Source organism: Lissotriton vulgaris, chromosome 3_1, assembly GCF_964263255.1.
Source record: "Lissotriton vulgaris chromosome 3_1, aLisVul1.2, whole genome shotgun sequence".
Classification (NCBI taxonomy): Eukaryota; Metazoa; Chordata; class Amphibia; order Caudata; family Salamandridae; genus Lissotriton; species Lissotriton vulgaris.
In genome coordinates, this window is record NC_141689.1 from 1,033,733,843 (window position 1) to 1,033,855,738 (window position 121,896).

Here is a 121,896-nt window from a genome sequence, read left to right on the forward strand (position 1 = left end):
ACGGTGGATCTTGCCCATAAAAACATATTTTTGAATGACGCTAAGTGTTGTTCAAAGGTGCAAAAGACCTGCAAATGTACAAGTGTTCTACAACGAAATCATTTTTAGGTCGAGCCTAAGGCATTGCTTTAGCAATGCTTGTTGGCGAGATTATAGTAAGGCTTTCAAAAGTGCGCCCAAAGTGCGGATTAGGTACAGTGCATGTGAGCACAACCATACGCATTGTGCACAGCTGCCATTTGCCACTAGACACTTTGTGCGCGAGCACAGCACTCCGCCTCTGCTGCCACTTCAGCTCACCAGGCTGCACACCCCCTCACCCCTCACTCGCCAATATCCCTCCCACCCTTCCTTTGATCTCCGCCGCGAGTTCTCACAGGTTAATGGCTCTCCCCCAGCACAGAGTGCGCATCGCTTTTCCTTTTATCACAGAGGGCTACGATCTCCTTTTTAAAGATAATGTTCTAAGCGAAGAGACTGTTTTTTTGTGCTTTAATTGTCTAGAGTTCGAACATATACTTCGGAATTTCTCCAAACCGGTGCGTGATTTTTAAACGGAAGTAGTCAGAAACAGTGGACCGAGATTGCCACTTTCAGTTTCTCACTTGTTGTGGTCGATGTTCATGCATTTGCTTGTAGAGGTTCTGAATTATATGCTTGAAGTGTGGACGCCTCAGGCGCACAAAGAGGGGTGCTTGGGTCTGCGCGAAGCCATCATGGAAAGGGTCTAGGTGTCATTGTTTCGCCATGTGCACGTCACCCATTATATGCGTGTCTCCTTCTCTTTTCTTTTGTACCGCAAAGTTAATGCTTTGTCTTTCATTCTTGGAGCTTGAGATTAAATCGTTTTTGGCAGGCAGAAGCCACTTGAAAGCTAAGCTCGTTTTGGGCTCCAGGGTTCAAGAGGACAACTAGCTGAGCCAGAGCCAGGCATCTCGCCCACCTCTATGCGGCCCTGAACTTGTCATGACAAACCGCACTGCAGCATTGCATTTTGTATTTACAACAACCCCACAGTGCCATGACGAATAGCCTGGCCTCGCTGTGCTTTGTCCATGACAAGCAACCCGTGGCTTTGTTTCCTCGTGATACACACATTTGAAGTGCCCCTCTTTTCTCGTTAAAAGCAACCCTGAGTGTCGTCCTTGTGACCCTTTGAAGCATCACCTCTGAATTGTATTATTTCATGACAAACACTTAACAGTACATAGAAAGGACTAAAGGACTGCTGCATAAAGACAAGCTGTTAGTATGACTAACAGCTGCACAGAGTAACGCTGGATGGTAACAAGCAGTCCAGCAACAAGAAATGTCCAGAATCCTCTCATTATGTTGGGCTTTCACTCAACAAACGGTGTCCTGTGTTTTTTCTCTGATCACAAACATCCATGCAGGGCTGATATTTCGCGTGACACGCATACCGCACTCCTGAATCATAGCTGCCAAGTTGTTCGGGTCCATGCATGATGTTGCTCCTGTCCACGTTTTTTTCGTAGAATTCTGGGACTTGTAGTCCTTTTTTAATGGCTTACACTAGGCTACAAGTCCCAGAGGTCAGGGGAAGGACGTGGACTGGAGCGGCATATCACCTGGAAAACTTGGCAGGGTTGCTGAACTAAGAGCTCCCGAGTTCCCACTTTGTACTTCGCTTTCTGGGTTTATCCCATTGTAAAATCAGGGCTACAGGTCCCGCAATAAACAACAAAGGTGTGCACTTGATGAGCTGTTCATGCAGGGGCCTGGGAAACGTTAGAGCTGTGCAAATTGTCTTATGACTACTTTAACTACACGGAAATGTTCTTCCTTTGGAAATTCCAGAGCTCGCACGTTTCGAAAGTACATTTGTGGATAGCTCGTCCAGGCCACGTTTTAACTTTACGTTCTGGGACTTGTGGTCCTAGTTATCCAATTATAAAAGCGGGACTGCAAGTCACAGAAAGCAAGGCGGGGTCCTGGATTGGATGAGGTACTCGTACATGTGCTTGGGAGTCTCAGGAGCTTTGGAAATGCAGCCTTTAAACATTGCATCACCCCTATGCATTAGAAACGTCATAAATATATAGAACCCAGATCATATTGTGTAATTCTACCAAGAGGCGCCTTAACCCTATACAAAATACCACATTACGGAGCATCTAACTATCTGTCTATCGCCCTCACTCACTCTATCTGTCTGTCTGTCTATCTATCTAGCTATCTATCTATCTATCTCCTTCACTCTATCTAACACCCTTACTCTATCTATCTATCTAGCTATTGCCCTCACTCTATCTATCTATATATCTATCTATCGCCCTCACTCTATCTATCTATCGCCCTCACTCTATCTATCTATCGCCCTCACTCTATCTATCTATTGCCCTCACTCTATCGCCCTCACTCTATCTATATATCTATCTATCTCCCTCACTCTATCACCCTCACTCTATCTGTCTTTCGCCCTCACTCTATCTGTCTATCGCCCTCACTCTATCTATCTATCGCCCTCACTCTATCAATTGCCTTCACCCTATCTATCTATCGCCCTCACTCCATCTATCTATTGCCCTCACTCTATCTATCGCACCCTATCTATCGCCATCACTCTATCTATTTATCGATCGCCCTCACTCTATCTGTCTATCTATCTATCGCCCTCACTTTATCTATCTATCTATCTATCTATCTATCGCCCTCACTCTATCTATCTATCTATCTATCTATCGCCCTCACTCTATCTATCTATCGCCCTCACTCTATCTATCTATTGCCCTCACTCTATCTATCGCACCCTATCTATCGCCATCACTCTATCTATTTATCGATCGCCCTCACTCTATCTGTCTATCTATCTATCGCCCTCACTTTATCTATCTATCTATCTATCAACCTCACACTATCTATCTATCTATCTATTGCCCTCACTCTATCTATCTATCTATTGCCCTCACTCTATCGATCGCCCTCACTCTATCTATCTATCGCCCTCACTCTGTCTATCTATCGCCCTCACTCTATCTATAGATCTATCTATCTATCGCCCTCACTCTATCTATCTCTCTATCGCCCTCACTCTATCTATCTGTCTATCGCCCTCTATCTATCTATCGCCCTCACTCTATCTATGCATTTTTAATACAACAACGATTCCGATTTTGAGAGGAGTAAACATCTTAATGCCAATTAGATTCCACATGTTAGACTAATCTTCTGATTTGTTACCTTTGCCTCAAATTGTAAAGCGTTCTGATATACTTCGGGATCAAGTTCGCACTATATAAAACTTTATAAATAAAAATCAAATAAATAATTCCGCCTGAGAGCTCCCATGACTGTTGCATGACAAGCCTCCTTCAGGTGCAATAGAAAAAGGCGTCCTCCTCCAATCTAGACCTGGTGCATTTTCCACCTTATTGGCAAAGGCCACAGCAATCATATGTTTACAGCTTGCTTTCAGGGATGTGGCTCCATTCCTTGAGCTCCGTCTTCTCACTTTGACAGTACATGTTCTGTTGAAAATCTCCGATACAGATCTGGTCAGATCAGATGCCTAAATGCTACAGAGCGGTGCTCTGCCCCCTCCCCGCCTCTGTGTTCTTGCTTTTTCTTTTCTCGCTCCCATCGAGCTTGCTCTCGCTCCCTCTTCTTTTTTCCTCTCTATATTGTTCTCTCAATCTATTATTTCTTTTCACCTCTCTATTCTATCTTTCGTCTCTTTTCTCTCATCTCTGCCTCCCTTCTCTGTACTTTTCTCTGTTCTCTCTTTTTCTCCCACTCCACATTTCCTTGCTTCATTTCTCTGTCTGTTTCCTCTCCTACTCTGCACTCTCACCTTCCCTATCATTAACACATAGTCAGTCCTCCCATCTCTTCAAATCCACACACTCATTAGTATATGCTGTCATCTTCTCTCCTCCAAGCCCCCCACCCCATCGCATTTCTCTGGGCTGTTCATACATCCTGAAAACTTGTTTCAATTACGTCCATCCATGACATTAACCTATTTACATACCACTCTATACAGTCGTAGGACTTATTTTTCCATACTATGTTACTAGCTACCAATGGGTAGACCAACCTTTCATCCTTCCAATGCTGGTAAAAGGAGTCCTAAGTCTTATAGGCAAAGGTACGCTAAGTGTTTATGGTACAGTGCTAGTTATCGGCACGTTTCAGAAATACCACGTCCACCACCACAACGTCCACCACCACCGCATCACCACCATGTCCACCACCAACTCCACCACCACCACACCCACTTCCACCACCACCGCCACGTCCACTGCCACGTCCACCACCACCACGACCACAATCACCACCTCCACCACCACCTCCACCACCACATCCGCCACCACTACATCCACCACCAATACGTCCACCACCAATACGTCCACCACCACCATGTCCACCACCACCACGTCCACCACCCACCACCACCACCACCATCACCATGTCAACCACCACTACCGCCACTACCACCACATCCGACACCACATCCACCACCACCACGTCCACGACCACCACCATCACGTCCACCACCACCACAACATCCACCACCACTACGTCCACCACCACCATGTCCACCACCATGTCCACCACCACCATGTCCACCACCACTACGTCCACCACCACCTTGTCCACCACCACTACGTCCACCACACCCACCACCACGACCTCTCTCACCTTCCCTATCATTAACACATAGTCAGTCCTCGGGATCTTCCAGTCTCTTCAAGTCCACACCCTCGTTTCATATGCTGTCATCTTCTCTCATCCAAGCCCCCCGACCCCCATCGCATTTCTCTGGGCTGTTCATACTTCCTGAAAACTTGTTTCAATTTCGTCCATCCATGACATGAACCTATTTACATACCACTCTATACAGTAGTAGGATTTATTTTTCCATACTATGTTATTAGCTACCAATGGGTAGACCAACCTTTCATCCTTCCAACAGCACTACTAGCACCACCACATCCACCACCACCACCACATCCACCACCACCATGTCCACCATGTCCATCACCATGTCCACCACATCCACCCCCACCACCACATTCATCACCACCACATCCATCACCACCATGTCCACAACCACCACGTCCACCACCACATCCACATCCACCACCACCACACCTACCACCACCACGTCCACCACCACATCCACCACCACCATGTCCACCACCACGTCCACCACGAAGCCCCCTCACTCTATCTATCTATCGCCCTCGCTCTATCTATCTATCGCCCTCACTCTATCTATCACCCTCACTCTATCTATCTATCACCCTCACTCTATCTATCTATCACCCTCACTCTATCTATCTGTCGTCCTCACTCTACATAGCCCTCACTCTATCTATCTATCCATCTATCGCCCTCAATCTATCTATCAATCGCCCTCACTCTATCTATCTATCACCCTCTAACTATCTAATACCCTATCTATCACCCTCAGTCTATCTATCGCCCTCACTCTATCTATCTATCCATCTATCGCCCTCAATCTATCTATCGCCCTCACTCTATCTATCTATCTATCTATCACCCTCTATCACCCTATCTATCACCCTCACTCTATCTATCGCCCTCACTCAATCTATCTATCACCCTCAATCTATCTATCTATCTATCTTCCTCACTCTATCTATCGCCCTCACTCTATCTATCTATCGCCCTCGCTCTATCTATCAATCGCCCTCACTCTATCTATCAATCGCCCTCACTCTATCTATCAAGCGCCCTCACTCTAGCTATCTATCCCCCTCACTCTAGCTATCTATCCCCCTCACTCTATCTATCGCCCTTCACTCTATCTATCTATCTATCTATCTATCGCCCTTTCTCTATCTATCTATTCCCCTCACTCTATCTATCGCACCCTATCTATCGGCATCACTTATTTATCGATCGCCCTCACTCTGTCTATCTATATATCGCCCTCACTCGATCTATCTATAGGCCTCACTCTATCTATCTATCTATCTATCGCCCTCCCTACATCTATCTATCTATCGCCCTCCCTCTATCTATCGCCCTCACTCTCTCTATCTATCACACTCACCCTATCGCATCACCACAGCATCACTCAGCACCACAACAGCATCACTCAGCACCACCACAGCATCACTCAGGAGCACCACAACATCATTATGCACTACCACAGAATCACTGAACGCCACAGCATCACTCATCGCCACCACAACATCACTCAGTGCCACCACAGCATCAATCTGTGCAACCATTCAACAACTGGTTCAAATATGTTCTCTCAATGTTTCAAGCTTTATTACATATGTCACAAAAAGATGTTAATATTCCACTTCTGTTCTTGGATTTTCGTCACCATAAAATACACTGAACATAATCTTCACAAAAGTTATTTACAAAAGTTTAAGCTATTGCCATTATAAATTACAATAGCTTTTATTTAAGTATTATTTTTTTTTTAATTAAGCCATTGTTATTTGCAATATCAATACATCTAAGTCACATAAATACAACACATATTGCATTACAAATGCTATAGGTGTCACATTTGCGAAAGTTAAAACTATTGGCATTGTAAATGACAAAGCTATTAATTTCGCTATTTTCAAAACCAACACATAAATACAAGATTTGTCATTTACAATACCAATAGCTCAAACTTTCCTAATGCGAGACGTATTGCATTGCAAATGCTTGTCTGTAAAAGGTTTTGACAAAGAAAAGTTAAGTCATGGGTATTGGAAGATAGGAAAGAATACATCAAACTCTTTTCACACAGAAAAAAGAAACATGTACAACCATAGATGCCGATGTTTCAGTTTCGTAATTGGAAGTGTTCATTTCAAGAGACTGGTCATCAAGCTGTATCCAAACTATAGGTGCTCCAAGGGAGAGCACTGTGAGAAGTGAAAATTAGTCAGCCTTCAAAAATATTAGAAAATGGTGCATAGGTGGATACATATTTACAATACATACAAAGGGCCACTACCCAGGGAGTTTAAGATTGAAACAATTACAAACACAATGAGCATTTGAGTTTGAATATCCAACAATCAATGATATGGGTATGTCCATGCGATGTCGATGTTTTGACCCCTAATTAGAAAAATCATCCGGGTATTCATCAGGACAGACATTTGGTAGACACCTAGCCCGATCAATTAGGGGCAAGTTCAAATAAAAGAGGCTACTAAAAGTTTCTTTCAATTATGAACTGTTGGAACAATTGGCTTACTGGTCACAGCGTGCTTCATGCTTATTGCTGTATCTGCGACCATACGTGTCATGTCCACATATGAAATTAAATTAGTTTTAATTTCATAATTGGTGTGTGTGGTTGTAGATGCAGCAAGAAGCATGCAGTGACTGGTCAGCCAATTGTTCCAACAGGTCATAATTGAAAGAAACTTGGAGCTATGTAAATTGAACTGCTGTATATTGGGGTGAGTGGGGTAGACTGGATTGAGGTAGATTAGAGTGGGGTAGATTGGAGTGGGGTAGATAGGGGTAGGGTAGATTGGGGTATAGAGGAGTGGGATATATTGAGGTAGAGTGGAGTGGGATATATTGGGGTAAATTGCAGTGGAGTGGGGTGGATTGGAGTGGGGTGGATTGGGGAAGATTTGAGTGAGGTTGATTGGAGTGGGGTGGAGTGGGGCAGATTAGAGTGAGGAAGCCTTCGTGGATTATAGTAGGGTTGAATGGAATGAAGTGGGGGTAGATTAGGGTAGCTTGGGGTGGAGTAGGGTAGTTTGAGGTGGAGGTTGTTTGGGTAGATTGGATTAGGGTTGATTGGTGTGGGGTGGGTTAAATTGGACTGGAGTGGGGTCATTTGAGTGGTAATTTTGAGTGAAGTGGAGTGAGGTAGATTGGATGGAGTGGAATGGAGTGTGATGGATTGGGGTAGAGTGCAGTGGGATAGAGTGGAGCAGATTGAGGTAGATTGTAGCGGAGAGGAGTGGGGTAGATTGGGGTACATTGGAGTGGAGTGGAATGGGTTAGATTGGTGTGGGGTAGAGTGGAGTGGGGTAAGTGGTGTGGAGGGGCATAGAGTGGAGTGGTGTGTTGTTTCGTGGAGTGAGTGGCATGGAGTCAAGCAGCATTGCGTGTTGTAGATTGTCAGAGTGGAGGAGCGTAGAGTGGAGTAGCATATCATAGAGTGGAGTGATGTAGAATGGAGTTTCATGGCATAGAGCGAATTACATTTGCACGGAAATACGGTTTTACTGCACCCACACAATAATATGTGCAAATGTCATCACCTAGTGTATTGATGTGTTTTTATAGTACTCAGATATTTGTTTCCACCACACTTCAGAATAAAATTTAAAAAATGTGCTTCATTTGAACTAATTCTGATATATTCTGAAATATCAGCACAGTCAGGGCCGGCTCTAGTGAGGTGCGATCAGTGCAACCGCATAGGGCGTTGACTTGGGGTGGGGGCGTCATTTTTTTAAATGTGTATCATCATTTTAAAAGCACCTGCTGCCTCGTTCCCAGCCTCCAGCAACTTTCAGACATCAATTAAAATGTCAAGAGAAATCCTGTGATTAATCGTCTTCCTAGAAAGAGACCAGAGGTTTGTCTAGTGGAAATTTTTATTCATCCTAGAGGATTAAACTGCCTGCTGCTAAGAAAGTGTACCATGCAGATAATTAAGTGTATATAATATAAATAGGTCCGTGGGTTACGGCTTCTGTAGAGAGCTCCTTTTGTTACTTGTTTTTTAAGTCAAAATCCTAATATAGCACCTTTAGCTATTAACTGTCACCCTAGAGCTGCTGCAAACTGCAAGATATATATTACAGCTATATGTTTTTTTGCCCAATCTTTCTTTATCCTAATCTTGTGAAAAGGGTATATTTGGATAGAAAACAATTCCTATTATGAAGGAGAACCCTTAACAATAAATTCAGAATTTGTGCCTTTCCTGAATAAGAACTTTAACTATATAGCCTACCAGTATCAATTAAATTCCACTCCTACACTACACCTTGTAGTACTGTCTATTGCAACATTTCCTATACACTGATTTACACACATAGGATTGTCTCCGCGCAATGTGTGTTTGGTATAAAGTGCTCTGACACCTTACACTGGTATGAGTGGTGCTATAAAACTAAATGAATCTGGGAGACAGTGGTTATGGAGACTTGCGAGGCACTGTTATAGGGTGCTAGTGAGGGAATACATGGCAGAGGTGGTCATTGGGGGGCGCCAACAAACATTGTCTTACAGGGTGCACCAGCGCTAAAGCCAGCCCTGAGCACAGTTCTTTTTTGTTGTTGTGTGCTAGAAAAAACATTTTACACCCTCTATTCTTACAAAAGTACTCAGCAGGATTGTCACAACATTTCTCTCACTTTGAAATCAGAGAAGAAAAAGTAAACATCAAACTCCCTTTGAAGGGAGAGCTTGACATTTGACCTCTGTCTTTGAATGCACAGCAAATGTAACAAGATAAGAAAAAGTTTTAGAGGCCTGTTTACAGAAAGTGAGTTTGAGGAAGAATACAGCAAACAAGGTTTGGTCAAAGGGAGGGATGAACTCAAGCTGGACAACCTAAAACAAATAAAGCCAGCAAATAGAAAGCCAGGAATTGTCAGTTACAAATCAGACAGCCAATAGTCAAAAATGAAATGCACTCCTAGTTCAACTTTCTGCATGTCCCCAAAATGTCTTTAGCAAAACAGCTGTCTGAAAGTCTTCGACCTAAAAAGGGGTTTGCAGCAAAAAGTTGGCCGAAATTGTCATCTGTTGTGCTTTCTCATGAACACTGCTATGAAAGAATAAAGATTTAGCGTAAGTTTGGAAATTTGTATTATAGAGGAGTTCTTGCTACAGTTTTCTTTCATCATCTATGACAGTCTTTCGAGACTCCAGAAGGTATTTTGTGTACAGCACGAAGGAGGCGCTTTTCAGTCCTGTCTTCACTCCAAATGCTCGTAGCATGCTCACCTGGGATCGACTGTGTTGTCTGCCCTCTATCATTATTTTTTGTAGAGTTTTGTATAGCGCAAACTAGACCCGCGAAATTGGGTATAGGGAGCTTTAACATGAGCACCAGTTGCGTTACAGGTGGACATATTTATTTTTGTTAGGCACGGGGAGAATAAGTGATTTGCCCAGAATCACAGGATGTTGAGCATTGTGGCTCAGTCTCGAACGGGGTTCCCCAGCTTCGGGGTCGACCGCTCTATTCATAACTTTGTTTACAGTGTCTATTAGGCAGGTTTTGATGCTATACAAAGCACGGGGTAATATGGGTGGTAGCCAGCGTCGTCTTGGCAGGGCAGGCAATTGGGCATTGCTTGATGGGCCGAAGGCCAAGGCCAGCTGGTGGGCTGGTTTTTCACATGGAGATAATATCACATTTGCCTGCCCATGGGCTGCTGCAGCCTTAGAGGGAAGATTGGAGCCCATTTCAACTAAGTGCAGACTCTGTCTGGCTCGTTGTCTTGTGCAGTAGGACAATGAGCCAAACTGAGCAGGCACTGCATGTGATGGGTTCCTCCTGTCCCAAGTTTCTCAGCATGACAGTGAGGCCATTCGGAGTGGATGTGCTCAGACACAAAGGATGCACATGGTACTCTGACTCATGGCCTGATATAATACAGGATATTCAGGGATCTTTCGGGGTGGGGGGAGCACTGACTAAGGGACCAATAGGTGACTAACACATTAAGGTACCCAAAGTAGAGAAATGTATAGGCCTGAAGATCAGGTGAGACCTGTGGGTGAGTTGCAGTGGAATAATGGTGAGTCTAGTGGTTTGTCTAGCCTTGGCCAATGCTACTGACCCCACAAGTTTAGAACGCTTAATTTATCACTGATTACTCCTGATACTAAACAACTGTTCATGAAACATCATTATCAACAAATGTGGGTCACTTTTCCCTTTGGTGCCTGGGCCTAATTCTGTTCCCAATCTGTCCCTAGTGGTAGAAGGACGGGATACAGAGTGGTCTGCGGCTCTGAGAGGCCGGACGGTGGACCTAGCGCACCTGGGGCATCAAGGGATCGAGAAAACTAAGGCCTGCCTGCGAGCTAAAGTATGGTTTCCCGGCGTAGATCGATTGGTAGAGGAGAAAGTATGGAGCTGTCACGCATGTCTGGTGATAGGGGCCGATCCGCCTGGAGTGCCAGTCATTATGGAAAGGCTGAGCATGCTGCCCTGGGCGCAAGTTAGTCTGGATTTTGGTAGCTTCCCAGATGGGAGGCAGATGGTGGTGTTCGTGGATAGCCACTCCAAGTTTCCTGTGGTAGAGATGGTCCCATCTACGGCATTTGAATGCATTCAGCCAGTATTGGAGAAGACTTTTGCGCTTTCGGGAATGCCGGAGGAGATCAGAACGGACAATGGACCGCCATCCCAGGGACAAGAGTTCCATGACTATCTTGATCAGCACAGAATACGCAACGCAGACTGTGAGACGGAATATACATGTGGGGTTCTGCCACTTAAGCTGCCGTTTGGAAATTACTTTGATTAACTCAAGTCGGCCCTTTCCTCACATCGTGATGCATTCACCATGAGTGCCCTAGTGCACTCACCGGCTGGGATTGCTCCACATTTACTGATCATTTAGGCCTCCCCATCACGCCAACGCAGAGGGTGATTCTGCCTCCTTACATAAGGTTGCCCCTCCCCACACTTTCTCTGTCCTGATGAAGACCCGCACGGCCGAGGCCTATACCTACCCATGAGCTCTAAGTCGGGTCGAAACGTCGACGCCCCAACCAAGGTCTAGACCTACACTACATGATTTTCATTGTGCAAAAACGGAATTGAATTCTATAACTATATGAACTATTCCCAAAATGGCCTTATGAAATATTAATGTGGCTAGGCCAACTAGGAAGGTGATTCACAACCAGTCCTCTTGTGTAAATAGTGTATTCATTATTGTTTTTCCTTCTATGATACCCACTAATTCTCCTTTTCACTGATCTACACTGAGCACTTCTCGTACGCACGTTTCCCCTTGGAGAAACCTCTTTCCTCCTTTTTTGATTCATTACATTGTTTAAATTATATTGTTCGCTCACCATCTAAACTAAACATAATTAAAGCTGTCTGGTGAATGAGATGTTTTGGTTTATTGCATTTTTGTTCTTTTAATGTATAAATATTGGACTGAGACCAGTGAGCTCCTTAAATAATTTTTCTCCACACAGCTCAGGTATTTATCAATGAATTATACCCAACAGGTCAATTGATTTATATCTCTGGGACCATTGTCTTTTGAGCCAAAGCAACAATACAGAGCCAGCAAGAGAAGAGGAGCTCGACCAGCAGTTATTCAACTGGGGGACTATGTAGTGTCAAAAGATCGGCACCCAGGGTCAAAATTTCGGACACCTTTTGAGTACGACCTATGGAAGGTGGTACAATTAAAAGGAACTCTTATTATGGCCGAGAAAGGAGGTCAACGCATTGCCCGCAATGTATCATGGTTCAAGAAGGCCCCCACTCATGGCATGGTGGTATCAGAGCCCGAAATGGAAGAAGGAGGAGAGGAGGCCGAAGCTTCAATTGAAGGGAGCCTGATGGGGAGGGCACCCCCGAGAGTCAGTGTGAAAGCGCCAAACAAAGTAACACCAGCAACAGCCTAGACAGCAACTCCAGGGGTGAGGAGATCCTCAACGGCAGGCACAGCCATCACTATGGATTGCGCAGTAAACCTGAGCCGAGTTCAAGGTTGAGAGACTTTTTGTGCTAAGGAGTTCAGTATCAATAACTGCCGGGTGTTTATCTGGAACTACTGAAGGAAGTAGTCTGTTACTGTTACAACATTGATTTTTGATTATGCTGTTTGATCAAGTTTCATTGGTTACATGGGATGTAGTGAGCCACCCGGCCGCTGCAATACTTTGTATCACAGTCAACTCCCTGGGCCGGGCTCTGACTGGAGAGTATATAATAATGGGTGACGTCAGCGCACATGGCTGATGGTACGAACGGAGCACTGGAGTAGGAGCACTTTATTATCGCTCCTATGTTAGCAGTTAGGCCCTCCCAGCACCACCGCCACTAGAAGGCGGTTGAAACCCCGACCGCACTCCCGGGGCCATCCCAGTGTTAATCCCCCTAGACTGCGTGCGTCTAGCACGAGTTCTACAGATGTGACGTCTGTACCCGAGGCGCGATGGTCAATTGTATTTAAACAATGTGTCTGGGCCCTGCCCTGAAGTCGGGTTGTCTGACTGAGAGCCGTGCCGCGCCAGGGAATCACCACATTAAGATAGATTGTGGCAATTGAGCCTGCCAGCAGTGCCTTAGCTCAGCTAGGAGCGCGCACACGTTGCAGCCACGGGCCGCGCTCTGCCACACACTTATATCTTCAGCCTTCACAGTGACAGTTCACAGACATATAGAAAATATGCGTGACAGTGCATTTCAGTGCAGTGATGCGGAGCACCGCACTGAAATGCGTTAGTCTAACACGTGATGCGTGGTACTTGGCAGGACTGCGGCTGAGCATCCTGTGATTCTGGGCAAATCACTTAATGCCTATCAAGAAATGAATGTATCCTTGTGTAACGTAACTGGTGCACATGTGAAGCTCTCCAACACCTTCGGGTCGAGATCGCGCTATATAAATTTGCACACAAAAAAAACAGTAGGCAGCTAGGAAAAATTGTATGTCAAGAGAGAGGGTGTAAATATTAAACGCACTTTAGCAATTTCTAAACCGAGGCTGATTTGGCGCCGTTATTACTTCCCTTACTCGAACCCTAAAACCAGATGTCCAAAGAGTATATAGTGTGCTAATATATGCACATCCTTCTGACGACCTCGTCTGTCACTTGTCTTCTCAGAATCCTCACTGCCTACAGCAGGCGCGCAACACCCATTGGGCTCACGGAGCTTCAGTCCGAATCCCCCCGCCCCCGCCCCCCTGTCGTGTGTGTCAGCCCGGGCTGACACAGCTTTACGGGCTGCCGACTATCTAATTGCAGCCGCACCCAAAGTATTTAACTGGTCTTTATAGGGCCATTTACTTGTAAATTAGGCTTTTGCTTTGTCCCCCCCCCCCTTGTTTCAGTCACCCTGTCTATGGTTGGAAGAATTAGCGCAACCCCCCCCCCCGAAATTTGGCTCTAGTTGCCCGCCTGGCCTATAGGTAGGTAGTACAGCAATCACTTTTACATTTCTTTTGCAGTCTCACTGAATCTAACGCTACAGTTTTCTTTCTATGCACAGGATGCCACTAAATTGCTAGAAGGCTGGGTTATTCCCGAGGCTCCCTACCGGTCAGTCCGCAGCTCGCGTGCAGGTTCTTCAGGTTCTCCGCACGCGATGCTTTCCACCTGTATTTTACACGCAATGGGCGGGGCCAGTGTGCGGACTTGTGTTAGAGTGAATGAAGGCAGGGAGGGGCCGCAGGACGAAGGGATCAGTTTCTCATACTACTGCCAATTTAGTTTTCTCACTGGGAGAGAGTAGCCAGCCTTTCCTGCCCTTCCCGACAGAAGTAACGCGGCTTTCTCGAAGCAGAACTGATCAAAATCCTAGACGGTTCAGGATGGCGGACTCAGTCCACGGGAAGGCCTCCCCCGAGGAGTTGCTCTTCACATACAAGGGAATTTCGTACCCAAAAATGAGATGCAGCTCGGACACCTTCCAAGCCCTGCAAGACTTTGTTTCCAGGAGGGATGACCTGATGCTGGTTTCCTACCCGAAATGCGGTAAGTGAATAAAAGTAGGTGTGCTACATTGCTGTCAAAGGACCCCTGGCCTGAGCCATGGGCGACTCTTAGAAAGACATGCGTTTCAACCTAAAAGCATTTCCCAGATTGCAAAGCGCTAATGGATGACAGAGAGGGCTGGGAGAAGGCGTCACGCGTAGCTGGGAACCACGTGGCAGCCATGCTGGTGGTATGAATGCAGAACTGCTGAATTTTAAAGTAGAATACATTTGTAGTTATATGAGAACCACGTGGCAGCCATGCTGGTGGTGTGAGCGCAGAACTGCGGAATTTAAAAGTAGAATAAATTTGTAGTTATATGAGAACCACGTGGCAGCCATGCTGGTGGTATGAGCGCAGAACTGCTGAATTTAAAAGTAGAATACATTTGTAGTTACATGAGAACCACGTGGCAGCCATGCTGGTGGTATGAGCGCAGAACTGCTGAATTTAAAAGTAGAATACATTTGTAGTTATATGAGAACCACGTGGCAGCCATGCTGGTGGTGTGAGCGCAGAACTGCTGAATTTAAAAGTAGAATACATTTGTAGTTATATGAGAACCACGTGGCAGCCATGCTGGTGGTATGAGCGCAGAACAGCTGGATTTAAAAGTAGAATGCATTTGCAGTTATATGAGAACCACGTGGCAGCCATGCTGGATTTAAAAGTAGAATACATTTGTAGTTATATGAGCATAAATGGCATCTATACAGGGCATGAGAGGCAACACTTCATATCATGCCGTGTATAGAGGGGGACAACAACATTCCCACAGAGCACAGAAGGATTGATTGTGCAGAGGGCACCTGCTGATAGAAGGGGGTTGGAATTTTAGACAGCTTGCCTGATGCTTCTTTTGCTGCCTAATTGGTGTAATTTTGTTGCCATATACGAGGCAGTGACCCTCATACACTTTTATTTCAAGGATGGCACTGTAGACACAGCAAAGGGACAACGGTATGAGTGACAAAATAGCTGCTTCCTTTCTACGGCACGCAGCCAGTCATGGGGAGCCACTGGTTTCCCGCTCATTGCAATACTTCCGCCAGGGTGGGCCAAGCTTTCGCTGTACCGTCCTGCATGCTCCATGTTGCAGAATTGAGCTATTTGTGGAACTGCCCCATAATCCACTATTAGCCTGGCCTGGGCACTGTTGGAATTAGATCTATACAACATATATGCCTTCAAACTGACCCATCTGCAAGTAACCTACTGAGTAACACGTTCTTTATTGAACTTTAAAGCATGCATACTACCTGTAGTCGAGGTTTCTAATAAAGTTTGTTTTCTATTATAATTCCTGAGCAACAAAATGCAGAATTCCAATTGAAACCAGCGATGGACAAGCTACTCACACTACAAACTACTCACTCTATAAACAGATTGGTAAATGCAGTATCTTTCCTGGCATTTTGTAAACTCTGTGCAAATCAAGTAGGCCTCAATGCAGTGCAGTATGTAAGTCGTAGAAAGGTGCACAATAGGTAGTTTCAGGGGGTGACACTGTCAATGGGAAAGGCCTCATAAGGAAATCTTTGGGCACTGGCAGTTTTTTGTGTTTTTATTAAGCACTGTCTGAAATATGCCTAGAGTGTTGTCTTAAGTATCGGCTATTGCTTTCAGGAACCAACTGGTGCCTACAGATATTAAATGATTTGGCAGCTACAGTTTCAGGCAGTAAAGAAATTAAACCAAACTTTGACATTCTCGAATTTGGAGCTGCAGACAAATATAAGGTAGGAATGTTACATGCTTTTATCATTACAAGCAGAATCGATTTTGTTGATTTTTTTATTATGAAAACGATACATTAATGGGGTGTAAAATGCAATACAATGATAGCAAACTTGCTTCAGAACATTTTCCCTAGGTATTAACCAGTGTCACTAGAAGTATGCTGCAATAAACAATTCAGTTGTATATTAGTGTCAGCCAAATTATATAACAAGGGAAAGCTGTATTATGTGGCACTGAATTCACATGTGGTTTTTGAGAGGTTAAAGGCAAATTATATGGAACATTCTGTGCAACTGACATTTTGAAACACTTTTATACAAACGGGATCCCACTAGTAAAGCACATACATATATTTCTTTAGAAACATATATATGTATTTTTTTTTTTTTAGAGTTTTTTTTATAGCGCAAACGAGACCCAAGATATCAGGTATCAGAGCGCTTTACATGATCATCAGTTTCGTTACCGAAGGACACATTCCTTTTTGGTAGGTACAGGAAGAATAAGTGATTTGCCCAGAATCACAGGATGAGGAGCGTCGTTGCAGAGACTCGAACCCGGTCCCCCAGCTTCGAGCTCGACCGCTCTAGCTTAAGGATACATCCTCTCCCCATTAAATGTTAAAACATATCCTCTGCAAAAAGTTTTTCTTTTGTTTTGCATGAAAGCACTGTTTGTTCTACTTTCCAGAGTAAAATCATTTATGTTAAATATATACCTAGTTGCACTCGGTTGAAATTAATTAAGCATACATCCGTACACTACTTATAATAAAAGGTGTCCATTTTTTATTCAGTGCATCCCAGGTATGTTTAAAACTTGCCTTCATTGTCAGTTTTGATCCATGTTCCCATCTAGAAGGTAAACATTGGTGCAGACTTCAATTGAGGGCACCCAGTTGAACCCGGCATTCTTGCATTGCTTTTGAGATGCCCCCCCTGCAGAAGTGAGCGGGTCTGAGCACTGGTCCATGTAGGGCATGCCACAAGCTTGTAACACTGCCCAGATAACAGCTTGGGTCCCTCCTGTGGGTGCTGCCTAGCTGTAACCGGTGGGGATCCTGTGCATCGCTTGGACAGAGCGGTCTAGAATAAGGCACATGTGTGTAAGATGGAGTGAAAAAAGTAGCAGTGGAACAGGCCAACACAAACTGGGAAGACCTGTCCTCGTTGGCAAAAGACCCTGGAGAAACTCCTTGTTGACCACGCTCCCACTTGGGTGTCAATCTGGCTAGTGTATACATTTACACCCTTATATATTATCTCTTCTAATTTTGCAAGGCCAGTCTGACATCTGTAAAATCCCTAATGAGCATGACGTGAATCAGATGGAGGATGAGTTTTCTGACATCTCTAGCTTCACAGGGAATGACTATCCATTGGTAATGCTACATTCCAGCACCAAGTCACGTATAGGGACCCTCTGGAAACTCAGATGGAAGGGTAATACCATTAAAATTGCCAGTGTCTGCCATTTTCAAACTGGGAAACCTGAGGGCCTAAGTAAATCATATCTCGCTTACATTTAATGAGTCCTAGTGGAGATACAGGCAAACATCTTCTTCCTCATCTAAGGCCCATACTGATAGATTTGGGACCTTTACTCCACATGTGACCTACAGAATGGTCCAGTGGGTCATGGTGCAACAGAACGGGAATGGGATCTCCTCGATTCATACACCAATCTTGGTTTATCACACACACACACTTCTAAACCACTTATTTTAAAGGTCATGTCTTTCAATATGAGTCACAGGGAGCACCCAGTTAAAGACATGCTAATGGCGAAGGTAGCCAGAGATAACAATGGGAAAAACACTTCGTCTTAGAAGTCGCCCCAGAGCAACAGCCCAAGGCATCAACCATGCTTTCAACTCAGTAATGCCTTTCTGGCTGAAGTATACTTGGAAGTCACCACCTTTAGGCAAGACTTAAAGTTTTGCCTATAAGAACTCAACATGGATATCTAAGTTCTAGAGAATAGGGTGAGCACATTTCTGAAGAAGGTGGACGATGGAGCAGAAGAACAGCACTATTTGGGTACCCAAATAGTCTTACTAGAAGAAAAGCTGGAAGATCTAATACTGAAACTCAAAGATATAGAAAATATATTAGGACACAATAACATTCAGATTAAAGGCCTCCCATGAGGTACCAAGGAGCAACACATGCAAGCCTACATTAGAAAGCTTCTCTTCTTTAGAAAGAGACATGGAGATCCCCCACTATACCTGCATTGCACACATAGAACCTCTGGAGTGGGCTCCCTAAGAGACAAACCCTCAGACATTTTGACCCAGATACTTTTATGAGGACAAGGAGGAAATAATATTGTGATGCTTGACTCCGGGTCCATCAGGATCACAAGCTTCTGCAGCCAGAGTTGGCTTTCTTCATGTTCAAGAGGAGAAGGGACTTTTTACTGTTGACTAACATCTTCTGCAAACTTGAGACATACTGCCTTTTGGGGTCACCACTTTTTGCTCCTCTTACCTGGGGCATGAAGGAGGTGAATTATCCGTTCTGTGACCAAGGCTTGCGCAATCATGCTCCCTGGTGTACAGGAGGGAGATCAGACTGATGTAGCAGATGAAAAGTGAACGAGAGGAAAGAAGGGTAGAGACTTATATGGCTAAGAAGTGTCTGCAAATGTAACAGCCATCCTTTGAGGATGAAATTGAATGAGAGTTGAGGCACTGTCAGAAGTGAAAAAGATCCATGGCCGCGTGGTGAACACAGCCCACGAGGAGCTAATGAACTCTGACAACACAGAGGCTTGGCCAACATAATTTCTTGGGAACATACTTTAGAACTTAGCTCAGCATTCCAGTCACGTAGAGGAAAGAGCCATCGGTGAGAGTCAGGGATAGTAATGATGAGTTACATACGGGTCTTTTTTGTGAAGTTTCCGTAATTTGCAATAAACGATATCAGGGATATTTTACACTGATTGCCGTAATAAGGGCTTGTTTGTGAATTGAATACTTGGAGAACACACCTTCCATTTTAATTAGAGTAAAAAATGAATGGAGATGGGGTACAGGCAATATGTACCGAAGAAGGCCACACTGTGATTGCTTATGGTAATTTAGGGGAAGCCTTCCTTAGTTTCTATCATAAACTCTTCTATGTGATCTGGTAGATACTGGATTGCTAAGACATATTTAGACACTCAAATTGGTCCAAAAAGTCTGCACTTCAAGCAGAGTATCTGGAGAGTCCATTTACTGAGGTTTTGAGGGGAATCCACGTCTGGAATTGGGAAAGTCTCCGCTTCTTTACAGCCTTCTATAAAAACGTTTGCGAGGCCCGGACTCCCCTTTTGTTCCAACTTTTTATCTCTTTTGGAAATTCAGAGTTAGTAACAGACTTGTTCCTGGATCTAGCAGTTGCAGTGTTTCCCAAACTGGGCAACAACACCTCCTTCTGTGGTTCATATATGCACATCTTGCGTTTCAATGTAGATGAAAAGCTTTTTACAGGGATTCTGGCTGTCTTCCTGAGACTTTTTATGCCTGAAAATCATAGTTCCAGATATGGTGGCCATCTGTACAGTCACAATACTAAGAAAATATTGCATATCATATCGTAAAAATGTACTGTTCATCGCAGTAGACGCCAAAAAGGTGTTCAACAGAGTAGGTTATCTTTACATAGCCCACTTAAAATAACCATGGGTTTGGTCCATGCTTCATTAAATGGCAGTTGGCCAGTTATCAATCTGCCAGCTCACATTAGGGTTAGTCGCACAGTGTTTCCTAACACGAACATTAAACAAGGCACTTAGTGGGGAGGTCCTCACTCACCTCACCTGTTCAACCTCACTCTTAAACCCTTTGATAAATGCATTAGGCAAAATTATCCCACTCATGGGGTACAGATATGGAGGAACACCTTCCAATTGTTCATGTTTTCTGATGGCGTTAATGTTACTATCTCAAATTCACTTTCCTCTTAGCATGGCAGAAATCCAAAGGTAGAAAGCAGTTTTGGTCCTTAAAATCACTGTCACCAAACCTGAAGCCCTTCTGCACAATCTAACCCACCACCCCACAGACCAGAGGTGTCACTCCAAGCACTTTTCCTATTTTCTGACACCTTTCTCTGTGTCTGATTTGGGCATACAGCTCTGACTATCACCAGTGCAGGCTGTAACTAGATGTGGAACAGGTCATTTCTCGTTTCTGGGCAGAGTCGAGGTGGTGACAATGGTGATTTTGTTCTGAGATCTTGTACTTTCCCAAGCGATTTCACTACCAAGCCCTTCAACTCTTATCCTATCAGTTTCCAATGGATATCAGCAGTTTTATTTGGCAAGGGAAAACAAGACAGTTGAAGCAAAATACCTGTATTTACCCATAGTCCAGGGAGGCCTACTATTACCAGACCTTGTACATTATTTCCAGTAGGCCCAGGTATGATATTTGGTGGTATGGTGGAAAAATGAAACCACAAAACAATGATGATTCATAGACCGCCGAATGCTGGCTCACCACTGTGGGCTATAAATATATAGTATAAGCTCTTTGACAGTGACAGAGCAGAGTGAAGTCTGGGCCCAGCAATAATGGGAAAGGGAGCTATACCAAGGTATCTCAGAGAAGAATTACTAAGGGGGTCATGGTAGGCGCTGAACATCATTACACCATGCAGTGGGTCTCAAGACACTTTAAAAAGTGGACCTGTATTCTTTCTAGGGAGTTTGCTGACCAGTACAATCCACGTTTGAGTGATTTTCCACTCCACCTACTGGTTGTATATAAATATATAGAAGTTTCCACTAAATCAAGGCAGTAAAAGTGGATATTGCATGTCACTTTTTTTCATACACTTTGGTCCTGATGACAGCCGCTACATCCCTATGGGGAGTGTTAGGCTGAAACATGTCGACCTTTTCAATCCTTTGACAAATTGAATCATCCTCTGTCGAAGCTTTACTTTCTCAATCTTGACCTATGAATACCATATTAAAGTTGTTTAGCACATCATAGAGTTAGTTTTAGCCACTCATACTTCTGTTTCACTAACCTCTCACCACACCCTGGTCATCAAGAGGTTTAATATACCTCATCATCTCTATTAAAACAACCCTGAGCTCCTCCCTCTCAGTGAGGGGGTTGTAGCCCGCACTACGACTAGGTTCATAGTGCAAGGAGATCCCCAATGATGAAGCATGCCACCCACAGGTGGGTGAGGGGAATCATCCTAAGAAAGGGATACTCCAGCACGCCAACATTCTTCTAGACCCAGAGGCCTACCATTGCATTTTGTAGTTGTACGAGTGGGGAATTGACCTCTGCTGATATCTACATTTCCCCTAGTCCTCTTTTGTGTGTACTACTACTGGACAAGTACTTTTAACATACCCCCAAAAAGTTACGCACATGGAATGACTCAAGACCAAACTCATGTTGGAACTCATGGAGGAAGATGGGCGATCTCACTCACCTTCAATGGGATTGTCCAAAATTGCACACGTTTTGGAATGGTGTCTTCTGGCCATTATCAACATGTTTAAAATCCATATGCCATGCAAACTGGCAGTAATACTTCTGAGTCTCCCACTTCCATCCATTTTTTACCTCAGCCGTGGTAGCAGCAGTGACACACTAGTGATGGCGAAAATAACGTACACCTTCAAAATAGAGTGTCCTTCAAAATAGAATGGCCCCCTTTCTTGCTATTTCTTGAAGGGGAATTTTTGATAACTTACCTGCCCCAGTACCTTAAATACGTTTTGTGTTCTGCCATCTGAAAACCAAGCAGGGATCTTGGTGGAAGGGGCTATTTATGGCATGAGTTAACAAAAGGTCTGCAGGCACATGGTTTTATATATTCAGCTGTTCACAAAGTTTCTATGATCTATGTATTATGGGTCCTGAGGTGTTTAAAGAGAGGATGGACTAGGGGGTAGGATGTTCTAAAATGGGAGACGTTATTTGATGTCACATTGGTACTTACATAGCACTACCAGGTTAGGTATTTATTTTCCTAACTGCCTAAACAACTTTGCAAATCCCAGTTTAAGAAGAGATGACCCAGGGATGGGAATAAGATAATTGATACCATGTCATGTCTGTCTTTTAAATATTTTCTGCTTTATTTGTGAAGTGTGCTATACTGAAAATCCACTTTCAAGGATATTCTGTTGTTGCAAATTGATGAAGGTCATTGTAATTTTCCCATATTTCCATTCAAGGCCTTTCTCCGTGATGTCCATGCAACAAAAAACATGATGTATTAGAACTGATTGTCATGCTTGCCAATGCTTGTTGTTGAGAGACTTCCATGGTTTCTGACTTCATTTCATAGTAGGAACTCAATGTGACTTTTTATCCCTGTTATACACTATATATATATATATATATATATATATATATATATATATATATATATATATATATATATATATATATATATAGTTTTGGAGAACAGAACTTTAGTAATAATAGCAATACAATACCAATATTAAATAACAACCAGTAAAAAAACAAAATAGTGAAATAATTTAGAGAATTAAAACAAGCAATATCAGTCATTAAATATATACTTATTATGTTTTATGACTATAAAACGTGAAAGGGAGGAAAGAAGAAGAGGAGAAAGACAGAAATGAGAAAAAAGAAGAGAGAAAGAAAAAAGATAGACACAGTAAATCAGATTTAATTTTCTGAGACAATGAGAATGAAGAAAAAGTAGCAATTCTATGTTCATCACAAATAAAATTCCACCATGTTGATATAGATAATCTAGAGGCATATTTCCAACAAGCGAGAATCACTTTGAAAGTAAGAGCAATAAAAAGATCAAATAACATAGGTTTAGGAGAAATAATGTCAAAGTCTGGTGAAGCAGTTCTGAGGAAAACATTTTGCGTTGATAATGGAATATTACATTGATATATTTATAAACATTTTGCCCAAATAGATTCCCAGAATTTCAACACATTAGAACAATAATATAATAAGTGGATTAAAGTCCCTGTGAAAGAAGAACAAGACCAGCATAAAGGAGAGGAGGTGGGAGAGAACGTGGATATACATTTAGGAGTAATGAGAGCTCTGTTATAAATAAAAAATAAAGATTGTGTAATGCGAGCTGCTTTGGATGTTTTAAATAATTTAAGCCAAAATTTATCCCAAGCAAGGGAAGGAAGTGAAATGGATACATCAACTTCCCACATTAGCTCAATAGGTGTTTTGGATCTTTTAGGGATGGATGATAATAACATCTTATAGAGAAATGCAGCCTTGGGTATAGAATCTTGGGAGACGTTTTGTAATGGTGTAAGGGGAGTGAGTGGTAGAATAGCTGAGGGAAAGTTATTAGTTATTAAAGACAATATTAAAAGATATTCATGAAAAAACGAGCGTGGTAAATTATAATCTTATTGCAATTTGGGAAAAGGGATTAACAGAGTTATAATGTACAAGCTGATAAATAAACCTAATAGCCATCTCCTTCCAGTGTTTATAATATAATGATTTACACCGAAATTTGATAAATGTTTTATACCAAATAGCGGAGGCTAAGAAACATTGATGTGAGTTGAAACCTGCAGAAAATACAGTGTGTAATAATTGTTGGAAGTATTTCAGTATAGGATTATTTGATATAATGGTGCAGTTAGACATATACATTATATTTTCAAATGAGAATTCCTTTAAATTCATTGTGGCATGGAAGTATCACCAAATTCATGGTTTAGAGCAAAAAATTGTCTCATAAAAAATGCAGAGGGATATAATTTAAAAACAGAAAAACGAACACCACCCTCATTCTTGTGACGTTTGAGTTTAGTCAAAGCAATCCGAGAGTGTTTATTATTCCATAGAAATGTAGTGCAATTAATTTGAGAGAAATAAGAAATGGGAATCTTAAAAGGTAACATACAAAATGTATAAAGGACATGTGGAACAATCATCATCTTAATAGTATCCAACCTTCCCCACCATGATAAGTGGAGAGGCGACCATGAGGAAAGTTATTTTTAAGTGTGATTGTTAAGTCATTAAATGTACAACTAATTGTGTTGGAAATAGAGGAGGAAAACCAAATTCCAAGATATTTTATTTTGGTAAGACACCAAGTAAAATTAGTATTAGTAAACATATATTGGTAACCTAAAGAATTTAAGGGTAATATTTCAAGTTTTGGAGAAGTTCAGTTTATAACCAGAAATGGTATAGTATAAATGAATTTCGCATATAGAAGGAGAAAAAGAGGAGAGGGGATTGGGCATATAAATCAAAATATCTTCAGCATAAGCCAACAGTTTAGTTTTATTGGAGTTATTTACAAAACCTGGGATGAGTGGGTTAACTCAGATGCGTTCGAGGAAAGGTTCTGAACATAAAACAAATAGCAGAAGGGACAGAGGACAACCCTGCCGAGTACCTATATGTAACTGAGAATATTGGGGAAAATTATTATTAACAAAAATACTAGCACAGGGAGCAGAGTATAATAGTTTTACAAATTAAATGAAATTAGTGCCAAAACCATACCTTCCAAGAGTAGTAAATATAATTTTGCCAGTTAATACGATCAAAGGCCTTTTCGGTATCAAGACACAATGCAGCTAGAGGAGATTGATGTTTTTTTTACCAAAAACAATACCATTAGAACGCATTCTAGCATTATCAGTAGCCAGTCTGCCCTTAACAAAACCAGATTGATCGGCGGTGACCAATAACGAAACAATAGTCTCATGACTAGATGCAAGGATTCTGGCAAATATTTTGCAATCATAATTAATTATTGAAATAGGACGATCATTTTTACAAAGGGAATGATCTTTATCTGGTTTGGGAATTAGAACAATCAGGGCTTTTAGAAAGGAACCAGTGGCCTTAGATTTTGCAAGAAAAGAGTTGAAAAGCTCAGGTAGTTTAGGACCAAAAATGGAGAAGGCAAAAAAAATTCAACAGAAAAGGCATCAGGACCAGGAGCCTTCGTTTTTTTTAAGGAACTAATGGCATTCATTATTTCCTGGCGTGTTATCTCAAGTTCTAATGATTCAAATTTATAAGGTAATGATGGGGGATTAGGTAGGCAACTAAAAAGGTGTACATATTTTGTTCTGAGGAGTTAGTGTTATCAGAGTACAATAACTGGTAATATTCTTGAAAAGTGTTAGAAATATCTACATCAGAAGATACTATTTTGTTGGTACGTTCATTTAGAATGGAACCAATATTTTGATGTTCAGATTTGATTTGTACAAAATTGGCCAACATCTTGCCCGCCTTGTTTTGACAGCCGTGAAATTTAGATTTAACTTTAAGGAGAATATTATTGGCATCAACGGTGGAAAGTTTATTAAGAGCAGGCCTGACTTTGATTAATTCATGCAGTACAGAAGAGGATTTAGAGGAAAAGTAAGTATGGCCTAATGTTTTGAGTTGTTGTAATAAAGTAGTATATGTGGTATGGCTGTTTTTTCCCCTCCTTGCTGCGTATGCTATAGTGAAGGCATGAAAAGAGGCCTTGAAGGCATCCCAAGTGTTAGGAACAGTTGTAACCGAAGGTTGATTGATTTAAAAAAAATAGTTAATAAAGCTAGTAGCTTCAGATAAAAAATTATTGTTGGAAAGGAGAGAGTTATTAAATTTCCATCGACCAGTTTTAGAATTGTTCAGAGGTAAGTCAAATGAAGACAAAACAGGAGCATGATCAGAAATAAAAATAGAGCCAATCTCTGAGGATTGGATGGAGGGAAGTAGAGGTGTACTAACCAAAATGTAATCAATTCTGGAACGAATATGGTGAACGTTGGAGAAAAAAGGGAATTCAAAAGAATCAGGATTACAAGTTTTCCAAACATCAAATAATGGATGAGTGGTAATGGCAGATTGGCATGCTTTGTGAGATTTGTTAGGATTAAGTTTACATATAGACTCTCTGTCTGTAAATGGATCTAACCACTGATTAAAATCTCCTACAACAATATTGTTAGGGTTTCAAGAGAGATTAAAAAAATCTGGTTTATTGGGACCATAATTAACTAAAAAGATTTCCCTATTATGAATGATAACCTTAGCTATTACCTATCGTCCATCACTATCACATTGAGTTGATAACATTTTTACATGCAACGGAATGGCAACAACACCTTTACAATTAATCGCAGGAGAATATATTACTTGTCCTACCCATTGTCATTTCAATTTCAGAGATTCTACTTCATTACAATGAGTTTCCTGCAAAAAAGAAACATGTGAGTTCAATCTGGACAAGTGAAAGAGTACCTTTTGTGTTTTGACAGGATGTCCCAGACCACGAACATTCCATGAGACAATGTTACACATATTTAGGGAGTGGAATGAGAGATACAGGAATACAGGTAATACATTGCATGGACACTGCTGAAAACAGAAAGACACCATGTATTCAATAAATATGGAACATATACTAAATGTAAACAAAAAAAAGAACATTCATGATACAGTACAAAAAAAGAGAGTAAAAGACAACTAGTAGGAGATGGAGAAAGAGTGATAGTAGGATAAAGACATAGATCAAGGAAAGAAATCCAGATCTAAGGTGAAGAGTAAAAAAGAAATGCATGGGACACAACAGCACCAAGAGCAAGAGGAACGGCAGAGGGAGAGCAACTAAGATATAATGGAGGAAACAGCCATATAGAAATGTCATAGACAATAGAGAGAGGTAGAAAGAATTATTAGAAGAATGTAAGAATAACAAGAATTAGTTAGAATAAGTTAGAAGCGCTTGGAAGGAGTATCCACAGAGTGTTGTGAGATACTTTGGAGAAAAGGTTTTAATTTGACAGGATCGTCAAATAAGCGTGTAACGCTTTCATGAGCAATTTTATATAAACAAGGATGCAAAATGCCATAACGGATTTATAATTTTCTCATTAGGGGACGAAGAGCAAGAAATTCTTTCCTTCTGGCATTGGTAGTATTGGAGAGATCTTGAGAGATATAAATGGCATGACCAGACCATATAAGATGACGTTTCACTTTTGCTGCCTTCAGCATACTAATGAGATCTGTAAATTCCAAAAATAACATTATAATTCCTCTGGGTCTGGTAGATTGAGGTTGGAAATGACCAAGAGTAAGTGCACATTGATTGTTCAATGGAGGATCATGTTGATGGTCCAAAAGCTCTGGCAGGAACTTCTTCAAGAAGATATGAAGGTCCTGAACTTCCATATTTTCTGGTAGACCATATTATCCGCAGGTTATTAATCTATTTTGAGTTTCAAGATCCTCAGTATGCTATTTGAGTCGTTGGATCTCTTGCTCTAAGATAAGAATCTTGGTAGTGGCATCATGTAAATCACAAATAGGGTGCTCCATGTCAAACAATTTTGCTTCCATAGTGATCAATCTATTCTCAATTTTTTGAACCTATTCATTAGTACCAGACAAGAAGGGTTTTAATCGCCTCAACTCATCAAGAATAGTATCAAGAACAGGGTTATGGGATGACAGAAAAGGAGAGCAGGGTCATTTATCACCCGCTTAGGTCTTGTACCAGAAAAGGACGGCTTAGTAGAAGCTAAATGATCACTGGCCATTGTTGCATGACGAAGAGGACGATGAATCCTCTTTGGTGACGGTCTGAGCCTTCCCATATACTGTGTGAACACCACTTAAAAGCATGCAGATGTGAAGAAAAAATATGCATAAGCTTTGAGACAGACCAACATCCAGAGCATAGAAAGCATTCACAAATACTTAAAAAGTCAGCAAGAGAAAAAGGTAGCAATGTTTATATATATAAAATGGCATTTATAAGGGAAAAGAGCCATTTAAATAATGAAAATGCCATTATAAGCTAAAATAGTGCTGTGAAAAGGACGAGGAGGAAAAAAAACAATATAATACATTGCCAGGCATTTAATTGTTGCAACACCAGTTCTCCTCAGTAGGGGCCCATTAAGACAAGAGCGGCAGGATTATTTAATGGCGGCCGCTTGCGTCTGAGGAGGCAAACTCCACGCTGCAGCTCCGGGCCAGGAGAACCTGCAGAAATGGTCACAGTAGCTCAAAATGCAGCTTTAACTGTAGAGGACATCCTGGGGATGAGCAGAGCACCAAAGCAGAACAGAAAGGCTGCTAACAAAGGAAAGAGCACCACATTAGAGCGGAGCTCAGCCGAACACCGCCATCTTCTCCGGCATGCAGACCACGGCCTACCCTTTAAATATTATGTACAGATGGTCTTAACAATCATTGTCGGAATGGCAACGTGATACAATTATCGGTGACGTGATTTAGGGCAAGGCTAATTGGAGATTTTGTCCTCTGGTACAAACAGAGCTCTGAACAAAGTGGCTGCCTTTATCCTCTCAGATTTGGTAGTCATATTTTTGTATATTTCTTCATGGAAGATGGGCCCCGCAAAGGGCGTTTATTGCCATCCACGTCCTGCATGTGTATGAGATATGAATCACCCGTGTGAGCATGGTATTTATTTGAGATCTGTATACCAGCTGTTACAGCCTGCTTAGAGGAAGCTCAAAGCAACCAAGAAAGAACCTGTTCGCATTTCTGTAGGACATGTACCCAAGGAGAATGTCCAACTCTTTAAAAACACCTACGGCTAGCAAAGCAGTCACTGTTATACCATATTAAGTGGTTGGACACTACACTGCCCGAGTTTCCTTCATCATGGTGTTAAAATAGAAGGCCCGGAAATTGTCTCGAAATGTAGAGCAATACACGAGCTGCAGACATGATACACAATTTCTTTCAGAAAAGACAGCCCTTTATAGTCTGAAGTTGTTCTTATCAGAATGGAGAATTTCCAGGCAGTCTGCAAAACAAACTCATTCTGTATCCTGTGCAGACATAGGCCTTCAGTGCAAGTGGACACACTAACTCAGAGCAGCTGGTCTTTCACCAAGGGATGTCCCCCGTTTAAAGCAGAGGGAATCTACAGGTTAAATATTGAGCACAAAAATACGAAATAACCATGGGTATTTAATCCCCAACTATCAGTCCCCTTGCTAATTTCTCACTTCCGAGGGGACCCTCAGGGTGCCCCACATGTCTGTCTGCTCCTACAGTTGCTGATGTCTCAGCTATTTTAATTCTGATAAGGGAGGAGGCAAAGTTATTAGGCTAAGCTTTGGGGTACTTGGAATCACCCCCCCCCCTCCCCTGAGCAGCATAAGCTACTTAATGTATACTTAGGTTGCTATAAGCATTGTTTTTCTCATGGCTTGGAATATATCATAATTCCAACTGCAAGATTCCTATTTAAATTCAAGCACAATGCATTGTATTGCATGACCCAGTGATACTTATATGGCAGACTTCCCGGAGCCCCCTCATCAGCCCCAGCTTGAGTCACTGCACTTCTACAGCTAATTCTAGTCATTTCCCGTTAGCGACCTCTGCCTGTCAAAGGCTGATGCTGTCTCATCTCCTTTGGCGACTCCTGACTAAGAGGCTGGTCAGCTGCCTTGCCGGGTGGCCTCAGGTCCTCACCCGTAAATGCTGGGCAAGCTCCCTATGTACACATATGGACACCAGGGCTTTAATATGGGAGGGGCAAAAAATAAAAAAGAACAAGAAGAACCCCTGGCTATGTTTGTTCCTGCGACAGGGGTGCATTGCCTTTATGGGTGGTAGAGGGAGTCGGCTAGAGACCATAGCAATGACTGTCACTTACTCAATCTGCAAGAGTATCCAGGAGTCCTCCAGACCTTTTTTTTTCCTGAGTGGAAAGAATAGGATTTGAAGCTGGCTATTATGCTCGCCCTCTTTCCAAGCTCACCAAGCCTTAAGAAACATACACAAAAGATCTGTAGTCTGCATTGACAGCCTCTATAGATTTACCAACCTGGCAGAGACAACTAAAGAAACTGGAATGCGTCATTACAGATAGTGTAAGTCGGGGGCGTGGTTTGGATGCAGATGCAGGCGGTGGTGTGAGCTCCACTCGAGAACACCACATTTATCCTGAAGGACTGATCCCTTGACCCCCCCAAGGCAGCAACTGGGGACGAGAAAGCGGAGGGGAGCTGGCCCGAGTGTTTCCGACTTCCAGAATGGAGAAACCTGGGATTGCGGAGGGGTTTCCTGGGCTGCACTGATTGTCGTCAGAGACCACAAAATGGTGGCCCTACTCTGACGGGAGGCTCCGAGGCTTCACTTCGGGAGCTGTGGATGGCTGTCTTGGGTTGTCCTGCGGGGCGCATCGTCACGGCAAGCGGAACGGTGCGGACGACAAAGAGAGGAGATCAACCCTGGCACATGGGACGATCCGCAACAGCTGAAGCCCCCGAGGCTGAACTAGAGGAGGATCGCTGGGCTGCACGACTGATACGGTGTCCGGCTACCGCAACCTGAGCTGAGGAGCGGATCGGCCATGGACTGGGGGCGATATTGGTGGTGACGCATGCTCAGCGGCACTAGTGCAGAGAACGGCCCGCGCCAGCAGGCGCTTCGGAGCTGGCGGTAACTGCGCCCACACCGCGGAGGACAGGAGGGCTCGGGCTGCGGATGAGTAGACCCTAGCCCCTCCTTGCGAACACACCAGCGCGTTGGTGACCATCGAGGCGGAGATTGCAGCCTGAGAGCATAACTGAGGGACGCATGTTGGTCGAACCTGTGCTGGTGAGTGAGGGGCAGCAGCAACTAGGATGGCGGAGGCGGCCGGATGGCCCTGGGGCGTCGCTAGCCGCGAACTGGAACGGGGACAGAGACTGGTAGCCTGGGCCTCTTGCCGACCGCCACAGGGAGGAGAAAGCGGATTGACCCCGAGCCATTAGGGGCGCGACCTAAAGAGGTGTGGGCGCACTGGGTGATCTGCAAATATAGATAGAGGGGAGGCCCATTCCCAGGTGGTTCTGAACGCATACCCATTGTGTGGACTTACGCTTGGAGTGTGCCTGAGGAATGGAAATCATCACTGAGGGCTGTGACAGAACTGCGGCGCACTGGCCTTGGACCACCGCGATACTTGGGAACTGATGTAGGCCCAAGTGTCGCCGCACTTTTGAGTTGCTGAGAGAGGTGCGGTCCTCCTGCTTAGGAGAACATTGGAGTAACCATTCCTGCTGCTTTTGACCTGCCGGGGCCTACGCAGATGGCGCAGTGAACTGGAGGTGCTGGCTGGTGCCTTTGATAGGGGCGGTACCAACGGGAGTCTTCTTGCCTGGGAACTGGGCCTCGTAACCACCTGATACATATCGTGTGATCCTGCGCTGTGGGCCCATTGTGCGAGCTCTGATGACAGACACCATGGGTAAGGCCCGAGGGAGGAAAGAAGAGGAGCACCAGCCCTCTGACACCGAGTCCCCACCCCAGGCTAAACAGGACACGCAAGAATTGACACAAGACCCTGGACTGCAGCAACAACTGGCTAAGATCCTGTCTGCCATCTGGACTCTCTTACTGCCCTGCAGCAGGTCATTGCACAGGTGGCGACGGGGCTTGGCCTTCTGCGGGCGGATCACTCTAAGCTATCGGACCGGGTGAAGTACGTAGAGGAAATAGTCCAAGAGGTTGCGCCTGCGCAGACTGCACTGGCTGCAACGATGGCAAGTGCTTTGGACCGGATCGCTGTGCTGGAGAAGCGCTCAGAGGATGCAGAAGGGAGAAACAGGCGGAACAACATTTGAGTGGTGGGTTTGCCCGAAAAAACTAAGGGATCAGACATGGTGCGATACCTGGGAGGACTGGCTGAAAACGGAGGTGGCCCTTGAGGGCTTATCTACCTTCTACACTCTTGAATGTACGCACCGTGTCCCTCCAAGACCTCCACAACAGGGACGTCCTCCCCGGCCGGTGGTGGCGCGACTGCTGCATTTTAGGGATAGGGACTTGTTTCTACAGAAGGCTTGTACAGATGGCCCCTTCCAGGTCGGCAATAGTAGGGTCACTCTGTTCTCGGATTATTCTTCCGAAACTCCGTGGCGCCGTGCCTCCTTCCAAGCAGTCAAGAAGGAACTGCGAGCGGAGGGGATCCAGTACTCCCTATTATTCCCGGCCAAACTGCGCATAATACTGGATGGGAAAACCTGCTTCCAAGACACGCCGGAGGATGCATGGATGAGGCTGGAATCCTATAGAGCTGGCAGGGACGGACCAGAGCGGGAAGCACGGGCGCTTGCTGAAGACTCGCAGCCCCGTAGATCACAGCGTAAAAGGTGCCTGCGGCGGGGATTGCGCAAACTATCAACCTTGGAAAAAGAATCGGAGCGCAGGGGAGCATTAGCAGCAGTATAGGCGATATCTGGAGACTTGCTGATAACTTCGCCGAGAGGCTCGGACCTGGAGAATGACAAGGACAACTCGGAGGCGGACTCTTCAGCATCGGATAGTGTGCATCTGCCGCTGGTCACACCGGGAAAGGCGGACGGACTACTGGATGAGTAGACTCTGTATTTTATGAGGAAGTGGGGTGTCTGCTCTGCTTAGATGTGGAAAAGTGAATGTTGTGGGCTCCCTATGATGCTCTCTGACAATGCAGTACAGCGGGACCCCGAGCTGGACTCGTTCCTGATGTAACAGTCTACCACTTAGGCAATTGATGAATGTGGAATTATGCTTGGGGGTGCTGGGTGGGTGTGTTTCTGGGGGGTTCCTGGGGCGGCAACTGGATGCTGCATTGAATAACTACAGGTTACTTGCTAGGCTCTATCCAGCCCCCACCGGATGGTCCCCAGTTAGTCAGCCTTAGCATAGATTGTGGCAATTGTTGGGCTGGTTTGGATGGGATTCACTATGTTAGTGCCTGTTCTTGGGGGGAGGACAATGTTGAGGGCGGGATGGGATTGGTGGGGGAAGGGTATGGTTTGAATGGGAGATGGTACCCGCCGGCGCGCCTAGGGGGGAATGGAAAGTTCCTGTGTTTTTTGCATCAATACTACGGGTCCATTATCTAATGTGAAATGTGTGACTTGGAATGTGCGGAGATTGCACTCCATGCAGCGTCGATATAAAGTCCACTCTTATTTAGTGCGCATGGGTGAGCAGATAGCTTTCCTACAAGAGACACACTTGACTAGAGCAGAGGGGTTGGCGCTGCAGCGCAGATGGCGGGGACAGCTTTATTATTACATCACTTATTCAGCCATCGCGCGAAGGTGTTGGTTTGAATTAGGGCCAGGGTCCCCTTTCAGGTGACTGATCATCTGGTGGATTCTGAGGGTCGCTATGTTGTTGTTAGAGGACGTCTTCATGGGCTGGGGGCGCATTTATCGCTGGCGACTAAGGAGAAGATTTGGAAAGGGGAATATGTGGAGATCCTGAAGCTCCTTCACAGGGAGCTAACGGCGAGGAAGGGTCAAAGGAGGAGGAACAGGAGTTGGCTCGGCGTCCCAAGGTGCCGTGACCATTGATAACTGGTCAGCAGCTTTTCTGATCTTCTCCAGCGTGTACTGCGAAAAGTACCCGGAGCCGGCGGTGGGGCTTTTGAAATATATGGATGTGGTCCGGCGGGCGCAGACAACGTATGGGGGTACGCATGGTCGCACTACGACGAGGAGTTTCACGTGCGTTTGGCGTCGGATCCAGAGGCGAACTGGGACGAGATTGCTTCGGATCTGTATCACCAAACTACGGGGGGGGCGAAGTTCCACAGGACGATATATACGGCCAGCGGCCTCCCGCTGACAACATCCCCCTTTTTGGCGCGCCCCACCCACGGGGGGGGGTGGGGCATGGAGATGGTACCACAAATATCACCTTGTTGGGACTTCAACAAAGACTTGTGTGGCAGGCAATATTGCCGTTTCCGGCATGAGTGCCTCAAATGCGCGAAGAGACATCCGGTGGTGCGCTGCTGGGGAGTCGGGGGTAGTACGCAGGGACAACTGCCCGCGGTGGCTGGAACACAGCCAGGGGGGAGGGGAGGCGGAAGGGGGGGTCAGGGGCTTTGGGAAAAGGCTTGTACGCCGGTTAAGTTGGAGCGGCTGGAGCCCTTCCTGGCGCCTTACCCGTGGGTAGGCGATGCGGACACGTTGCGGCTGGGTTTTCGGGAAGGATTCCGGCTGGGGTACGAGGGCCCGCGGATCGCCAGGTGGGCGGAGAATCTCAAGTCGGTGAATGCACACAAACCGGTGATACAGGAGAAATTGTTTAAGGAGGTACGAGAAGGGCGGATGGCAGGCCCCTTTGGAGAGGCACCAATTCGGGACTTGATCATATCACCTATCGGCATGGTGCCTAAGAAAGAGCCAGGTCAGTTTTGTTTGATACAGCACCTGTCGTGGCCGGAAGGGTCGTCAGTGAATGACCACATCTCGGCGTAACTGACGTCGGTGTCTTACTCATCAGTGGATGTGTCGCGGAGGTTGGTGGCGGCGGTGGGGGCGGCTGCCATCATGGCAAAATGCGATATCAAGTCGGCGTTCAGGCTGCTGCCAGTACACCAGGGGGATCACCAGTTGTTGATGGTGCCCCCGGAGGACTGGGAATGGGACGCCACCATGTCATTGGATGCGGCGGGGGTGGGCACTTCGGGCTGTACTGGGGGGGTAGGTCGTGTGTAGAGCAATGGCCACAGCATTGTCAAGGTGGGGGCGGAGTATTGCCTTTTTGGAGCTTTTTCCACTGGTGGTGGCGGTTTCCGTCTGGGCGCAGGAGTTGGCGCACAAGCGGGTACTGTTCAAGGTGGACAATATGTCAGTGGTGAATAGGCAGTTGGCCAGGGACCCACAGGTGTAGAAATTGATGAGAGTTTTTGTGATGCGCTGTTTGGAGCATGACATTTTGTTTCAAGCTCGGCATGTACCAGGGGTGGACAATGACATTGTGGATGCTTTGTCTCGTTCACAGTGGCAGAGGTTCCATGGGCTAGCCACTGAGGCGGACGACTGCAAGATGCCGGTGCCAGTGAAATTGTGGGCGGTAGGAGAAACCGGGTCATACAGCTGGTAAGAGCGTCAGTGGCCGCATCTCCATGGACGGCATATGAGCAGGCCTGGGGTGAGTTTTTGCAGGGAGGAGCCATGCGACAGAGGGATTGATTGCGACGGGAGGAGCAAGTGGTACAATTTATGCTGGGCATGATGGATAAAGGTTTGCCGACGGTGACAATCATCAGGAAATTGTCGGCGGTGGCTTTCATGGGGAAGTTGTGGTGGGGATATGCACCGTCCGCGGGTGGACTGGGGACGTTTCTTTTTGAGGGATGGGCAAGGGAGAAAGGGGCCAAGGTCAGTCAGCGCCGACCCATTACCGAGGGCATGCTTGCGGGAATGTTACAGACATTGCTGGTGGTTTGTCGTGACCGGGGTGAGACCGTATTGTTTTCCACGCTCATGTCGTGGATGTATTTTGGAGCTTTCAGAGTTTCGGAGCTGGTGGGGCTTAAGGGTAGGCCTGGGATTCTCTGGGGGGAGGTGGACCTGAGGGCGAGGGAGGTGGTGGCGTGTCTGAGGCGTTCGAAAACAGACCAGCGGGGTGTTGGAACATGGGCAGTGATGGGGCCGGTGGAGGCACAGGCGGTTTGCCCGGCTGCGTGGGGACGGCGGTTGGTGTCTGAACCGCGGGTTCGTTCGGGGGAAGTATTTGGCCGGATGGACATGGGAACGGTGACGGCGGCTCAGTTGTTGTGGGTCAGGGGCACGCCCTAAGAGTCATGGGTGAGGACCCGGCGGCTTTTGGGACACATTCGTTCCGGATCGGAGCGGTGACGGAGGTGGCGAGGCACGGTTGGGGGAGGGAGGCCCTCATGCGTTTAGGGTGTTGGCGGTCGGATTGCTACAAGAAGTATGTCAGGCTGAGTGGGGTTGGGGAAGAAAAATAACCGGCATGTTTTTCCGCTCTCTTACATATGTGTCTTTGCAGGTGCCGTGGCGGGCCGTCTGCGGCAGTCATGGAGATTTTCATAATAGGACATTCTTTTGTGAAGCGTGCGGAGAGGGCTGAGTGGGAGAAGCAATGGAATTAGAACTTGGAGTTGGACCCGAGGTTGTTTCACTGCCAATGGCAAGGAAAAGGGGGCACGAGGTGGCATGAACTGTTGCCGGCATAGGACAAGGTTGTGAAAGGGGGGGTATGCCCAGATGGGGTCGTTATCCATTTGGGGGAAAATGACTTGGTTCAGTGCAAAAGGATTGCCCTAGTGAAACAGATGAAGAGGGATTTATTGGAGCTACGGCACAAGTGGTCAGGTTGAGTGTCCTCCTGTGGCATTTGGTATCGTTACTGCTCTGCTGTTGCTAGTCTGCCTAATTATTGCTGCCGCTGTGTGCCTGGCTACCGCTCTGACAAGTCTGCATTTCTGTTTAAAAATCGCCGCTTTTCTGTATTTAGCGCGTTTCCGCTGTGCTTGGTATCGTCACTGCTCTGCTGTTGCTAGTCTGCCTAATTATTGCTGCCGCTGTGTGCCTGATTGCCGCTCTGACAAGTCTGCATTTTTGTTTTTAAAATCGCCGCTTTTCTGTATTCAGCGCGTTTCCGCTGTGCTCCCCCCTCCGCCTCCATTTTGTGTATGTTGTTGTTGTGGTCATCTATAGCCCGCCCCGCCTCCCAGCTGAGACGCCCTCCCACTGACCAGAACAGCGCTCCACCACCGGAAAGCGCCGTGACTCGCTCCTCTCCCTTGGGCTGAGTGGTCGCTCCCCAGTGTCCTCCTGTGGCATTTGGTATCGTTACTGCTCTGCTGTTGCTAGTCTGCCTAATTATTCCTGCCGCTGTGTGCCTGGCTACCGCTCTGACAAGTCTGCATTTCTGTTTAAAAATCGCCGCTTTTCTATATTTAGCGCGTTTCCGCTGTGCTTGGTATCGTCACTGCTCTGCTGTTGCTAGTCTGCCTAATTATTGCTGCCGCTGTGTGCCTGATTGCCGCTCTGACAAGTCTGCATTTTTGTTTTTAAAATCGCCGCTTTTCTGTATTCAGCGCGTTTCCGCTGTGCTCCCCCCTCCGCCTCTATTTTGTGTATGTTGTTGTTGTGGTCATCTATAGCCCGCCCCGCCTCCCAGCTGAGACGCCCTCGCCCCTCCCCCTCCACTATCCATTTATGACAGTTGTTCCCGCGTGCAGCGTTCACGCGCAGCGACCGCGCCCAAACCGCGCCGAAGGTGCGCCAAAGGTAAGCCCGTCTACGCCCGTCCGCGCCTGGACCGCGCCCAACGCCAGTCCCCCTGCCCCTCGCGCTGCCCAGCCCTCCCGCATTACCTACGATGCCGTCACCCTCCTAGCCCTTAACCCCGGTCGCGCCCCCAACTGCGTCCAAGCCGCTCCTGGACACACCCATGGACCTTTCTCTTGCTACTCCTGCAAATACATCGGCACCGACAACATCTCCGCTACGACCACACCACAGATTCCCGACCCCAACCACCTACAATGCATCCTTCTCAACACCCGATCGGTCCACAGGCACGCCATTGACCTATGGAATCTACTAGACACCATCTCTCCAGACTTCGCCTTCCTAACAGAAACATGGATGAACGCTTCCTCCGCCCCAGACATCACCATTGCCATCCCAGAAGACTATAAGATCACACGCAAGGACCGTACCGGCCACACAGGAGGAGGAATCGCTATCGCCCATAAAAAATCTATCCGCATCTCAACCAGCTCCGACGCCAACCTCGCCAACTCCGAACACCTTCACTTCCAGATTCACATCGACCCCAAGACCACACTCAGAGGCACCCTCCTCTACAGACCACCAGGACCCCGCGCATAATACAGTGAAGACATCACGGACTTCATCACTCCACACGCGCTCCCCTCCAAAGAGTACATCCTTCTGGGAGACCTCAACTTTCATCTTGAAAAGAACAACGACCGCAACACCACCACCCTCTTGGACAACCTCGCCAACCTCGGACTTAAACAACTGGTCACTTCCCCCACCCACATCGCAGGCCACACACTCGACCCCATCTTCTCCTCCAGCAAACATGTCTCCTTCAGCCATACTACGGATCTCCTCTGGACTGACCACAGCTGCATTCACTTCACCTACAACAAGCCGAAACCCATCAACCACCTCCAACCAACTCTGCAAAGAAACTGGAACAAAATCACCATCGACCAGATCTCCTCATCGCTCCTTCTAAACACCCCTGCCCACTCTTCTAACCCAGACCAAGCCGCCGCCAACTTCACCCTATGGCTATCCAACACCGCCGACACCTTAGCACCACTAAAAAAACGTCAAAGCAAACCTGGCAGCAAGAAGGCCTCATGGTTCAACGATGATCTTAAGAAGTCCAAGAAACTCTGCCGCTCCCTTGAAAAGGCCTGGAAAAAAGACCCAACCACCAGCACCAAGGACGCCTTCAAAAACGCCACCCGCATACACCACCAACTAATCCGAAAGGCCAAGAAAACAGCATTCAAGGATCGACTAGACAACAACACCCACAACAGCAAGGAACTTTTCAACATCGTCAAGGAATTTACCAATCCCTCAGCCAACTCCAACGACATCACCCCCTCTCAAGCCCTCTGCGACTCCCTAGCCTCATTCTTCCACAACAAAATTGCAGACATCCACAACAGCTTCGACAACCAACCCGGAGACCAACCCACCCAACCATATGATGAACATTCTCCCCCCCTGAACACCCTTAACGACTGGAACCCAATCTCCACTGAGGACACCATCCGCCTGATGAACTCCATCCACTCAGGATCCCCCACAGACCCATGTCCTCACCACATCTTCAACAAAGCAGACTCCATCATAGCACCACACCTCCGAGACGTCATCAACTGCTCCTTCAACTCCTCCACCTTCCCGGAAAGCTGGAAACACGCCGAACTCACCGCCCTTCTGAAAAAACCCACAGCGGACCCCACCGAACTAAAAAATTACCGCCCCATATCACTCCTCCCTTTCCCGGCCAAAGTCATCGAGAAAGCCGTCAACAACCAGCTCGCCGCTTTCCTCGAAGCCAACAAATCCCTCGACTCCTCACAATCTGGCTTCCGAGCAAAACACAGCACTGAGACCGCCCTCATCGCAGCAACAGACGACATTCGAACTCTACTGGACAATGGAGACACAGTCGCCCTCATCCTCCTCGACCTCTCCGCAGCCTTTGACACAGTCTGCCATAGCACCCTTCTACAACGCCTCAGAAACATCGGAATACAAGGAAAAGCACTTGAATGGATCACCTCGTTCCTCACCGGAAGAACCCAGAAAGTCCGCCTTCCACCATTCAAGTCCGAGGCCTCTGAAGTCATCTGTGGAGTACCACAAGGATCCTCACTCAGTCCCACCCTCTTCAACGTATACATGAGCCCCCTCGCGGCCATCGCACGCCAACACAACCTCAACATCATCTCTTACGCGGATGACACTCAACTGATCCTTTCTCTCACCAATGACCCCAACACCGCCAAAACTAACCTACACGAAGGAATGAAAGAAGTTGCCGAATGGATGAAACACAGCCGTCTGAAACTGAATTCAGATAAAACTGAAGTCCTCATCTTAGGTACATCCCCCTCTGCATGGGACGACTCTTGGTGGCCGGAAGCCCTTGGAAAAGCACCCATCCCGACAGACCACGCACGGAACCTAGGCGTTATCCTGGATTCTTCACTTTCAATGAACAGACAAGTCAGCGCCGTATCCTCATCCTGCTTCAACATTCTTCGCATGCTCAAAAAAACATTTCGTTGGATCCCCACCGAGACCAGAAAAACAGTCACCCATGCTCTGGTCACGAGCCGACTGGACTACGGAAACACCCTCTACGCAGGAACTACCGCTAAACTCCAGAAGAAACTCCAACGAATCCAAAACGCCTCAGCCAGGATCATATTAGACATCCCGCGTAACGAACACATCTCTGGTCACCTGAGAGACCTCCACTGGCTACCCGTCAATAAGAGGATCACTTTCCGACTGCTAACCCACGCACACAAATCACTCTACAACATCGGACCAGAATGCCTCAACTCACGACTGTCCTTCTACACCCCCTCCCGCCAACTGCGTTCTTCCAACCAAGCCCTCGCCACTGTACCTCGCATCAACAAGACAACCATGGGAGGCAGATCCTTCTCATACCTGGCTGCTAAAACATGGAACTCACTCCCCACTTACCTTCGCCTTACCCAGAACCACCTAGCATTCAGAAAGCAACTTAAAACGTGGATATTTGACAAATAATCCTCTTCCCCTCCCTAAGCGCCTTGAGACCCTCTGGGTATGTAGTGCGCTATATAAATTCTCTGACTTGACTTGACTTGACTTGACTTGACTTGACTTTGGTTCGAGTTGGTTCCACTGAGGTTTGGGGAGGGGCGGAGAGGCCGGGAGCCATAGATAAGACACATAGGAAAATCAATAGGGAAATGAAGAGGTTTTGTGAAAAGGAGAGGATGAGTACGATGGAACATCCGGAGTTGAGGTACGGGGCAGTGTAATTCTTTAGGGAGGACGGGGTTCACCTTTCCATGTATGGGGTGGAACTTTACATTGTGCAGTTGAAAGAGGCACTTGATAGAGCACTCGGGTGCGCAGGTATCCAAGAGTTCAGGCGTCCTATGGGGAGGGTCGAAAGCCGGCAGCTGACTTTCGAGTGGCAGTTTTTCCTAAGGACTGGGAGAAGTTAGGAGGTCTGCTTTTGCTGGGAGGGGGGATAAGTGCAGCAGGTTATTTAGTTAGGTAGAGAGGCAAGTTGAATTTGGCTAATTGGTCATGTTTTGTTGTTTGGGGGAACATGTTTAGGGGAGGGGGTGGGAGGTTCTGTTAGAAACATGTTATTTAGCGTGGCGTAGTTTTGTACGGCACAGGACAAGGGATATTTTGTGAGCTGCACCTGCTTCCAATAAAGCGGCCTTTGTCACACCTTCGATTGAGTCCTTGTCTGTGTTGTCTCCCCCCCTCCCTGGTGGGACCCAAGAGGGCATTGGGAGGGGCGGCCGACTGGAGGGAGGCCTGTTCCTCCCGGAGGTTTTAGGGGCCCAGAGGGGGGAGTAGCCAGCGCCGTAAGTGGGCTGGTTTTGGGCTGTCTTACTTTCCTTGGGCTGTTTGGGCTTGGAATTGGGCTATGTTTGGGCTGCTGGGGATAAAACCGGCCATCTTAGGTCACTGACCTAATGGGGTGCTCCACGTCGTATAATTTGTTCGAGCGTTTCAGTTCCTTTCTGCAGTGGGCTTTTTCCTGGCACACAGGCTCACGCACGGTGACGCACTATCTGGATGACTTCTTCTTGGTGGAAAGGCCCGGTTTGACAGACTGCCAGCAGCAGCTGGACGTTTTTTCCGAATTCATGGGCTACCTGGGTTTGCCCTTGGCGCCAGAGAAGACGCACGGTCCCAGTACAGTGCTGTCATTCTTGGGGATTGAGCTCGACTTGGTTGCCATGGAAGCACGCCTGCCGGAGGAGAAGGGGGTGAAGATGTTGGCCTTGGTGGATAGCATGTTGGTCAAGCGGAAAGTTACGGTGCGTGGAGTCGAGGTGCCACTGAGACATTTGAACTTCGCATGGCGCATTGTGCGGATGGGGCATACCTTTAGCAGATGGCTGGGGCTTGCGCTGAGCGGTTTGACCCTGCCCCATCACCACGTGCGCTTGTCGGCGGGGACGAAGGAGGACCTGCGTATGTGGCAGGCTTTCTTGCAGAGTTTCAATGGCGTGCCCATGGCGCCCTGGAGGACTGGGAATGGGACGTCACCATGTCATCGGATGCGGCGGGGGTGGGCACTTCGGGCTGTACTGGGGGGGTAGGTGGTGTGCAGAGCAATGGCCACAGCGTTGTCAAGGCGGGGGCGGAGTATTGCCTTTTTGGAGCTTTTCCCGCTGGTGGTGGCGGTTTCCGTCTGGGCGCAGGAGTTGGAGCACAAGCGGGTGCTGTTCAAGGTGGACAATATGTCAGTGGTGCAGGTGGTGAATAGGCAGTTGGCCAGGGACCCACAGGTGTTGAAATTGATGAGAGATTTTGAGATGCGCTGTTTGGACCATGACATTTTGTTTCAAGCTCGGCATGTACCAGGGGTGGACAATGACATTGCGGATGCTTTGTCTCGTTCACAGTGGCAGAGGTTCCATGGGCTAGCCACTGAGGCGGACGACTGCAAGACGCCGCTGCCAGTGGAATTGTGGGCGGAAGGAGAAACCGGGTCGTACAGCTGGTAAGAGCATCAGTGGCCGCATCTCCATGGACGGCATATGAGCAGGCCTGGGGTGAGTTTTTGCAGGGAGGAGCCATGCGACAGAGGGATTGATTGCGACGGGAGGAGCAAGTGGTACGATTTATGCTGGGCATGATGGTTAAAGGTTTGTCGAAGGTGACAATCATGGGGAAATTGTCGGCGGTGGCTTTCATGGAGAAGTTGTGGTGGGGATACGCACCATCCGCGGGGGAACTGGGGACGTGTCTTTTGGAGGGATGGGCAAGGGAGAAAGGGACCAAGGTCAGTGAGCGCCGGCCCATTACAGAGGGCAGGCTTGCGGGAATGTTACAGACGTTGCTGGTGGTTTGTCGTGACCGGGGTGAGACCGTATTGTTTTCCACGCTCATGTCGTGGATGTATTTTGGAGCTTTCAGAGTTTCGGAGCTGGTGGGGCTTAAGGGTAGGCCTGGGATTCTTCGGGGGGAGGTGGACCTGAGGGCGAGGGAGGTGGTGGCGTGTCTGAGGCGTTCGAAAATAGACCAGCGGGGTGTTGGAACATGGGCAGTGATGGGGCCGGTGGAGGCACAGGCGGTTTGCCCGGCTGCGTGGGGACGGCGGTTGGTGTCTGAACGGCGGGTTCGTTCGGGGGAAGTATTTGGCCGGATGGTCAAGGGAAAGGTGACGGCGGCTCAGTTGTTGTGGGTCCTGCGGCACGCCCTACGAGTCATGGGTGAGGACCCGGCGGCTTTTGGGACACACTCGTTCTGGATCGGAGCGGTGACGGAGGCGGCGAGGCACGGTTGGGGGAGGGAGGCCCTCATGCGTTTAGGGTGTTGGCGGTCGGATTGCTTCAAGAAGTATGTCTGGCTGAGTGGGGTTGGGGAGGATCAATAACCGGCATGTTTTTCCGCTCTCTTACATATGTGTCTTTGCAGGTGCCGTGGCGGGGCCGTCTGCGGCAGTCATGGAGATTTTCATAATAGGACATTCTTTTGTGAAGCTTGCGGAGAGGGCTGAGTGGGAGAAGCAACGGAATTAGAACTTGGAGTTGGCCCCGAGGTTGTTTCACTGCCAATGGCAAGGAAAAGGGGGCATGAGGTGGCATGAACTGTTGCCGGCATAGGACAAGGTTGTGAAAAGGGGGGTATGCCCATATGGGGTCGTTATCCATTTGGGGGAAAATGGCTTGGTTCAGTGCAAGGGGATTGCCCTAGTGAAACAGATGAAGAGGGATTTATTGGAGATACGGCACAAGTGGTCAGGTTGCCATGTGATTTGGTTTGAGTTGGTTCCACTGAGGTTTTGGGGAGGGGCGGAGAGGCCGGGAGCCATAGATAAGACACATAGGAAAATCAATAGGGAAATGAAGGCATTTTCTGAAAAGGAGAGGATGAGTACGGTGGAACATCTGGAGTTGAGGTACGGGGCAGTGTATTTCTTTAGGGAGGACGGGGTTCACCTTTCCAGGTATGGGATGGAACTTTACATTGTGCAGTTGAAAGAGGCACTTGATATAGCATTCGGGGTGCGCAGGTATCCAAGAGTTCAGGCGTCCTATGGGGAGGGACGAAAGCCGGCAGCCGACTTTCGAGTGGCAGTTTTTCCTAAGGACTGGGAGAAGTTAGGAGGTCTGCTTTTGCTGGGAGGGGGGATAAGTGCAGCAGGTTATTTAGTTAGGTAGAGAGGCAAGTTGAATTTGGCTAATTGGTCATGTTTTGTTGTTTGGGGGAACATGTTTAGGGGAGGTTCTGTTAGAAACATGTTATTTAGCGTGTCGTAGTTTTGTACGGCACAGGCCAAGGGATATTTTGTGAAGTGCACCTGCTTCCAATAAAGCGGCCTTTGTCACACCTTAAATTGAGTCTGTGTCTGTGTTATCTCCCCCCCTCCCTGGTGGGACCCAAGAGGGCTTTGGGAGGGGCGGCCGACTGGAGGGAGGCCTGTTCCTCCCGGAGGTTTTAGGGGCCCAGGGGGGGAGGGAGTAGCCAGCGCCGTAAGTGGGCTGGTTTTGGGCTGTCTTACTTTCCCTTGGGCTGTTTGGGCTTGGAATTGGGCTATGTTTGGGCTGCTGGGGATAAAACCGGCCATCTTAGGTCACTGACCACCATTTCGGTGGCAGTGACACAGCAGCCAGCGAGGGGACTGTGGGGGCTTTGCATTATTTTTCCAACCGGTCACCCTTTGTTTGTGTCAGGTAGGGGGTTTTATGGTAAGGTTGAAGTGGAAGGGTGGGGCTTGTGTGTGTGTGCAGGCGGACTTTTTTTTGGGAGCTGGTGCATCGCAGGGTTTGGCTGTATGGGGTCTTGTCGCTGGAGCAGGTGCTGGTGTGTTATTCGATCGTCAGGGGGCATTTTTTCCTAAGGACTGCGAGAAGTTAGGAGGACTGCTTTTGCCGGGTGGGGGGATAAGTGCAACAGGTTATTTATTTAGGTAGAGAGGCAAGTTGACTTTGGCTAATTGGTCATGTTTTGTTGTTTGGGGTGAACATGTTTAGGGGAGGGGGTGTGGGGTTCTGTTAGAAACATGTTATTTAGCGAGGCGTAGTTTTGTACGGCACAGGCCAAGGGATATTTTGTGAGGTGCACCTGCTTCCAATAAAGAGGCCTTTTGTCACACCTTAAATTGAGTCCGTGTCGGTGTTGTCTCCCCCCTCCCTGGTGGGCCCCAAGCTCCATACTGCCCTCATTCTGTTTAGTTGTAACTTTAAAGCCCTTGCTCGGTGTATGCTAAGAGTTTGTTTTGTCAGACTGTTCAACTGCATGCAATGTAGCAACATCGTGTGCTTTCTTCCTTTCACCACTAGATGTCCCTGTGGGGTAACATTTTGCAGACTGTGACCACAGGCTACAAAGTACCATAATTAAGTGCCTGAAAACCAGTGTTGAATATGAACGTATGTAATGTAACTAGAGCTCATGTTAGGTGCTCACCTACAAGCAGATCACCTTCGTCGCACCAGCTCCGATCGGAGCACAATAGCTCATCTTTTCTGGCTACGGGCAACTAGGAAATGAAAAGGGGCAGAGTTAAAGGCGCAGCGGAACATGAAGATTGTTAAAGGGGCAGGCACCAGCGATTCGGAGGAGTCGGACAAGCACTAGCAGGAAACAAAGGCAAGAAAAGTGGGAGGGGCTTGGGGGACGGGGAAATACTCTCACTTTAAATTCAGAGAAAGAAAATGACTTTGTGTATGGCATTTGATCTCCATCTTTGAATGCACAGCACATATAAGGAGATAACAAGATTACAGCCCTGTTTACTTAAACAAAAGTCGGAGCACAAGGCAAACAGTAACACGAGCAGGGAAACATCGATATGGTCAAATATTCTTAGAAAAAGGGAAAAGTAGTCCCTAAACAGATGTTACAATGAGGCAAGTGGAAGGGTGCAAGTGGAAGGGTACAAGTACTGGGGTACGGCTAAGTGGATTGAAAAGGAGGGACAAATAGGAAAGATTGACCACTAGCAAGCAAGGATTTTTAAAGGACACTGACCAATGGAAAGCAGTAAGCTCACAGAGAAATATACACTACTGTATATGAAGTATATGCTAAAGTAAATACAAGAGGTCTTGAAAGCTCGACCCTAAAATGGGGAGAGGCGAGAGTTTAGTGTTAGTCTCTGTGTCTCTAATAAAATCTTGTCTCTCCTCTCATAATATTCAGAGAATCGCCATTTCATTACAAGACTTGAGGCTACCGTTATGCACGTTGAAAGCCCTTCAACACCACACTTGCTATATGCTCGATTTGCCTAAAGAAGTGTTTCAAAAATGTACTTGAATTAGTCCAATCAGCTGCTTTCAGGATCTCTTCCAATCTCTCACCAGACCAATAAGCATCACTAGCGCTAGCACCTCTTATTCAATGTGCTTTAAATCTGTCCGCCCTTATGCCTGCTTGTTCCATTACAGATTTAACCCATCTAGAAATGTTAGCAGTACTCACTGCGCCATAAGGCTTAACACACGATAACAGCAAATGATTTTCACCATCTTTCCTTAACTCCAGAACCCTGCTCTCATACGCCATCAAACATTCATTTACACATAATTACCCCCAGGTCCCTCCGTCCTCGACACCTTCATAATAAACAAGTGGAGATGTCCATCTCCCGACAGTCAAAAACAACAAGAGGCATGCTGGGACACTAATACTGCCCCTCCCCCCGGGAGTACATAAGCAGTACTAACCCAGCAGACCTCCTGTTCTTTTTTTCTGTCTGTCGACAGAATGGATGGTGTGCTGGTGCTGCTCCTGCTGGGCTTGAGTGGCTTCTATTCTTCCCCCCCCCCGCCCTGCTGCCTGGCTGTTTGGGCGCGGGGTTCCCTGGACTGCCTCCTGGCCTGCCGGGCTTGCTGGGAGTCAGTCTGTCTTGGAGCCGGTGTTTCTGCTGTGCACTTCGTGCACCTACCAGTCCTTTGCGGCTGGGGCTGGAGTTCCCGGGAAGTTGCTTCCGGGTCGAGGGCTCAGCTCCCCGAGCCTGGCCGGGGAGGCGTGCCTCGCTGGATGTGCTCCTGCCGGTTTCCTGGTTTCCTGGCTGTTGGAGTGGGGGCCTTGTTCCTGGGGTTGGCCCCCACTCTGGGTGAGTCCCGCTTGCGGAGTTTTTTGTTACTCTTGCTGCTTCTTGGCGCCCTGTTACAAAATGCTGGTGCTGCCCGGTCCCGGGGACGGCGGCTCCGGCCGCTTTTGCACTCCGTGCTCGTTGAGGGGCAGGGTCTGGCCGCCGATTACTTTACTGGTTCCCCACTGACTGTTGGGGTTTGGGACTTGCACAGGACACGAGCGCCGCCCGGGTCCGGGCGTCTGCCGCGCTCCTGGTTCTGTTTGCCTTGCCGGTGTGGTGTGTGCATTGTTTGGCATGCTTATGCCTGCTGTGTCCGTGTTTTCTCTCCCTTTGCAGGTTCCTTGCTCCCCTGGCTGCGGAGCAGCGGCGCCACGGATCTTCCCGGCGGTTCGAGGGGCTGCTGCAGGACAGAGTTCGGTGGTTGGTGTAACTCTGTCGTCTTGTTGCCGTTTGCTGGTCATTCACGGTGACGCGCCATGATTGTGGGGAGGGGTGAGCCAGATATTCTTTGGGTTTATGTCATGGGGCCACATGGGATGCTTTCTGTGTACCTTTGTGTTGGGTATCCATATGCATCTGTTATTTCTACGCCCTGTTGCCCCGCTGCTGGTGTGGCCATACGGTGGCTGCTTGCTAGTGTTTTTTGCCCTTGCACTGCTGTGGTCTCGTGCACTGGGGTTCCGTTTTTCTTCCCTGCTTTGTCACGGGAGGACGGTGGTGTTTGTGCAGTTTTTTCCACAGGGTTGCGGTGGGGGCCTTGTTGGGCTGAATGGCCCCCGCTCTGGCTGTTTTCTTCCCCTTTTTTTTCTGCTAGGGGATCCTGCTGCCCTGCTGGTGTCTGGCCTGCTGTAGTGGCGGGCGGCCCTTCTTCCCTTCTTCCTTTGGGGTGTCTGCTGCTGCCTTTGGGTGCCCCGCGCTGCTTCCTTCCTGTGGGGGCTTGATGGGGGGTGCGTTTGTGTGCCTTTGGTCGCTCTGCTGTCCTAGTGTTCGGCCTGCCCTTGCTGCTGTGTCTTTGCTTCGTTCTGTTTTTGGCCTGGGTTGCTCTGTCTGTTGAGCGTCTGCCTTTTGATCTGAGGGTCCTGGTTCTGGTCCCTGTTCTGGCACCGCGTGTCCGACCCTCCATGTGCCTTTTTGGTGCTCGCTTCGGCAGCACGTATACTTACATTGGAACGATACAGAGGTGGTTAGCATGACCCCTGCGCAGGGATGACACGCACATTTGTGTTGCGTTCCATGGAGTTTCTTATGCTCTTGTTGTGCCGTCTTGTCCGGACGGGCTCCCTGCTCCTTCCTGTGACATGCATGGTTGTGCTGTTGGTGGGTGCTACTGGGTTGGTTCTGCTGGTCGCAATCCCTGTCGCACGTGTCTGGTGCCCTCTCTGTCCCTTTTTGGCCCTGGCCTTTCCACGCTCGGCCTGTTGGGTTTCGGGGGTTGGCGTCCCTGGGATGCCGTTCTTTTTTGACGGGCTACGGGTGGGTTTTGTGGCTGTTGGTCTCGGGCACTGGGGTGCCGTGTTCCTTTCCCTGTCCCTCACCTGTCTGTAGGTGTTATGGGTTGGCTTTGGCTGCTCGTGCTCCTGCGCCCTTCCCTGATCGGTGATGCTTTTTCCATGTGCCGGTGCGGGCCTTGTTTTGCTGTTGGTCCCCGCTCTGGCTGTTTCACCCCATTTCTCTTCATGGGCTGGTCCTGGTTGTGGGAGCTGGCTGCCCTGGCTTTGCCGTGTTCAGGCCTCTTGTTCGCCTGGGGGTGCCGTGGTTTGTGCGGGGACCTCCTCCTTGGGGTGCGTGCGTTCGGCGCTATGCTTCGTCCCCTCTTCTTTTTTGGCTGGTCTTCCTGCTGCTTCCAATGCCCACGCTGCTTGCTTCCTGTGGGTGCTCGGTGGGAGTTGTTCTGTGTACTTTGTTGCCCCCCGCGCGGTGGTCTGGTGGGTGCTGGTTGGCCTTGCCCTCTGCTGATCGTCTGTTTGGGGGTGGCTTCTTCGGCGTCCTTCTCTGTGGGTGGCCTTCTCTCCTCGGAGGGCGGGCTGTGGTGGCCTTGCTCCGGTGGCGTGCCCTGGCTCTTCACCTCCGCTTCCTGGCTTCTTTCAGCTTGGTCGGCTGCGCCTGGTTCCTGTCCTTGGTTGCTTGCCGGTGTCGTGCCACGGGGGTCTCTCGGGTGCTTTGTCGCCTCTGTCTGCGCTTGGGTGGCTTGTGCTGCCTTGGGTGCGACTGTTCTGTTTCAGCCCTGCCTGCTCCTGTACGCGTCTGTTCCCTGCTTGGTGCCTGTTTGTGGCGGCTGCCTGGGGCTTCCTGTTGGTGTGGGCTTCCCTTGCTCCAGCTTGGGGCTTCTGGTGTTGTCCGGGGGCTTTTCTATGTGCCTGGCTTGGCTGCTTCGGCGTTGGCTAACCCGGGGCTGGCCTTTGGCTGTCTGCCCATCCGTTTTCTGTCGGGGTGCCTGCCTGGTTTGTTCCCGGCTGGGGCCTCCGGGGCTGCTGCGGGTTCCTGTCTTGCCTCCTGTTCACCGGGTTGGTGTGCTGTCCTCGTGCTCCGCTGTCTGCTCTGTGTTGGGCTTGGTCGGGCCGGGTTGGTCCCTGCCTGGCCTTCTGGGGCTGCTGGGGGCTGTTGTCTTCCGGGTCCGTCTCCTGTTTGGGGGTGTTTGCTCCCTGGGTTGTTCAGGTCTCGTCTGGTTCCCTTGGTGGGTGCCTGGCTGTGGTTTCTGCTGCTGCTACCCGCTCCTGCTTGTGGTGCTCCTTTTTGGGCTCTGCTTCCCTGCTGGTGCCCCTTTGGGCCCTGGCGGGGTGTTCTGCGTTGGGGCCGCTTCCTGGTGGTTCCGTCTGGGCCTTCTCCTGCTGTTGGTTCTCTTCCTGGGCTTGTTTACCAGTGTTGTGGGACTGTTCTGTGGCTTCGGTTCTGCCGGCTTCTTGCTGGCTGGGGGTTGTTGCCGGCCTTTTCCGGGTTCTTCCTGGTTCTGTGGTCCTGGCTCGCTCCTTCCTCCCTTGCTTTACCGGGCTTTGTTCCCTGTGTGGGTCTGTTTGGCTGCCCCTCCCTCTCTGGTTGGGGTGCTCGTGCCTCTGCGGGTTCCTCCCTCCGGGCTGCGGGTTGTCTGTGGTTTCCTGCTGCCTGGTCCTCTGCTCTCCTTCGGGGTTTGCTTGGCCTGCTGTTTCTCCTGCGTGGTCGGGTTGCTTGGCTCTGGTCCTGGCTTCCCGGTTCTGTTTGGGTTTGTTGGCCTCTTTTTTTGCGGTTTGCTTGGCTCCTCTCTGGCTTTGCTGGGTTGGAGCCTTGTGGTTGTGGTCTGGGTGCTGTGCTCCCGGGGCTTTCTTTTTCCCGCTGCTCCTGTCCTTGCTGCTTGCCTGGCCTGGGTGGGGTTCCTGTGTCTTTTGGGCGCCTTCTTTGTGCTGCCCTCTGTGCCTCATTGGCCGGCTGCTGGGGTTTCCCGGTTGCTCTGTGCTCCCCTCCTGCCTTGTGTTCCATCCCTTTGGGGTTGGGGTTTTCTGGGCTTGAGGTCGGTTTCTCTGTTCCCGACCTGGTGGTGTTTTCTTTGTTGCTGGTTTCCGGTCTTGTTGGCCTCTCCTTGTTTGGTGGGCTTTCAGCTGGGTTCTGGGGTTCCGTCCTGTCCCTGTCTTTGGGTCAGGTTATCGGTCCTGTTCGGCTCCTGGGTGCTTGTTGCCTCCTGGGCCTCCTCGGGGGGGTTTCCTCCTCGGTTCTCTTGGGCTCGAGTCCTTTCTTTTCCGAGTTTGGCCGTGTTTCTGGCCTGTGATTCTCCTTCCTTTTTGGGCTGGGTGCTTGTGCCTGCGCTCTGTTGGCCGTTCCTTCTTTGGCTTCTTCCGGGTTGTCTCGTCTTCCTGGTGGGTCTGCCTGGCCCTGTGTGTCCTTCCTGCTGGTTCTGCCCCGGGCGGTCTTCTCCGGTGGGTTGTTTTGGCTGGTCTTGGTGTCCTGGTCCTGGTCCTGGTCCCGGTACCGGTTGCCTGTTTCTCGGGTTGGCGGCCTCCTTTCTTTGGAGCCCTGGCCTTGTTTCTTTCTCCCCGGTCCTTGTTCCTGCTGTCTTGTTCGGGGTTGCGGGCCGGATGTTGCCTGCGGTCTTCCTTTCCTCCTTCTCGGTGCTCCCTTGGGTGGCTGCTTTGTTGTGGTTTCCTGGGTGTGCTTTTGCGTGCGGAAGGCCGGGTTTCTGCTTTGGTATTCTCCACTTGTTTATTATGAAGGTGTCGAGGGCGGAGGGACCTGGGGGTAATGTCCTATTACATGTGGTAATCTTCATTACTCCGGGTCCCGTAGTCCTCGACACCTTCATACGCCCCTCCCTCCCTCCCGGGCGGCCGGCCTTCCTGTCTGGGCTTGTTAGTACAGGAGGTCTGCTGGGTTAGTACTGCTTATGTACTCCCGGGGGGAGGGGCAGTATTAGTGTCCCAGCATGCCTCTTGTTGTTTTTTTCTGTCGGGAGATGGACATCTCCACTTGTTTATTATGAAGGTGTCGAGGACTGCGGGACCCGGAGTAATGAAGATTACCACATGTAATAGGACATTTCTGACACTCATCAAACCTAGAGTAAACTACTGAATAAGAGATCGTTTTGGTTATTTTCAAAATCTCAAACAATACAACATCTGCCCGATAGATCCTATTACTTACCTCCAAAGCCTATACATCCCAAGCTCTTTGACAAGAAATAAAACATAGTAATGCAGCTAATCTGAGTGAAAGCATTTTAAAATCCAAACACTTGTTAACCGGCCAAAACTGAAACAAACTCAACACCAGAATCATATCCCACAAAACATCACATTGCACTTTAGGTGGCCTCCTTAACTTCATACTCTTCATAACCCATTCACACCATAGCATGTCATCCTACTGACTTCCCACAAACTTGAACCCCTGCAGAGACTATCATGTCTTTTTGTATGTGGAGTTCTCTGCAGTCGAAAAGATACTACATGTAAAACTACACTCATAGTTTGTGAATAGCAAAAAAATTGTAAACTTATATCAAAAGTGTAAGCTTCTCTTTGTGAATAAGGCCTGTAGAGTCCTCCGCAGGAGGCTGTAATGCTGTATTAAGACATTCTTTTATAACAACATGCCATGAGCCTTCAGTACCTGTGCAGATCTGACATCTGCTCGGCAGCCATTCTCTCGATCTTCAAAGAGTATGTCTAGCTCTCTCAAAATCTAGACAGCCAGTCAGTTGACCTAATCGAGAAGTACAGGCATCCAAAAACTGGGACTAATCAAGAACACTACATCGTCAAAGGTTTTTAATTTCTCCAACCATTCTTCCCTGAGTCCATGCTTGGTTCATTGTTGAGATGGGCCACCTTTGCCTTGGAGGAGGATTAAAGCCCCCTGACCTCATGGTCTTTATGACACTGGATGTGTTTTATTGTGTTCATAAGCAATGCCCAAGTGCTTGATTGTTGTGTGCATCTCCATCTCTTCTTGCAAATATGAGTATGCTTCCCTTCGACTATAAATTGACTCATTTACTTTTCTGTATAGGGTTACGCTCTTGTAAGGCTGTGCTGGCTATTCTTTCTGTAATGGGTAGAGTACCTGACACTACACAATCCCATTATAAATGAGTATTGTAGGGCCCAACAGAAGGCCTTTGGGTGTATTGAAGCCATGCACCGTTCACCAAAGTAACAAAATGGGAATTATTGTAGTGCACTGATGTACTTTTCCCTTAAAGCATGCTTGCTTTGAAAGTTGACAATGACGTTAAACGTGTCTATAAAGTGTTAAAATGTGGACTGTTTCTTTCCTTTTTAGAAAATGGAAACACTTCCTTCTCCAAGAGTTTATGCAACGCATTTTCATCACGAGAATTTGCCTAAGGATGTCATCCAGAATGGAACAAAGGTATACAGTGGGCTTACTTCATATTGTTTTCCATGCACTGAGAGGATGGGGTGGTTCATCAGTATAGTGGTGGTTAGTGTGTTTGATCAGCAAGGGTGCCAGTTCCAAAATGGTGTTCCCCTCTCTCAGCAGCGACTTTTGTGAAACTTGTTCCTGCGCTTGTAGAGTGAGTGACATGGTCATTGTAATGAAGATTAAAAGTACATTTCTAGACCATTAGCATTTCGTCCCTCTTTCTTGTCTAAGGCATCATAGGATAAACCAAGCAGTGTTACCTCTTTGACTGGTATCTCCTGCTGACACTCAAAAGTCATGTGTCATCCATGACCCACTATGGAAGACCGGTACCATAGGAGGCACAGGAAAGCAAGTGACTGCAACAGTGTGAGAACTAAAAACACACGAAAGACAATATAAGCAAATTTAGGAGTGAACGTTGTGGAGGTTTGGTTAAGGTGATATCTAAACATGAACTAGGTATGTGGCACTCTGGCTGGGGTTAGTTCCATCCAGGAATCTCAAGAGAGTTATAAATCACACTTTCATCCTGAGGCAGCACAGTGTCTGTGGAGCTGTAGAGGAGTAGAGCACTCACCTTGCGGGAGGGGCACAAATTCATGGACTGTTGAGGTGTACGAAGAAGTCCAGAGTTGAGTGATGAGGAGGGACCTAGGACCTCGGAACGGATGGAGGCGTAAGCTGGACTTTATGGTCCACTCATTGCCCACAGCAATCCGGGTGCGCCAATGAGACAACACGACACAAATATCACAAACCAGCTGGATAACAATATATAGTGAAAAGGACTAACAATAGTGAAGGAAGTGGCCATCTCAAAAGGGAAATCAGCAGGAATTCAGGCTTTGCTCACCAGAAAACCGCATTATTGCCACACGAAAAATATCCATCCCCAATACATCTCTCTAGAATAAGAAGGAAGAAACTTATTTTGTTGCTGCCCAAGGCTCAAAGGCAGATGTGAGGAGAGTTACTTTAGGGAACTTTTGCTCAACTTACTCTCACTGAACTATTCACCCAGTAGGTTAGGGCAATGGAAATTCTGCAGCGAATTGACAAAAATATCTAAGTGCTAAACACTAAGGGACCTATTCACAAATTGCTCTTTGTAGTACATTTATTAGTACTACAGTAGTACAACTTGAAGCGCCCTCCCCAGCCCGGTAGCATGCACATGACTACGCCACAGACTGAGCTCAGTAGAGCACATCTTTATTCTTCAGAGTGCAACTGTGAACTGTACCCACTGTGTCACGAACTTTATTGACCACACACAGACACACCCAAATGATTATGTAATTTTCCTACTGAGTCCATCAGGGACCAGAAAGGTCCTGATATTCATATTTACAAGACACTACAGCTCCCCCTTTGTTAAATAAAAAGTACAAATATTAGATATAAACATCACAGTTTCTCAAGGAGTCATCACTGTACTTGAACTAGACTTCCAGACCTAGTCATGTGAGGTTGATGAGGTGGTGGAGCATGGTTTACCTTGGGTACTGGGGATGTGGAGGTAAGGGTAGGAGTTGGGTTGTCTAGACTCTCAGGTGGGTAGGTCACACTTCGGACATCTGTAGCCGAGTTCTCTTGTGATGGACTTTCTTGGACGTTGAGCGGTCAACATTTGTTCTTTGCTCGTCACTACCGTCAGGGGTTCAGGATCAAATGGAGCATCAGACATGCGCTTCTGTTTTTCTTGACCTGGGCCCAGTCTCTTTCCTTGAAAATTGTGTCCCTAATACATCAGAGTTTATCAGCATAGGTCTTCACTCTGGAGTTGTGCAGGGAATTCGTTGTACGTATCTTGTTCACATCTGTCAACCTAAGAGTGGTCCATTGCAACAGTTTGGTTCCCATGGCTCGCCCAAACATCAAGGTGGCAGGGCTTTTACCTGTAGTAAAATGGGGAGTTGATCTGCAAGCATGATGATTGAGCTGATTTTAGATCACTTCCTTCTAGCACAGCACACTAAACTACTCCCTTTAGGGTGCCCGTGAAGCATTTGACAACACCATTGGCCTGTGGCCAGAGAGGGGTACATTTCTGAAGTTTAACAAACATGTTAGTGAGGATATCTTTAAGCTCTTGGCGATTGAATGTTGGGCCATTGTGGGACTTGAGAATGGAGGTGACACCCCATGTTGCAAAATGTAATTCAATGTCCCAATAACTCATGTCATGTGTGGTTGACGACAGGTCTTTCACAAGGGGAAATTGTGAGTACTCATCAAGAACTACCATGAGATGATGTCTATTGTTAAGGGGTCCAAATAAATCAAGTGTAATCTCTCTCTCACCTGCTTCAGTAGGTCAGACATAACTAATGGGTGCTGCGTTGTTTTGGGAGATAAGCAGTTGCACAAATCTTAGGCCTTTAATTCTCTTTCAACTCTTTCATCAAGGCGAGGAAAACCACATTCGGTCTCGAAGAGCTCTCTTGGTGACAACAATACCACAATCACTCTCATGGGCTAGTTCAATGACTTGTTGCAGACTCTCTGCAATGACAATTCTAGAACCTCTTAATATAATGCCTTCTTGAGTTCCCCCACCACATTTTAGAATTTATGGTATTCACAGTCATCCGTAAGAGATCGAGTGTGTTTCTTCCAGGATGTCTGGGCAATAATGTCTTTGAGAACAAGCAGATCTTGATCTGTATTTGTAGCAGCAAGAATTTGTTTCACCAAAAGAGCTGCAGGTATGCTTGACTTGACTATGAAGTTAGCATAGGCCTCAGCCAATTTAGACGTACTGTGAAACTGCCCTGGCACTCATGGAAAGTAGTCAGCAGGATTTTTATCTTTCCCTGGCCTATGCTAAATAGTGTAATCATACACTTGAAACTGCAAGTGCAACCTCTCCATACGAGGGGGCATCTTAGCTTTTGGAATCCTAGAAATGATGAGCAACGTCAAGTGCTTGCCAAACAGAAACACATGGAAGTGTTCACAAGCTCACACTACAGCAAGACTTTCTTTCTCAGGTTGGAAATAAGCACGATCGGTCTGCAACAGACTCCTGCTCGCATAAGCCACAATGTGCGTTTGCGCGTTGGTGTTTCCACTGGCCTGGGCAAGGATCACACCCAACCCCACTGGGCTGGCTTCTACTACAATCTCAGTATGAAGTTTTGGATCAATTCATACCGTTTTCAGTGACATTTCCAATTCCATGTTTGCCCGGGACCAGGGTTCGATTCCCGGCGCGGCAGGTTTCTGGACCAGGGTCAGCGGACTCGATAATTCTCTCGCCTCGGTGCCCACTCTGATCAGCAATCACACTCGGCAACTCTGGGCATTAGCTTGTCTCATCTTCACTAACGGCCCCACCAGACCGCCGGGGATGCCTGGTCTCACCCTGGAGATACCCATTGAGGGACCATCTCTCAGGGAAGCCAGGAAGGGTTTCGCAGCGGTCGAAGCGCCTTGGGACCCTCCGGGTAAGTAGTGCGCTATATAAATGCCTATACATTTACATTCACATTTTCTTAAAGCTTCAATTGCATTCTGGTGACCACTGGAACACGGTATTCTTTTTGTCAAGTCAGTCAAAGGGGCACAGATCCTGGCAAAATCACAAATGTACCTGTAGCAGTAACTGGCCATGATAAGGAATGATCCTTGGTTATTGATGTATTTATCATCCAGTATTTTTAGTCATATCACTTTGAACAGTTAAATCATTCAGAATTGTCCAAGTTTGACACATTGCTATACATTTGTGATTCAAAAACCATTATACAAGACTACTACAAACAAAAAAATATATCTATACAAGACAAATTAGTTATGCATAATTAAAAGCATTTAAAAAACACACATTACAATAGTACCCTAGTACTTTTTTCTTAACAGCCCTGAGTCCTTTATTCACTATAATGTAGGACTGATCTCACAAGGGATAGTTTTTTTTAAATATAACTTTATTAAATGTGTACACCACTCAAATGTACACACATAAACTTGTGGCCCTTTGTGGATAATATATTAATTATGAAACAGCCGACGCGTTTCCAAACCCGCTATCAATTTCCCGGGTTTTTCATCAGGGCTTGACTGGGTACCTGTTAAGGGATAAGGGGGGGAACAGTTGAATATTTTGGCCTTCACCTATATACAAATGAGCTATGTCTGTAAGGTGCATATGGTTACTTCTGTCTTGCTCAATCGCTTACTTCTTTTTTCTCTTTCAATACTCTTAGCGTTTTTGTTAAACACCTTTTTGCTTCTGGAATGAAAGATACAACTGATTGTCTCAAGTTGCATGGGGCAACTATGTTTGATTTTAATTTGATTTGAAAAAATACGGCCCAAGGACTTACTTGTGGGAGTCTTCGGGGACATTTAGCTGGTCCCGTATAAGAATCCCGGGTGTCTTTACCATAGTTTAGAGGGCAGTGGCGTGGTCTATCAGGGGATAGAGATAAGCATTTTAGCCAAGTGTATTTGCGCATATATTGTTTTACATAGGCGTTCTAAAAACCAAAAACTTACTTTGTTCATGATTTCTTAATCAGTCGTTTACGTGCTTGCAGCGTTTCTCGCACTTCCCTGTTAGATTTCTGACACCGTCACCGCGTATTCCATTCAGCAGCGTGCGGCGTCTGGCAAAAATTAATAATTACCGTGAGTGAAAGTCAGTCTTCTTTGCAACAAACTGACTGTGGCTGCGGTGATTATATCCCCCATACTCGTCTGCCTCACCTTATTTATCAATTATGCCGGAGTTGATCCTTCGCTCTGGTAGACTTGCGCGCTGCCGAGTTCTGTTACCGAGTGAGTGCCGGGCGCATGACTCGTGATAAATCAGTCATTTCACGTGTTTTGGATCTGCTGGATTGTGGGAGCTGTAGTCTATGGTGCTGTGTTGTTGTTGATTTCTCTATTCAAAAGGGGTTTTATTGCGGAAAAAGACTTCAGGTGGGCAGAAGCGTACTTGATATGTGACTGATGGGCTGAACGAAATGTCTGAGCTTTGAAATCTAACTGCTCCAGTCCCCTGTATTGACAGCTGATTTTGCAATAAAACCCCTTTTGAATAGAGAAATCAACAACAACACAGCACCATAGACTACAGCTCCCACAATCCTGCAGACCAAAAACACGCGAGATGACTGATTTATCACGTAATATCTTGTGGTGGAGTAGTGGACAACAAGGCTTGCACTTTGGCCGGATCTGTTGCCATCCCCTTTTCAGAGAAAATATAGCCAAATAATTTGAGTCTTGTCTTGTGAAAAGTCACACTTTTGCGAATCTGCCCATTTGCGATTGGTATTTTCGTTGATATATGTGGCCCTAAGTCCTTTTATGGTGTTCTCTGTGTGCATTCCCCTTTACCCCGAGGGGGTCCTCTTGCCCCCGTGTTGGATCTTTTTGCGCCCTTAGGAGGTAGAAGCGATATGGCGGCATGATGAATCTCTGCCTAGAGTGGCCGTTCATGTGTCACTCCCGTGTGCCACAGCGGACTTTACAGCAACTGATGCCTGCAGTTCTTGATCTGGGGTGATATTGTATTCCTGCTGTGCTGGTGCTCAGCTCCATGCATTTCTGTTTTCGGGGCTCGTGGGGCTTCTGGCAGTGGTTTCCAGGACACTTCAGAGTGGTTGAATTTGTGTGGGGAGGGTCACTCCCACGGGCTGGGGTATTTCTTCACTGGGTCCCGCAGCAGTTCAGGTTAGCCTATGACCTCCTTTCGTCTTAACCTCCAGGCCTGGTTAAGCCCCGGCCCGCTTACAGCCCCGCAGTTCAGGTCACTAACTGAGTCCAGGGCGCCGCTGGATGTTTGTCTTCCACACAAGGGAGGAGTGTCAAGAGTCGCCCCCTTGGCCTCCGACACTTTTTCGTCTGGGCTCGTTGTTTCCTTGTTAGGCTGTGGGCCTCTGCTCGTTCCCTCTGCCGAGCTCCAGGCGGGTCCCTCAGCCGTTCTCAGCCCAGCTTCTTGGTGGCGTTGAGGCCACAGTATTTCCCTGCTAGGGCCCGCTCTGGTTTTTCATGGCAAGGGCCCGCTGCGGCCTGATCAGATTTCCGTCCTCCTCTCAACCTCGCCTCTAGGCCCGGGCGACCCTCGCCCCGATCACGGCCCACCTGCAAACCGGTCCACTGGCAAAAATCAGGGCACCGCTGGGTGTTTGTCGTCCACGAGGGAAGTGTCAAGAGTTTTCCCCTTGTCCACAGGCTCTTCTTCACCAGAGCTCATTGTATCCCGGTCGGGTCGTCCGCCTCTGCTCATTCAAACTTCGGGCGGGTGTTCCGTCCGATCGGAGCCTCCGACCTCACGACTCTCCGCTGACGTTCCAGGCACCATAGTGTGCTAATCTTCAGCGAGGGGGGGGATCGAGAGTCTCTCTCTCGATCTCTGTTATTTCTTTGGGCTTTCTAGCCTGTCCGCGGCCCCACAGGTCTTTATTACTCAGTGCGACTGCTTGAGTTTACGATATGCCACCATGTAGTCTCGGGTAGTATCTCTACCTCTTCCCTCCACATTCTTGTAAGATGCCGGCTGTTTCAGATTTATAAACAGGGATTACTGCTCCGCGTTGGTAGCCCGGTCATGGGCGTAGGCCTCTGGAGACAGGATTGCTCCTGGAGCAAAGGATTTCGACAGGATTATTGGTGGGCCATCGGTCATGGAAGACAGTCACCCACGCACTCATCACCAGCAGACTGGACTATGGAAACACACTCTAGGCCGGCATCAACAAGTCCCTACTCTGCAAACTTCAGACAATACAGAACACCGCTGCCAGACTCATCCTCTGCATCCCTCGGCACAAGCACATCAGCCAACACCTATGAAAGCGCCACTGGCTCCACGTGGAGAAAAGAGGCACTTTCAAAATCCTCACCACGCCTACAAATGCATACACAACACCGGACCCAAATACCCCAATGACAGAGTCACATTTCACGTACCCAAAAGACACCTCAGATCAGCCAACCTTGCACTGGCCGAAACCTTGTGCATCCACAAAGCCAGAGCAGGCGGAAGATCCTACTCCTACATCGCTGCCAAAACCTGGAACGAGCCACCGGAAGATATCAGACGCGCCCCCTCCCTGAATACCTTCAGGAAGACCTTCAAGACCTGGCTCTTCAGCTAAGCAGATCTGCGGACCCCTCCACCCCATAGCGCCTTGAGACCCTTATGGGTGAGTAGCGCACTTACAATTACCTGATTGATTGATTGATCGGTGCGCCGGTAGAACACTTATATGTCAACCATGCTGCCGGCCACGCCCCCTCTGAGGTTTTTCATCTTTGAAAACCTACCGTTTATATGGGGGAAGCTACTTTCAGTGTAATACACGCAACATACAATGAGTAGGACAACACTAAAGGTATTGATGACTACCAAAGTGTGAAGAACAGGAGGGTTAATGGAGTATTATGCACAATAATTCTGAGGTTCAGTCCCATTGTGTATGTGAGAAGGATGTTATTCATTGGGATCTTCTCCCTTTCTTCTTGTAATACTATTATAAGAAATGTTAATAAAATGTACATTCAAAAAGGAATGCAAAGTGTAAAAATTCTGACGAACTGCTAAATCTAGAAATTAACATAATAAACATGCCGAAAAATACCATATTATCAGTGCAAACGCAGCATTTGTCAGTATACCAGTACAAGACCCACAAAATGAAATGAAATGACATCTGCTAGCAATACAGCAACCTGGGGGAGAACAGACAGAGAACACAGCCTCTCACACCTTACATCCATAAAGCAAGATAGCTGACTCTATGTCATACTATAGGCTTCTACAGACTCACTCATGACTACAGAAATTCTAGAGTTGTCACTTGGCTTACAGAGAAACATTATTAAGTAAACTGCAAAGAATGCTTACTGCATACCGTGACCAAGCAAATAATGATCTGATAGTGGTTCATCAAAAATAAACTGATGAGACAAGGAACTGATGCTTATCATACAGGCCAAACCTGGACTCATTAGAATGGCACAATCCCTGGTAGCTTATAGCAGAGCATGTGAGACACAAATTGCCAGGAAAAAGAAACACCAAAGCATGCTGCCTTCAAACACTATTGGAAACAGCCATATTTGCAGAACATATGGAAACGGAGAATTCATAATACCTGTGCACAATTTTTCTCATGCTTAAAAGGCCAAAAGAGGATGGAGAGAAGCATACAAAGAAGAAGGTTATGCATATGCACATCGTCTATACAGATAAAACACTGAGCCCCTGGAGTGGACGAAGCATATCCACCAGCTGAATGCAGGAGCAATTCCTACCATAGTCCTGACATGTCTCGGTATGCCAGGCATGGAGCTTGTGTTTACTTCGCCACTGAAACCAAGCTGCACACGACTGAAGAGCCCCAACTATGGCAAAACCGGGCTTCGGTTGCTTGTGCTGCAGTTGACAGAGGGGATCTGGTTTTGCAGTTCAGGCTGGACTGCTCCTACTGGAGACTCATTTGGATATGGCTGTGTTTAATCTGAGGGGGCAAAAAACACACTGGACTGGGATGCAGCCCGAGTAATGTTTTGTTTACTTCAGTGTGACACCCTATTTGGGAAGGGTATGCCCAGATGTGGGTCTGGTGCTCACTTCGCCACTGAAACAAAGCTGTACCCGATTGAGGAGACCCAACTAGGGCAAAACCAGTTTTTGGTTCCTTGCATTCCAGTTCAGAGAACCTGGGTTGGCAGTTCAGGCTGATCTGGACTGTAGAAGGATCAAAGCTGATTTTCGCATGGCTGGGTCTAATTTGAAGTGACATTGAGGGCAAAACAATTGATGGGCTAAAATGCGGCCCGAGTATTTACCAGTGGCTGAGATTAATTCAAGCTACCCACCCATCACATTTTGATTTACTTGAATTCCTGAAAAGCAACCACACTCAGAACACCGGAGATGATGATTAACCTATGTTCCAGAGGAGTTTTTCTAGCTTGCTTAAAAATGACAAGTCTGTGACATTGTGAGGTAGTCTTCTATGGTCCAAGTGGCAAATCCAGGAGTCTAACACATGTAGAACAACTCTATAATTCCTGTAGTCATGCTTGAGGCTGTAGAAGGCTATATTATGACATTGAGTCATCTATCTTGCTTTATGGCTGTAAGGTATAAATGTAGACTTCAAGTCTAACATAGATTTCAGGTCTAAATTTACCTTTGTAAATCAGGCCCTACGTTTACACCTAAAGTCTAACTTTAGACCTGAGGTCTAACTTTGGACCTGATGTTGAAGTTTAGACTTCAGTTCTAAAGGTAGACTTCAGGTTTAAACTTAGACATCAGGTTCTAAGTTTACCTTTGTGAATCGGACCCTATGTATGGTAAGGGTAGTGGATGGATCACATATTAATATACATGCCGAGCAATTTATGAATGTGACCAGCAGATAATGTCTTGGATGCGAGCGAGTTTCACTTTTACTGGTTGTTGATTATCTGAAAATGGAAATACTCCAAGTGAGAAATATTTAAAGGGTAATTTTATGTTGAGAAATTAAAGTGTAAATAATACATCTGAAGAAGGATTTTCAGAAACCCAAATGCATTCATTTTGATTTTCAGTGAAGCACATTTTTCGTTTTTAGTTAGAGAAATTCAGAATACACAATACATTTTTGCTTGATGAAATTTGTAAATGGAACAATGGATGCATGATTTCTAAATTGAAGAACTGAAGAAAACAAAAAATGATATTTTGAATTATATTCAAACTCATTTGTGATTTTGTCTTGCAAAAGTTTGATTATTGTATAATGAAAACACAATTTATTTTATACTTTAATCACAGGAAACCAAAAGCTAGAGATATTAGCATCTTATATTGTGCTCCTATTTCTGTTTACTGAAAATAATTCAGAAATAGATGAGCATTCAATTGGGATCCACTATGGGCCAATGATATATATCTGCATGAATTATCAGTTAAAAATGTACACTAATTGCCGTCTTCTCTATTTTAACAGATATTGGTGATATTTCGTAATCCAAAGGACACTGCAGTATCACTGTTTCATTTTCATTCCAAAAACCCAGCAGTGCACACCTATAATGACTGGAATGACTACTTCCGTGACTTCATAAGTGGCAATGGTACAGTGGACGCTACTCTTGTGGGAACTCCTCCTTGTTATGCTTTTAACATCAATTCCTCATTTTCAAAGTTGGACCAATGTATTTGAAGGACACTGACGGACCACGTGCTTGGTGGGCAGGGTCCACTATTGCTTTTGTGATGGAGTATCCTGTCTGCCAAACTCTAAATTAAACCCTCTGTCTTTCTTTGACTGAGTAAATCTGAATACCCTTCCCTCATGATTATCCCTCAGCCTCAAACAAAAGTATGTGGAGGCTTCATACCATCTATATGACTATTTTGTAATAATCTGTTGTTCCTGCCTGCAACTCAAACCCGTGAAACCATGGACTCACTGGCCAGATAAACACCAGCCCTGTTTTGTTAGCTGTTACTCTTGTGATCCGCCCCTTGTGCTTCACATTCCACAGCTCTACCAACGGCGTACCTGACTCTGCCTCACTATTTGGAGGGCCCTTTGTAGGAAGTCTGATGAGTTTGATTATCTCACTCTGGCAGGAGGGATCAGGTTGTGCCCCTTTATACTGCAAAGGTCTGCATGTTTACACCCAATATTCGCAAATATGTACTTCTTGCCATGCTCTCCTGTAATTCCACATTATTCGAAAGCATACTCAGTGATTTGATTTTTTTTATCACCCACCTTCTCCAAGGCCAGAAATCACTAATCAAGGCAGCTCACATCTCACTTTGTTCTAGTCATCTGGGTCTTGAATTAATCTAGCATCCCCTCCCTGGTGGCATGATTGGATTCCTGTAACACTCACAACACTTCCCACATCATACCCTCCCCCAGGGAAAATACTGCTTCTGCAGATGTTATCCCCTCTCATGCGCATCCATGTGTCCTTCTCGAAGTTGACGGCTTCTGCTCGAAATAATCTTGATTGGAAGTCAAATGTATGTCCCTGGAAACCCATGGTCATTCACAAAGGACCCATTCACTTTCTTCAGGTACTCACCAGCACCGAGTTCCCATCCAACCCCTGCACACAATGGAAACTTTGGGAGGGAGCCACGCCAGAGCACTCACGAAAGTTGTACATCCGTCTGCCAAGCTGGCGTCTATCCCCTAACCACTTTTTAAATCACCCATACATTTTTTCTTTGTGGCTGATTTTATTTTTGTATTGGGGAATAGCAAAACTACATAGTAACAAAGAAAAAAGCCTATGAAAAGGCTTACATTTTTTAGAAGTCTTAAAGGCTGGTTTGTGCAGGCAGCTATCAAAAGAGCAAGCAGCACTGTTGGCACAGTGATGTACTGTTTGACCTTCTCAGTTGAGCTCCTAGCTGAGTCATGCAATGGGCACACAAACAGTAAATCTGTGTAGATAGTCACCCTACCTGAGCTATTCTGTTACAGAATCATTGATCTATTCTATTGTGTGAGAGTGCACTCTGAAGTCTGCTGTTTATTTAGCTGAATGTGGCAGGCAGAGTTTCAAACACACAAAAGACAGATGGTAAACACATGTGTGAGAAGGAATGGTGAGACGGTATGGTCCCATGCTCACAAGGAAAAAAAAATGTTTCTGCTGTGATATTGGGATGTGGAGGTTAAAGGACCTTACATGAAGACACAGAAGTCAGAGGACAGATTTATATGCAGGAGACACATCCTAAATGCTTTACAAGATTTGTCTTCCTAAATACAGAGAAGTGTGGAGAGCTGATTCATACATCCAGTGGATCCAGTATACATTATTTATGGTTAACACAGACATCACCACCCGTGCCTTCTGGGGCCTCAATTAGAATTCAAGCAGAGTAGAGCTCCTGTGTAGAGTTCTCTTCTGCTCAGTCATTTGCAGGCCATTTTTCTCACACCCGGATTTACCGGGTATAAGAACAAGACTCAATTATATTGGCAGGAAAACCCAGCAGTTTAAAAAATGGGAATGGGCTGCAATGCAGCCTGACACCATTTCCCTGCCTCCGCGCCGACACGCTTCCAAGACACAGAGAGAGCATGTAATTCTCCCCTTCCCAAGCAATGTCCTCGCCTTCCCTCTTCCACCCTCTACAACCCCGCCCCCACTTACATTTACACCTACTTAGAGCAATTCCATTTGCTATTTTGCCATTGATATCTATGCAATTTCGCTTTAGATGCCAACCATCCATATATAACATGACCAAATTACCTCCCATTAATAATGTACAATTAATTGTTGTGGTTTCTATGTCCACCTCCACATGTCTAATGTCTTTCCTTTTGGCCTGGATAGCGATAACGAAGGGAGTTAAGATTAATAGAGTGATGTGGGGTATAGGAGAGATCCTCAAAGATGCCTTTGAGGATTTAGTAAGACCGTGAACATCTTTGTTAGTTTGGACAGAACCAATTCAGCTGATAGTTACATCTACCATCTATGTTGAGTCCTAGGAGACTTACCGTTGCTGCTTACTAAGGAAGCCATCAATTTATTCAATGTGTTTCTTTATATTTGGATCCAGTCCAAGCAATCTAACTATTATGCATATTTTTTAATGCTTTCAGTTGTCTGGGGATCCTACTTCGACCATGCAATGATCTGGAACAAGCACATAGAAGATGAAAATGTTATGATTATAACATATGAAGACCTGAAGGAGGTAAATCACCAACAGATATTCATTGCTTTGTCCTGAAGTTCAGCATAAAGCTTGAGTTAATTGCCTGTCATATTGCACTGTTAACACTTGATATTTGTGAAGGATTCTTGAAAAACAGTTTAAAAAGAAGGATTCTTGGAAAACAGTTTAAAAAGAAGGATTCTTGGAAAAAAAAGTTTTAAAAGAAAGACAGAACTGAGAGGCTGGTAGTGTCACCTCCAGGGGTAACTTTGGTGTGAACATGAGTCCTTGCTGCCGCCTAGATCAGTCATGATCTCGGAGAATGTGAGGTGGCCAACAACCGCAGCAGTAGATTTTTACGGGATGATGGTGCCTTCATGGCTTTTTCCTGAAAATTGATTTTCACCCAGGATATTTAAAGTGTATCACATGTCTTGGAAGAGGAACTTTGGGTAAGGTTGGTAAGTGTGAATGAGTGGATGTCTGTGGACAATACCTGAGTTACGTGGAAATACACTCACCTTACATAAAAGTATCAGATGAAACCAATGAACTATAATTTTAATTAATATACAAAAGAAAATGCAAATAACCTTCATACACCTATTTAAAGCACCTTGAACTAAGGTGAATAAGGTACACAAATGATGCTATAGACAGCTTCTTAGCTTCTCAGCAGAACTCGAATATGAAATGCAGTTCTTTTGATGCCCTCAGGTCCTCTCTGGAGTACACCCCAAGTCCACGCCTTGCTTCAGTAGTGTACATTGATGTTGAGTTCAAGAGTGTTGTCCTCTCTGGTGCAGTTTGTTACTGGCCAATGAAGGTAATTAACAGGGTGACAGAATGTGGTTTGTTCAGCAGCAATAATGATGCCACACTGCCTGCAAGTGTAGGGTCTCTGATGCCCCTTGGACACTTTTTGTTTCATAGAACTTTCAAGATCGCATGCAGCAAAGCAGCATTTTGTCTACTACCTCTGAAAGTTGATTCCTCCCCTCATTGTAAGAGTGGATTCTACTTGGGCCTAGATGTTTTCTGGCTGATATTTATTTTGGTAGCAATACTAGTCTGGGGGTAGACCTTTCTACAGGGTCTTTCTTTAGTCATTCTACACCTTGACTTTGACCCTAACAAAGTTCCTCCTGAATGTTCCTTGAGTCTTGTCTTGTCCTGAATATTGACAAATCAAGTACAAGTGCCTTTTCTTCTGATCTCAAGGAGCGCCTTTCAAGTAAATGTGTTTCAGACTATGGGAGTGGGAAAAAATCTTTCTCCTAGATGTGTACTTTCTTTTACTCTCAAAGTACAGTCTGAGAAGTGAGTCTGAGTTTGTCCTAATTTTCCATGATTCTTTCCAGCACACTATTTGTTTAGTTGCATTATCATACATTAAAGTGTGTGGTATCGGAGTTAGCTGCTTCTAAGACGTCTCTAATTACAAATCCCAGTACTACCAGTTGTGAAGACATTACCCCTCAGGCCCACATCTTTGGACACCTTGGAAAGACCAATTTTGGAAAAGGTGATGGACAGAGTTTCTGAATGATGCAGAATACTCCTACCCAGTCAAGAGATCAGGGCTTGATCCATCACTGTTTTTTAGCTCGCTGCACCATCCCAGCTCAGAACCTGGCTATATGCAAATTAGTCTGTTCCTGTCCCAGTGCATGATGGGAACAGGGCAAACCAAACTACCAAACCAATTCTTATACTGGGAAGGAGACAAGCTTCCGGGGACCGGTTTCTGGCATTTCAGCCGTCGTCGGCCCAGCTTGCTTGAATCCTGATGGTGCAATGAGCTAGGGACTCACGTCTGAGTATACCCTCCCACACTTAGTGTGGATAAAATCAATTTTGGAAAAGGTGATGGACAGAGTTTCTGAATGATGCAGAATACTCCTACCCAGTCAAGAGATCAGGGCTTGATCCATCACTGTTTTTTAGCTCACTGCACCATCCCAGCTCAGAACCTGGCTATATGCAAATTAGTCTGTTCCTGTCCCAGTGCATTATGGGAACAGGGCAAACCAAACTACCAAGCCAATTCTTATACTGGGAAGGAGACAAGCTTCCGGGGACCGGTTTCTGGCATTTCAGCCGTCGTCGGCCCGGCTTGCTTGAATCCTGATGGTGCAATGAGCTAGGGACTCACGTCTGAGTATACCCTCCCACACTTAGTGTGGATAAAATCAATTTTGGAAAAGGTGATGGACAGAGTTTCTGAATGATGCAGAATACTCCTACCCAGTCAAGAGATCAGGGCTTGATCCATCACTGTTTTTTAGCTCACTGCACCATCCCAGCTCAGAACCTGGCTATATGCAAATTAGTCTGTTCCTGTCCCAGTGCATGATGGGAACAGGGCAAACCAAACTACCAAGCCAATTCTTATACTGGGAAGGAGACAAGCTTCCGGGGACCGGTTTCTGGCATTTCAGCCGTCTTCGGCCCGGCTTGCTTGAATCCTGATGGTGCAATGAGCTAGGGACTCACGTCTGAGTATACCCTCCCACACTTAGTGTGGATAAAATCAATTTTGGAAAAGGTGATGGACAGAGTTTCTGAATGATGCAGAATACTCCTACCCAGTCAAGAGATCAGGGCTTGATCCATCACTGTTTTTTAGCTCACTGCGCCATCCCAGCTCAGAACCTGGTTATATGCAAATTAGTCTGTTCCTGTCCCAGTGCATGATGGGAACAGGGCAAACCAAACTACCAAGCCAATTCTTATACTGGGAAGGAGACAAGCTTCCGGGGACCGGTTTCTGGCATTTCAGCTGTCGTCAGCCCGGCTTGCTTGAATCCTGATGGTGCAATGAGCTAGGGACTCACGTCTGAGTATACCCTCCCACACTTAGTGTGGATAAAATCCATTTTGGAAAAGGTGATGGACAGAGTTTCTGAATGATGCAGAATACTCCTACCCAGTCAAGAGATCAGGGCTTGATCCATCACTGTTTTTTAGCTCACTGCACCATCCCAGCTCAGAACCTGGCTATATGCAAATTAGTCTGTTCCTGTCCCAGTGCATGATGGGAACAGGGCAAACCAAACTACCAAGCCAATTCTTATACTGGGAAGGAGACAAGCTTCCGGGGACCGGTTTCTGGCATTTCAGCCGTCGTCGGCCCGGCTTGCTTGAATCCTGATGGTGCAATGAGCTAGGGACTCACTTCTGAGTATACCCTCCCACACTTAGTGTGGATAAAATCAATTTTGGAAAAGGTGATGGACAGAGTTTCTGAATGATGCAGAATACTCCTACCCAGTCAAGAGATCAGGGCTTGATCCATCACTGTTTTTTAGCTCACTGCACCATCCCAGCTCAGAACCTGGCTATATGCAAATTAGTCTGTTCCTGTCCCAGTGCATGATGGGAACAGGGCAAACCAAACTACCAAGCCAATTCTTATACTGGGAAGGAGACAAGCTTCCGGGGACCGGTTTCTGGCATTTCAGCCGTCGTCGGCCCGGCTTGCTTGAATCCTGATGGTGCAATGAGCTAGGGACTCACGTCTGAGTATACCCTCCCACACTTAGTGTGGATAAAATCAATTTTGGAAAAGGTGATGGACAGAGTTTCTGAATGATGCAGAATACTCCTACCCAGTCAAGAGATCAGGGCTTGATCCATCACTGTTTTTTAGCTCACTGCACCATCCCAGCTCAGAACCTGGCTATATGCAAATTAGTCTGTTCCTGTCCCAGTGCATGATGGGAACAGGGCAAACCAAACTACCAAGCCAATTCTTATACTGGGAAGGAGACAAGCTTCCGGGGACCGGTTTCTGGCATTTCAGCCGTCTTCGGCCCGGCTTGCTTGAATCCTGATGGTGCAATGAGCTAGGGACTCACGTCTGAGTATACCCTCCCACACTTAGTGTGGATAAAATCCATTTTGGAAAAGGTGATGGACAGAGTTTCTGAATGATGCAGAATACTCCTAACCAGTCAAGAGATCAGGGCTTGATCCATCACTGTTTTTTAGCTCACTGCACCATCCCAGCTCAGAACCTGGTTATATGCAAATTAGTCTGTTCCTGTCCCAGTGCATGATGGGAACAGGGCAAACCAAACTACCAAGCCAATTCTTATACTGGGAAGGAGACAAGCTTCCGGGGACCGGTTTCTGGCATTTCAGCCGTCGTCGGCCCGGCTTGCTTGAATCCTGATGGTGCAATGAGCTAGGGACTCACGTCTGAGTATACCCTCCCACACTTAGTGTGGATAAAATCCATTTTGGAAAAGGTGATGGACAGAGTTTCTGAATGATGCAGAATACTCCTACCCAGTCAAGAGATCAGGGCTTGATCCATCACTGTTTTTTAGCTCACTGCACCATCCCAGCTCAGAACCTGGCTATATGCAAATTAGTCTGTTCCTGTCCCAGTGCATGATGGGAACAGGGCAAACCAAACTACCAAGCCAATTCTTATACTGGGAAGGAGACAAGCTTCCGGGGACCGGTTTCTGGCATTTCAGCCGTCGTCGGCCCGGCTTGCTTGAATCCTGATGGTGCAATGAGCTAGGGACTCACTTCTGAGTATACCCTCCCACACTTAGTGTGGATAAAATCAATTTTGGAAAAGGTGATGGACAGAGTTTCTGAATGATGCAGAATACTCCTACCCAGTCAAGAGATCAGGGCTTGATCCATCACTGTTTTTTAGCTCACTGCACCATCCCAGCTCAGAACCTGGCTATATGCAAATTAGTCTGTTCCTGTCCCAGTGCATGATGGGAACAGGGCAAACCAAACTACCAAGCCATTTCTTATACTGGGAAGGAGACAAGCTTCCGGGGACCGGTTTCTGGCATTTCAGCCGTCGTCGGCCCGGCTTGCTTGAATCCTGATGGTGCAATGAGCTAGGGACTCACGTCTGAGTATACCCTCCCACACTTAGTGTGGATAAAATCAATTTTGGAAAAGGTGATGGACAGAGTTTCTGAATGATGCAGAATACTCCTACCCAGTCAAGAGATCAGGGCTTGATCCATCACTGTTTTTTAGCTCACTGCACCATCCCAGCTCAGAACCTGGCTATATGCAAATTAGTCTGTTCCTGTCCCAGTGCATGATGGGAACAGGGCAAACCAAACTACCAAGCCAATTCTTATACTGGGAAGGAGACAAGCTTCCGGGGACCGGTTTCTGGCATTTCAGCCGTCGTCGGCCCGGCTTGCTTGAATCCTGATGGTGCAATGAGCTAGGGACTCACGTCTGAGTATACCCTCCCACACTTTGTGTGGATAAAATCAATTTTGGAAAAGGTGATGGACAGAGTTTCTGAATGATGCAGAATACTCCTACCCAGTCAAGAGATCAGGGCTTGATCCATCACTGTTTTTTAGCTAACTGCACCATCCCAGCTCAGAACCTGGCTACATGCAAATTAGTCTGTCCCTGGCCCAGTGCATCATGGGAACAGGGCAGACCAAACTTCTTCTGATCTCAAGGAGCGCCTTTCAAGTAAATGTGTTTCAGACTATGGGAGTGGGAAAAAATCTTTCTCCTAGATGTGTACTTTCTTTTTACTCTCAAAGTACAGTCTGAGAAGTGAGTCTGAGTTTGTCCTAATTTTCCATGATTCTTTCCAGCACACTATTTGTTTAGTTGCATTATCATACATTAAAGTGTGTGGTATCGGAGTTAGCTGCTTCTAAGACGTCTCTAATTACAAATCCCAGTACTACCAGTTGTGAAGACATTACCCCTCAGGCCCACATCTTTGGACACCTTGGAAAGACCCACTGAGGAGCTTATTTCATGAACTACAAATAGATGTTAAGGCTTTACATTACACTAGGAAAAAGTGGCAGGTTTGACCTATATACCTTCTTTGTAATCCCATTCTGCCCTGCTTACACCTCTCTCTGTAAAATCTATCCCTCTAAGCGCCATTACTGTGCAGTGCCTTGTAGTTAGGTTCTCGCCACCATATCAATACCATACATAACTTTGTTCATACCGCCTATGCAAAACATTATATGCGTGATCCCAAAGATTATGTTTAATTTTAGATGCAATGTCTGTGGGATTACAATGGCATTCCGCACATTTACTATAGTGGGACAGCAAATGTAGCTTTAGTTTGGACAAATTTCAGTGAAACTCTCCTGAGCTACACTTTTCAGAAAAAAGACCATATTTTCGATGTATGATTTACTTCAAACATGTTTAATCAGTTATTGAAACAGTTCCTCATCAGTGGATTAGCATATAATGAGCAAAGTCCTTATTATTTAATTCATATTTAGCACATTTCAGACAACTGCCAGCTGCAACATATTGCTCTTATACATAATGTTAAATTGCTGAGGGCTGAAGGAATATTTTAAAACTATGGTAATACAATGTGCAAATGTATACACCTTCTTACAAATTCCTCACCTTATGATTCTTCTTCTAGACTTCAGACTGATCTAGAAAACATTTCTCTAGAAATGTCCCTACAGTCCCACTGGGTGGCGCCATATGGCTCCAGACTCGTCTCCGCATCCGGACATGATGACACCACAGTATGATAATGCCAACTGGTGCTCTGATGATCGTTCATGCTTTTCCACTCCACTGAACGTGGGTCCAGAACTCTTTCAGTGTCTTACTGACACCATTATGCCAGTGACTAGGTGAAAGGTCTCCCCTGAAGGTTTCAGTATTCAAGTCATTTTGCTGGTGCTGCAAGAAGATGTCTCTGTTAGATCCACACAATATCTGCATGATAATTCAGACTTGTGCCTCTATGCATTCAATGGGCCATCATGGAGTGGAATGGCCAATTTATTTTTGGCTAAGGACCTCAAGGAGATACCCAGGCACCCAACTTCATGTAATGGTAGGACACTCTTGAGGGAGCATTTTCCTAAGAGATCTTGTGAAAATAAACACAAGAAACGACATAGAAAGTAAAAGTCCTCTTTTTCTTTGAAGAAGAATTGGTCATGCAACCATTTCCATTCAGAGTTTAAGTTCTATTCCATGATGCCAAACTCTATATCATCATCGGGCAAAAAGCCAGCGCCAAAAAGATGAGACCAGAAAATCTGGTCCATCAGCCTTCCCCGAGAAGGTAAAGTCTTTCCTGCTGACTATGCTGGATATTTTCAGGACATCTCCATCACCCACGGGCCTCTCCCCAAGCTGGGGCTTTTTCTTGTATGCTTGGCGGCTCCGACTCTGACACATCCCAGTGCCTATATTGGAGTTGCAGCAGGCTAATTCACTGTCCCCTGTTTGTTTGAAACCTACTTCAGCACCAGAGCTGAACATGGCGTCCACCACAAAGTTTTTAGAAGACATTACCCATGTGGTGAGATACAAAGTTAAGGCAACCTTAAAGGGTATTCCCTTCACTGAGCTCCTCCACATGGCCCAGAAATTGCCTGCATAGAAGAAATGTTTATCTACGAGAAGGTGATATTCCCTACCCACTGGAGCCGTTTCAGAAGAGGTTTCCTCATTTAGAACTGTGTTTTTGAAAGTCTCAGAGGCCATAGACCTGACTTTGTCTTCTGCAGAACTAAAGTCTAGCATTCTAACAGAAAGTTTGTAATCGTTGTCAACAGGAAATCCATTATCACCATTTAATGATCCCCTTTTACATGCAGTTGTGGCTGCATGGGAGAAAACTTTTCTGGGCCCTGCAGGCCATAGGCAGGCTACCAGACTCCGTAGACCCACTCTACCTACTTTTTGTCTTCCCACCAATCACTGAAAAGTCTGGTTTCCAAACATCTTTCAACCCCAAACCCAGTACCTTTCATATGGCTCCTCCTGAAAAAGAGTCAAAGAAACTTGATAATTTGGATCTCAAGGTTTTTCCTTCCAGCAACTTGAACTTTTGCACTGCGAATATGACTTGTATTCCAGACTGATTAATGCATGCAGTGTGAGAATTGACAAAGTTTATTGTGATCAGCTTGCCTAACCATATCAAAGAGCAATTTTCTGATCTTGTGAATGTTGGAATGAATGCATTAAAGCAGATCCTAAACTGAGGACTAGACTCCGTGGACAACATTGGTTGTTTTATGGGAATAGCAGTTGCACTGCTCTGGCACATCTGGATGTGCTTCACTTCCTCCTCTGGAAACATCCAAGCTATGATTATAAACATGCCCTTTGATGGTGAGTTGATGTTCAGAGAGAAAACCATCTCCTCCTTGGAACATTTTAAGAGCAGTAGAGATATGACCTGTACACTGGCCAGAGCCTCCCAAGTTCAGCAGTTTCACCAATGAAACCAAATGGCCTGCGGCTAATCGAGAGCAGAACAGCCTTGGCAGAGGCAACCTTTTCAACCCCTTTGAACTCCCAGCAGCTATAGTGCTCCTTTCGAGGCAGGGGTGGATGTAAGTGACAGTGTCCCTGGCAGAAGCAGGTTCAATCCCCACCTACCTCGGCATGCTCTGTCGCTTCCAAACCTCATGACATCATCTTCCGGTAGGAGGGAGAGTGTCTATTTTTTACACCAAATGGGAGTCTCTCTTTAGATCATCAGTATTGATTCATTTTCTAGAAGGTTTGTTTTCCTTGTTTCCTCCTACTCCACTTGTGTTCTTCACTTGGATTTTAATCTTATATTGGCTTTCTTGTTGGTGTCCCTGTTGAAGCCAATGCACTGTTGCCTGGTTGGACTTCTTAACCTGAAGACAGTTTCTTGTGTTGCTATTAATGTAGCGCATAGGGTCAGAAACAGAAAAGAATGGTGGTTTCTGAAAATGGAGGAATGGAAAGTTCAGATCCAAGGTGAACATTGGAATCAGCAAGTCTGAAGTGCAAGAGTGAAGTTCACTAACTTCACTCTTCAGTGGGGAACAACGTTTACAACGCAACTTTTACAATGCACTACCTTTACAACGCAACATCCATTACAACGCATGCCATTACAACGCAACCATTACAACGTATGTCACAACAACGCATACCAATACAACACATGTCATTACAACGCAGTCATTACAACGCATACCATTACAACGCATACACATAGTACCCTTACACTATCCAACACTTACCCTACTGTTGCACCCCCTGGAGTTAGAATAGTAATTTTTACCCCTACACTATCCAACACTTACCCTACTGTTGCACCCCCTGGAGTTAGAATAGTAATTTTTACCCCTACACTATACAACACTTACCCTACTGTTGCACCCCCTGGAGTTAGAATAGTAAATGTTACCCCTACACTATCCAATACTTACCATACATGCAATGTAATGGTATGCGTTGTAATGGTATGCGTTGTAAAAGTAGTATGCATTGTAGTGGAATGCGTTGTAAAGGTAGTTTTTAGAGATGCGTTGTAATGGCATGCATTGTAATGGAATGCGTTGTAATGGATGTTGCGTTGTAAAAAATACGTTGTAAAGGTATGCGTTGTAAAAGTATGCGTTGTAACGACATACATCCCTCTTCAGTACCTAGCTTTCTGTTGGGTCAAGTCAAGTACAGAGCTCCTAGCACTGTACAGCGCTTCCTGCTCTGCCCAGTACAGTGCTGATTGCTCAATATCAAGCTACTGGCTCAGCACAGATCACTGTTTTGTACAGGACCCCAGCTCAGTAGAGTTTTCACTGCTGAATATGAAGCTCCTTGTCCGTATAGGATTACCATCTCAGAACAAAGCCCACTACACAGACCTTTTTCTGCTTTTGCTGGTTGCCTCATCATTTCATTTTATTGATAGTCATTAAGATGGTTTCTGTGATGTTGGAGGGATTCGGATGAAAAAACAACAAAGCACTGCACTTAAGGGACTTTCAGACACCTGGGATCTACTGTTCATCTGGCATGAAATGCAAGCCTAACCTGCAAGAACACATACACATTCATACACAGACAATGAAGCACACACACACAAGAACAGGCATACAAACACCAAAGCACAAAGCTACACAGAAGCACACTCATACATGCAAATAATGGTTTATGCACTGATGGCAGGGTGTGTATTTCAAGGGAGAGGAATTTCTAGCAGAGGAGACAGGAGACTGTTGGGGCCTGTATGAGATGGGAGCCTGGGACAGGGAGCATCTGTCTAGCAGTATAGTCTGTGTGTCCATGGAGATAGTTCATCACTCAAAGATTTTAGGCAAGGCTGAGGCTGAGGCAGCACGACTAGAGAGAGGGCACTTAGGACAATAGAGCATCAACTACAGAAGACGGGTGATTACAGTGTCTGCCTTTGTGGGTTTAGGGACAGAGAGTGTGTGTCCATCAAGAGAGAATGTATCCTTTCAGTGACACAATACCATCCTAGGTCCAGTCAGGCTTGTTTGTAAAACATTTAGCTCAACCCTGGGTAGCTGTGGTTTCGAGAATTCAGACTTAAACAAAGGATCAAGTGTATTTAGAAGTACCAAAACAACAGAATACGAAAGTCACACAACACAAAAGAAATCCAACACCAGCTTATAAAAACAGGTCTTATTTTTATACATTTTTAGACACCAAAAAAAACAAAAGCCACCAGAGAGCTTCAGAGATATTGATTTTCAAGTAAATCACAAATCACTCATTTTTACTCAAAAAGTCAACAAGCATTAGCAACTACTGTGGTTAGCAGAAACTTTGTGTTTGGGTACTCCGGCCTGTTGTGGGTGACCAACTCTGGAAGGGATGAGGTCAAGGGGGCCAGTAAGGTTTTGTTGGACAGTTACCTTGTTACAAAAGCAGTCTGCGGGCCAGATCCCGGCTCTATCCACAAGTTGTCATAGACATCAATGAAGTGGTCCCAATGCAAGGGAGGGAATGCAATATGCTGTAGGATGCTGAGGATGCTGTGTGGTTGACGAGGGACTTCCTCAGGCTACTCTTCGGTCAATGGCGCTGATAGGCCAACTTTGGCCACAGGGATTGCTGTCCCGCAAAGTCCTGGTAGGTCCAATCGCCACTGAAATACTGGTGTCCGGTCACAGCGAAACAATAGTTCTTTGGGGTGAAGGTTAGCTTCTGTCTTAGCTGACCGAACTGCACTCTGATGACTATACCAAGTCCAGCCGACATAGGTGAAACTTTTGAGCACCAGATTTCAGGATCAGAAAACGTTTGAGCATCAGCATGTCAGCAGTCAGTGGCAATCAGTCGATTGTGGCTACTGTGTAGCGAAGGTGCTCTTCTTCAGCTTTTATGGATCTGTAACAGGAAGTCAGCCAACTGACTCTTGGAGTTCACCTCTTCTGTTTGAGGCTCATGGGTGACGTTTCCTCGAGCCATGCACCAAAGGCACAGTCTCTCTTTGCTAGCCCAACGATGAATAGGTGCAGTCCAGCCTTTGATGCAGCCTCTCTTGTCAGGTACAGGTTATCAGAAGGGCAGTCAATTTTCAGTCCTCTCTACAGTCCAGATATGATCTGAGACGTGGGTCCCAGGAGTGTAATATACCTGCCCAGAAATGCTCTCTGGGATGCAGAGGTTACTAGCCAATGGGCTACCAGGTCCTATCCCGCCTGATGATGACTTCCTGCAATGTGTGCCAACTAGCTATCCCAGAGTGTCCTATTCTACTCACTCCCAAGATGGCAGCACCCCTCGCTTGGTGGGTGGAATTAGGTAGCAAGTTTACATTTCTCAGGTATAATTACTGGCAGCAATTATTATCGCTTTGGCTTTTATCGCTAAGTGGTGCCTTAACTGCTATAGATACGGAGAAATCTTGCTCCATTTTTCAGGAACTTCTAAATATTTGGAGGTGATTCCTTCCCTTGTTCCATCATCTTGGTCTCTTTGCTATCGGTGACAGCATGTGCTCATCCAGGCACCCTCGTGATAATGTTCCTTGTATTTCAGGTATTTGGCATGGACCTATTAGTGTACAAGTAAACCCTTAGTGGCCTACATGATTTACATTATGTTCCCCTCCTTCCAGATGCTGCACTTTGGACCCACCTAGGCAATCATTTATTCTACCCTGACATGGGGAGCCCCCACTATATATATCCATCTCAATTACTTTATTAGGCCCCAGCTGTGTGTTTGGCCTTAGGCACTTTACCCACTTCTTCCAGGTGGCAGCTAACTCTGCATTCTTATTCCCTTCTTCTTTATCCCTCGTTTATCTTTCAGTTATTCCTTTCTTACAATTGAGTAAAACTTCTCAGGGATTTAATTATAATCTCCTGATGATGATCATGTTATGGTTATCGGATCGAAACGTCCTCCACCTTTGCGCACTGACCTTAAAAAATGTATAAAGTAATGAACATAACGGCAGAATTGCTGCTGTAGATTTGTTTTTGTATGTAAGTCACACATTATTGCCTGAGTTTCTTTGTTTATATGATTGTGTGTCCTCTGTGTCCGTGTCTCCACCCAACAACTTTGATTTATTCATTAAATAAATGTGATTTTAATGTTCACATGGTCATTGTGTCTGGGCATAATTGTCTAATTCAGTAAAAGCTATAATTGTGTGTTATAGTGTCCCTTGTTCCGTTAAAGCAAACAAAAGGAGATGATGGATAGAGCGCTGAAACTTTTCAGACATTCACCCCCAGTCACAGATCTGGGTTGAATCCATCATCATTCTTTAGCTCACTTCACCCCCTCAGTTCAGACCCAGCTATATGCAAATCATTCTTGACCCAGTGCCTCATGGGAACAGTCCAGCCCGAACTGCCAAGCCAGGTCTTCCCTGAACCGGAAACAAGCATCCTGGGGCCGGTTTCGGAGTAACACCCCTCAACAGCCAGGCTAGCTTGAATCCAGTAGCAAATTGAGCAAGGGCCCGAAGTCTGGGCATACCCTGCCAACTTAGGGCGAACAAAGCAAACACAAGGAAAGGATGTAGGGAACGCTGAAACTTTTCAGACACTCACCCCCACTCACAGATCTCGGTTGAATCCATCATGGTTCTTTAGCTCACTTCGCCAACTCAGCTCAACCCAGCTATATGTAAATCAGACTCGACCCATTGCCTCATGGGAACAGTCCAGCCTGAACTGTCAAGCCAGGTCTTTTTTGAAACACAAACAAGAATCCTGGGACCGGTTTTGGGGTAACACCCCTCATTAGCCAGTCTAGCGTAAATCTAGTGGCAAAGGGAGCAAGGGACTCACGTCTGGGCATACCCTGGCAGCTTAGGGCGAACAAAGCAAACACAAAGAGATGATGGACTGGCCGCTGAAACATTTCAGACAATCACCTCCAGTCACAGATCTGTGTTGAATCCATCATCGTTCTTTAGCTTACTTCGCCACCTCAGTTCAAACCCAGCTGTGACTCATGGTAACAGTCCAGCCTGAACTGCCAATAAACACAACAACAATTTATTAAAGAGAGTATGTGTATGAATTTATGAGACCTTGTTCATCAAAATCCACTGCAAGGTTTCGACGATACAGATTTTACAAGTTTTATCCCTTTTAAATGCAACTGCAAAGAAGCATTGGTCAACAGAAAGTTTGTAAACTTTTCAAACGTTTGAAAGAGTTAGTGTGAATTCTTTGGCCCAGGTTGGGTGACCAAATTCGACTAGGGGCCAGAGAGGATACTTAGGACAGTTGCCTGGCCACCAGAGCATTTTTAAAGCAAGTTCTAAACTTAATAGGACGACTGCCATAGACATCAATGAAGCGATCCTGATGCTGAGGATACAGGTCGATGGGGGTGTCTCTGTGGTTGTCAGTCGGTCCACAGGGAAAGAGGGGCAACTTATGCTACGGAGATAGGGTTCTCACGAAGTCCTCTACACTGCAATAGTCAGTCAGACGATGCTGCCCTACTGGACACTTTTCACTACAGTTGGGGTAAAATCCTCAGGTGGTAGCTGGTGTCCCTTGAGTAAGATGAATCTGGTATAAGATAGCACTCATGGGTCTGGCTGACATAGGTGCAACTTTTGGCTATCTTTGATTTGTTCTTTTGTGCACCTGACTGTAATAACAAGGGACTAAAAAAGCTCTTAACTAATCAGAGGCCAGCATTTACAAAGGATAATGACTCAAACCAATGAAAAATATGAGCGGAGCTTCAAGTCTATACTCCAATACAGCATGCCTCGCAGAGCAGCACATGTGCTGCCCAGGCTCGACCTAAAAATGTGGAGGTAAACATGCAAAAAGAGGCATTTCATTACATTTTATTTCTCTATTTTCCTAATCTAGTGTGGGATCCTTTTTATGTGCGTTTTCACTTTATCACTGTTTGAAGTGTTGCACAAATACTTCACGCATTGCCTCTGAATTAAACCTGGCTGCTCTGTGCCAATCTCTACCAGAAAGTTAAGTACAGGTTAAATGAGGGTTGGCTTGCGCCTCACCCTGACAAGGATTGTGGTTGCCGCTTGACCAGGGCTATCACCGCAGTCAAGAAACAACCCAATTTCTCACACCCTGGGTACCCCTCGTACAATATACCAGGGACTTGTAAGTAATTTGTCCTATGCCATTTGAGTATAAGCCAATCAAACATGTACTTTTAAGGGTTGGAGCACTGGCACTGATGTCCGGTTAGCCGGCCTCAATACACTTTGGTAGTGATCATGCAAAAAAGACATTTCATTACATGGCCCTCCTCCAGATGAAAGGTTATAGGCAACTATCCTACACCCTGGTAGTTCTCATTATCTATGTGAAAGAACCTGGAAAGGTCATCTGCATTGGCATGGTAAGTTCCAGGGCTGTGCTCCACAGTAAATCCATATCCAGTAGGAAAATGGACCACCCCAATAATCTGGGGTTCTCTCCTCTTATCTGCTTAAGCCACCTGAGAGGCCTGTGGTCAATTTGAATTCTGAAGTGAGTACCACATACACAGGGTATTAGCTTCTTCAGGGACCAAAACTCAGCAAAGGCTTTCCTGTCAATTGCACTCCAAAGCTGCTCTCTGGGGAGGAGCCATCTACTGATCAAGGCACCAGGTTGATTGTGGCCCTCATCATTTACCTGTGACAGAACTGCCCCAATCCCATGTTCAGAAACATCTGTCTGGACAATAAACTATTTACTAAAATCAGGGGCCTTTCAGACAAGTGCTGAGCACAAGCTTCCTTGAGAGCTCCATGGTCCTTTCAACACTTTTCAGTCAAAATAACGTTTCTGGGCTGTTTATTAGAAGTAAGCTCTGTCAATTGTGCCACAAAGCTACTATAAGCCTAAACAAAGCCTCTCTGAAATGATCTTCTTAGGAATTCCACCCTGGTGAAGATTCCAAGGAGGGCCCTAGCTACTGCAGGGGCAGTAACTGTCCTAAGAGGTATATCTTGTGGATACCTAGTGGTATAGCCTACCACCACCACCACCAGCAGCTGTTTCCAGATGCTGCTTATTGGTCTAGGGGACCAACAGTATCAATCCCCACCCCTCAAAGGAAGTCCCCAACTACAAGTAGTGGTATCAGGGGAGCCTTTGGCTTGCCCCCTGTCTTGTCACTGGCTTGACCGATGATCACAGAAGCAACATAATGCCTTCACTTTCTCAGACATCTGAGGGAAATACAAATGGTTGACCAAACTTTGCCAGGTCTTGGACTGCCCCTCCAAATGTCCTGCTAAGGAGATGTCATGGGCCAGTTTGAGGAGGAACTCTCTGTAAAGTTGGAGGAACACCACTCTCCTGGTTGCCCCTGGTTTGGAGTCCCTTGCCTCCTTGTAAGGGATTCCTTCCTCCCAGTGTACTTTATGTTACCACTGACATCACCTTGGTTTTGCCTGATAGCCAAATGTGTCAGACTTTCAAAAGTTGGGCAAGTCTTCTGTCCCTGGCGTAAATGATCTCTGGGGAGGACCTCCGGCTCCATGAAGCTCTGCCAGCTCTGGAACTTTTGCCAAAGAAGCAGGCTCCTCTTCAATCAAGAGGCCTTCCGCCTTAGGGTTAGGTTTCTCTGGGCCTGAGGACTTTTGGAAGTTGACTCACCAGCCTTCCTGTACTTTATCTTGTTCTTAGGGACTTGGACCATTGTTCTAGGACCCCTTGAGTTTCCGTCAAGGCCTATGTTTGCTCTAGTGGAGAGACACACACACACTTTGAGAGACCCAGAATTTCTGCATGAGTACCTCTCTCCACCTCTGCCTAGGCAGAAGTTACAAGGTCCTTTCCCAGAAGACACTCTGCTGGAATGGCAGGGACACCGCTACCTTCTTTGGCCAGCAACCCCTCCCCACTCAAAGTCCGCCACAACCATGGGACAGGACCTTCTAACATTGTCAGAGTTGGCAATCTAGTGCACTTCACCTGGGATTATTTGGTCTGAGGAAACCAGCTTAACCATGACCATGATTATGCTGATACCTATATACCACAGAGCCTGTACCTCAACCTATTTGATTTTTGGCTGCTGCCTATAATTTTCCATACTTCAAGGACAGTGAGTCAAGGTTCAATATCCTGTCCACCTAGGGAAAGTAAGGCAGCCTCTGTGTAACCTTTGGAATTCTTGAGGAACAATTTTCACCCCACCCCTACACTAACAATGCCTTTTGGGGCGGTTAACTGTGGGTGACATTTTGGTGCATACAGCATCTCTCTTCTTGTGCCCTGGTTGCCAAACGTCAAAGCACACCCCAGCCTTTGAAGAGTTTGAATTCCTTCCCAAGTACACCTTTTCTTTTAATCAGGAGCTCCCACCCTTGGGCATTCTTTTGGGGCTCCATAGGAATTTCCACCCTGAAGGGGGCCTGTCCTCTTTCTTAGGCTCACCTCCATAGGACTTCTTGGGCACTGTAGCTCGTACCCATTCATCAGCTAACTTATCCAGAACTGGATAGCTAGGAATCTACTAGGTGTTGATTAACTTCCCTTAGGAACAGTTAGTTTAGTATGTGCTGCTTCACTATTAAATTGTAGAGCCCTTCTGTAGTGCACACTCTGTTACCCTTGATCCAACCTCCCAGTGGCTTTACAGAAGCATCTGCAAAGTCAATCCATGTCTGTGTTGCCCCCTTTTATGTTTTTTCCTAAAATTGTGTATGCAGGCTTCAGGGCTGAGACTAAAGAGCTCAATGAGCACCTCTTTCATGTGTGAATAGGACTCGGCCACCTCATCTTCAGGTTTTAAGAGTCTGCCCCTCCACTGAAACAAGTTCCCACAACAAGGACCCCCTGTTTTTGGCACCCTCCGTCCTCATCCCTGGAGCCCTCTCATAATATGCTAGCCATTTGTCAATGTCATCCTCCTCAACATGTTTAGAAACAATACCCTTGGGCATCCTCGGATTATAGGCTTCCCATGCAATTACCTTTGTGTCTTTGTTGCTGCCACCATGTCCTTGGGACCTTAACCCAATCATGATCCTTTTCTCCTCAGAGGCCAGTCTGTCTTAGGCAACCAAAATGCACTCCAATAACTCTCCCGTGTCCAGCAGACTTGGATGCAACTTTAGAGCATCAGGATTTAGTCTCTCAGGCTGCACGTGGTGGTCATTGGCAATCAAGCAATTGTGGCTACTGACTAGCGAAGGCGGGCTTCATCAGGTTTTGTGGTCCTGGAGCTGTAACAGGAAGTCAGTAAACTGACTCTTGGAGTTCATCGTTTCTTTCCGGGACTCTGGAGCGACTTATCCTCAAGCCTAGCACCACAGGCCTCTCTTTGTTAACCCAAGGATCACCAGGTGCAGTTCGGTCTTTAGTGCAGCCTGTCTTGTCTGGTCCAGAAAACTATTGTGATATACACTTTCAGGTGATACATTGGAAAGTGAAGGGTCACTGGGAGAGTCTGCAGTTAATAGCAAGTGCCCTCACTGACCAGAAGGTGGCATCCTTCATCGGGCCATCTCCTCGTTGGGCTAGCGCTGCAATGCCTAATAGGCCCCCCGAGGCCCCTCTGGTTTATTGGTAAACTTGCACTCCTAGGTGTAGGTTCATAGTATTAGTGACCCTCCTATAGTAAGGATAGGGTCCCTTGGGGGTCGAAGACGTAACGCGACCCATTATAAATTGTTCTACTATATAGGAGACGGTATGCTGGACCACGCAAACCTCCTTGTCCTCCTATGTTGATGATATTTTGGAATGTTCGCCACCATCCATGATCCCATATAGGTTGCACAAGAATTGCTCCACTTAGTATGACAACACGTTTGTTAAGTTAAAGTCTTAAAATGTGAATTTCGCACACAGAAGTGGGATGTGTTTGGATGCATTCTCTCCTGAAGGTATATATATATCTCCCATCTATGCATTAAGTGCTTTTGGTTTCCTCTAAGACTAGGGCTCCTCCTCTGAGAAGCCCGAATGTGTACATAGGATTCTTAATCTGTATGTGTGACTAATTTGGGGGGACAGCTCTCACACCTGTCTCTTAAAGAATTTGCTGCTATCTGCTTCTGGAGTTCCATCCACAGCTGATCACCAGCCAAACACTCTCAACATGCCATGACACCACTAACATCAGCTGTGCTCTCATACACACAACACAAAGCACAGGCCTTCACCCCCTAATGTATGGGGCTTCTTAACTGTGGAAAAACTAATCTGGGCGAAATTCACATACCAAATGATACTAGTAAAACATTCACTGAACATTGATTTTGCATACGTGTCCACCTCTTGGTAACTTTATTTCCACACATTTTCTTGTTCACGACATGAATGCTACAACTAATCCACCTCCTCAATGTATTCTCTAGTTATACTTCTTTAGCAAATGGTTGTAAAGTGGAATCCCTTTCGTGAGAAAAAGGCCTTTTTATTGTTTAGAATTTCTTTTTGCCCTGCCTTACTGACTTTGTCAATGAAATAATATGTACTCTGTCTTCCTATTTCTAGAACCTTGCTGGAGGAGTCCAAAAAATAGCTGATTTTTTTAGTCTTTCTGCAACTGAAGAACAAATCCGGCTTATTGCAGAAAGAGCCACATTTGATGCAATGAAGGCAAGGTCCCAAGAAACACATGGTGGCTTCGGCCATGCTCTTTTCAGAAAAGGTAATTGCACATGCTCTAGGGTGGGGTTGTCTGGAAGCACTATCCAGTTAAAAAAACATTGTATTCTGGGGGCAGATAACACAATCTTGTGAGAAAAGTATAGTTCAATTTCATACTTTAGAGAAAAAATGTTGTAAGAACACATAGATAAGATTATCTCTAATAAACACTACATTAGTTAGTAATTTTTTCATAAACACATTCTTTTTATTCACTCTTCACATCATCAAAAAAAAAAAAAAAAAAAAATATATATATATATATATATATATATATATATATATATATATATATATATACACATACACACACACACACACACACACACACACCGGAATCGTCAATTTATTTATTTATTTATTTTTTTTAAACCTTTATTTGCAAAAAGCACAATACACAGCGTCTGCCTACGACCCCACGGGGCCGGCCGCTATGACATATGGGAAAAGGATAAAAAAGAACCAATAGGGCAGAACGCCGTTGAAGCAGTCTCTGAGCGAAGAGTATAGTGTGAAACATAGGACCATGGCATGAGGATAGGAAAAGGTTTAATTTTATGATTTTGTCGAATACAATTTAAAAAACTACGAAGAGAGTCGAAGCTAATCATTGACCAGGATAGTTGTCATCATTCAAGGAGCACCCGGAAGGAGGCGTGATAGAGGAAGGCATTAGTCAGAAAACAAGTGACCACCATCAAAGAACTAGGACCATCCGCTATGTCACATAAGGGTACGATACAATAAACTCCCTAATAACACCGAACCCCGACCCCAAAAGAAGCAAAGAAGTGTAGAAGATAAAGAGACAGAAGAAGAAAAAGAAAAGAAAGAGGGCCATAGAAACAAAGAAAAAACATAAAACACATCCCATCCCCCCACCCTGCATACCAGCGGAAGGCCACGGCCCACCCCCCCCCCCCCCAATAGGCATGCCTGTCGCCCCTAGAGAACCCCCAAGTGGGAAAGAGAGTAGAGAGAGTGAGAAAAGACCATCCCAATCTCCAACTCTCAGAAAAGACGGGAGGAGGTAAGTTCAACATACTCCCGGTCACCACCAGCCCCGTAAACATCCCCCACCCCAAGTATCATCAGCACGACAGAGGCAGCAAGCAAATCTGTAGGTGGGGAGAGTCATTTCCAAATGTGCAAGTAAATCAGACAAAAAGCAGTCCCACCCCAGTCCCCGCCCGTCCATGCGTGCATCACACTAAAGAATTCGCCTAGCCCCGGCCCGATCTTGGGTGGCCCCACGTATCCACCCCCCGTGAGGAGCCACAAGCGTCGGAGAAAGAAGACAGCCTGCCCCAGTGAGAACAAAGAGGCAAAATGGCCGCCCTCGATGATGAAGAAATGTCCAGGGACAAAATGGGCGTCGCCAATCCAAACCAGGGTCCACAGATAGAAGGAGCTGCATTTTCAATATAATAGGTCTTTGCATTGCAAATCCCAACCCAATCCCCGCAAGTCAAGAAAGCAGTACCACAGAGAGACTGCCTAACCCTGGCCCGATCTCGGATGCCTCTCCGAACACACCCCTCGATGACTGCCAACCCCCTCTGAAACAAAGAGACAAAATGGGCGCCAAGAAGGAGGGGGAGACTCATAGAAACAAAATGGACGGTGCCAAATATCCAAAACTTCGTTGATCTCAGCAAAAAGGGCCTCCGAGTTATTCTGGTAGTACAAGTTCAACAGATGAAAAAACGGAGGCTTCAATGAAAGAGCCTTCGAGGGGGCCAGGAGTCGCTTAGCCGGCAGTCTCGTTGTTGATAGTGGTAGCGAGTACAAAGAAGCAGTCCCCCTATGGGGAAACAAAGTATCACAGGCAGAGTTGGTAAACGGCCATCTACTTGCGCCGAACCAATCGTCCCAGGTCTCACCACCGCCGAAAGTACTTAGTAGCACTGTAGCGAACTCAGACACCAACAAGGGAGTGTGCGATTGTTGCTGGGAACAGTCCCTCCGCGTCTGCCCCGAATCGAAGGCTATATCATCAAGTTTCTCGCTTAGCCTGTGGGAGCAGTGAAACAGCGCCAATCGCAGATCACCGAGGGCAGTCAGGATATCACCATAGGACGGGGCAGGCTGCGGTCCCCCTGCATCTGGAGCACAAGAGGGTATATTCGATGCGATCTCCAGCCCGGACATGGTGTCGCAGTCCCAGGGCGAGGGTGAGCGATCCTCTCCATTCCGCGATTCAGCGGATATATTCATCATGCCGATAATCCGGTTGCAAAGACATGGGGGATGCGGCATGAAAACAGCAGCTGCCCCGTCCACCGTTGCCGTCAGCTGTAGTCCAGCGTCGTCAGCGAGGAGCCCCCATCGGCTAAGACAGATAGTCAGGGCGAACGGGCAACCCACCGGTTCCGGGCAAGCCCCGTAATGGAGTCCGAGCAGCACTCACCCAGCACTGAACAAAGAAACCATTCGTGCAATGCGATCTACCCTCCAGGCATGAGATAGTTGCAGCATGCGATAATCCAAGGCAATCAGTGCGCAGCGGTCTGGGAGACAGAAATAAGCAGCTTTTCCCAGGCTCCGGGCGTCCTGCGGGCAGGCCGGCCGTCACCGCTCCGGCGAGGTCCAGCAGCAAGCGGCGGCTTACACCGGGGTCCAAGGCGTCGGGACGGTTACCAGGCTATCTCCGCACTCCGGACGGGCAGGGACTCCGGAGGGACATAGGCGAAATCAGCAAACATTCCCCGGTCTGACAGCCGGGAAAATAGAGCAGGATTCAAAAAGGATAGCAATGCGGGGCTCAAGGGCCGGCGGAGCCGGGAGCCTACACGTCTGCTCCGGTCGCCATCTTGGAATCGTCAAATTTGATCCATATTTAAATATTCTGGGACATTACAGAAAACCACACACATTTCAACCAGCAAAAATGTAAAATTTGTATAAGTTCCCAGTTTCCTATACAAATGACAGGCGTTCAGTTAGTAATATCTTTTCAAAATCCTCTAATATTTGACACTCTTTATTACGTTTCTTTTTATCAAATCATAAATTCCTTTCTGCACATTAAAGTCAGTTGAACTTTGCTACTGCAAACAATTATATAGTTACGTATGCAAGGGTGCGCCTGATATTTCTTCTAGTGTAACTTAACAATACTCTTTGAGTCTCTTGACTCTGTTGTGCCCACAAAGGTAATTATTGTTTCGTCCAAATGTTAAACGCGTCATTGCACATTGTTCACTGCCTGGTTTAACAGTAGTCCTAGACACAATTTGATAAAAGACAATACATATGATATGAGTATTACTTATTCATAGTCAACAAAAAATCAGACTTAATCTGCACAAACGAACAACCGGAGATGTATTCTTAGCTAATTCAGCTGGAAAAGCAATGAACCCAACACAACAGTATAAGGACAAATTATACTGTACTTTATTTACATATTCATAAAAATTGTTTCACCAAGAGGAAAAAAGAAAAGTTTGGTGCTCAAGTGATGAGAAGAAAAAGGTTGTAAGCAAAGGTTTATAATAATTCAGTGCAACAAAGGAAATATTTTTACATTGCACATATAAAGCCTACCCATATACAGTATATATACACTATTATACAGGGGGACAGGGAAGGGCTGGTGTAGGCTTTGAGAAATAAAATGGGGGATCGTCAACGTTTCGACCCTGGCGCAATAAGGGAAGTTCACGACCTCTGCTGCGGGTCTTCTTCAGGACAGTAGGGGGACGGGGGACGGGAAAGCACCACGAAAGACTTGAAAGGTGTAGCAAGGCCAGATCAGTTGGGCAGGGACTTACGAAGGAATATAAGGTCCACGTGAACCATAACTACGTCCTCCTCGCATACAGCAACCGGTACATTGCTCACTGCTTTACCGGACTAGGCATTATTGATATCGATTACTCGTTGTATACCAACCGTTCATCAACTGAACTCGGAGTCAGAGGTGTACTGCCCAACTGATCTGGCCTTGCTACACCTTTCAAGTCTTTCGTGGTGCCTTCCCTGTCCCCCTGTATAATAGTGTATATATACTGTATATGGGTAGGCTTTATATGTGCAATGTAAAAATATTTCCTTTGTTGCACTGAATTATTATAAACCTTTGCTTACAACCTTTTTCTTCTCATCACTTGAGCACCAAACTTTTCTTTTTTCCTCTTGGTGAAACAATTTTTATGAATATGTAAATAAAGTACAGTATAATTTGTCCTTATACTGTTGTGTTGGGTTCATTGCTTTTCCAGCTGAATTAGCTAAGAATACATCTCCGGTTGTTCGTTTGTGCAGATTAAGTCTGATTTTTTGTTGACTATGAATAAGTAATACTCATATCATATGTATTGTCTTTTATAAAATTGTGTCTAGGACCACTTTCTTTATATATATACATTTACCCAGGTCCTATTGATTGATTGGGTTTACCCCATTGGTTTCAATGGTTTAACAGTAGGCCTGGGAGGAGTTCGCAGAGTTCCATGTAAAAAGTCTGTTGCACTATGCCGAGTTCCACAAGCGGCTGAGTAATTTAGGTTGCGCCATTCTCAGTGATTTTTAACACTGGGTGTTTGTCCTACGCATGGAAAGTCAGTGCAAACAGCACCATGTGCAAGAGGGTGCTGCTTCTTTCTACTGCTTGAGTAGATGTTCTACTCAAGCGGCAGCTTACTCATCGCGAACAGAAGGTTTCTCAACATGAGTGGTAGCGACCATCCGCGACTGCCCGCATTGACATATCTCGCTGGGAGGTGGTCTGGAGTAAGATTTTTATCGCTTGCACTCACCAACTTAACATTGACAAGCTCAAGGAAGGAAAAAAACTGCTACGCAGAGAAGAGTTTTTCAGAACTACAGGCACTACGCGGAGTGGGGTAAAACTCTACAAGCGGAATTTCACACCCGGCCTATTTAAGAGTATACTTCAGATAACTTGGTAATATAGTGCTATTGCATTCAATTTCAAGAGATTGTTGAGAGCCTTCATCATCAGTTTCATTGAGCAAATTACTTTGTAGTGGGTTTAACATACTTGCTGCCCACTGTTATTCTGGAACCAGTTTTACATATTAATGTGGTTCACTAAGGAGTGACTGATAGGTGTTTTATCACCACTTTGGCTAACCTGTACAACTGAAGCAGCTTGTGTGCCACTTCACCCTAGTTAAGGATCAACCACGTTTCAGTTGTCGTTTAATAGAGAATAGTCCGTTTTCTTATCTTTACCTCCCAAAAAATGTATGTTATCAAAAGACCTCAGCCTCAGACATATAGCTTATTCCGTGTGACTACGATTATTCTAAAGGTTTGAGAACTAAGCATTATTCTATCCATAATTAACACTTGTCTTGCTGTATTGAATCTATAATTCTTCAGTACACCTAGAACACATCTATATTCTTCTTCCTGTTTTCTTCAAGATAGACCATTTCATTCTCAAATAAGTGGAGTTCACTTTTGAGTTTAATCTGGGAATTCTAACTTAAAGTAAATATAAGATTTCAAAATTACATTTTTATACAATTTAAAAATATGGTAGGGTTAGGACATAGTTCTGTCTGACATCTTTTGTTAAGAGTTAAGCCTGGGGAAACGCCTGTTCCCCACCCCCCCTTACCCAAAACTATCCTGGCCATATTCACCACAAAGCCTTTCTTGTGTAGCATCAAACAAATCTCTCTATACTGTTTTCTACAGTTTTTCCGGACCTGCACTATTATACATGGCCATTTGGGTACCTGTAATTGTCATTTGGGACATCATTGTACAGAACAGTGATATGCAACTTAAATCGATGTTCCATATTTCCGGTCCCCTTCCCAAGTGCTGCTTGGACATGTACAAAGAAAGACACCTCTGGTAAGGACTGCCACAAACCGAAAGCAGGAGATTCCCATAGATCTAGCATATAGACTTAATTAGGGATATAGCCTTTAATTTCGCGAAGGAGCATCAGTACTAAATTGTGCGCGCTGCCCCATTCTGCGATCAGGCCATCTCTCAGCACTACGTTTGTCATGCTACGGATGAAAGGCACCCACAGGTTAGAATGAGAGCTGCACAAGTCATCACCAGTGGCAGCTCCTCCGCAAAGGCGAGGAGCGTTGCCCCACTGCTTTTCAGCAGCGTAAATAAAGGAAAAATAAAATGATAATAACTCAATGTTATTATCATTTTATTTTTTCCTGCTGCAGCAGCTTTCAGAGGAGCAGTAGGAGATGGTGGTCACTCTGTAAGTGTGCATGAATGTTTGGCTGGCTGTCTTGGGCCGGCCAAATAGTCATGCGCACTTTGCATGTTTTCTACCCAAGCTGCATTACAGCCTGGGTGGAGAATATGCCCAGGTTCCCAGTCCCCGTCTGAGCTGCGAACCACGGTGTTCAGACCAATCACACTGCTCCATTACAGTGTTGTGATTGGCTTAGGGGAGCCTGAGTGCTTCTTTTTCTGTCCGGAGTGGAGGGACTATGAGGAGAGACACAGCAAGGAGGTAAGTGTATTTTTTTTTCCTACCCCCGCCGTGCCACGCCGGATCCGTGCCAGTTACCAATGGGCATTACAAACCCCGTTAAGTCTGAGTTTATACAGCTATAGCTGTATAAGGTGGTAAACATCTTATAAAGCAAAACAATTGTAAATATGTTGATAGAGGGCTTAAAATATGGTTCCTATATTGGGATAAGAAGTCTTCAAAGCAAGTCTTAAAGTTTATGTGTCCAGCACCGAGATGCTCCTCTGGGAGAGAGTAACGCGTGATAGCAGGTTTAAATAATAATAATAAACTTTTCATGTTACAAAACCACAAAAGATCATTTATACGCACCAGAAATTACTTTCTTGTTCATTCAATTGTCCAAGGGTGGCACAAATGCATTATATAAGGGAGAAAAGCCATAACATTAGAAGCATGAGTTGGAATGGACAAGCAAACCACCCAGACATAAGCAATAGACTGATTAAAAAAGCCTATTCTGTGGCTCTTATTATGAGCTGCAAAATTTCACCTGAAGAGATTTCTAAGGGTGAAATTCCGAACCCACAATTATGAGTCCCCTCCAGGCCTTGAATAATCAGGGCTCATAGTTTCAGGCCCTGAGACACCAGACCTGTTCCATGCTGCAAGTACTGTGAGTAGCACCACATGGCCCTCTCCCACCCCCCGCCGCAGCATGGGATGGGCAGATAATGCCCTGACCCCTCACAGCTCCCCTTCGGCCCACCCTCACAGGTTCTGCCTGCCCAGAGCAGGTTGAAAATGTCAGCAGTTTTCTCTCCAGAATCAGGAAAAAACAAACAGTGAAGGACCCAGCAGCTCCTGGTCCATGCTGTTATTCCCCATTCCTGCTTCTTCTCCTAAAGTCCTTATAGAAGGAGCAAAACAAAAGGAAATATGTTTCTGTTTGTAAGGAAACACTATTGTAGTGGACAACGACAAGGTGCCATCAGTGGCACATCTTTTCCGATTTTAAGTCAGTTGTGTTTAAAGGGGAACGTTTGAACCTAAGGAAAGTTAGCTAATGACAAGCTTGCAAATTAGTAACCACAGTTAGAGACAGTTCAGACACAAGGTTGTTCTTAAATGGTAAGTATGGCTCAACAGTGGATCTGCTTATCTGGTGGCATATTTACAATGCCCCTGCAGCACTTTTATGCCACCAGAGCGTCACTTTTGTTATTCTCCGGATGCGCAGTGTGCCAGCCCATATTTACGCGACCATGCAAAGCCATTTTAAGTGGCTTTTCATGGCCTTGTAAATATGGAGTAAGGCTAAGCCTTACTCTGCTTGGAAGGGGTGTTTTATGGGAGTTGTTGTTGGTGTTCCCATGCAACACCCATGGTTTTTGACTCCTCCAGATTTACAGCGTAGCCTAAATCTGAGACAGCGCCAACACGACATCTTCCCTAAGCAGGCTTAATGAGGAGAAGTGTTTACATTCCGCCTCACACATAGAACGAGGAAAATGCCTCCTTTGATTGTTTTTGTGAAGGAAGGTACCCTTTCCTGCCCAAAAAAGTCATGCCAACAACACAGACACCCTTGCACCATGGTGCTAGGGTGCTTGTGTTGGCGCACAGCTGCAGTTTCTGTGCTGGCATTGGCAGAAAGGACAGGAATCTTGTAGATACGGTGCATTCCTGGCATTTCAGGGCAGCGCAGCTGGAAGGCTTGGGACATTGCCCCATTCCAAAATATTGCAAATATGCCCCCTGGTGTGACTCCCTTTCTAGTGTAATGGAGTAAGAGAAGAGTAATGAGATAGTTATCCACTGAAGTAACGGCCATTCGCAGTACATTCGGATATATAATCTGTGGATGACATGTACTGATGTAAAGACGAAGACACTAAGGAGTGACCTAGAACAGTGATAAAACTGAGGGCACTGCATATCTTCAAAAGCCCCTATTCTTAGGCTTGAGTGCCTGTACTTTATAGGCATTCAGTCAATCAGCGTTTGCTCAGAGTGAATGCCAGTACCAGTAAGGGTCCAGTTAGCCTGAGACATGCATAAATTGAGTACATTTTAATGAGCATGCCAGAATAAATTGTCCTGTGGGAGAATTTAAGACCTCTATGTGACAAGTTACTCTTTCCGATTCCTTGCCTACAACGATAACAATAATGTTCATGTCGAGAATATAACTTTAGGCTTGGGTATGATTCTTCATAAATGCGATAAAGGATGCCACCAAAGATTGTAGATCAGTGGTGCGCAAGAAAGGAGCACCCCATAGCTAGCTTAAAGCAGAGTCAAGCTCTACCTGGAGTGTACACGCACCCTCATCTTACCCTATGTGTTGATTGGATTAACCCTTTCCATGCTCATGACGAGCTCAGCTCGTCATGATGCACGGTTGAGCTGTGCTGATGACGAGCTGAGCTCGTCATGAAACAATGGAAATGGGCATCATCCAGCACCGGAGGGGAAAACACCTAGCAGCGAAGGTGTTAAAGAAGTTGCTCTACCGCTTAGTGTAAAAAACATAAGACATACCAGGCCCATTTCAGACAAACTTCTATGTTATTTAACCCAATATTGCAAACATTGTAACTGATCAAAAATTGATGTGAGACTTGTCTACCAGTTGGGCTCTGCCTGTCTCATTTTTAAGAATGGTGCACCACCATAGTCATACAGGAAGGTTGGTGGAATGGCATTGCAGCCATTTGTTGGATCAAGTACCTCGCACAGAGGGCAACATTTTAAATGTTCAATTAGCCATATATGGGCCGTACTTTTTACGTGGTGTCTGTGCCTGGAACACAAAGAAAACTTCCCAAAGTTGTGAATTGTAGATAGGCAAATCGGGAATGATGGTGAGTAGGCTATAATCATTGCTTGAATTTTTTTCTAGCAGTATAGTGGTCATAGAGTGATGTATACTGTTGTACCCATTGATCAGGTCTAATGTAAGTGTCAGCAGTTCTTCTATATCAATAACTGGAATCCCTTTAACCATCATTCTTCAGGTTGAGACTGTCCCTGTGCGCAATTAAAAATCCTTATTTTAACATAAGTAACTGAGTCCAGGTATTCCTTTTAACATCTTAAAGGTTAAATATAAAAATTATGCTTGACAGCTTTAATATAGGGTGGAGGATGTAGCCTTACGGCTAGAGCGGTCGACCTCGAAGCTGGGGAACCTGGTTCCAGTCTCTGCAACGACGCTCAACATCCAATGACTCTGGGCAAATCACTTAATCTCCCCGTGCCTAAAAAAAATTTATGTGTCCTCATGTAACAAAACTGGTGCGCCTGTAAAGCGCTCTGATACCCGATGTCTCGCTATATATAAATCCCCCCCAAAAATTATATATATATACGTTGGGTACCTTGGAGCTAGAATACTTACGCGGCGGCCCATGCCGCGGAAGGAGCACCACCCTGAAAGAACCGGGGCCATGCGGTCTTGACTACGGGCCGAGAACATGGGACAGTAGCGTATGGATTCTGCACGCATTCCACACAGGGAGGCCCATCTGTGGTCTTGAAAAGTTACCAACTGAACATTAGTGCGACGTGGGGTACTACAAGTCCCATAAGTCCCATCTAGGGCGTGCATCTAAGCAAGAAGGGGTGTGGTGCCTCAAGCGCTCCTTCATAACTGCCACAGCCTCTGAAGAGAAGTGGGGACACTTCGAAATGCGTCCGGCATCCAGGGCAGTTTGAACAGTCAAAGGATATTGTGGTGCTGGAGGCGTGCTTACCATTTAAGGGTCCTTGTGTGCAGCTGAGGTCCGGGGGCTCCTTTGTACGTTGGGTACCTTGGAGCTTGAATATTTACGCGGCGGCCCATGCCGCAGAAGGAGCACCACCCTGAAAGAACCGGGGCCATGCGGTCTTGACTACGGGCCGAGAACATGGGACAGCAGCGTATGGATTCTGCACGCATTCCACACAGTGAGGCCCATCTGTGGGCTTGAAAAGTTACCAACTGAACATTAGCGCGACGTGAGGAACTACAAGTCCCATAAGACCCATCTAGGGCGTGCATCTAAGCAAGAAGGGGTGTGGTGCCTCAAGCGCTCCTTCATAACTGCCACAGCCTCTGAAGAGAAGTGGGGACACTTCGAAACGCGTCCGGCATCCAGGGCAGTTTGAACAGTCAAAGGATATTGTGGTGCTGGAGGCGTGCTTACCATTTAAGGCTCCTTGTGTGCAGCTGAGGTCCGGGGGCTCCTTTGTACGTTGGGTGCCTTGGAGCTTGAATATTTACGCGGCGGCCCATGCCGCAGAAGGAGCACCACCCTGAAAGAACCGGGGGCCATGCGGTCTTGACTTCGGGCCGAGAACATGGGACAGCAGCGTATGGATTCTGCACACATTCCACACAGCGAGGCCCATCTGTGGGCTTGAAAAGTTACCAACTGAACATTAGCGCGACGTGAGGCACTCCAAGTCCCATAAGTCCCATCTAGGGCGTGCATCTAAGCAAGAAGGGGTGTGGTGCCTCAAGCGCTCCTTCATCACTGCCAAAGCCTCTGAAGAGAAGTGGGGACACTTCGAAACGCGTCAGGCATCCAGGGCAGTTTGAACAGTCAAAGGATATCGTGGTGCTGGAGGCGTGCTTACCATTTAAGGCTCCTTGAGTGCAGCTGAGGTCCGGGTGCTCCTTTGTACATTGGGTACCTTGGAGCTGGAATATATATATCTGTGAGCAAGGGCGGACGCCCGAAACGCGTCAGATTTGGTGACTCTTCTTAATAAATCTTTGCCGAATATACTACATTTGGATTTGCGTGGTCTTTCCTGTCCCTGCTATTCTGGTGGCGGCGTGGTGCAAGACTGCAGTTGCTGTGTGTATATATATATATATATATATTCACTGAAAAAACCATAGGTTATAGACCATATATAGTTAGGAATTAGCATTTACAAAACCTTGAAAATTCACTGAAAAAACCATAGGTTAGAGACCATATATAGTTAGCTGGACATTTTATTGATATAAAACCAATGAAATTCCATATATAGTTAGTTGCACTAACTATATATTTCGCGCATCCGCAATCCAATGCTGATGATGTCACATATTACATCATTCATGACATGGTCAGTGACATCACTGATGACATCACTGATGACATCTCAAATGACATCACTGATGACATCACTGATGACATCATCCAGTGTCTGTGTGGTTTTCTTCAGTTTAAATATGTTTTACATATTGAAGAATGAGTGGATGTATAAGAGTATGGATGAAGGATTTGATTGTATAAGTGAGAAAGTATGTGTTAGTATATCTGTGAAAATGTAAGCTGTTCTGTGTTTAACTGTATAGATGAAGAAATCAAAGTGTGATTGATTCTTTACAGGACTGACTAGGTGTGTGAGTAACTCCATGGATGAGTGGCAGTGTGTGAGTGTCTGCATAGGTGTATGAGTGCATATGATAGTGTTGTAATGATGAGTGACTGTATGTACGAGTGATTGTATGGGTGAATGAGTGAATGTGTGTGTAGACGTAGGAATCAGTGAGTGCGTATGTAGTAAATGTTATTCGTGTGTCAATGGTTTCAAAAATGATACTCTGTATTTTACACTAGGTGTAACAGAGGTTATATTAGAGTGTAAGGAGGTGCATTGTATTATCACATGAAGTATATCATCAGTGATGTCATCAGTGATGTCATTTGAGATGTCATCAGTGATGTCACTGACCATGTCATGAATGATGTAATATGTGACATCATCAGCATTTATATCAATAAAATGTCCAGCTAGCTATATATGGTCTCTAACCTATGGTTTTTTCAGTGAATTTTCAAGGTTTTGTAAATGCAAATTCCTAACTATATATGGTCTATAACCTATGGTTTTTTCAGTGAATTTCATTGGTTTTTAAAAAGCTAATATCTATAGCTGTAAAATATATTCTTTATTACGTGACGTATCACGTAGCCACGTGAGACGCCTCATGACGCGTTGCATAACCGTGAAGTATCGGCTCTGCAGCGCAAACAAAACCCGTAACGTAAGCGCGCCGGAGCACGCTTACAGATATATATATTTTTTTTAACCTTAATTAGACAAAATCCACACGTGCACATATCTTGAGGCCTTGCAAAGGCACATCAAACAAACAGTCCCTACAATTTTGCCAAGTTTGGTGGAAATCTATTCCTTTAAATTTTATTTTACTGTTTCTCTTGGTTTTCCCCTTGTTACGCTTACCAGAACGCTACCCGGTACGCAAACCGGACGCTCCAAAAACACAAGATGGCGGACTCCCGTTACGCTGCCGGTTAGCTGCCCGGTTCGCGTACCGGGAAGCGCCTCTACCGCGAAAAATCGCAATTTTTTTTTTTTTTTACCCCGCGGGGAACTTTAATAGCCCCCTCATCAATCCTAGGGGGTCAGGAGGGGTCTACCTTACCCCCTTTCCTTCATTTACACCTTTTTTTTTTTCCACCTCTTGTCTCTCTATCCTACCGAGAGACAAGATGGTGGCCGCTCCAGACTGTTTACAATGTTGACAGCCAATCAGCTTCTCCTCAGACTCCCGTTACGCTGCCGGTTAGCTGCCCGGTTAGCTGCCCGGTTCGCATACCGGGACGCGCCTCTACGGCGAAAATTCGCAACATTTATTTATTTATTTTTTTTGCCCCGCGGGGCATTTTAATATCCCCCTCATCAATCCTAGGGGGTCAGGAGGGGTCTACCTTGCCCCCTTTCCTTCATTTCCCCCTTCGTTTTTCACCACCTCTTGTCTCTCGATCCTACCGAGAGACAAGATGGCAGCCGCTCCGGACTGTTTACAATGTTGACAGCCAGTCAGCTTCTCCTCAGACTCCCGTTACGCTGACGGTTAGCTGCCCGGTTAGCTGCCCGGTTCGCGTACCGGGACGCGCCTCTATGGCAAAAATTCGCAAAAACCTTGCCCCCTTTCCTTCATTTCCCCCTTCGTTTTTCACCACCTCTCGATCCTACCGAGAGACAAGATGGCGGCCGCTCCGGACTGTTTAGAATGTTGACAGACACCGGAGAGCCAATCAGCTTCACCTCACGAAGTTCCGTTACGCGTCTGGTACGCGAACCGGGGCGCTAACCGGAGCGCTGTCACAGATATATCTGTTTTTTAAAACGTTAATTTCTCAAAATCCACTGGAGCACATATATTGAGACATAGCAAAGGCACGTCGGGCAAACCATATCTACAATTTTGCCAAGTTTCGTGTAAATCCATTCAGCCGTTCGAGCTAAAAGTGATTCCAACCGCCCTATGGAAAAATGAATGGGAAAAACATGTTTTGGGACCCCCCCTTTTTTCTCGGCCCCCCCCTGACGAAACCCCCCCCCCCCAAATTCTCAGGGGCTGCTCAGAAACAGAATGTGCTATTTTCCTGAAAATTTCAGCCAATTCCGTCCACAAACGCCAAAGTTATTCGACATAGAATTTTCAGAAATCCCATAGGAAAAAAATCCTAACTATATATACCTACTGGCGACTGCCAGTAGGTAATATATATATATATATATACATATATATATATATATATATATATATATATATATATATATATATATATATAGCCTTTCTTCAAGCACAGTCAGTTCACATATTTGCAAATGAAAGAGGGACAGAGGTGCCCCAGACTTGAAAGCCATATCTTGCTGTCAACCCGTATTAGATCATATATTGTGGGCAGAAGTGATATTCTGTCTTAGGATGTAGAGCCGTAAAGCCAAGCGTTTTCAGAAATAGCCAAAAAATGAGAGCTCCCGTCTTGTTTATTTTACTAAGATCACTTCTACGGGTATTGTATTTCTCCTGTGGTGTGAATTCCTGTAATACTGCATGTATAGTAAAGAACAAACCCTACTTGAATTCACATCAAATGGCTGTCACCCATCCTTTGACACACTGCAGTCAGTAGGTTACAATAGCCTTGCATTTCTCACTTTGCTGCATTGGAAGATGTTGGTGAAATTTAGTCAAGAACTGGATACAAAGAAAGTCTCTAGTATCCTTCTTGATTGCATGAGGAAAGGGCAATTCCTCCTACAGTAATATCCATGTGAAAGGTTCATGTGCCTCATTAAGAGTGTCTCAGATAGGAGGTAAAATCTCAAATGGCAGAGAAATCTTATTGGCAGCTTATTCACATCTTTCCCTTTCCTTCTCCCTACATTACTCCTACGAACAACAAGAGGGGGCCCGACATAAACTTACCATGTATGACCTGCCAAGTAAAGCCCTGTTTACTGTATGTATATGTATAAATACCATAAATTAAAAATTACAAAATAAAATAAAAAGAAATTCCTGTTAGTAGGTGATTTTGAGGTTGAAAAACAAGGCACAAGAAGTAACCTGAAATCAGGGTTGAGAAAAGTCCACAATATAATCTCATAGAAGTGAAAATCCCAGAGGAATCCTGCCACAGAAAAAGAGAGTCAAAGATCAGGGGCAAAAAAGTAACTGAGTGGGTAATGAACCCGCTGAAAAATCAGGGTACAAATGTGTTGCAACTCATCCTTCTCAAGCCTCCTTATGTATGTTGGGAGGAAATGATGTCACAGGAAAAGAGGCTGGCAATATTGGATTGGGAACTACCAGGCAAGGCCCTTACAGGAAAGTATACCTTCTGAAAGAAAGACATCCTTCATACCTTTGCATTCTTCCAGCCACCACCTGCACCGCATGCGACAGAGTGCCCGCAGAACACCCTGCCGAGCAGCTGCAATCGCAGACGCACCGATAATGGTCAGACAGAACAAGATGAAGCCTCTCAGCATACACCAGGTCTGAGAATCAGTGCAGCTGCCAATATCTATAGGGAAACTGAATTCTATAAGACAAAACCTTCCTAACTGAGGGGTTTACAAGCCCCACGACCGACGCTTAGAAAGTAGCGGGAGGGTAGCCAAAGAGTAACATAATGTGTCCTGTTCAAAATCTGAACACTAGCCAACCAGCACAATCGCATTCTTTTTTATTTCCTGGCTGGAGAATTGGGGCTAAATGCCAGTTTGTCGAAAGAATGTATTTTCCAGGAGAAAGAGTTCAGACTTCTTTACAGGGGTCTTTTCAATTTACAGACTACTCTCATTTGAGGGAAAAGGGGGAATCCAAAGATTACCTCAGGGATGCTTTACAGGAAATTCACTGGACAGAACATCCCAAACAGGATAAGACCATAAATCAATAATCGGATCAAGGGACAGGGCTGCCCTGGCAGCCAAATGAGTTTTGATCTTTCCTTGATTTTGTAGTGGAACTCTTGTTTGTGAAGATACACTTATGTACTTAGTAAATAGTGTAAGACCGGCTGCAGTGCTTTGTATGGAGAATCTGCTATAAGGGATGTTGCTTCAATGAAAGCAGCATGGAGTTGAGCTGCCATTTTGTGCTAATCATTGGTTCCTCCGGTGGACATTGCCCACACAGCACATGCACACTTGCCGTGTAACACGCAAGCTCAGCATTCACCAAATAAGTTCACAGCCTATCACGTCTTTCAAAATGGTAGTCAGTAAGCCTAGTTATGGGATATGAAAAGCTCTTTTGCAATGTGGTGAAGGCATGTGCCTCAATACCATAAAACCAGTCAACTCAGCCATTGGTAACCTGGCAGGCTGGTTGAGGCAGAAGACTTCCTCCACTAAGGTAGGGTGTACACTGCGCATACACTCTGACCAGTTAAGCAACAAAAACGGCCACTAACCCTAAATTTCTGAATTTAAAAATGCTGCCAGTCTTGATTCTGTGAATAAGGAATGATATTGTTCTCTTGTAAATGCTTTATTTTCACACTCAAGGTAAACTTGTGTGCACAGTTAGGTTTTTGAATGGGTCCCAGTGTCTATCCGCCATTTCCTGTTCCTGTAAAAAAGAAAGCACTCCATTTAATTACAATGACAAACTCGAAGTGCTTCTTAATTTCTTATTTTAAAATCTAGAAGGGCATATTAATGGAGAGGGAGGACAAGAAACGGGGAAGAACGTCTTTGGGGATGGGAAGGGAAATCCTGTTAATTATTTTTAACCACTTTTAAGCTATGTGATGCCCAAACAAGCTTAATAACACACTTTCACTCTAAATAAGGCTAACAGCCTTGCAACCATCACAGAACTTGTCAGACGCAATTGCACTTACCACCCACCTTCGACAGCGGTTTTCAGCCAAGCGAGCAAACACCAATGCTTGGAGCAGTGTGCCCAGAGGCCTTGTACAAACATCTGCAAGCTACTTTCTAAATCCTGCTCCTGCAGAGGGCACTGTGATGGGGTGGTTACTGCAGCCTTGTCTGCCTCCTCTGGGGAGCCAGGGCGGGTTAGGACCAGCAACGGTGTGATAGTGAAGCGCCTGCCGGCCCGTGCTGGTTCTAGATGCAAGTGCAGCAGTGCATGTTTGGTGGAGATTTATGACACCTGGGTGTTTTGTGAATCCGAGACGTTTGAGACCGTATGGTGGGGCGGGGCCTTGTAGGGTACGGGGCATCATGCGAAGATGTCCTCAAGAAGCACTTTTGAACCCCACTCTGCCCCGGAGCCACCTCCTCCCCCAAAAAATAAAAAGCTTCCTGAGGCTGGTGCAAATGTCCTAGGGTGATTTCATACCCCTTAATAGACGTTGACAGTTCAAGGCCTCAGAAAACAAATTGGCAAACAACTATTAACTGTGGTTTTCAGCTCGTTTTCCCTACCACTGTGTCATATCGGCTTCTCACTAGGAGACCCTGTTATAAGAGCCGAAATAGTGGGTCACACAGTGGCACCGTGTGGGCTGGAAGGTATGGTTCTGGCTTTGCATATTATCGCAATGGTGCGCAAAGCAGGGTACAGCAGATTGCTTTTGGATCACTTGGAAATGCTATGTGTATGCTAAACTCATGACAAAGTGTGGCAAAAAGGAGATCTAAAACGAGATTCTGTAGTGGAGGCGGCGACTGAAGAGTGGAATATAGTAAATAAAGTAACCAGAGTAGTTTTAAGTAATTTTAAGTGCTCGAGTATTCAAGGTATTTTTAAGTATAAGGTAAGAACAGAAAAGTGACAGCAATTTTCTCCCGGATTCCTTCGGCACCAGGATTAAACTGTGGGTAACCACCCAAAATGAAGGCGCTAAAAGACACAGCTGTAGTCTAAACTCTAGGTGAAGTGAAGTGTAGATTGAGTATTAGTTTGGGGGGATGAGGGAGAAGATAGCAAACACTCTATAAAACCCACGGATATAATTGCCCTTACTTGGTAGGATGCCACCGAGTAAGGCTGAGAAGACTAGGCCTATAGTAGCCCCAAAGACCAGCAATGGAAAGGGTTAAGTAATGAATCTGGCCGACTCCTATCTGAAAGCTCCTCCGTAGATAGTGTAGGGAGAAGGGAGCTGGAAATACCTAGAACGCCAAGTAAAGTGATACCAGCTGAAGTGGAGATATCCAAAGCTTCACCATTGATGAAATCTATAACACACTTTATGAGATGGAAGCCTTAAACTTCCATTCTCTGACCTGAGGGCAGATTACGTCAGTTCTAATACTTCTAGAGCTACTAGATCTGTTGGGTCCGAGAGCACAAAGGATTCAGCCCAGATTATCCCCATCCCCATGTGTGCTTAGGAAGTTTGTTGGAAAAAGCCCGCAATGTAACAAACATGGAAGTGACGATAGCATTAACATAGATATTTTACAAGAGAGCTTAGGTTTAGATTCTGATCAAGATGATGGACCTCAATTAGATAGTTTCTTTATGACAAAGAATTCCCAAATCTGTAACTTTGGAAATCAAGGAAATTTGACTAATGTAAGTAATGCGAGCAGAGCTCCTCAAGATTTTCCCACCACCCTGGATATGTCCCCTACCTCATCTTCTTCCATGCTGGACATAATGGTGCTGGTGCAAAAGACTTTGCAAGGCACCTTAGAGGGTATATTTTTTAATGATGATACTTTAAAAATGCATAAGACTTCTTTACAGTCAATAGCCGCTGAATTGCAACAAATAAATAATTTTATGCCTTCTTTAGTAACCTCAGTTGTAAGAGTGGAAAGAATAGAAGATCTCTCTCGACAGGGGGAAAGAGAGGGAAGTGGTCAGTGGCATCAACCAATGAAGGGCCATCCTTGGTGTATATATATCAAAATGTGAAATGTTAATAAAAAGGCAGGGAAGTCACACAGTGTATCAGAATTCCATTCTGGGGAGACTAAGGTATTAAAAGAGACCAAAGGAATGGAGTGGAATAGAATTCCAGGTTAGGAAAAGTGAGGGAAAGCGGAAAACCTCAAAATTCCAAAGGAAGAATGTTAACTCACAGGATAATACAAGTAGTGAAGTTGACTCCGTAAGGAGGCATTTCGACTGTAATGCATGCTCTGCGAATAGTCCAAAAATAAGCACAAATACAAGTAAGAACCAGCATGGCTCTATTAGAAAAAGGACAAGAGGAGTCACATTTTGAGCATGGAGTGGGTAGGGTAAACCTTAATAACAAAACTCGTGACGCCATGAGAGAAGAAAAAAAGAGGGGTCGAAATTGATAAAAGGCATGGCTCGCAATATTCCCTTGAAAATAACTAGCAAGGGAAAGCAAGTTTGGCTTTTACAATGAAAAATAAGCCAAAAAGTAAGGAATCTCCAGTAGACATTAAGAAATCATAGCACAGAAGATAAGGACAGAACCGAGGTATAAGAATGTAAAGAACTTATGTGCTTTTGTGGATCCCTACCAAAAAGGTAAGAGTGGTAAAAGGCAAAGAAAATGTATCCCTTTCGTAGGTCTATGCTGCTCCAGGTATTCTCGAAGTGCCTAAGCATTCACCTAATTTCATCTATTGATATAAAACAAATGGACTTTGTGCCAGATAAATCAGGGACAGAGGAGACAAAGATCTTACTGTTTTCTGGGCTGCTAAGGTATGTTCTACTTAAAACAGAATGGATAAAATTTTGATTGGAAGTTAACTCCCGGAAAGAGCTTTTTACAATATCATGCCAGTCCATAGGAGAATCAAGTTAAGCTGTATTATCAAGAAGGTAAACAGTGTACTTGGCATTTAACAAATGGAAGGGAAGGTACAATGAGGATTGCATTACTTCGAGGGTTTTGTAGCCGTAAGGGGCAGAACATTTTTGTCTCAATCATTATGCTTGCTACTGCTAGAGTTCGAAGCAGGAAACTGAGGAGGGTCCATATGACCCAAGTTATAAAGACTATGGAAGGGAATCAAAACACTGAATTACTATTCTCTCCTGGAATATTCATGGCCTAAATAATTTTATTAATCAAGTGATTTTTAGACATATATGAGATCATATGAGATCTTGTTTTTCCAAGAGATGTGACTGCGCGTAGAGCCTCCTCAGACCGATGGTTTCCTGCAGGTATCAGAAAAAGCAATAAAAAATTCCTCATGACGCTCCTTGGTTTGCATTGAAACAGCAATATTGACTAAGGTGGTTTTAAAGGTATGGGAAATTGGTACAATGAGTAATTGGATATTAGCTTGTGGTACACAATTGTATAATGTGAAGATTATGGTGCTGAATTATACATTTTTAAGGATCACCTGATTAGATTTTCTTCGATGCATCCACTTCACCTGATTGTACTTATGTCCAAGGGAGATTCTGAACAGTGAATTCAAATGGTCAATTTCTATTCTCCGTTCCCCAGGGTGGTAAAGGGAGAGATGTAACCAAGCGGAAAGGAGGGGGTAAGGGGAATACCCCATTCAGAACTAAAACCCTCACACACCCAGCAAGCTAGGTGTCATGCAGTATTCACCCTTCTCGACTGTGTAGAACCATTTATTTATATTGCAGGTCCTGATGAACTGCTTTGATAGCATGAAACATGTCCATGTCGACCTTTAGGTAAGACAGACACTACTGGATCTTTGTACCAACATGTTCTGTCACCTCACTGTTTTTATTAAGGTAGTGTACCACACCAATAAAGATTGCCGTGGATTCACTGACCTTTTTTAACTTTACACCCTTTTTTTCCATTTACACCCCTTCTAAAGCCCTCATACCCGCATGCACCAACTGGCAGGAACAAAGGAACTCCGATAAAGAGCCCCTTTACGGGTGCCCGTCAGACATTGCAGCGCCAGTCTGACAAGGAGCAGAACCCAGATGATGAAGCATGACACCTAGCTTGCTGGGTGTGTGCGGGTTTTAGTTCCGAAAGGGGGATTCCCCTTACCCCCTCCTTTCTGCTTGGTTACTTCTCTCCCTTTACCTCCCTGGGGAACAGTGTATCTCTTTTTGTTTGTACTTAGTGTCTTAGGGCCGGTACACTGGACCCCGTTAAATATTGCCCTTCAGATCTCCCTCTTTTTGTTGATACAATTTCTATTCTTGAAAGGTTTGACAATATATGTAGTAGATTAGCAATAATATATAATGTGCAACAAACATTGAGAATCAGTAAAGGTGATCTTCAAATGTTAACAAACAAAATGGCAGGGAAGATGATGTGAGCTATTTGGAAGATGAGAGACTCTGTATGCCCTTTGGGAACATGCTGGATGAAAGAAGAAACATTCCCATATCTAGAATATCTACCTAATCAATCCGTAAGATTGGCGCTCTTAAAATTCATATGTGCGGTAAACCCAGTTTTACATTCCCCTGCTAAGAGGTTCTACTTAGAAGGGAATAATATTTGTAAGAGTGGCATGAAAACAAAATGCGATCTCATTCACATTTTATTAGATTGCGCGTAGTTTTTAGAGCAACAGAAATAATTATTGAGACTCATTTTAAGGAAATATGATGTCAGGGATAGGAGACAAACAGCCACCCTTTTACTGGATATGAGGTATTCTGATGTAAGGTGCATCGGGGAGAAATATATTCTCTGTGAAGGAAGTGTTAGTGAGGAATTGATTTTATAAGTGACATTTTTATGTAGAGGTGTAATAATTGGATTGTTCATGTGTCGATTTTATCTTGATTTATCATTTGAAAGTATTCATTGAATATTTATTATGATCTGTTTTATGGTGCAAATGTATAAAAAAAAATCTAAATAAGCTTATTTGCCTGACTCAAGTCTGTAGTTTATTTAAAGATATAAATGTATAAAAACACTTCTGTGTGTTTCTGTACTCCTCTGCCTTTCCCAGGGTGATAGGGCATAGTATCACATACCACATACCTGCCAGTTTGGCTTTGTTGTAAGAGTAACCAATTTAATTAATTTAGCTCATTAGAGCTTAGGCGTGCACTCTAGAAAAAATATAGTTACATTTTCTTGTCCTCAAAGTGTAGGAAATGATCACAATAAGCATTGTTGTTTGGACAACATTGGCAGATTGTGTTTGGCTTGTCTTTTATATCCTTCAGATTTTATTAGAAACATTCCTCCTAGCCACTAGATGGCGCCCTTCTCAACCATATAAAGTGTCTGTAATTCCGTCTGCGATGAATTCCGTTTTATACCTCCTATATTTTGTATCACTCTAAAAGTATACATTGTGGTTACTGAGTTTCAAACAGAACATTATTGCTCAAAATCCTGTCGGCTGGCTAAAATATCCAGAGGGTTCCACCTGCACGATCTCTAGCAATGACAGAATGTAACATTATTGAGATCTTTTACCACTGAGTGAAAAATGTAAAGGTTAATACTGAACAATCGCGTCCACTCTCATTATTAAAGTTCATTAAGATAATATTTCCCACGATGAACAAAAACATTCAGTAAACGTAACATATCACATAAAAAATTAAAATCTTAATGTTGGACAGGCCACATGAAGGGCCCGCTCCCCCTCTGCCCGACCAGGCCCGAGCCCGGTCCCTCAAGTGTTACACACCACCACTTCACGTTTTCCGTCCCCTCCGGGACCCCTGCCTCTGAACATCTCGACCTCTTGGGCCCGATCCACTACTGGCCCGCGTGGCCGACCTGGGCGCCATCTTGGACAATGCACCACGAGGCCGCGTGGCCTCCGATCGACCCTAACCCTGGGCCTGGCCAGGCCTCAGACATCCCGGCACCACCATCCACCCAGGAGGTGAGCGGACTACTTGGCAGGTCAATGGGAGAAAGAGGTGTCGATGGCTCTCCCCCGCCAGGTACCGCTCGCCCCCAGCCTCCCCGGGCGCCGGCGCCACCCCCCTGCTGGGTGTCTGAACTCCCTCATCCTGGACCCCCCGACCTCCAAGTGCGAGGGTCCGGACATCAAAGGGGCAGCACCCCGGCACGACCGGGATACAGAGCCAATGTCACGTGTCACCGATGCCAACGAGTCGGCCACTATGCAAACGACCCAAATTGCCCACAGTACCAGAGCCCAAGACCCCGCCAGGTGGCTGCTGCTGCCCTGGGGGAAGAACAGATCTCCGAAGAGCAGGAAGAATATGAGCAAGAGCATCAAGAATGGGAGCCAGCCGCCATGGCTCTAGCATGCTTAGGGGGGAAAGACATGGTCCCGCGGGTCCCCCTACCCGCTAACACCCGGAAGTACAGCCAATGGGTGAGCATCAATGGACGCCAGGCCGAAGCCCTCCGTGACACCGGGGCCAGTGTAACAGCCGTCCGCTGTCACCTGGTGACCCCAGAACAGTTCCTACCAAACATTCTCTGCCCTGTCCGTTCAGCCGATAACTCGGAGAGTCTGTGCCGGATGGCCTGCGTCCCTTTCGAATGGGGAGGGGTCTCCGGCATGTTGAAGGTGACGGTCCGAGATGATGCCCCCGTAGACTGCCTCCTGGGAAATGACCTTGAAAGCTCTCCGTGGGCAGCCGTAGAATGAAGAGAACACCTAGGGATGTTAGGCATCCCGGACTGGGCGTGCGTCACCACCCGGTCCATGGCCGCCCGTGCCAATCCCCGACCCGAGGAACCCGAATGGCCGGCGCCTCCTCCCCCGGTCGCTCCAGTCGAAGACACCGACCGTGCCGTCCCCCCAGAACCAGCTCAACCTCCGGACCTCGCTGGCCTCGACCAGTGGCATCAAGAGGGGGGCCCACACAGGAGCAGTTTCGCCAAGAGCAGAAGACCTGTCCCTCCCTCGAGGGACTCCGCCAACAAGCCCTCGCCCAGAGCGCAGGGGATACCTCCGGAACACATTGGATCTATTGGGACAATGATCTGCTATACAGTGAACAAAGGATCGCGGAGTTGGGGGCCATCCGAGTGCTAGTGGTGCCCCTCCGTTTTAGAGACTTCTTGCTAAATCTGGCCCACGATGTCCCCCTGGCTGGACACCTGGGTCAGGATAAAACTTACAGCCGCCTAGTGACCCACTTCTTCTGGCCTAAAATGAGGAATGATGTACTCCAGCATTGCCGATCTTGCCCCACGTGCCAAGCCAGTGGAAAGAGCGGCCGCAAACTAAAAGCCCCCCTGCAACCATTTCCAGTGGTCACCACCCCGTTCGAGAGGGTCGGGATAGACATTGTGGGGCCCCTGGACCCCCGTACAGCACAAGGACATCGGTTCATCCTGGTACTGGTGGACCACGCCACCCGCTACCCCGAGGCTGTTCCCCTGCGAACTGTGACAGCCCCGGTAGTCGGCCGGGCCCTGATGGGGATCTTCTCCCGTGTGGGCTTCCCCCGAGAAGTCGTCAGCGACAGAGGCACGAACTTTATTTCCAAATATATGAAGTCCCTCTGGCAACAGTGTGGGGTCACCTACCGATTCACGACCCCCTATCACCCTCAAGGAAACGGACTCGTTGAGCGGTTCAACCGCACGCTCAAAGGGATGATTGGGGGGTTGGAAGAGCCCCTCCGTCGCCAGTGGGATGTGCTGCTGCCGTGCCTCCTCTTCGCATATCGAGAGGTCCCCCAGAAGTCCCTCGGCTTCAGCCCGTTTGAACTGCTGTATGGACACCCCGTACGGGGGCCGCTCAGCCTAGTCAAGGAAGGCTGGGAAATGCCCCCTCTAAAGAACCCTCCAGATGTCTTCAAATACCTTCTAACCCTCCGCAACCAGACCCGACGGTTCAGAGAGCTGGCAAAAGCAAACTTGGAGGCCAGTCAAGAGGACATGAAAAAGTGGTATGACCAAAATGCCTCCTCCATCGAATTTGAACCCGGCCAACAAGTATGGGTGATGTCCCCCACCGAACCATGCGCCCTGCAAGACAAGTGGACGGGGCCCTTCAAAGTAGTTGAGCGCAAGGGCCCTGTCACCTATCTCATCGACATGGAATCTTCACGGAACCCCCTCCGGGTCCTCCACGCTAATAGACTGAAACCCCACTTCGTGCGTTCAGAACTCAGCCTCCTGATGGCCACAGACAATGGAGCTGAAGAAGACTCCGAACCCCTCCCTGACCTCCTACGGACTCGAGAGAAAGACGGCTCCGTGGACGGGGTCCGACTCTCGGAGGCCCTCACCCTGGAACAACGCCAAGAATGTCGAGACCTCCTGCTGCAGTTCGCCAGCCTGTTCTCCCTCACCCCAGGTGTCACCTCCTGGTGTGTGCACGACGTGGACACGGGGGACAGCTCGGGTACGGGCCTGCATTCAAGAAGAAGTAACCAAGATGCTCACGCTCGGGGTCATTGAGCCATTGAGCCTTCAGACAGCCCCTGGGCCAGCCCAGTAGTACTGGTCCCCAAAGCAGCCACCCCCGGCACCACACCGGAACTCCGGTTCTGCGTCGACTACCGGGGCTTGAATGCGGTCACCAGAACAGACGCACATCCCATCCCCCGGGCAGATGAGCTAATCGACCGCATGGGAGCTGCCCGCTACCTCAGCATTTTCGACCTGACGGCGGGCTACTGGCAGATCGGCCTCACACCCCGGGCCCAAGAACGATCTGCGTTTTCCACTCCTGACGGCCATTATCATTTCAAAGTCATGCCCTTCGGCATGAAGAATGCCCCAGCAACGTTTCAGCGACTCGTTAATCAGGTCTTGGCCGGACTCGAAAGATTCAGTGCCGCCTACCTAGACGACATCGCTGTATACAGCCACCACTGGTCCGACCACCTCCACCACCTCCGAGAGGTGCTACAGGCCCTTCAGCGAGCTGGCCTCACGATCAAGGCCAGCAAATGCCAGATTGGTCAGGGGTCCGTGACCTACCTCGGACACCAGGTGGGAAGCGGCCTGGTGGCCCCTCTACAGCTCAAGATCGCGGCCATCCAGTCCTGGCAGCCCCCCATCACCCAGACCGAGGTACGCGCCTTTCTGGGACTCACGGGCTATTACCGACGGTTCGTGAAGGACTATGGTAGCATAGTGGGGCCCCTCACAGAACTCACGTCCAAAAATCAACCACAGAAGGTCAACTGGACCCCAGATTGTCAAACAGCCTTCGAACAACTGAAGGCCGCCATGTGCTCCGCCCCTGTGCTCCAGGCCCCCGACTACAGCCGGGAATTCGTCGTCCAGACGGATGCCTCCGACCACGGCATTGGGGCGGTCCTGTCTCAATTGAACCCCGAAGGCCTTGATCAGCCAGTGGCCTTCATCAGCCGGCGACTCCTGCCTCGAGAACAACGCTGGAGCACCATCGAGAGGGAAGCCTTCGCCGTGGTATGGGCCCTCAAAAAGCTCCGGCCCTACCTTTTTGGCACACACTTTCGGGTACAGACCGACCATCGACCCCTGCAGTGGCTGATGCAGATGCGGGGGGAGAACCCAAAACTGCTACGTTGGTCCATCTCCCTACAGGGGATGGACTTCACTGTGGAACATCGACCTGGACAAGACCACGCCAACGCGGATGGCCTGTCACGCTTTTTCCGCCTCGCCGAGGAGAGTCCCCAAGAGGATGGGTGACTCTCCCCGCCTTCAGCTGGGGGGGACGCATGTTGGACAGGCCACATGAAGGGCCCGCTCCCCCTCTGCCCGACCAGGCCCGAGCCCGGTCCCTCAAGTGTTACACACCACCACTTCACGTTTTCCGTCCCCTCCGGGACCCCTGCCTCTGAACATCTCGACCTCTTGGGCCCGATCCACTACTGGCCTGCGTGGCCGACCTGGGCGCCATCTTGGACAATGCACCACGAGGCCGCGTGGCCTCCGATCGACCCTAACCCTGGGCCTGGCCAGGCCTCAGACATCCCGGCACCACCATCCACCCAGGAGGTGAGCGGACTACTTGGCAGGTCAATGGGAGAAAGAGGTGTCGATGGCTCTCCCCCGCCAGGTACCGCTCGCCCCCAGCCTCCCCGGGCGCCGGCGCCACCCCCCTGCTGGGTGTCTGAACTCCCTCATCCTGGACCCCCCGACCTCCAAGTGCGAGGGTCCGGACATCAAAGGGCGACGGCCCTATAACTGAGGCAGCTCCAGAGCAGGAAGGCAGTTGTATCCTGGAGTCGAGAGACGCAGAGAAGAACTCATCCTTGTCGGACTACTGGCGTTGCCGTAGCCCTGCCTTGCGAACTATCGTCCTGCCTGCTGGCGCTGCCGCAACCTTCGTAACCTTCATCGTCGTCGGGACCTGCTGGCGTGGCCGCGGACCGTTTGTAACTACCATCTTCATCGGGACCTGCTGGCTCCGCCGCGGACCGTCGCTTCCTTCATCCATCTCGGGACCTGCTGGCTCCGCCGCGGCCCGACCATCTAGAACGCCGAGCTCGAGGATTGAGAGCTATTTCATCTATTGGTAACAAGACTGTCTCGCTACCCTTTTCCCAATCCAGAGACCAGAATCGAGGGGACCCCTGAGTCCAGACCTCCTTGTATCATTTTACCGTACTTGAAGAATTGCCTATAAAGTATCGTTGAACCTTACCCTTGTGTGGTGTACGTCTGTGGGGGGGGAAGTTACTTGTCTGTACGATCGCTGGGGGCGGCTCTCCCCGGAGACCTCTCCCCTTATCCTCGGCCGACCCTCCCGGTCCGTCTAACACTTAAGAAATATATAGCATATGTTTACGTTATTTTTTCTTTAAATACGGGACTTGCATATTGCACGTTGTGCTTGGCTTGTCTTTCTATCGACAAACAAAACACAGATAGTAATCTGTACCCTTGTTTATTATCTCTTATCATTATCCGTCCCTTTAATGGATATTACCATTGTCTATTTTGCCTCTGTAAATGTAATTTCTCTCTTTTTTTTTACCCACATATACACTTGGGGCAACATGGAGAGGGAATAATATGGGAAAATGCCTACATTTTAGACTTTGCCAATTTTGGTTCTCACATTCCATTAAAAGGTATCTCTGTGGGATAATTTAGCTTTGCAAATTGCTTTAAAGTTTTTGTTGACTCATGACTTGCTGCGCTGACCTACGCCCAAACCAAATAAATGAGACCCTGGGTTGCCGGTTGGCAGAGGTATGCACCCTTTCTAAGAAGAAACCACAATCCCAGTCGGGTTAAGTCAAATACACACCATAAATTAACTTGTGCTCACCGTTTGGTAGCTTGGCACAGAGCTGGCAGGCTTAATTTAAGAGGCAATGTGTGAAGTATTTGTGCAACATATACAACAGTAATAGTGAAAACACCACAAAACGACTCTACAACAGTTTAGAAAAATAGATTATGATTTTACAAATAAATCAAGACCACAGTGACAAAAATACAACTAGTAGAAGTCAAGATATACATTTTTAAAGATTAAATGCAAAAATAGTGCTTAGAAGCAGTAGGTGTAGGAAACTGACTTTTTATGCAGTGCACCAAAATGAGGTACATAATGTAGAAATCCCAGATTACCCTTGTTTTACAGGGTTTACATTAATAATCCCATATGTTCTTTTTATGGTAGTGTGGGCGAGCAGTTTATGCTTATCAGAGGGTAGTGTTAAGCATTTGTTGGACACACAGAGCCAATACATTTGGCACACACTCAAGAAGAAACTAGAGACCAATTTAGAAAAATAGCACAGATTTTAAAATTATTTTAGACACCAAGATTATTGGAATCAGCTAAGTACTTTAGACGTTTTTAATTTTTACAGTAACAGCAGAAGACAATGACAGCTGTCAGATTTGAGGCATGAGCCTTAAACGTGGTAATGCCATCATTCATTGCATAGGTACGCTTACAAACGACTTACATAACTGTTCTTCTGGACTTAAGGTAAGTAAAGACCAAGGTGCAAGAAAACGCCAACGCTTCAAGTTTACGTGCCCTGGGGTGTCCAGTTGCAGAGGTGCTGTACTGGTTGGTATCCTCGAACGCTACATACTAAAGTTAAGGGGAAAAGTACCTGAAGGAAAAGACTGTAAGGGGTGACTGGGGGACCAGTCTGGCAGGACCCAAGGAAGGACTCTGCTCTTGAGGGTCTCTGGACCACAGAGACACTGTCGGCTTACTTGAGCCTGGCCTGGAGAGCTCAGGTGCAGAGGTGTTTTTTCCAGCGGGTTGGTGAGTTAGAGTTTCTCACGAACATTGGTGTATATGCAAAAGAGGTAAGAGAAGCACAGCAGGGCTGCTCTTGGTGTGGAGCTGGCCTCTCTCAAGGTCTCACAATGTGCATGTAAGTTTTGGGGGCATTGGTGTTCTGACTGACCACAAACAAGCCTTGGTGCTTGCAACTGGCTCCGGTACCAAAGGCTTTGAAGCCTCTGGCCTTGATATGCAGGTTCACTAGCCATCCTGCTGGAGAAGGTGGTACCTTATCCGGAGCAGCCATTGTTTCCTGACCTCAGAAAGCACTGGCTGTCATCGACAGGGGACCAGAAGCTCATCTGTAGTGGCAGGCTGGACAATACCAGTCCGCCAACACACTAGAAAACTAGTAGGTTTCAGGGAGTCCCTCTAGACGGGCCCGTTAGGTGCTTGTCATAAATTCTACACTGAACGTAGAATGGGTTTATTTAGACAAGGTGTTTGATACCAAATGCCAATGGTTTCAGTGACGCCATTATGTAGCTGGGTGACTCATAATGACCAGTGTCCAGTACATACCTGAGGACGGCTTCCCTGTTCACTTGCAATATCTAGTAATATAACTAGATATCACAAGGGCATTTCTGTCCTTACATAAAATATAATGCACCCTGCCTTAGGGCACCAAGGCCTGCTGTAGGGGTGGCTTACATATATTATATGCAGTGACTTTGGCATAGCACACAATAAGTGCGCCATGTTGTGTTTTCACACATGATTCGCACCATGGCAAACAGTCTACAAAGGCAATCTGCATGCAATTTGTATGGGGTCCTTTAGGGTAGCATAATACATGCAACCGCCCTTAGGGACCTTCTTTAGTACCCATGCCGTAGGTACCAGTGGTACTATTTACTAGGGACTTACATTTTGAAGACGCAACACTTGCGCGAACAAAATTTTGATGGGCAAACACAGCTGCTCTATGCAAATGGATGTATGCCTAAGGAGAAAATAGTCCTTGCATCAAGAAACAGAAGAACACAATGCAATAATTGGAATATGTTTGGAGCAAGGGTGCACTGAAGCTGCGTACGAATCACAACAAAGCGGATAATAAACTTTGCTCCACGTATTAGGAGTGAGCATGTAATGTTTTGGCCCTGAATAAACCCATAACTGGGCAATACACATTGGCTGCGCAGAATTGTCTTTTTCAATCAGAAGATCCCGAATAAAGAATAAAAAAAACAACAAGAAGCCTCTCAATCTATCTGTTCTTGTTGCTTATTGTTAGACTTGGCATCTTTTGGCTTGTTTACCCTGTCTTTTTCCTTTCTGACCTCCCGGTTTTGACTATGTGTTTGCTGGTTTAGTGTCTGCGCACTTTCTCAGTGCTGTTCAGTGTTAAAGTGCAAGTGCTCCTGTTGTAAATTTTTGTTATGGATTGGTGTTTTCATGATTGTCTGATTTAATTTATTAGTCAGTCCCTAGTACAGTGCACCGTGTGTACTAGGGCCTGTAAATCAAATGCTGCTAGTGGGCTTGCAGCACAGATTGTGCCACCCACACAAGCAGCCTGTAAATGTAACTCTGGCCTGACATTGCAGAGCCTGTGTGCAGTTTGGTACAGCCTTGTCGGCTTGGAAAGTGTGCCCACTTGCCAGGCCCTAACCTTCCCTTTTCTTACATATTAGTGAGCCCTAAGGAAGGCCCAAGGTACCCCTGTGGGCAGGGTGCAGTGTATGTGAAAGGTAGGACATGCCCTGGTGTGTGTGGTATGTCCTGATAGTGAATTACTCCCAATTTCGTTTTTCCCTATTGCAAGTATACCTGTCCCCATAGGAGAGAATGAGGAGTTTGTTTATAAGATCTTATAAACATAACTACCCCAGGGAACAAGGTAGAAAAGTAAAGTTTAGTATGCCTGAACTCAGAATCTAAAGATGCATCTTTTAGTGAAGGTGACTTATACATTCGGTGCTTGAAAATACCACTTTTAGAAAGTAGGTATTTTCTTGCTCAGCCACCCAGTGTGCCTCGGCTGGGTTTGTGGATTGACTGTCTGGCTTGGGATGACAGGGGCTGGGGAGGAGCAGTGGCCCCAGAGAGTCTAGATGGGTCAGGGATGGGCTGAATAGACCTGGGCTGCATTTAGAGTAGGGAGAGGCGATTTCTTTTCACCTGAATGGGCCTGGTCTGCCTCTGGCAATGCTGTCTCCACCTTGTACCAGGAAGCTGCACCAGAGAGGACAGAACTGGTTCTGGCTGGGCACAGACCCTCTCTGCCTGAGAGGACAAAGGGATTTGGGCTCTAAAAAGTGGGGCCCAAACCCCTAAACTTTAGAACTCTTTTGGACCAAGAAGACTGCCAAGAAGAAGAGCTGGAGAAGCTGTGAGAAGGAACTACCACTTTGCTGTGTGCTTTGCTCTGTTGGCCTGCAGTAACTGCTTCTGTCTTGGGCAGTGAAAGGACTGGACAGTATTTTCTACAAACAAATTTATTGAGTTTCTCCAAGGGCTTGAGGTAGAGCTTGCCCCCTGTTCAAGAAGTCTCAGGAACAGCAGAAACTTCAAGTTCTCTTGCCATCAGCACTGGGGACTATGTGTTTTGTGCTGCAACAGAAGAAAAGCAATCTGACGCCGTCTACGGCACCGCTTCTGACTCCATGTCCTGAAGGCACCACAGAGGGCACCGCTGCAAAGCCGCACCGCCACCTGATGCTGCCACTGAGCCTCTGTTTGCACCGCGACCTGTGGGCACCGCACTCCGCACCGCTTCGCGCCCTCGCCCTGGTATCCCTGAAGATGACACTCTATGCCGATATTGACACCCCGGCTTCCATAGTGGTTCGAGGGAACTAGGCATAAGCTACACACCGTCCTCATCTCGCACCGCAGCCTTGGCCTACCGATGCTGGCGTCATCAACTCCAGGTCGTCAACCGACGACAGCGCTTCAGCAACAACAATGTCACTGCTTACACCGTGACATGCAAGCACTCCCACGAGCACCGCATCACTTGTCACCGCAGCCCTGGTCTCACTGACGCCACTGGACAATCGTCACCGAGCCGCTGCCTGCTCCGCGACCTGAGGGCACCGCTGCACTTCGCACGGAATCACCTGACGCCTGCCGATGCTGGCACTCCCGACTTCAACTGCGAGGAGTTCGATCTGCAATGCGTGTGACTTCAAGGGCATGACGACTCCTGCATTGACCTCCGTAACCGACGCCTGCGGACGCCGGCCTTTCAGGGCTTATTGAGAGGTCGCCGACGCCCTGCATTTCTTAGTGTATTGTTTAGCGGGTCTTTCCGACACCGTGGCCGGCCCGCGGTGCCGCGGGCAGCCAGAACTTTTTGGATTTGTTGTTCATGACACAGTGATAGCCCCAGACGGAGCTATCAACTTCAAGGAACTATATTTCAAGTCTATTTTGATGACTGAAGATTTCCAAGTACTGTATTGTGGATTTATATAGTTTTTAGTCTTGTTTGAGTATATACAAATATTTGATATTTTTCTAAACTGGTGTGGTGTCCATTTGTAGTGTTTTCACTGTGTTACTGTTGGATATATGCAAATGCTTTACACACTGCCTCTAAGATAAGCCTGACTGCTCGTGCCATGCTACCAAGGGGGTGAGCACAGGTTATTTTAGGAGTGTAACTCCCTTATCCTGACTAGAAGGAAGGGTCCCTGCTTGGACTATGGTGCAAACCCTTGCCAACTAGACATTCATTTATAACACTTATCGAGCAGATTAATTATATTTTTGTTATTGTCTAAACGTTGCCTCTCTACGGTGTCCAAATATCATTAATTAAGGGCTTCAATGGTGGCTAGCATTTTGAGGTGGGCGATAACTCATTTATATTGAGAAGAAATTACACACGTAGTGGTGCGGCAAACGGGTCCCCTGGCTGCCAATACTTGTTCATCTCTGAGTTGAGTCGAGTCAATTTAGCCTCAAAGATGATTTTTGGAGGATCATCTTGCAAACTGAATATGTTCTAAATTTAATAATGGGTGAATATTGTGCCAGTGGAGTTCCATTGTTACGTTGATTTATCTTCTCGTAATTTTTTTCCCTTGAAGTACCAAGGAGCTGATTTCTCGCTAATATTTCTCCTTCAACAAATGAACTATGTTTATAATTTCAGACATGGTCATTGTAGTTAATAGTTGCCTCCTTTACCTCCCGGTCCTCGTGTGGCAAGTACGGTAGACTGAAATGCATAAAGGCAAGGTTGCTGAGGTTTATATTTTTAGTGTCGCAAATCCAGATTTTCAATATTTTAGATTCACTAATAAACTTGAATTCGGAGAAGTACCTAAAAAGAGAATTTGAGAGTGACCTCATCATCCACCCGAGAAAGGGTCATTTACTGACTGACCGTCATAAGTGATGACACCATTCTGACTACTCTCTTTGTCAAATTCTGTTGGTGTTTTAGTTAATTTCTTCGTATTGTGAAATGGTAAGTTTCAAATCAGAATTAACAAAATTAACGGTGAATAAATCCCAAATCTTAACATTTTCTGCATACTACTGTATAACAAATGCTGTTCATTCCGATGCTACAGTTCCATTGAATGTGATCCAAGGTTGCCTCTCAAGAAAATGTGTGCTCTAGTTCTTTATTAAAACTCTGTTGTCTGAATTGTATGAGGAAAAAGTCTAACTGTTTCAAAGATCCAATAGTTGAGTTAACCATGATTGTGTTGTTGTAGGTAATGGTTATGCTCACTCATGTGTTCTGTCTAGACTTCAGGTGAGTATCCTGCAGGATGAGTGTAGTGATGAATGGTGCATGCTCCCAGAGGTGAACCTTTTTTGATCACAAAAATGTACTATGTGTTAACATTTTGGATAACATTCACCTGATACTGAAATCAGCAAGGTGCTCATGAACTACATAACTAGATCCCAAAACTGTTCTAACATTGACATATTGCATTTTCACGTAATGTTAATGGCGGGGATAGATTCCCACTACACATAAGTCTAAAAGGTGTCTAATAGGAAATGTATTGGTAATTACGTTTGCTCATATCCGTGCATACATTTGGGCTACTCACCAACCGGCTGGATGCGAAACTACTTTGTTTAACAAATGCATTGTCTGAAGCAATGTAATAAAACAAGCTATGTATGCACCACCCAGCAATACGGGCTTACAGTTAAGTATCCTTGGCTCATTCATAATTTGTCAAATCTCCATGGGATATTGAAGAGTTTAGGAAGGCCCACAAACCAAGTCTCATAGGCCCTGATTACGCGTTGTGTTATACCTCCCTGAGTGCTAACACTGGGTGGGATACTGCTCTGGGCCATTACAGATAGCTTGTTGTCTCTGGAATGGATAATTCCAGGTCTGGAGACACTGGATCTCATTTCACCAGGTGCGGCTCTACACTGCTCAGTAGAGGAGAGGTGTGGTGCAGCGGCCATGGCAGCTGCCTTCGGAGCACAGGGTTTACAGTTTGATCCCCGACTCCTGCGGCAGCTCAGCTCTGCACCATGTGACACTGGGCAATAGCTCACTTAGTTTCCACGACGGCCCTCAGCACCTTGAGACCTGTAAGGGTGAGTAGTTTGCGCTTTACAAATACGGATTTACATTTACATGCCATGGGGCGGTGGGCAGGAGCTCAGCCCGGCCCCTAACGTACCTCTGCGACACTATGGGGGGAGTAGATAATGCTCCCTTGGGCCTACACCCAGCCCTTCTCTGGCTTTTGTGAAGCACCACCCCCACTACATGCGCCCGACTCCACGTGGCTTCATCCTGAAATGTTCCACCCACTCTGAAAAGGCAACAAATGTCGCCGATTGGTCTCTGAAATCGGGAAAACCCCAATGGAAAATGATTGCCCATTCCAGGTACAAAACTGTAATTGCCTGGTTTTGGCTGCTTTATTCAGAAATTCTGAAAACACCTCCGAAAATTCCCCGTTTCCACCCCGTTCACCCCCATTGAGATGCCTGTAACTTGTAATCAGGGACTCGGAGGTTAAAGTCTAACTTATTTACAAGTCATATATTTCATATGGCACTTTAGTGCTGATCACAAATGTGGAAAACTATGTAGGTATCTATGCCTGCTTAATTTAACACATTGTTTTGTGAGCGGACCCTTCAATTTCACCTATATAAATGAAAGAAGGTTCAACCCAAATCGTGTGGTTCGATTAAGGAAACTGAAATTGCATACATTTTTTTCTGTTGTAAATATGACACATATACCAATAAGTAATGTTGATATTTTACTGCGAACTTACGTGTGTCTTTTTTTTCAGGTGATGTGGGGGACTGGAAAAATTATTTCTCTGAAGCACAGAACCGTGAAATGGATGCAAAATTTGAAGAGTGTTTAGCAGGAACTAAACTTGGAAAAATGCTGAATTATGACACACACTGTAAATCCTAATATTATGATTAAATAGCATTTTTCTAATGAAAGAACTATGAGAAGTGACCTAGTTAAAAAATATATAAATATATATATAAATTCAATGAACTTGTTTGTCTTTTATGCATTGTCACTGTTCATTTTGGATATGCTGCAGGAATCATGATTTTTTTCAAACTTTCATTACATTATTTGCACCCCACATCCTGATTTGGGGGCATCCTCTTACACTGTGGGATGAAAGAGAATAGACACTGTTAAATATGTTTGAAATGCTGTATCCAATATATTTTGTGTGGCCTGACTTTTGTCTGGGTGGGCTCTGATCACCTACTTGCATGCCCTTCCCTGGCCGGGGCTTTTTTAATGAGTTGAGTTTTGGACAGGGGAACCTTAATCATTTGAATTAGAAATGATTTTTTTTAAATGTGGTTTTCTTGGAGGAAGGATATTAAAGGTTCTAAGACAAGTCAAAAGGTTGGGTTGGAATCTAAAAGCAGACTCGGGGGGGGATATTTACAATAAAATGTCAAAGCGCGGCATTGCCAATTTTGGCGTAACGCCGCGCTCCGACATTTTTAAAACAGGAATGCGCTGTATTTACAAAAATACAGCGCACCCCTGCATTTCCACTAGCACTGGTGCTAAAAAAGCTGCCTAGCGCCAGGGCAGGCACCCTTGCCCCATGTTGCAAGGGTTCTTGCGCTGCAAGTGCGATTGTTTATGGGCAGGAAGGGACACCTTCCTGAACATAAACAATCTTGAAAGGCGACTTGCTGTTTCTATGTGTGCTGCAGGATGGTAAAAGTGATGTTCTGGAGGCGATATCCCCTTGTAAATATGCCCCTCAGTTTGTTTTAATGTTATTGGCGCTAAGGGCTGTGTTTCAACACTGTGACCAAACCTCTACTGGCGGAACTATGATGCCACTGCTTTTAATACGAGGATCTGTAGTTGTGAGGTGGTGCAACAGATTTGTGGCATGATAAGTAGCTTAGTTGGTTGTGAAAATTAATTGTGTGCTGATTGCCCACCTGAGGTAAATTTGGATTATGAAATGACCAACATTTTAAATAGGATCTGTTGTCTCGATTAAAATGAAGTATGTTTTACTGTGGCAGCTACGTTTTGATACATTTCCCTAAATGTGTTCTGAATTACCTTTTTTTGTGAATTCTCAGATTGACACCGACTTTTTGCTTGGATTTGTCTGTTGTCTGTGTCACTTTATGAAGTTGCTAGTTTGCCAGCAGTTGATAAATAAAGATTAGTTTTAATCCTATTTTGTGCTTCGATTTATTGGGTGAGGGGAATGAGGAAGCATTTTGAGAATTATTTTCCCGATATCCATGAACTCTTCCCCACACATTTTCATTTTTACTCCAGTAAAACTGAAAAGTTCCGAATTTAAGTTACCACGCCTTCAACTAGCCCTGCTTTTTCGCAGCGGTGCATCAGTAGCAGTCACACGCTGAAAGATAATGGATCTAACTACGAATTATTTCATTGGTTGGAGATGTGGGATCTCAAATGGCATGCCCTCCTGCATCTTCCTCCATCATTAGGATTCACACATCCTACTTGATGTCTCTGCTCTGGTTTACCCTCCTCTGTCAGCACAAAAGTAGCTGACCTCTGTCGTTCCCGCCCTTCCCCAGTTGAAACGGGTGCCATCAGATCTAGCAGGTGGGCACCCACACTGACTGTCAAAGTCATAGCTGAGCACCACAGGTCAGATTGGGCTGAAATAAGCAAATGACTATGAGGCACTCCAAAGAAGCCACGCATTTAGCACCAGGACTCAAGTCATCTCAGTAAAGCAATATTGGTACTGAAACCAACATTAATCAGAAGGAAGCTCAAACTTTTCTACTCATTAGTGTATGTATGTTGGGATTTGTAAAGTACAAACTTAACCAGATGTAACTGAGCGCTATACATAGTTGGGCCAGGAACATGTACAAGGATCAATTTCATAGGTAAGGGAGGGCTACTGAAATTAGTGAAGGTTGAGGGTTTTTCTATGGTGTTGAGATGTATGGTTCTTACAAGAAGTGACAAGTCTTTAGAGGATGGTTGAGGCAGTTCCAGATTGAGATTCTGAACCTCATACATGGAGAACCCCTATTTCTGATGTTTATCTTCCTACATTTCTTTGTCTCCAGTCTGGCGGCGAGTGTGTGGTGTTGTGCCAGGGATGGTAAGGTTGCTGGCCACCTAGGAGTGATGCAGTTCATGTTGTCCTTGTCGGCAATGCAACAGGTTTTGAAGATGATGTGGGCATTCAGGAAGAATTCCTTCAGGCCCTTGATAAGGTGTGCTTGGGTGTGTAGGATGCCTTTCAGGGGGCCACTGTGTTGTCTGAAGAGCTGTGTAGCATGTTGTTGCCTCCATACAGATTCAAGT

The 121,896-nt window shown here is 46.2% G+C and overlaps 1 protein-coding gene and 1 non-coding gene across 2 annotated transcripts; both read left to right on the plus strand.

The window, feature by feature from the left end:
* The first annotated feature begins 14,329 nt into the window (after nt 1-14,329).
* Nucleotides 14,330-120,772, plus strand: LOC147727346 (sulfotransferase 6B1-like). The gene is made up of 7 exons (XM_086961436.1): nt 14,330-14,664; nt 16,291-16,403; nt 52,748-52,837; nt 62,818-62,944; nt 65,452-65,546; nt 84,221-84,377; nt 119,378-120,772. The coding sequence occupies exons 1-7, from the start codon at nt 14,340-14,342 to the stop codon at nt 119,506-119,508; spliced, it is 1,038 nt and encodes a 345-aa protein (XP_086817562.1). The 5' UTR covers nt 14,330-14,339; the 3' UTR covers nt 119,509-120,772.
* Nucleotides 48,134-48,240, plus strand: LOC147727347 (U6 spliceosomal RNA). The gene has a single exon (XR_015309681.1). It is a non-coding gene; the product is annotated as a U6 spliceosomal RNA (small nuclear RNA).
* Nucleotides 120,773-121,896: the final 1,124 nt, after the last annotated feature.

Excerpts from the sequence above, each read along its gene's own strand:
- LOC147727346 (XM_086961436.1), top strand. The coding sequence starts at position 14,340 with ATGAAGGCAGGGAGGGGCCGCAGGACGAAGGGATCAGTTTCTCATACT. Across the intron at positions 14,665-16,290 it reads GGTTTCCTACCCGAAATGCG|GAACCAACTGGTGCCTACAG; the intron begins GTAAGTGAATAA and ends TATTGCTTTCAG. Across the intron at positions 62,945-65,451 it reads TGACTTCATAAGTGGCAATG|TTGTCTGGGGATCCTACTTC; the intron begins GTACAGTGGACG and ends TAATGCTTTCAG.